The sequence below is a fragment of the Oryza brachyantha genome, chromosome 3 (genome assembly GCF_000231095.2).
Source record: "Oryza brachyantha chromosome 3, ObraRS2, whole genome shotgun sequence".
Lineage (NCBI taxonomy): Eukaryota > Viridiplantae > Streptophyta > Magnoliopsida > Poales > Poaceae > Oryza > Oryza brachyantha.
The window spans coordinates 10,755,165-10,873,568 of record NC_023165.2 but is presented as its reverse complement, the minus strand read 5'-3'; the positions used below and the strand labels follow the sequence as shown (position 1 = coordinate 10,873,568).

The 118,404-nt window shown below is 41.5% G+C and overlaps 12 protein-coding genes, 1 long non-coding RNA gene and 1 other non-coding gene across 20 annotated transcripts; 4 read left to right on the top strand and 10 right to left on the bottom strand.

Moving 5' to 3' along the window:
• The first annotated feature begins 15,112 nt into the window (after nucleotides 1-15,112).
• Nucleotides 15,113-17,950, top strand: LOC102716203 (WEB family protein At2g38370). Of its 2 annotated transcripts, none has more exons than XM_040522849.1 (2): nucleotides 15,113-15,292; nucleotides 16,247-17,950. In XM_040522849.1, exons 1-2 carry the CDS (start codon nucleotides 15,113-15,115, stop codon nucleotides 17,711-17,713), a joined length of 1,647 nt encoding a protein of 548 aa, XP_040378783.1. In that variant the 3' UTR covers nucleotides 17,714-17,950. The 2 variants fall into 2 exon arrangements, with proteins under 2 accessions (XP_040378783.1, XP_006651353.2); XM_006651290.3 differs by having other exon boundaries at nucleotides 16,244-17,950.
• Nucleotides 17,951-18,282: 332 nt separating this feature from the next.
• TRNAS-UGA lies at nucleotides 18,283-18,364 on the top strand. The gene has a single exon. It is a non-coding gene; the product is annotated as a tRNA-Ser (tRNA).
• A 1,871-nt stretch (nucleotides 18,365-20,235) lies between these two features.
• On the bottom strand, nucleotides 20,236-23,081 carry LOC102703945 (CBL-interacting protein kinase 10). Its single transcript, XM_006649992.3, has 2 exons — nucleotides 22,927-23,081; nucleotides 20,236-22,117 (listed from the first exon to the last, which is right to left on the bottom strand). Exon 2 carries the CDS (start codon nucleotides 21,785-21,787, stop codon nucleotides 20,432-20,434), a length of 1,356 nt encoding a protein of 451 aa, XP_006650055.1. The 5' UTR covers nucleotides 21,788-22,117; nucleotides 22,927-23,081; the 3' UTR covers nucleotides 20,236-20,431.
• A 4,873-nt stretch (nucleotides 23,082-27,954) lies between these two features.
• On the bottom strand, nucleotides 27,955-32,546 carry LOC102722262. 6 transcript variants are annotated; one of them, XR_005811379.1, is made up of 6 exons: nucleotides 31,938-32,546; nucleotides 31,801-31,870; nucleotides 30,961-31,055; nucleotides 29,737-29,910; nucleotides 29,117-29,263; nucleotides 27,955-28,313 (listed from the first exon to the last, which is right to left on the bottom strand). It is a non-coding gene; the product is annotated as an uncharacterized LOC102722262 (long non-coding RNA). The 6 variants fall into 6 exon arrangements; XR_005811380.1 differs by lacking the exon at nucleotides 29,737-29,910 and having other exon boundaries at nucleotides 27,957-28,313; nucleotides 31,938-32,535; XR_005811377.1 differs by lacking the exons at nucleotides 27,955-28,313; nucleotides 29,117-29,263; nucleotides 29,737-29,910 and having other exon boundaries at nucleotides 30,744-31,055; nucleotides 31,938-32,185; nucleotides 32,271-32,536.
• Nucleotides 32,547-34,548: 2,002 nt separating this feature from the next.
• On the bottom strand, nucleotides 34,549-38,074 carry LOC102703195 (uroporphyrinogen decarboxylase 2, chloroplastic). The gene is made up of 6 exons (XM_040522205.1): nucleotides 37,858-38,074; nucleotides 37,640-37,764; nucleotides 37,055-37,165; nucleotides 36,716-36,904; nucleotides 35,766-35,891; nucleotides 34,549-35,395 (listed from the first exon to the last, which is right to left on the bottom strand). Exons 1-6 carry the CDS (start codon nucleotides 37,970-37,972, stop codon nucleotides 34,880-34,882), a joined length of 1,182 nt encoding a protein of 393 aa, XP_040378139.1. The 5' UTR covers nucleotides 37,973-38,074; the 3' UTR covers nucleotides 34,549-34,879.
• A 212-nt stretch (nucleotides 38,075-38,286) lies between these two features.
• On the bottom strand, nucleotides 38,287-44,241 carry LOC102702920 (putative potassium transporter 8). Its single transcript, XM_006649990.3, has 9 exons — nucleotides 43,727-44,241; nucleotides 43,387-43,621; nucleotides 43,056-43,301; nucleotides 42,908-42,961; nucleotides 41,334-41,594; nucleotides 41,132-41,184; nucleotides 40,925-41,048; nucleotides 40,234-40,488; nucleotides 38,287-39,609 (listed from the first exon to the last, which is right to left on the bottom strand). Exons 1-9 carry the CDS (start codon nucleotides 43,763-43,765, stop codon nucleotides 38,480-38,482), a joined length of 2,397 nt encoding a protein of 798 aa, XP_006650053.1. The 5' UTR covers nucleotides 43,766-44,241; the 3' UTR covers nucleotides 38,287-38,479.
• Nucleotides 44,242-47,672: 3,431 nt separating this feature from the next.
• LOC121053982 lies at nucleotides 47,673-48,197 on the bottom strand. The gene has a single exon (XM_040522736.1). It carries the CDS (start codon nucleotides 48,130-48,132, stop codon nucleotides 47,875-47,877), a length of 258 nt encoding a protein of 85 aa, XP_040378670.1. The 5' UTR covers nucleotides 48,133-48,197; the 3' UTR covers nucleotides 47,673-47,874.
• Nucleotides 48,198-54,001: 5,804 nt separating this feature from the next.
• Nucleotides 54,002-55,724, top strand: LOC121053950 (transcription repressor OFP1-like). Its single transcript, XM_040522628.1, has 2 exons — nucleotides 54,002-55,190; nucleotides 55,278-55,724. The coding sequence occupies exon 1, from the start codon at nucleotides 54,100-54,102 to the stop codon at nucleotides 55,009-55,011; it is 912 nt and encodes a 303-aa protein (XP_040378562.1). The 5' UTR covers nucleotides 54,002-54,099; the 3' UTR covers nucleotides 55,012-55,190; nucleotides 55,278-55,724.
• Nucleotides 55,725-59,013: 3,289 nt separating this feature from the next.
• LOC102715929 lies at nucleotides 59,014-66,229 on the bottom strand. Its single transcript, XM_006651289.2, has 9 exons — nucleotides 65,996-66,229; nucleotides 63,453-63,638; nucleotides 63,111-63,203; nucleotides 62,737-62,919; nucleotides 62,531-62,633; nucleotides 62,272-62,451; nucleotides 60,905-62,067; nucleotides 59,609-60,567; nucleotides 59,014-59,369 (listed from the first exon to the last, which is right to left on the bottom strand). Exons 1-9 carry the CDS (start codon nucleotides 66,227-66,229, stop codon nucleotides 59,303-59,305), a joined length of 3,168 nt encoding a protein of 1,055 aa, XP_006651352.2. The 3' UTR covers nucleotides 59,014-59,302.
• Nucleotides 66,230-74,073: 7,844 nt separating this feature from the next.
• Nucleotides 74,074-76,249, top strand: LOC102702640 (reticulon-like protein B16). Its single transcript, XM_006649989.3, has 5 exons — nucleotides 74,074-74,321; nucleotides 75,138-75,318; nucleotides 75,424-75,565; nucleotides 75,647-75,716; nucleotides 75,831-76,249. Exons 1-5 carry the CDS (start codon nucleotides 74,198-74,200, stop codon nucleotides 75,995-75,997), a joined length of 684 nt encoding a protein of 227 aa, XP_006650052.1. The 5' UTR covers nucleotides 74,074-74,197; the 3' UTR covers nucleotides 75,998-76,249.
• Nucleotides 76,250-76,531: 282 nt separating this feature from the next.
• On the bottom strand, nucleotides 76,532-79,552 carry LOC102702359 (macro domain-containing protein VPA0103). Its single transcript, XM_006649988.3, has 7 exons — nucleotides 79,298-79,552; nucleotides 78,017-78,065; nucleotides 77,826-77,928; nucleotides 77,632-77,727; nucleotides 77,297-77,371; nucleotides 77,124-77,193; nucleotides 76,532-76,911 (listed from the first exon to the last, which is right to left on the bottom strand). Exons 1-7 carry the CDS (start codon nucleotides 79,550-79,552, stop codon nucleotides 76,828-76,830), a joined length of 732 nt encoding a protein of 243 aa, XP_006650051.3. The 3' UTR covers nucleotides 76,532-76,827.
• A 628-nt stretch (nucleotides 79,553-80,180) lies between these two features.
• Nucleotides 80,181-81,421, bottom strand: LOC102702079 (expansin-A6). Its single transcript, XM_015835278.2, has 2 exons — nucleotides 81,286-81,421; nucleotides 80,181-81,190 (listed from the first exon to the last, which is right to left on the bottom strand). Exons 1-2 carry the CDS (start codon nucleotides 81,419-81,421, stop codon nucleotides 80,544-80,546), a joined length of 783 nt encoding a protein of 260 aa, XP_015690764.2. The 3' UTR covers nucleotides 80,181-80,543.
• Nucleotides 81,422-88,152: 6,731 nt separating this feature from the next.
• Nucleotides 88,153-103,220, bottom strand: LOC102715651 (nardilysin-like). The gene is made up of 19 exons (XM_006651288.3): nucleotides 102,809-103,220; nucleotides 102,294-102,369; nucleotides 102,065-102,111; nucleotides 97,633-97,745; nucleotides 97,463-97,536; nucleotides 97,275-97,370; nucleotides 97,071-97,190; nucleotides 96,737-96,970; nucleotides 95,116-95,264; nucleotides 94,156-94,312; nucleotides 93,917-94,072; nucleotides 92,815-93,191; nucleotides 92,531-92,680; nucleotides 91,699-91,881; nucleotides 91,300-91,503; nucleotides 90,960-91,066; nucleotides 90,540-90,693; nucleotides 90,107-90,228; nucleotides 88,153-88,907 (listed from the first exon to the last, which is right to left on the bottom strand). Exons 1-19 carry the CDS (start codon nucleotides 103,190-103,192, stop codon nucleotides 88,661-88,663), a joined length of 3,150 nt encoding a protein of 1,049 aa, XP_006651351.2. The 5' UTR covers nucleotides 103,193-103,220; the 3' UTR covers nucleotides 88,153-88,660.
• Nucleotides 103,221-111,908: 8,688 nt separating this feature from the next.
• On the bottom strand, nucleotides 111,909-116,144 carry LOC102715379 (transcription factor RF2b). The gene is made up of 4 exons (XM_006651287.3): nucleotides 115,424-116,144; nucleotides 113,625-113,757; nucleotides 113,089-113,173; nucleotides 111,909-112,760 (listed from the first exon to the last, which is right to left on the bottom strand). Exons 1-4 carry the CDS (start codon nucleotides 115,846-115,848, stop codon nucleotides 112,402-112,404), a joined length of 1,002 nt encoding a protein of 333 aa, XP_006651350.3. The 5' UTR covers nucleotides 115,849-116,144; the 3' UTR covers nucleotides 111,909-112,401.
• Between the last annotated feature and the right edge of the window lie 2,260 nt (nucleotides 116,145-118,404).

Sequence of the window (118,404 nt, the reverse complement as noted above, 5' to 3'; positions counted from 1 at the left end):
ATTAAAATTATTTTTATATTTACCAATAATTTTTTTAAAGTTAAAAATACTTTAGAAATAAAAAGCAAAACGCCTTACCATAAACAGAGGGAGTACTCAATGTTGCCATCCAGTTGGTGTACTGTACTGTTATAAAAAAAAAAAGTGTACCACGTACTACCATATCATCGTCTAGCTACAGTTAATAGAAATTAGTACTATTGTTTCTGCTCACTGTTGTGTTCCAGAATTATCTTGAATCGTTCGTTTTTAAATAAATAAATAAAGAAATGAACATGTGTCCATACATATGCAGAGCAGCTCAACTGATTAATTATCCGAATCTTTGTTTTGGCGGTGTGGTTGAACCAATTCTCAAGCTTACATGGAGAAGCTGACTGTGGTTTGCCCATAGTTTTCACACTGTGATACACCCTACTATTATTGAAATTCAGAAATGTATGGCGTTTTCAAAACCGAATTTTGTTATCTTCAATCATATATCGAATGGTGCGTTCCTGTGAAAATGAATCAAAATATGTTACTCCTATAACAACAGAACAAATTTGATAGTTTTTCACTAGCAGCATGTATGTGCAATCAGTTTACTCGGTTTGAGGCCAACCAAAAAAAAATGGGCTCAAAATTCTCTTCCATATCCAACAACTTCTCTATAATTAGATCTCAACAGTTTCTTACATACGTTTTTCGCTTCTGTTTATCCTTACAAACCAAAATTTATATTTTTAATCTTAAATTTAAAATTTATTTTAAGTTTTTCACTAAATTTTATTTTAGTTTTAACTTTTAAACCACTAAAAGTACATATATAAAATTTTATATACATAAATTATTTTGTTTATAAATATGCGGTTACTAATCACTCTAGTTGGCTAGTCCTATTGATCGATTTCTCGTCGCGGAGGGTCTGTCGCCGCTACTGCACAACGGCGCCCCGGTACTGCCATCGCCTCCGCTACTATTGTCTGCACTCTCGCGTGGAAAAGTAGAATTCTGAGACCACTTAAGAACAAACTTGTGTATAGAACTTTTCAGACATTTGTTCTTCCTTGAAGACTGCAGTGAGTACCTCTCAAAATTCACATCATTATTAAGAGTCTTCAGAACGTCATATATTGGATAAAGAAACAAGGTAGGGAAGAGATTTATAACACTGTTTGTCAAAAGACCATAGATAAAACTGAATTTTGTAGCCTCTAGATAGACCTGTATAATGCTAATGACAAGCATGTACTCACACATTCAAGTATATCGACTGAAAACTAGCTTGTGCTCACAACTCCTCCCAATAACTAAATATAACTATAAATAGATCGGATATTACCATCAAACATAGGTAGTTTGTATTAATCAGATATTGCTGTCTCATGGCCTCTCCTCTCCTTATCCTTTCAAATGGGCGGAGCTACAGTGCAGATATCAGGGTCTGGGTCTGACACCAACGACCTCCAACGAAATCTATGATTAAATTGTTTAACCAATAAAGATGACACTAAAAATAAAATAAGATTAATGTATTATGACACTGGATAACACCAATGATTTCTAGCTTTGCTAGTCAAGGCCACATAATTGCAAAATAAAAAGGAACATGATCAGTGAGCAAGAAGGCCAAATATCATGCCACTGGTATACTGTGATATAGTTTCCAAACTGTAGAAAGCCAAGTTCTGGTCAATTTTCAGAGTGTAGATCAAAGAGCTTTACACTAGTATCAGCATGTCACTACAAAACCAATCACCCAGGTATCAATTTATCATAATAGCCGACAATGATTAACTGATTATAAATAACCAGAAACAAAAGCCTGCACTTAAAACAAAAATCGGCCCTCCACAGCATCCTGTGCATAATCAAAGAAACAATTCCACTATTCCAGGAGATTCGCAACGATGGGTTTTAACACAAGTCTGAAACATCAACTCCCATTTTTTTTTCATGGGATACATCAGCATTAGCGGTGAAAAGAAAACATATCACATAAACCTTGAAGGATTTGCTTGAAAAAAAATCTCCTGATGGATTTTTATTAGACTGACCAAACAAACCTTAACTTTCATACGAATCCCCTGAGCGCAATGCAATTTGCTCATTAACAATTTGCCCGTATATCCAAATCAATGTGTCATTGTTTGCAGGGGCGGAACTACGAAATTTATTAAGCCTAGGGCTTAACAATGAAATATAAATCTTTTGAATAAATTTTAATTAAAAAATAGTGATTTTTCAATGCGATTTTTAGGCTAGGCGTGAGGCTTCAACCCAAGCTACCCCACGCCTGGTACCACCCCTGATTGTTTGTATAGAAATCGACAATGTTATGAATTTTGAAAACTTTAGAACAATCATATAACTGAATCGGGGAATCAAATCAGTTGTTTCTGAACCCAGGGCAATAGTTCTAAGCAAAAAGTTTTTCTTGAATGATTCTTCTTACTCCTGAACTTCACATTCGCCGATCACATCAAATTAATTATCAAGCGCAACAGGCCTAAGACCTGGTGTTCGGAATACAGTTCGTCAGTATACCAACATCAACCGGCATTCATATTGCAACTGAAACACATTTGTATTTTTTTTTTAATAGATCACCGATGAAGCGGTCTCAAATTAAGCAGGACTTGTTCATCCGATGAGGCAGACATGCAAGGAGGGGAGCGAAGACGACGAGGCATACCGATGGCCTCTCGCGGCGGTCTCTGCAAGCGAGCGAAGAGTGTCAACGAGAGATGAGGATGCAATGGCGTGGGGGGTAAAAATTTCCCCGGGGGAATACAGTGGCAAAACAATTAAATGCACAGGAGAGAAAACTGGAAGGGGGATTCGGTATCTGTTAGAGGACTGATTTTGGACTTAATTCCTGAGATAAATTAAGTTGACTCGTTTTGGGTACTACCTCTAGCCAAAAATAAATTTATTTTTCACTCCTACACATGCCCCAATAAAAATAAAAAACTAGAATATCCATCACTTTATTATATCTCATTGCAATTATTATCTACTTACGATCATTATTTTCCTACATTTATAAATTCAGATGCAAAGATGGCTAAAAATAAACTTATTTTAGAAAAAAATAGAGAAAAGGGTCCGCCTAGTGATTAAATGTTTGAAAATTTTAATTGCTTCAATCAAATCCAGTCACTGCCGTTGAATGATAATCCGAAGGCGTGCACGCAAGTAAAAAAACCCATACATACTCCCACCCCATAACCCCCGGTGTATTGTGCGTGTGTTTGACAGAAAAAAAGTCAAATATTTAATCAATAGTAAAAGTATAAAAATTTTGATTTAGGATATAGTATGACTATGTCCGTCCGAATCCGCTCTGTTAACATCCCTAATACAAACTACCTATGTTTGATAGCAACATTCAATTTATTTAATGCAAACTAGTTATATTTTGTTTCATTTATATTGCACTATTCAAAACTGCAAAATGAAATCTTACGCTAAGAATGGTCTAAGAGCAAGTTTAATCCCTCTATCTCTGCTTAAAAATGCTAAATTATTCTGCCTAAGTATTTTAAGGGATGAAACTATTATGGTTTTCACTGCACATTTGATCGTTTGTATTACTCAAACAAACTTGTGAAATTGTCATTTATTTTATTATGATTGGATTTATTACGAAATATATAATACTTATAGATTATACTTTTACATATTTATATATTTTTTAATAATACGAGTGATCAAATGTTTGACAAAAAATCAACATCGTTATTTATTAAAATAAGTAGGGTGTGTTAAGTTAGGCCTCAAAATCCTAAAGCATTAAATGCAAAGGGATAAATAAAATTATTTCACTAGAGTTGTAATAAAAAATCATACTTTTAATATTACAACATATAATAGTATTTAGGTGCAAATTATAGACGATAAAAATTCAATATGGTACGCAAGATATTTGACTAGACAGAGTACTTAATATGCAAGTGGTTTCGTACCGTACTTTCATCTACATGTTTATGCAGATTGAAATGCAAATACAAACGTAACATGGAGAAATTATACAGTACCCGATCTTCTCCCCGATCTGGCCCCGTGTTTTCCCTTTTCCATCTTTTCTTTTTTAGAGAGAATCAATTTTTTCTTCTTATTTAGCGAGATCTTGCACTTTTTGTATAACAGACCGGCCCGTTGCCCATTCGCATGGCGCGAGCGCGGATAGGCCTCGGCCTGTGAAGAACCGGCCCAACATCTGATCGCGTTTTAAACCTGAACCGAGTCAGAGTCCGCGGCCGTTCACGTCACCGCATCGGAGAATGGGGTCCGACTCCGACTCAGCTTCGTGCCTTCGCGGGCGATATAATGCGGGCGCCACCCGCCCATCCACCATTCCACCCCCGCGTTTCACCAGCTCTCGTCCAGTCGTCTCTCTCGATCTTCCGCACCCGGAGCTCCCATCCTTCCCCCGGTGAACGCATCCACGGCGGCATCCTCCGTTCGTGAGTCCGGCGATCCAGGCCAACTCGACCGAGGCTATGGCGGTGTACTACAGGTACAGGAGCGGGGCGGACACCTTCTCCGTGCCCGTGCCGGGGTCTTCCGTGTCCGTCGCCGAGCTCAAGCGCCTCATCATTGTTGGTTGATTTATCGGTTAGCCGATATTTAGGAAAGGATATAACCACCGTAATCCTATCCGTAATCCATCTCTAACTCTGAAATTCGTAACCCTTATGGGCCGTAACTGCGATCGGTGGTTACGGGTCAGAATCGGATTAGGAAAAGCTCCCGAGGCCCACCAGTGCTATATAAAAAAAGAGGAGCCCACGGGGACGCTCGTGTCGCTTATTCTCAAAACCAGAAATTCGAAATCAAGCTCTCCCGATCAGAGAAGCGCTGGAAGGGTTTCGTGCGGCGATTCCAGGACAGTGCCGTTGGAGACCCGAAGGTCGGAGATTCAAATCAGATCACCGGCGACCTAATCTTGCCGGAGACGAAGGAAAGAAGACAGAATTGAGGAAGAGAAAAGAAGGGAATCAGATGGCTTCACCTGCAGGTTATTTTGTTTTTCCGCATTTGAATTAATCGGTGATCATGTGCTGATTAGGGTTTAAATTCGTAATCTATTGTTTATGATTGAATTGAATTATCTAACATTGTGGTATCAGAGCTTTCCTACTCGTACTTGGTCCCATATAATCAATTTTCGGCCTAATTGATGTTGCAATCGGATTAGATTTTGAGTTTATAACACTGGTTGTTTAACATATAGAGTAATTGATTCGAATTCCAATCCGAGAAATCAAATAAACCCTAGATCAAAAAACCCCAAAATTCATTCACTAAAATCAATTCGATTCGATTGAATGTATTGAATCGAAGAATTTACCGGAGTGGAAGTAGTAATCGTCGTCGCCGTCGTGTGGACTTTGGTCACTGCACGGTGCCGTCGCCGTTGTTGCTGCTGCCTCCGCTTCGGGGAAATAGACCGCCGCTGCCGTGCGGGCTTCGCCCCGCGCGTGCGTGCACGCGGTCGTCGCCGCCGCCATGCGGGCTTCGCCGCGCGTGCGCGCGCGCCACCGCCTCCGCTCTCCTCCTCCGGCCACGCCAGCTCCGCCGTGCGTGCGCCGTCACCGTCGCCGGGTCTCCACGTCGACGGGAACGGCCGGCTTGGGCGCCGCCGCTTTCGGGCGCGCTCGCCCCCCCAGCCGGTGGGTGATGGTCCGCGCTTTTGGCGCACGCCCTCCCCGCCGGACCGCCGCGCCATCACCATCTTGCGCCATGGATGCTCGCCGTTCGCCGCCAGAGAAAGGGGAGAGAGAGGAGTTCGATTTTTTGGGCTAGGGTTAGGGTTTGGAGCCGCCGGCTCCTTTTGCCCATGTCCTGCTGAATCTCAGCCGTCCGATCCGATCGGACGGCTGAGATCAATCCTGGGCCGTCGCCGCTATTTGGGCCGAGGGCGCCGCGTGGGCCGTTGTCCCCCCGCGCGCGCTGCCTAACGGGCCGACCTCTTGTAGGCCGGCCCGGTAACTGGATGGGCCGAAAATTTAATTTAATTTTGTTTAAATTATTTTTTAATTTCAGAAATCAATTTATACCTTGTTTGGGCTGTTTAAAATTGCTAAAAAAATGATAAAATATATTTTATTGCTCAGAAAATTATTTCTAGTCAAATGGATCCAACGGGAAGTTTGCTAGAAAGAATTTATGATGTGAAGTTATTTATTGACCAACGTTATTTATGATTTCACGTCAATTTAAATTTGATTATTTCTTCCTTGATTATTTCTGCCCAACGGTGATATAATTAAGGATTTATTTTATTTTTCTAAGTCTTTTCTGCCCAACGGTGATTAGATTTGGAGAAGTATTATACACATATTATTTTATTTTTGATCAAATGTTTTACAGTATAAATTGTCATCTGCAGCTTTGTCAGAGCTCAAAAGGATTGAGCCACTTGATGGGGCTAATTATGCTGAATGGAAAAACAACATGCTCCTGAATTTGGGGCTGTTGGAAAATGATCTCGCACTTAGAGAGGATCCACTTGTGGAACCAAAATTAGCTGACTTCATGGATGAGAATGATGAGGAATACATCAATCTCAAGTGGGCTTACGATGAAAAGTGGTCCGCTTGGGAGAAATCAAACAGAGTGTCCCTAATGTACATCAAGAGCAACATCTCTCCTTCTATTATAGGGGGGATTGCTGTCTCTGACAATGTTAAGACGTATCTGGCAAACATTGAATCAAACTACAAGGCGTGTACCAAAACCTATGTCAGTACTCTTATCATGAAAATGGGCTCTTCTGTCTATGATGGAAAGAAAGGCATCCGACAACACATCATGGAAATGTCACACATGGCTCATCAACTAAAAACGATGGACATGGAAATTTCGGAAGCCTATCTTGTCCATTTCATTCTGAACTCACTAAACTCTGATTATGATCCATTCAAAATTCACTACAATACTCAAAGAGAAAAGTGGACCATTTCAGAGCTTATCTCCCACGCAGTGGAAGAGGAAGAGCGTCAAAAGGCCAAAAGGCAGAAACACATTGACCAGCTCAACCTCGTCAACTCTAAGGGCAAGAGGAAGTTCCATCAAGGAGAAGCCTCTGGATCAAAGAAAAAGGGCAAGCCACCTCATCCTCCGAAACAAGGAGGGAGTAAGGCTGCTCAATCAACTGCTCAACCTTTAGCTGGGCCAAAATTCAAGAATCCTCACTGCACTTTCTGTGACAGTGATGGACATTGGCACAAAGACTGCCCCCGCTTCAAGAAGTGGTTGGCCCGTAAAGGTATAAATGAAATTAATGAAATTTCCAACGTTAATGAATCCCTATATATTGAGTTTTCCCGGAATTCTTGGTGGGTTGACTCAGGTGCCACCGTGCACGTTACTAATTCATTACAGGGATTGAATGGCGTCCAGACGCTAAGAAAGGGGGAGCACATCCTAAGAGTAGCTGATGGAGTAGAGATTGAAGTGGAGGCTGTTGGAGACCTCGTACTCAAGCTTCCCAGTGGCTACAATTTAATACTTAATAATGTCTTAGTTGCTCCTTCCGTTAAAAGAAATCTTATTTCAGTCAGAGTCCTAGCAGAGTCAGGATATGACTGTTATTTTTCCAAGAGAACTTGTTACATTAAGCATCTAAATAAAGTAATTGGTCTTGCCTTCGTGCGAGACAAACTCTACTTGCTCTCTTTGGATCATACTGTGATGAATGTCATAAATGCCTCCAATGATAAAAATGAGACTTCATCGAAATTGTGGCACTGTCGCTTAGGCCACATTTCTAGGGGGAGAATCGAACGTCTCATTAAAGAAGAATTATTACTCCCCTTAGATTTTTCTGACGCTGATCATTGCATAGATTGCATTAAAGGAAAATTTGCTAAATCAATTAAGAAAGGAGCCACTAGGAGCACGAGTCCACTAGAAATAATTCACACTGATATTTGTGGACCGTTCCCAGTGACATCTGTAGATGGTTTTGATTCATTCATTACATTTACGGATGATTACTCTCGTTATGGATATATTTACACCATAAGCGATCGTTCTGAATCTCTCGAAAAATTCAAAATATTCAAAGCAGAAGTTGAAAACCAGCACAACGCGAAAATTAAAATAGTGAGATCAGACCGTGGTGGTGAGTACTATGGGAAACATGCTCTATTTGGATAAAGTCCTGGTCCATTTGCTCAATATCTTCAGATTCATGGGATTATTGCACAATATTCCATGCCTGGGGAGCCTCAACAAAATAGAGTGGCAGAAAGACGCAACCGCACACTCATGGAGATGGTGCGGAGCATGCTTAGTCACTCCAACTTATCAAATAAATTATGGATTGAGGCATTAAAAACGGCTGCACACATACTAAACAGAGTTCCAAGCAAGTCCGTGCCAAAAACTTCGTATGAACTGTGGACCGGAAGAAAACCGACATTAAATTATTTGAAAGTGTGGGGCTGCCGTACAGAAGCGAAATTATTCAACCCCAATTAAAAAAACTAGACCCCAAGACTGTGAGCTGTCATTTTATCGGTTACCCGTCACATTCTAAGGGATATCGATTTTACTGTCCAGACTGTGTCACTAAATTTGTAGAAACCAGACACGCTGTCTTCTTGGAAAATTATGAAATGGGGAGCTCACAGGAAAGGGAAATTAATCTTGAGGAAATTCGGGTGAGTGTTTTTTCTCCTCCGGAAATCCAAGAGAATAATGTCCCTATTTTTCATAATGTACCACAAACTGTAGTTCCCACAGTTGGCGCTACGGCTACTGCTGAGGAAAATATTGAAACCCATGAAAATAATGAGCCTCAACAGAGTCCTATGATACATAATGAAAAAGAGATTCCGCAACCTGATCCTGAACCGTCTGTGGTCAATAATGAAAATCAAGAATTAAGACGATCACAACGGAACAGGAGATCTGCCATCCCTAATTATTATGAAATTTACATGGGTGAAGATATTGGGAAGGTAGACGACCCCACCTCATTTAAAGAAGCCATAAGCAGTAAAAATTCATCCAAGTGGGTTCAAGCCATGGAAGATGAACTCAAATCAATGAGCCAAAATAAAGTGTGGAATCTAGTAGAAATTCCTAAAGGAGTAAAAACAGTAGGCTGCAAATGGGTCTACAAAACTAAATTGGACTCCAAAGGAAATATCGAACGATTCAAAGCAAGGCTTGTGGCAAAGGGTTTTTCGCAGAGAGAAGGAATTGATTACAATGAAACATTCTCTCCTGTCTCTAAGAAAGACTCATTCAGAATTGTCATGGCGCTAGTGGCACATTATGATTTAGAACTCCATCAAATGGATGTGAAAATAACATTTCTAAATGGCGACTTAAATGAAAATGTTTACATGGCTCAACCGGAAGGTTTTGTTGTGGAAGGAAAGAGCCATATGGGATGCAAGCTTAAGAAATCCATCTATGGACTTAAACAGGCGTCAAGGCAATGGAACCTTAAGTTCGATGAAATTATAAAGAAATTCGGATTTAAGGAAAATAAGGTGGACAACTGCATTTATACCAAAATTAAAGGTGGGAAATTTATTATACTAGTACTCTATGTAGATGACATTTTATTAGCAAGCAGTGACAAGAATCTGCTGCGAGAAACCAAGGAATTTTTGTCATCGAAATTTGATATGAAAGATCTCGGTGATGCATCATACGTTTTGGGTATTGAGATTCACCGAGACAGGTCCAAAGGGGTGCTAGGTTTATCACAGAAATCATATATTTCCAGAGTATTGGAAAGATATAATATGAGCAAATGCTCGACATCACCTGCTCCAATTATGAAAGGGGACAAGTTTGGTTCATTCCAAAGTCCGAGAAATGAATTGGAAGAAAAAGAAATGACTAAGGTACCATATGCTTCAGCTGTCGGAAGCTTAATGTATGCTCAAGTTTGTACGCGACCAGACTTGGCGTTTGTAACCGGGATGCTTGGCAGATATCTGTCTAAACCAGGTATGGACCACTGGAAGGCAGTAAAGAAAGTATTGCGTTATTTGCAAGGAACTAAACATTACATGCTCACATACAAAAAATCTGATAAGCTTGAAGTTATAGGCTATTCGGATGCTGACTTCGCAGGGTGTTTAGATACCAAGAAATCTACTTCTGGGTATATATTCACTCTTGCGGGGGGAGCCATTTCATGGAAAAGTACTAAACAAACACTGACTGCATCGTCGACAATGCAGGCAGAATTTGTGGCATGTTATCACGCAACGGGGCAGGCTGTATGGCTTAAAAATTTTATCCCGGGATTACAAGTGGTTGACAGCATTGAAAAACCACTGACGATATACTGCGACAATGAGGCCGCAGTGTTCCATACGAGTAACAACAAGTCAAGTGAAGCTGCCAAACACATTGACATTAAATACCATGTTGTGAAAGATAGAGTACAGGATCAAACAATCAAAATTAAATACATAAACACTAAATCAATGCTTGCGGATCCGTTAACTAAAGGCTTACCTCCCAACTTGTTCAAAGAACATGTGGCCAACATGGGATTGTGTAATGACCTTGAATAAAGATCCTGGAAACCGGGGCAATTAAGTTCAGTCAACACCCGCTTAATTAATCAAGGGTTTATTCGTATTATATTGTGAACTATAAGTCTTGTCGTCTCAATGATGCGAAATGTTGTTGTGACACATTGCTTTAGGGAGCTGTATTGTATGAATGACTCGTAATTAACCTCTAAATCAAGGGGAGAATGTTGGTTGATTTATCGGTTAGCCGATATTTAGGAAAGGATATAACCACCGTAATCCTATCCGTAATCCATCTCTAACTCTGAAATTCGTAACCCTTATGGGCCGTAACTGCGATCGGTGGTTACGGGTCAGAATCGGATTAGGAAAAGCCCCCGAGGCCCACCAGTGCTATATAAAAGAAGAGGAGCCCATGGGGACACTCGTGTCGCTTATTCTCAAAACCAGAAATTCGAAATCAAGCTCTCCTGATCAGAGAAGCGCTGGAAGGGTTTCGTGCGGCGATTTCAGGGCAGTGCCGTTGGAGACCCGAAGGTCGGAGATTCAAATCAGATCACCGGCGACCTAATCTTGCCGGAGACGAAGGAAAGAAGACAGAATTGAGGAAGAGAAAAGAAGGGAATCAGATGGCTTCACCTGCAGGTTATTTTGTTTTTCCGCATTTGAATTAATCGGTGATCATGTGCTGATTAGGGTTTAAATTCATAATCTATTGTTTATGATTGAATTAAATTATCTAACAATCATGGCCACCGCGGGACAGGGCCACGGCCGGTCGCGCGGCCGCGGCCCAAGGGAGACCATCGCGCTGTACCGCGACAAGACCGGCGAGGAGTACACGGAGGAGGCCAAGCCGATCCCGACCGGCTCCATGGTCGTGGTGCGACGCCGAGTCGCCGGGCCTCCTGCAGAGACGATTGTCGACTCGTCCCTAAAGAAGCCGCTGTCGCAGGGTGGTGGTGGTGGTTCTTCGTCGGACTCTGGTGCGTCGTCGACGGAGGCTGAAGCAGTCGACGAGGAGAGAGCCATCAGCGCCGTGATCGAGGCTGCAGAGCTCAAGTGGGAGGCCCCCTCCCAGGGAGGCCACTGCTATGGTCACAGCAGCACGCACGCATGGAGGGCGCCACCGGCCGGATACGTCTGCCACAGGTGCCGCGTCCCGGGGCATTTCATCCAGGACTGCCCCACCAACGGCGACCCAAGATTTGGAATCCGGAGGGTGGCCCCTGCTCCGGCGTCCTCAACAGTGCTGCCTGCGTCCGGGGATCCTGAGGGCGTCGTCGTCCCCGCGGAGCTCTACTGCAGGATTTGCAAGAAGGTGATGACCGACGCGATGTTGGCGAGCAAGTGCTGCTTCGACAGCTTCTGCGACATGTGCATCAGGGAGCACATCGCCGGCAAGTCCAAGTGCGCGTGCGGGGCACAGGCGCGCATCGACGGCCTGATCCCCAACCTGACGCTCCGAACCACCATCGCCAACCTGCTCGCCACCACCGGCGCCGCAAGCGTTTCAAGGGGAACAGAGAAGCCGAGGAGCTCCGCCGGCAGCAACGCGGCAGAGCCGGCGCCTCCTCACAGCCCAGCCGCTTCCCAGGCGAGCCGCGGCAACGTGAGTTCCTTGACGTCCACGCACAGCGACGGCGGCGCGTCGGCCACGTCCAAGAAGAGCGCCACGATCTCAGGTGTTCTCCGGCAAAGGAAGGCACGTGAAACAGACGGCGACCACTCCGCAGAATCCAGATCGCCAGCCATCGACGGCAACCGCCACGGCGCCTACGGCGCCCCGTTCTGCCCGGCGCCAGGCTACGTCGACCCCTTCTTCGGCGGCATGCCTTTCGGAGCAGCCTACTACGGCGGCGTGCCTTACGGTTGTGGTGGTGGTGCTGCTGCTTACAGCTACTACGGCGAGGAGCGCTGTAACATGAAGAGGACACGCCTACGATGATCGCACGTCACCGGTCCATTGTTGCCTGCTGCTTGCTGCCGAACCCTAGCTTGGAGATTTTTTTCTTCTCTCTCCCTTGTGTGTTTTCTGACGACTCAGATCTCTGAAGACACGTAGAGAATGTGCAACACTGTAGTAGTGTAGTACATGAGCATTTCAGTCTTCTTGTGTTTGTACTAAGTAATGTTATGAATGCATGTGATTCTTTTTTGCCAAATCAAAAACATGTTTGTCTCTGTACAACTGTATGATTCTTCTTTAGAAGGAACCCCTGCCGCTCAAAGGCAAGAGTTCACTAGGCACAGCCGCATAAAGCACCAGACGAACGTGGCGTTTGATAGCGTTAGAGCGGGGTGGGTCTAATGGGCGCGCGATTGGTTTTGTATACGGTATTCCTTTCTCTCTTTTATATACACACGCATATCAGATATAACTATAAACTTAATATATAAAAATCTTTATACATATAAATTTATATATGTAAACTTTATACACATAAAGATAAAAAATCTATTTGTAAAATAAAAAACCTCACCCCTTGCATAACTACACTAGGCCTTATTCTCTACTACGCGGGCCAGCCCACCAAATCTCCAAGCTGATGGCCCAATAAGTCTTCTGTGGGACGTGTTCGCGCGGTCCCTCCGCGCGCACGCGTTCGCTAAATAGTCTTTTCGGTTAGAGCGCGTGTCCCTAAACAGATCACCTCGGCCTCTTGGGCTGTCCCCCGTCTCAACTGCCCATGCCGTGCTGTCCTTTTGGGCTTCTGCCTCCGCCCCAAGTAATCCAATCCAACGCGGGCCTAATCACGGAGACGCCGTAAAGTGGGCCGAATTCACGCGTACAACGACCCCCCCCCCCCAACTAAAAAATACATTAAAATACTAGAGTACTTATAAAAAATACAATTTTGCTATTGGTCAAACGGTTAAGAATCTCTAATCCATTCATCGATTTTTATGGCCTTTAGATTTTGGTTCAAGATTTGTGCACATTACCGGGCCTAATTGGATGCACATTTCTGCAATGGGCTACACAATAGAATAGGCGAACCGTCTCTTGTAGCCAACCTAAATTCCAATGCCCACAAGTGCTCCCTCAATCTCACCGTAAAACTGCATTTTAACACTGTCACAAGACCATAGATCAAACTGAATTTTGTCGCCTCCCGAAAAGGGTCCGCCGAGTGATAAATGTTTGAAAATTTTAATTCCATCAATCAAATCCGGTCACTATCGTTGGGTGGTAATCCGAAGACGTACACGCAAGTCAAATAACTCATACATGCCCTCACCCCTTAACCCTCGTGCATTTCTCGTGTGTTTGACAGAAGAAAAAAATCATCGGTAGCAAAAGTGTAGAGAAAAAATCTTAATTTAGAACAGAGCAGTATCGTATTTTAATAGATAATTTCATTGATTTTTTATCACAAGTTAATCATTCATATTGTTAAAATAACTTATATATTTATTATTTATTTTTATAAAAATTTTAAATAAGAGAAATGGTTAAATTTCCGACAAAAATTAATTATATCATCTATCCAAATACTACATTTATTAGAGACGTTCCCGCAATAATTTCGGCCTCTTCCCTTTTCACGCTCGAAGCCCGGACCACGTGAGTCCGTGACGCACACATATCACAGCTTTGCGCTCTCCTGTCCTTCTCCCTCTCCCTCTCAAGATCCTACACGTAAAAATCATAGCTGCTTCTGTCCGTTGCGAAGAATACACCACCCAGAAAAGCACTAGCATCTGGAAACATCCATCCCGATCCACAGCTTCATCAGCGTGAAACCCTAATCAATCAGACAAAACCACGGCATAATATCCCCTCAAAAAAGAAAACAAACCTCGGGATTGACGCGCTCGCCGTCCTCTTCCTCTCGGCAACGTTCGCCTCCATCCGCCGCCGGCGGGACAGGACCAGGCGCGGCGCATCCAGGCCGTCCGTCGGCCTGACCCGGCCGGCTGGCTGGCTCCTCCTCGTGATGCGCGTATAATAATAACGGGAACAGGTCGCTGCTTGCTCCACCCGCAGCGCAGTGCAGCGGGCCGCAAATGCAGATGCAACCAACGGCCGTTTTCTCTTCTCGGATTCCCAGCGCGCTTTCGCCGAGCGGCAGGCAACCAGTGCAGTCACAGTCACCTCCCCCACCAACCTCCTCGACCGTTGATGCATCTTTTTTTTTTCTTTCTCACTCTGGCCGTTACCCTTGTTCAGATGAAAAATATGCTGTTTAGTTAAAAAAAAATTGGGTGAAAATTTTTGGAAACACGGGAAGATTGAAGCGGAGTAAAAAAAAAAGAATAAGATTCTTGAAAGAAGCATGCCCACATGTGTGCACTGCATGCTCCCACTAGCACGACACAGTTTTTTGTTAAAAAAAAATACGGAGTATATACTACTACTACTACGAGGATTCAACGGCGAACTGCAAAACTGCAACGGCTCCTTGAGCCGACCCCCGGTCAATGCCTCGCGCGCATCGCTATTAAAAGCCGCCCCATTTTTTTCCCTCCTCCCCATGACTCCACGTCTCCACCGCACCACACTCTCTCCACTCCTCCAGAGCTCCACTCCACTCCGCACGCGCGCGACCCGGCAGAATCTCTTGATCGGTTCCCCTTCCGCCCCCCCCCCCCCCCCCACTTCCCCATCCATGGCGAGCGCCGAGGCGGAACGCGCGGCGCCGGCTGCGGTGGCGTGCGGCGGCGGGAGGGCGGAGATCGACACGTCGGCGCCGTTCGAGTCGGTGCGGGAGGCCGTCGACCGCTTCGGCGGCAGCGCCGCCTGGAGCTCCCACCTCGTCAGGCGCATGTTCGCGCCGCCCAACCCCAAGGTACTCCATCTCCTCCCCCTCCGTCCGGCCATCCCCCCGCTGAGCTGCAGCTACTGGAGCTCCCCTGCACACCGCGCGGTGGTCCGCCCTGGTTCATTGCCAACCAGGGGAGTGGTTGCCCCCTCGCTGTGCTGGTGGTGGATGTTGGTAGATGATGCTCCCCCTCACTGTTGAGCTCAGCACTCGTGTTCGGTGGTAGTGGCGGCGTGGATGGCTCTGGATTAATGCTGCTCGATTAATTATCGCTTACCTGTACTCCCCTCGCCTCGTGCTCCACCAAATGGTCACGGCAGCGCGTGGATCTGCTTGATTATATACATGTTGCTACATTGTTGATCTCGCATTGGTAGATAGTCTAGTCTGTTGTAATGCTGCTTTTGTTCTTGATAAAGAGGAATGGATTATGGAGTAGCACATATAAACTGGTTGGTCTAGTGGCATGGTCTTGCTTGAGTCTGTCTAGTTCAAAGCTCTCAACTGCTTTGCCAAAGCACGACGGGCAAGCATGTTGCGCCATGCAGAAGCTCATCTGTGATTCTCCTACTGCTTTGAACTTTGAAGCATACCATAGGACAAAGTAAAAGTTTAGAGCTGCCCAGCTGCTTTGGGAAAGCAATCGTTGAAAGCACCAAACTTTTTTTCAGAAAGAAGAAAGAAAAACTTGCAAAGCAAAACGTCAACTATGAGCTGTAAATTTTGTTAGAAATAGTAACCAAGAGCAAACTAAGAATTAAGTGAATTTTTAAATCTCTTGTCCCGGAAGCCCCAAACTGCACGAGGCAAACCTCAGACACAACTACAGCTATCCCCGGTTCTATTTATGTTCAGATTTTGGCATGGCATATCCTGTCTGAAGTATTAGATTTTTTTTTTCTATTCATTTAATAGCTAGCATTTTTATCTTGGTATCTTCAATGTTTTCCTTTCCACTGATTATGTTATTCTCACCAGCAGAAGGAGCAATCTGAAGAATGTGGACAGGCTGTTGATGTCAAAGAGCAGGCTGCGCAACTAGAACATGATCTTATCATCAAAGAAAAGGAAACACTTGAAGTGTTGAAGGAATTAGAATCTACCAAGAAAATCATAGCAGACTTAAAACTGAGAATACAGAAGGAATCAGATGAAGCATCTCCTGCAGCTGTGAAGTCTGATGACCAAATCGAAGTTCCTGTGGCAGAATCTGAAGAGCAGCAACCTGAAAATGTTGCCACAGATATGGATATGGAAGGCCTAGATGAGCATCCACTACAGCTTTCATGTTCAGTCTTGTTGGAGCTTCAGCAGGCAAAAGCAAACCTAAACAGAACTACAAGTGACCTGGCTGCAGTACGAGCTGCAATTGAGTTACTGCATAATAGTATAACAAAAGAGAAAATTTTGCTTGAGAGAGGCCGAGAAAAGCTTTCTTCCAATACAGAATTGATTTCCTCTTTGGAGGATGAGCTAGATCAGACGACACAAAAGTTGCAAACCCTGAAAGATTTGCAGGCAAGACGTGAAGACCCCTCAGACATTTTCATTGAGATCAAGAAAATGGCATCAGAGGTACAGCAGCTCAGGGGCATGGCCAATGCTTCAAAGTCTGAGGCTATGATGCTGGCTGCCGAAATTGAGCAGACGAAGGCTAGCATTGGCACAGCAGAGGTCAGATGCATTGCAGCCAAGAAGATGGAAGAAGCTGCTAGAGCTGCTGAAGCACTTGCACTTGCTGAGATCAAAGCTCTATTGAGTAGTGAAAGTTCTTCTGAATGTGGCAGCTCTGTTTGCGATGGAGTGACTCTTTCAATGGAAGAGTATTTCGAGCTGTGCTCGAAAGCTCAAGAGGCTGATGAAAACTCAAGGAAGAAGGTAGAAGACGCCATGCTGCAGGTAGATGTAGCTAACAGCTCAGAGACCGACTCGGTTAAAAAGCTAGAAGATGCCAGATTAGAGGTTGAGGAATGCAAGAGGGCACTGCAAGAGGCCCTGAAGAGGGTGGAAACCGCAAACCGTGGGAAGCTTGCAGTTGAAGAGATTCTTCGCAGATGGAAATCTGAGAATGGCCACAAAAGGCGCTCTATCGGTGGCTCTCCAAAGTTCAAAAATGCAGCTCAACGACGCAAAGATTCACAACACAGCATGGATATCATCTCTGATGCTTCCACTAACTCCCTCAAGCCAACGCTGTCAATTGGGCAGATACTAAGCATGAAGTTGATGGGTCCTGAAGGGTATGACAAAACCATCTGGGACGACAAAACAAGCGAGATGCCGAACGTCTCCCTTGGTCAGATTCTGAACAGGGGTAGAGTTCTGTCCAGAGAAGACACGGTTGTTCGCAAGAGGGTTTCAGGAAAGAGGAAGAAATTCGCATTGACAGGGCTCTCGGTTATCTTGGCAAAGCAATCCAAGAACAAGAAGAAGAGGGAGTCCTTCTGAGCCGCTACAAAGTAGATCAATCTTAGTTGTAGTTTAGCTGTATTTATGTAGCTGCTAGCTGCTGTTCAATCTGCCGTTCTGACAAGTAGCTAATTGTCGGACCCCTTTCATCCTGTGTACTAGCACAATATCCGTACCATTATGCTGCAGTTCGCTCTGCTGATTAGTAATTAGAGCCGTGCTTTAGCTGTACTTGTATCGTTTCACAATCTAAATCGATGGATTTAATTATCCCTCGTTTGCACTGGTGCCTCTTGAAGCTTTGCGCATAAATTTCCTCATTTGCGCACACATGTGCTGATGTCTTCGGCTTTCCATCTTGAAAGTTGAAAACGATTGATTTTTGCTATACATCTCGACAGATTTTAGGAGAAAATCACATAAATTTCTAACTTTGGGATTTTACTTCAAGATATGTGTGTCGTCTTTTGTCACTGGTGAGGTCCGGCAAATTCCGACGAGCCGGACATCCATCATCTTGAAAGATTGGGATCAGACATAGTTCCTTCAAAAAACAAAATCTGTAGGCTAATTATTAGTAAATTTAATTCTTCAATTACGGACAACCCGTCGATATGTCCGAGTGGTTAAGGAGACAGACTTGAAATCTGTTGGGCTACGCCCGCGCAGGTTCGAACCCTGCTGTCGACGGATTTTTTTAATTTAGCAACTGGTCAATGCCGACACTATCAATTGATCGAGAAATGAACTTTTTTATTTTTAAATTTTGAAAGTAGACTCATTTTAAAACTCATTTCCATATCTGATTTTTTTATCTTATTGATAGGGGACAATTTTTATTTTTCTTTTAAATTTAAAACTAGACTCGTTCCAAAAATTATTTCTAGATCTAATTTTTTTTATCTTCCCCTCAAGAAGTGAACTTTTTAAAAAATTTAAAACTTTTTGCCCATGTACTCCGATATAGACAAATAACGTTGCCACGTTAGCCTCACCTCTCGTTTCCTCGTATGGTCTTGGCAAAACTATTGGTGGATCGAGAAGGGAATTTTTTTATATATTTTTTTGGAAAATTTTAAAATTAAAATATAGAAAGTTTCACAAAATAGTAAAAATTCTCGAGAAGGTCCATATACACGCAGCAATTTTGTATAATACACGATACATCCAAAAGAGCAATTCGGTTAAGATGGTCCATAAACACACCAGCCTTTTAAATACACAGTACATCTATCTAAAACCAAGACACGCGCGCACACATACACGATATGTTGAATTAAATGATTTATAGGTGTATTTTCAGACGTGGATGAGCAGTTACTCTGATTTAATTTTGGCGGTAATTCAAAGGCAGGATCAGACAACAAGAACGTCGGGCCGCAACTCGCGAGTTGCTCCAGGCCAGCCGGAATTGCAACAATATTTTTAGCCGAGTACAACTCGGCGAGCACAACAACAGCAACAAAAAGAAAATCCATCCAGCCGGCCGGCCGGCCAAATAATGATGAACACCGAGGCTTTTCCGAGCAGAGAATGCCTCAGATTGCTGTAGCTCACCCGACATGGGGCCAGTGCAGCACCCATCACAATGCATGCCTCTGGCTTTGGCTGCAACTTTTTCGAGCACCAGCAAAGGGAGTGCCAATTAGCTGAACAGCAACCACCGCTATCAAAAGCCTGATATTTCAGCTGCCTTTGCATATCATTAATCCCTCTTAATCATTTCTGCTCCCGGCACTAGATTCAAGATGGGGAATGGCTGTCACGCACAACTAGATTCGGGATTCAGAAGAAATTTGTACCTTCTAATTTCAGGAAGCTGTAGAAACTCTAGTGTGTTCTGCACCGCTAGCAGAATGAAGTACTGAAACAAATGGCGTGCCATAATAAAATCAGACTGCTAGAATCGCCCACTTGTTTGGCAATCAGTCCTTGTCTGTACTATTTCATGCCTGATGGAACCTTCAACCTTGCACAGGAGTAATTTCTTGCCCATGGGTCTAGCCTTGCATCAGTTCAACTCGGCGAAATCAATAATTAAAGCTTGTAAGACTACAGATCATTGGTTATGTTGGTGATTGTCCAGTCTGACAGCTTGTACATGCAAGGTTTTGTGTGTACTCTATTGTAGTATTATCATCAATCTTGGGATGAACTTCAGCATGACTTATGCTTAATAGCTTGAATTCAAATTCATGCGTAACAAACTGTGGATCGTCAATAGTTCAGTACCATTCTAATTCTTTTAGCACCGAGGTTAATAAACTGTCTAATACATATATTGTCTGCAGCATAAACATACTGCCTAGGTTTATTCTAATGTAAGTAATGAAAACCAAATATTCAAAGAAAAACACCATAGGACAGCTTTACTTATCCAGAGGTAGTTTACAAAAATTCAGAAAACATGGTTACAAAACAAACAGTGATATTTGTCAAAGCGTCATTACAGTTGTAGCTAATATTGTAGCAAGGAAATTAGACTAAAACGACAGGAACATAATTGTATACAGAACCTCACCTATGATGAGTTGATGACTATATGTCCAAAACTCCAAGTACCAAAGGAAATTTGAATAAAACATGCTTTCAATTAAATGGTCAATAGAAATATCTTTTTATACTAAAAACATGATAATGAAAAATTAAACTACTAAATAATTAGAAAAAGGTACATTATTGACTCTAGCAAGGAGATACAACCCATTGCCACAATCTCTAGTCCCATTTCACCCGTCAGAATACTTCAGATTAAGATTATAATTGTTCATTCAATGGTTGTGGCAGCTCACCTTGCCAAGCCCAAACAATATCTTTCAGTGCTGGCCTCATTTCTTGTTTGACCTTTTGATACTCAAGGGTATCACCGTTTGTCTTCGTAAATTCCACTAAATGAAAATTAGGTGTAATCTGAAATATCTCAGCATTGATGGACATTACACCTTTTCTTCCTGGTTTTGAACCTTCCATCTTCAACAACCCACCACTTTTCTTCAAAAATTTTAGTTGTAAGCTCTTTGCAACATCCTCAAGCTTTTTCGTGATTGTCACAACTGTGTTGGTAGATGTAAATTTTGGTTCCTCCTTACTGTTGTCATCCTCAAACATACCAGAAAGATCAAATCCAGATGAAAGAGAAATAATATCAAAAGCATTTAAGCTAGTGAGGTTTTCTGCTGCTTGTTTTTCTTCATTTGTATTCTTGGTAAAGTGATCGGAGGTTGAATCCATATGAACAGGAATAACATCCTCTGTTGGTATGGTCTTGTTAAGTAGATCTGAATCAAGACCTACTCTAAACCAAGGATTTTCCATAATCTCAGAAACAGAGATACGTGTAGTAGGGTTTGGATCAAGAATACGCCGCAAAAGCTTTCGGACATCAGAAGGAAACCAGCTTGGCCATTTGAGTTCTGCTCTGCATATCTTCTTATACATGTTCATCACATTTTTGTCTTGAAAAGGAAGATAACCAGCCAACAATACATAAAGGATCACTCCACAAGCCCAAACGTCAGCTTTTGCACCATCATATCCTTTTCTATTAATCACTTCTGGAGCAACATATGCAGGAGTACCACAAGTTGTGTGGAGCAACCCATCTTGCCTCTTACATTCTGCAAATGCACTCAAACCAAAGTCTGAGATCTTTAAATTGCGATTCTCATCAAGAAGAAGGTTTTCAGGCTTTAGATCGCGATGATAGACCCCCCTACTATGACAAAAGTCAATAGCACTAATTAACTGCTGGAAGTACTTTCGTGCAACTTCTTCCTTTAGTCTTCCACGCCGAATCTTGTTGAATAATTCTCCCCCCTTCACATACTCTAGGACAAAATATATCTTGCTTTTGGTAGCCATCACCTCATACAATTGAACGATGCATGGATGCCTCACTAGGTTCATCACTGAAATCTCTCTCCTTATTTGGTCCATAAGCTCACTTTTCAAGATCTTTTCTTTGTCGATCACCTTGATGGCAACACTTTGTGAGTTCTTAACATTACGGCCATGGTAAACTTTAGCAAAGCTTCCTTGACCAAGTAATTTTCCTATCTCATATCTCTTCATCAAAATATTCCCTTTCTGTTCTACCATCTTATTAGATACCATATGCACTCAGAAAGCACTAATCTTGTAACTTGGGCAATAATGATTGATGAGGGGCACTCAGATGATGAGGAGGCAATAGATGACAAATGATTTCAACCGTCCCCAACAAGATGGTAATCTAACATGATGGTTGAACTGCCACATCTAGCCCCATAGTGCAAATGCACAAGGAGTACTCGTGCATACAACTGTACTCCAGTGTCATCAAGAGCACACAAAGCATAAATATTTTGAGCTACCCTGCCAATTCCCACACAAGGTAGCTCTCTAGCACAGAAGCACATCTTCCAGCATTCCTTCTGATTTATCCTTCTTGACGAAAGTCAAATACTGCCAAGAAATGGAATAAATGGTAAGGTAAACAATACTATTACTGCATCGTAACCAAGAAAGAAAAGCCTTATTTCACTGTTGCCATGTTAATGTAAAGAGCAAATTCATTGTCTCAAAGCAAAAGGAAAAATCAAGATAATACTCCCACATTCACAAACAGTATGAATATCTCAGTCTGAATAAACAATGTTGTGCTTAGTCTGTAGCCGGTTAAAGAATACGGATGCCACCATGACATGAAATCGGCAATGACCACCAGACACTACAAAAGTCAACATGTCTTCTTTCCAGAAACATGAACTAACAAATTTCTCTCCAGGAAAATTCTGAAAAGGGACAGTATAACAATCCTAAAAATGAAACAAAAGGATCCTGGTACCAGGTCTGTTCAGAATCATGACGGGACCGGAACAACTAAACAGGAGAACAATCAAACAGCCATCAAGTAACCGATGCAGAACACTATATAAGTCAACAAAGTTCAGATATCTTCTGCACGAGAACAAGCAAAAATACAGGTTTGATAACCATCTAAAATAGATTAGTGACAAACCCATGCCACTCATCACAAAAATCAAACCTAAAACCTAAAAAAAAAATTGCTACAGACTACAGAGCACAGAGCCGCGCATCCGTGTTCTACATCATCTGCTAAAGCTGCAGGACCAAGAATTAGATTCCTAATCGACTAGCTCACCCAGCCACACTCCTACAGCCCCTAAAGGGTAGTAAATCTTCCATCTTTGAGTACACATACGACTCAAAACCGATTAAAACCAAGAACCGAGAGGAGCCAGAGCCGATACCTGATCCCGGCGATCCGGGAAGGGAAAAAGAGATCGGAGCCGTGCCCGATGGAGCAGTCTCCCAAATCAAACCCACAGGAGGAGGATGACAAGAAAAAAATATCTGGGAAGAATGGGCAGCGAGGAAACGAACGAGGAGCAACCAGAAGCGAATCGATGCGGTCCCGGCGAGGAGGCGCCATTTATAGGCGCAGGCGAGGCCGATGGGATCTCGCCCACCAGCGGGATTGCTCTCCGCTGCCCACCCACACTGCGTCACTGGCTTGTGGGCCCCACTACCGGTGGGCCCTCCTTATTCCAGCGACGAGCTAGTTTTATAGTCGCCAGTACAGTGTAGTGTAGGCGAAATAAACGAGTCAACCTGCGTTTGGTCGTCCGTTTTCGAGTACTCCTATTTTTTTGCTGCATTGATCTGGTCCTGCGGCGAAGAGAGCCAAGGATTTGCAGAACAGCTCATGGCCTGTCCATCCAGTCCACTAGCTGCTGCCGTCTGTGCGGATTGTTTCGAGGTGCCTCGAGCCCCGCTGTTGGTGAAGGCCAACTTGCTTTCCTTGCATGGATGGAGTAGCAGATATTCAGGTCCGCGATGATGATTTTTGTAGAGCGAAATATTTTTGCGAGAAAAAAAAAACTCAAGGTTAGATTAGACCAATGTTTTCGTTTACTTGGTAACTATAAAGGGTAAATTACATTTTATGATATCACTTTTAAACATAAATCTACTAAATCACGATGGTCTTTATTCTTAAATCAAAATATGCCCTATAAATATCAATGGAAGAGTAGTTGTCGCTCTCCAAACTGGCCCTACTAAATGCTATAGATTTATATGTAACTAATATTAATCCAAGCAGATATATAGCCAGCTATCCTTACCATCTTCTCTTTAATATTATACATAAACTTACATTCATGTTGCAAAATAGACATATTCTAGGTTCACAATGATATATAAAAAGGCGAAAATATGACTTAGCCCAAAGCCATAAGCCATAGGCGTGACTCGAGAACTACAACGAAACTGTAGAACTCCTCAAATCCTACTTGCTCCATAAAGAACTTGTCAATGGGATCATCTCCTCCTGTTCGAGAGCTCGATAGGGGTGTTATTATAAAGAGCAAGACTAAATACCGGTGTACTTAGAAACTCAGCGGAACTTAAGTATTTCATGTAAGCTTCAAAGATAGGCTAGAGTTGTGTTTCATGTTCACTTAGCTTTCAGAGACTTTAGATGTTCTAGTATGTATAAGTGAACTCCACTACTGGCAATTAAGACATGGTACCGATACAGATGGAGTAGGATAGTGTTTCAGTCTTTTCTCATAAGTTCGCACAACTTCTTGAGTTGGAATCTTTACAAAAACGAATCCCCATCAATGACAACATTCACAAAGCAGTAGTCAAGCATAACTATGCTAAGAATCATCTCATATCCATCCATAATTGTAGTAGAGTTGGCAATTTCCTCGCCAGGGCTAGAAGCAAAAAAGATTTTCACATGTGGAGTCTCAAAGTGTATCAACCTACTAAAATATGTATTAAAGCCTAATAGGTCTAATAGACCAGTTGTTAGAACATTCATATATAAACTCTCAACCCTAGGTCCTCATCTCCCCCTCCTTCCACGAGCAAGTGCCCATCGTCACCGTGGCCACTGCCTTCGTGCCGACCGCCGCCATCGCCCTTAGCTCCTCGCCATGCCCCTGTCGTTCTCGTTCACCCACGGGCCCTAATTAGGGTTGGAGAGCCGCTAGGGTCAAAGCCGATCTTCACTAATTCAGTTTTAACCTGTCCCGCGCGTTGCCAACCAACCCTAGAGAGCTTCTTCTATTAAAGCAGGACACGTCGTAAATATCTCCCGCCAGTGACGTGGCACTGATCGGTTAGATACCGGATACATAGCTCTCGACACGTACACACCTCAGTTTTCTTCCTGCATCTGTGTACCACCACTGCATGACAACAATAAACGCTAAAGCGCTCACTGTAGGCTGGGCGCTGTCCGTGCTCGCCACATCGGACACCGAGCAGTCCGCGTCAGCGTCACTATTACCTGTTCCCATCGTGGAACTGCTGCTGCTGGTTAGCTAGCAGCCTCGAGCACCAGACTGGTAATAAAGCTATTAATCAACCCATCGGCTGATCGATCCGTTCTTTTCAGAATGGTACATCTGCCGGAATGCCGGATCAATCAATGTACTTATACGAGGAAAAGAATCATTAACGAGCTGGTAATTCACAAAGGAGAAGTTTATATACTGCCCCCGTCTCCGTTTCTAAATGTTTTAAGACCATTGACTCTTTTATATATATGTTTAACTATTCATATTATTTAAAACATTACATGATTATTAATTATTTTTATATTATTTTATTTATTATTAAATATGTTTTTATGCATACATATATTTACATATTTTATAAATAAAATAAATAATCAAATATATATAAAAAAGTCAATGAAATCGAATATTTTAGGGACGGATAGAGTATAATCCTGGACCCGGTTACGTATATGCGAGGTAAAGTAGAATATTGTAGAGTGGTAGATAGAGCACAGGCTAACAGGCGTGTGCACCGAACCGAACGGATAGAGATGAATGGATGACCTGACGAGCTCGTAAGTAAGCAACATGCCCATGAGCCCATCCCCATTGGCGCAGAAGATAGATACGCGAAACCGTGGAGGTGATCACGATAAGCAGAGTGACGTCGGACGCGCGGTGCCACTGTTGCACGGTAACGGGTTCTAACTGCTCATTGTCATGTTCAGTTGTTTTTGTTTTTTTTTTTGAGATTAGTTGTTCTTGTTTTGAATGTTATCTAAGAATTTACTCTCTTCGGTCTTTTATTTAATTGGTTAACTTTGTTTTGAATGTTATTTAAACATTTACTCTCTTCGGTCTTTTATTTAATTGGTTAACTTTTACTCTCTTTCCAAAAAAAAATTCTTCGATTTCCGTGTCCGACGTTTGACCATCCGTCTTATTTAAAAGAATTTCAAGAAATTAGAAAAAAATTAGTCACACATAAACTATTATTCATAATTTATCATCTAATAAAAACAAAAATATCAATCGCAAAAAAAATTTGAATAAGATGAAGAGTAAAAAATTGTAGGTAAAAAAATGAAAAATTGGTTTATTTTGGGACGGAGGGAGTAGATTTATATTAGACCATTTATTTTATCAAAAAAATTTGTGCAAATATAGAAAATATATCGGTCCATATTTTTTAGTAAGACAATCGGTTAACATATAAAAAAGTTAACAATATCAAATAAAAAAAGTAGAGCGAATATAAAAAATCAAAATGATTGATAAAAGATATATTATCATGTGATATATTACATAACATATATGTTTAAATTCGACCACTTCACCTTAAAAAAAGATAAACTAAACTCCCATTACTTTATGTATATACAGTGATATTTTATTTTTCTTATAATTTGTACAAGTTTATTTGATTTTATATGATTGTATAAGTGATATATAGCATATTACTATATCTTAATAATTAAAAATAACCATTTAGAGAACAAGGGAATATCCGCTCGTTCCTTTTTTTTGAAAGAGTTCCATACGATTGCACGAAAAATAAGGAAAATGAAGGCGACAACGCCGAGTAGTGAAGGACTCGTTGGATCGGAAAAAAAAAAAAAGGTCACGCGATCGATCGAGCGTCCAGCCGTACCGAACTATCAGCCTTCGGCTGGCCGCAGCCGGCGACGCGCGCGCGAGAGAGAAGAGATTTTTCCGCTCGACAGCGACGACGGACGGACGCTGTCTCAACACGGGCGGTCGCGTCGTGCACCGCAGCAAGTTCTGCATCCTGGCGTCTCGTCTCGTCTCGTTTCGCGTGAGCGCGCGGCGGGGCGCTCGATCGGACGTTGGCGCTGGCGTTTCTTTCTCCCGAATTCGGATGGGTTCTTTTGGCCAGATCACTCCTCCGCTTTTATACACATGATTTTAAACGGTGTATTTTGATAAAAAGTTTTTATTATCATATATCTTTATAGATAGATTTTTAACACTTGCCATAATAGTTAAGTATATCGCTTAGCCTATAATATATCTATTATAAAAATCAAATAATTTTCATCTTTTATATTTAGAGATTGTTTAGTTCGCGAAAATTTTTAGGTTGGGTGTCACATCGGATGTTTGACCAGATACCGAAAGAATATTTCGGTGACTAATTAAAAAACTAATTATAAAGGATGTCAGAAAACCCCTAGACGAATTTTTAAGCCTAATAATCTGTCATTAGCATATGTGAGTTACTGTAGCAGTTATGGTTACTCATAGACTAATTATGCTCAAAAGGTTCGTCTCACAAATTCCTTCCTAGTTATTTTTAAACTATATTTAATGTTATATGCTTGTATCAAAATTTTTTGAGAAATAAACGAGGCCTGAGAACAAGTTCAATAGTATAGCCAACTACTAGCTCCAATTCATCTATAGTCAATCTAATAGCCAATTCATACCATAGTTACCTACAAAACATCAATACATGATCTCACATGCTACAACTGACTACAAATTAGTAGCTTACTTATCGTCCTCTTCATTTTATTTTTTTAAAATATATTTATAATTATCTTATAGTCTGCTATTACCTGCTCTTATCTAACAAAAAAAATCACAGCTGAAAAGTTGGAGCATCCGTGCGGGTCCGGAAGGGAGAAAAAAAATCTGCAGTGCTTTGGGACTAGATTTCGAGGTGCGTTCGGTTGGATCGAGCGGGGCGGTCGCTGTCGTCGTCGTGTTCGTGCCGTCGCGGTGGGACACTGGAGGCTATATGAGGCTCTTCGGAGGCCCGAGGAGACGGGATATAAAAGGCCATGTTTAGTTATTAAAAATTTTCAACCAAAAACATCACATCACCTATAGAGCATTAAATATAGATTAAACGAAAAAAACTAATTACACAGTTATATAAGAAATTATGAGATAAATCTTTTAAGCTTAATTAATCTATGATTAACTATAAGTACTACAGCAACCCATATACATTGATGATGGATCAGTTAGACTCAAAAGATTCGTCTCGCGGTTTCTAGACGAGCCATGAAATTTATTTTTATATTCGTGTTCAAAAACTCTTTCCGACATCATGTCAGTTTGATGTGAAATCCAAAGATTTTCATTTCTTCGATACTAAACACCCCCAAAGATTGGGGACTGATCATATTTTTCTTTCCTCTCTTCTTCTTTTTCCCTCTCTCTTATTTTCTATGAAAAATTCAGCGTGCAGGGGACTGGAGCCGCACGCTCGATTCGTACTGGAACAGGCCACACTGGTTGTTCTCCGGCTCTTCGGGACGAGGTGTTCGCTGTCCCCGGCCCTGCACAGGGTGCTTTCGCAGCGCAGGTTCCACCTACAAAAATAACGACACAAAATGGGTTTCCTTCGACGTGTATACGTACTGCACGTTAATAAGTGTAGTAGTACACGAAAACAGCCTAGGTTTGTTTGGAAATTGGAACGGCAGAATTTCACAGGAAATGGGTAAAAATGTTCACAGATTCTAAAGCATGTTTGAAGAGAAATTGTACGGTTCGTAACAAAGTATATGGAGGTAACACTAAAAATTCGGGAATGTTTACCACGTATTACACTAGAAAATGTTATCGCCTATAAGAACTTTTATCATACATGCAGTATATATTGTTTGAATAAGTAAGAGGATGTTTGAAATTTGCCACAAAATTACAAACAATATTCTAGCAATTTCGTGATTTGGCATTTAATCCGATCGTGAAATCAATTTGACTACAGGATAACTAACGTGGAATTGATCCACAATGAGATGCAATGGCACGAGTGGTGGCAACACGCCCATTGCTCCCTTCCATGACGTGAATTTAAGAAAAATCTTCAAGGAAATAACATATCCTTTTAAATTTTATTCATCAATCTAATTAATTAATTAAAAAAACAAATCATCCACACCCTTTGATCTGTCAGCAAACTATACTGTAAAAATCTTTATCCCGATATTTTCTCATGTTTGCCAGTGAAGCAGATCGAGTTGTAGATTATAAAACGACCATGTCATTTTCCCCAGCAAGGACTCACTAATCCACATAGGAACATAGCTAAGCACGCACTAGACACCGAGAATCAAAATGGGACCTAACAAAGCTCGACACAAGCTGGAGTTTCTTTTTCGAATGTCACCTGTCTGAATCACCTTGCAATTTGCAGAGCACCTGCTGATAAAATATCTTCTCTGCTTTACGTTGTAGGCTTCACATTTCTAAATGCAAGCAGGCATCAAGCTCTCAGCCTTGGCATAAACAATTAGCTTGTTCCTAGGCTCCAAAGCTAACAACAACAAGAACAAACCAATATTGATCAGTTGTTATCAGCAGGAACAGTATGGAGTACTCAAGGATAAGCATGGCAAAGAGCCCAGCGTGACCTTTCTCTTTGCATTTTTTATTAACTTTATTGCTGGAATAAGAATAGTTTTAGTATTACATCTTGGTAGACTTAATACTTGACCAGTATGATGCTTATCAAGAAATACACCGTGCCAAGCTGGTCTAAGCTAAATAGTTAAATATATATCAAGGAAAGTAATAATTATGTCACAAACAAACACAAAAAACAAATATTCATCTGGTTATTTAATACTGTCAGTGCTTTCTTCTGAAGCAATGAGACTTAAGAACAAGCAAATAATCATTCTTTTTTTAAAAAAGGTCAAGACTCTAAAACCGAGTGCCACCAAAGTTGCTGAGGTGATAACCTGACTAAAATTAGAATATGAAATCCAAGAGAAGAGCTTATCCTACCAGCTGAACGACCATATCGATCTCGTGCACTTTACTATAGATGATGGTACTATCAACTCCATAATTAGGATTGTTTAGTCCTCATCTTTTTCTCTAAAGAATGCTGGCACCTTGACCCTTTGTGCTCTCAGGCTGATCTGCTCTTATCCTAACAGGACCAGGCTCCGTGCAATCCTGCATATTTAGAGTTGATTACCAATTCACCACTAAGCCGCCCCTCAGGGCAAAGGCAAGAGGTGAGCTGTCGATTTGTATTATGATGCAAATGTATGTGTCTGGTGGTAATTCTACGGATGATATATATATACTAGAGTGGACGGCGCGCGTTGCGCGCCCTACCAACCTATCTGCAATTAGGCCAACAAAATAGGACATTTTTCGGTTATAAAGATTTTATGCATCAACCCACCTTTATGAATCTCAATATCTAAAGATGAATCAAAAACTAAATCTCAAAAACAAATCAGTAATAGATAGGTAGAAACAAAAAGGATGCAAACCTATTGTCCTATTCACCCTAACTGATGCATGCAAGTTGGTCCTTTATCTTGTACAAATTCATTGCATTTTCTTCCAATTTCTCATATTATTCACAAAGCAATAGTGATATCCATTTTAAGATGATACCTTATTGATGTATGGTAGATTAGGGAACCTAAAATAGAATAAGAGTTTGGGACCTGACCTATTACAACTGATTAAACCATAAAATTTAAATTTGTTACAAAACAAATAAAACCTTATTTTCTAAATTTATTTCAGAAAAATAGTTGCATATTCATCAATAATGATCAAAAGCCAACTCTTTAGTCTTACAATCCAAGGTAGTAAACTATAGTCACATAACATACTCAAAGAGGTAGTCTGGAATATACTTATATGGTATGCTGCTCAACACAAAGAGGAAAATTGGTGTTTATTCCTAAATATTCTATAAGAGATTTGGTTGTTAAAAACAAACCAAAAAAAATATATAGCCTTTTGCAACCATGCAATCGCCTAACACATTAGATCATTACCCCACATCTACTATCCATTTCAACTCAAATAATGCGAGATCATACATAGCACTACAAGTCAGCAGCATATCCAAATATATCATTGGATGATTGTATCCACCAACACTGAAACACCAAAAGATATATCTTTTAATAGAACACAAACATATTTGCAGAGCAAAAGAGCAAGGAAAGACTGGGGGGCAGAGGAAAAAAATCAAGAGACCTAACAGAGCTCCTCAGGCATCAAACATATTAGGGTAATCTAGTGACCTCATATTTTCCAATCCATTCGGAAGCCTGAGACCAGAGGCAACAAACCTGTAATGTAAAAGAAAATAAAGCTCTCATCAAACAACGAAAAGAAAAATAATTATGCACTTATGGTGTTCTCTATTCTTGTGCGGCAATTTAGTCCAAACAACTAATCAAGATGAACTAAGTATGTCTGTGACTGGGTTTCCTCTTCAAGGTATGACCGGGTTCCTGTTAATTAGTACTTCCAAGTTTTATTTTAGAACAAAGCCAAAATAAACTTCTCGGTGCACAAAAAGATATACATTTAGGTGGCCTCATATTTTCCAATCCATTCAGAAGCCTGAGAACAAAGGCAACAAATCTATAATATAAAAGAAAAATAAATCTCTAATCAAACAACGAAAAGAAAAATAGTTCTGCACTTTTGGTGTTTTCTATTCTTGTGCGGCAATTTAGTCTAAATAACTAATCAAGATGAACTAAGTCTGTCCGTGATTGGTTTTCCTCTTCAAGGTATGACCAGGTTCCTGTTAATTAGTACTTTCAAAGTTTTATTTTAGAACAAAACCAAAATAAACTTCTCGGTGCACAAAAAAATATACATTTAGGAACTATGAACTATAACCCTGCAGAGATAATTGTTTCAGATATAATTTGAAGTCCAGATTAATTGGCAGCTCACTTTTCCTAGGACACCAGACATCAAATTGATGACCTCTCACACCTAAGATGGTTGCCAATCTGGCCATGGAACAAAATAGAATATATGACTTCCGTTGATTTGCTAAGGGACAAAAAAAAAAACTACCTATTGATGGCCAAGCACCTCAACATCTCCCCCCACTGTCAACACCTCATTTGTCGTCCTTCTAGCTTCTCTGAAAAAACAAAATTTCTAGATCAGGAGAAGATGAAATCCATAGCAAAATTGTTACGAATATTTACCTAGATTAGTAGTTTGCTTCATTGGTCGCTAGTTGAGCTTCAAGCTGAAGTAGCATTGATAGCAAGAAAATCCATGCCAATGCCTTGCTCGTCAGGTCGAGGCAGCCACCACCGAGGTGCCTCCTGCCACCAGCACCGCCCACGAGCCTCATGCGTTAGTTGTCGCCCTCGCCTCCAGGCGTCCGGATCCGCCAACAGGGAGGTTGTGGCCACCAGATCTGCCCAGCACGGCCTCCCCTCTACCAGATCTGGCCCCATGGTGGCAAAGCGAAGTTGCGTCGATGCAACGCATGCATTTGAGTGCGAGAAGAGAGAGAGAGAGAGCGGTGGTACCGACAACAACGAGGAGAGCGGGGGCAGCGGCGGCACTGCGAGGAGGACGCGACCTACCAGAGCAAGCGACGAGGCGGCGGCGGCGGCGACGTGGGATAGTGGAGGGAGAACGTCGCGTTGGGTGGCCGGCGCGGCGGGGGCGGCGAGTCGGGGGCCAGCCCAAACGGCAGCCGGCTGACCCGCCGGGGGCGGGGGCGGGGGTGGCGCCGGCGCCAGCGGAGGAGGAGGCGGCGCGAGCAAGAGACGGCGTCGGGGAGGAGGGCAGGGGGAGGCCGTGAGATGGCTAGGTTCCTTGAGTATATCCTTTTCAAAAAGACCCCTCTCATTTATGTTTTTAAGACCCGCGGTCCTATTATCGGATTTTTCTCTCCTTCGCATAGGATTTTTTATATTGTGGAGGATCTTTAAGTAAATATCCAGAACATAAGAATGTATTCACGTTAGGGCTGAAAATGGAGCGGATAGTTTCCGTCCGCTTCGAAAAAAACGGATACGGAGGTAGCTCGGAGCGGATATTTCCCGGATAATTCGAATACGGATATAAATACGGATAATTTTTTTCGGATACAAATACGAATACGGTATGACAATTTCCGACGGATATTCCGACGGATATCCGCAGATTGTAATGAGCGGATATCCGCAAACACCTAAAATCAGTTCAGCCCGCTTGATTTCAGGTCTGGCCCATCAAGGCATCAATCAATTTACTATAAATTGCTTTTGTGCTATTGGACTATCAGTATTTGTTGAACTTATTATATGCTATGGGGTGGACTTATGTCATTTATCTGTTACCCATGAAAATAAATGTAACGTGTTTAATCTATGATGAGGCCTAAAATGACCACTATCTCGATTAAGTTAGCTATATATATATGTGGTGGTGCTATTTGTCTTTACGAACGATTTGACTGGTTTGTATGTTTCGAGAAATATTTGTTTTCATATTCGTGTTCGACTACATCCAATCCTTATTTGTATTCGAGATAATTCGTATTTGTTTCCGTATCCGAGATATTCGTATATGTTTCCATATCCGCCTAAAAATATGGAAACAAATACAGTACATGTATTATCCGTCTAAAAATATGGAAACAAATACAGTACATGTATTATCCGTCTGTATTCGCTCTGTTTTCAGCCCTAATTCACAGGGACTAATAACAAATAACCAGTGACTTATAAGAAATTACCAACTACTATAAGGGTTTTTTTTTGCAAAATGGCCAAAAAAGGACGGGGGTGGCGTGTCGGCCTCTGCTGGTGGCCACGCCAGCGCAAAACTCTCCGGAGGCCTCAAAATCCCGCTGCTTTTATCTTTACGAACGGTTTGACTGGTTTGTATGTTTCGAGAAATATTTGTTTTCATATTCGTGTTCGACTACATCCAATCCTTATTCGTATTCGAGATAATTCGTATTTGTTTCCGTATCCGAGATATTCGTATCCGTTTCCGTATCCGCCTAAAAATATGGAAACAAATACGGTATGTGTATTATCCATCCGTATTCGCTCCGTTTTCAGCCCTAATTCATAGGGACTAATAACAAATAACCAGTGACTTATAAAAATTTACCAACTACTATAAGGGCTTTTTGCAAAATGGCCAAAAAAGGACGGGGGTGGCGTGTCGGCCTCCGTTGGTGGCCACGCCAGCACAAAACTCTCCGAAGGCCTCAAAATCCCACTGCTTTTAAGTATTGTAATACACATGTGCATGCTGTTCCTGTAAGAATGTAATTCACGGTTCCAGTTTGAATTTCAGCCAAACTACAAAGGCTTACTAGCCTAACTATTGAGTTCTTTTTATTGTGCATTATGGATAACAATGCATCGGATTCCTTTTCTTTTAGGTTGAACAAGTTCGCATTGATTCACATATGGAAGATCCGTTTATATATGCTCTAATCAAGGACTGGGACTGGATCTTCAATATATGACGGAATGGTATGATTCAGCAAGAACTCGTCTTGGAAGGCAGAACAAGTATCAGCAAGTCCAGAAGCTTGAGAATTGCCAGGCAGAGAAACACGGCCCAAGCTGTTCATGTTATTCATTTACAGAGTCATTTACCAGTTAGATTAGGAGCAAGAGATGCCATTATCTTAGCCGCGCAAACATAAGAATGATTATGATTTCACCAAATCTACCGGGTGGAGTTGGCCTCGACTCTAGGGACCCTAACCAGTATTTGTCCTTATGCTTCACAACCTAAAAATATTTTTTTTTCAAGGGAAGTTCGATATTGAAAAAATAGCTGGAAGAATGAAAACGAAAAAGAGAGTAACCCTGCTTTTCTTTTATGAAAAACATATTTTCAACTAGAATATTTATTTATTGCCAATAAAAATGATGATATCAGGGTTACATATATGATTAGAATATACTTGCTACAAAAGCATTTTCTTACACCTCAAGTGAAATAACCTTACAAGATTAATAGTAAGATAAGAAACTGATCGCAAAACACAGAAATCACAAAAGATGTGCTCTTCAGGTATTCTACGCTAGACATGGCTTCCTGTATCTATCCTCAAGCAGCAGAATCTACAACTTTCGCCGATGGGGACTAGGTTGAAAGGAATGCACTGAACAGCCTAGTTTTTTCAATATCTGATCCCTTTTGCAACCTCAAAGAAATGGGCAACATTTTCCTCAGGAGTGCCCACCTTAATGCCATGACCAAGGTTCAATACATGTCCACTATTACCAGCTTTCTGCACGGTGTCATAAATCCTCTTGCTTATGAACTCTTTCGACCCAAAGAGAACACCAGGGTCAACATTCCCTTGAACTGCTATGTTCGATCCCAATCTTTTTCTCCCCTCAGCCATATCAACTGTCCAGTCCAAGCTAACAACATCAACACCTGTCAATGGAAGCCTCTCCAGCAGTCCACCAGATCCACTTGCATATAGTATCAGAGGCAATTCAGGATGCGTTTCTTTCACACTATCCACAATCTGCTTCAGATAAGGCAAGCTAAACTCCTCAAAATCAACTGGGCTGAGTTCTGTAGCCCATGAGTCAAAAATCTGGACAGCTTGTGCTCCATTGTCAGCTTGGTATTTAATGTAGTTAGCCATGGACGTTGTAAACTTCTGTAGCAAATTATGCAGAATCTACAAGAATATAGATACTGAGGTCAAATTTGGCCACAAATATGAATATCCAAATTTCATCCAACCAAACAATAATCAGGCCAAAAATGGTAATGAACTCCACATATGCTTACGTTAATAAACATAATAATGCCATTTGATCATTTGCAGTAATTTATCATATAAAGACAAGTACAATATTTTCCATGCTAATAACCTAGAACTATCAGCAGGATGCATAACCGTTTTTCTTTTTCTGGGGAAGATTGCATAGTATTCAGTATTCTATGTACTCGTAACCAGCACCATTATAAAAGAAGCAACAAGTGTTTATAATGGAAGAGAATCCATGTCAAAGATAATTTATCAGCAATGGGATTGTTTTCAATACCTCTGGTTCTGAGAAGGCCATTTTCTTAATCTTTGAAAAATTCTTTGATGAACCTCCTTCAACACAATAGGATGCCAACGTAAATGGAGCTCCAACAAAACCCAACACAGCAGCTTCGTTGTTAACCTAGGAAGGAAACAGTGGGTGTCACTCCCCTAATAATTAGCACAAAAAACAAAGCACAAAGAATGTTCATAGATTCTAGTTAACTATATTTGTGGAATTCTGCAAGCTTAACAAAATAACTTAGTATGCAACTGTGCACAAGCAACTGTTCATATTGTGTAAACAGGACCAAATCCAACAGCAGTGAAATGGAAGTGCTTTGAAGAAGCATTGCAATGCCAATTTCCAATCCCATCCCTCTCCATCACCTCCTTGAATTGCACACTGTTCATATCTCATAAATTAAATGGAGGAATACAACTGCCAAACAGGCATGGAAATTTCAGTTGTGCAATTGCCTCTTTTCAATTGTGCTATTCCACTTTTCAGTTGTGCTATTGCCTCTTTTCAATTGTGCTATTCCTCTTTTCAGTTGTACTATTCCCTCTAACTCTATGTAAGATGGTTTGCACTCTCTACTCTCCAGAAAATATTGGACCTGATCTAGAAGTCAGAAATTGGCTAATAGTTTGATGTTAACTACACATAAATATAATGGAATGAACGAATATATCAAAAATCAGACAAATGTATAGTTTACAATAAAACATCAAACAAAATAACTGTGAAGCCATGAAGTCAATGCAAAAATATGAAAATACGCTTCCAAACTTCAGTGATTACATTGCCATGTTTTAACAAATCTACAAAATTGACCCAACAAACTTCAAGAAATGTCATTAGGAAAAAACAGTACAAAAAATTCAGCATTATAAGATAATTGAGCAATCTTCTAAAGCAGGCCTTTCCAATCTCCAAATTTCGATGCTGAAAAGCATACTAACCTCATCTCGCAACACATTTAAAGCCTGCCCTACATAAGGGACCCACTCCTCTGGAACAAATTCTCTGACCTCATTCACAGCAGCTGCTGTTCTCAAGGGATCAAATATTACTGGACCTTTTCCTTTCACAATGTCAAAAGGTATGTTCATCCCAGGAAGTGGTGTAAGGATATCTGAGAACAGGATAACCTGGCAAAATCAAATGAAAAACAACAGCATCATTAACAGAACATTAGATATTATAGGTGAACAACATCTGAAATCCATGTAAGCTTCTGATATAACCACAAAAGAGGAATAACAAACAACATACGGAAAGGGCCAAAATCTGCAGCTTACTCCATCAGGCTTGAAAACCTTCCATGGTTGTAGAGAGATTTCAACAACAAGGTCAACATTTTCTGATCTTTCACGGAATGAAGGATGCCGCTCGCAGAGCAATTGATAGCTCTGTTGGAAAAAAAAAGAATCACAACAGTAAAAATTTTGCAAGAAAAAGGGTCCTGATAGATAGGACTGTTGCGACATGAAAATAAAGCATCCCTTCAAAGAAGAGGCATCTGTCACGATTCAAACAGCTAGAGCTTGATATTAAGTATTTTATACCATGGAAGAAACTGTTTCATGTTTACTAATGCCTCCACTGATTTTTCATTGATTCATTTGTTTCCTGTGAACTTACCCATTTGTATGAACACAATTGTACAAGAAAAGACAAAAGTGTTCATAAGTAAGGTTCCAATAACAGGATAGTCTACAAGTGGTCAATAAGTTTGCACTTTTTTCACAGAGTTTCTGTCTGTGAGTTTGTAGCAGTTACCATATCTTTGGTCCACATCTTATTTGAAACGCCATAATGGCACATTTGGATACTAGTTACTACTATACAATGCGGGCAAAAAATGAATATAAGAGTAAACCTGCCTTCATATACCGCCCGGCCTGCCTCATGAGCCAGACCGGCGGCCTCTCGACCTTCTTCCCCTTGATCGCGCTCACCAGCAGCGGCTCCTCCGCCGTCCCGACCGCCGCCGTCTCCGCCATAACCTCTGGAAACACAGCCCCCCCAGCCCATCACCCAGCCATGTCAGTCTCAAACAGATACGACCAGGTAAATTTAGGTAGGCTAGGCGGGCGCTGACCTCCGACGGCGCTGCAGCGGGCGGCGTGGAGCGGGCGGCGCGCGGGGCCGGCGCGCGAGGACGTCCGCGGGAGGCGGGCCGGCGGCAGCGAGAGCGGCGGGCACGCGGTCGCCATTGCCCAGGATCCGAGCTGCTGCTGCTGCTGCTGCCGCGGCGGCGCAACGCGAGCGGATTGGGGGAGGGAGGCTACGCCCTCGGCGACGACCTGGCAAAAGCTAGAAAGGCTCGGCTCGGGAGAGAGAGAGAAAGAAATCGCAAATGGATGGGAGGTGGGCCCCACGTGGATTTCATCAGGATGAGATGAGCCGGCGCGCAGATGTGCGGTCGAGATGCGTCGCTGATCCCCGCGGCTCGGCCCACGTACGAAATGGGCTTACGAATTCTGGCATGCAGCCCGGCAAAATTCTTGGAAATTTGGGGGCGGCGAACAGGGAAAAATGGGCAAAATTTGAGCACTTTTCGTCGGATGGAAACGAATTTACAGCAAAAGATGTGACCTACACACGGGCAGCTCTGAGCACCTACTTTACTTTGTGTATCATGGAATTCAAGAAGAAAAGAAGAAAGTAAAAAGGAGTAATTAAACACGTCGTTGATTTGTGTTGTGATGGATCGGGCATGGTCATAGGACGTAGACCATGCCGACCTCGAGGAGCGACGCCGGCGGGACGCGGAGGGCGACGTCGGGGCCGCGGCAGTTGCGGCGGAGGAAGTTGTAGCCGACGTCGACGGCGAGCCTCTTGAGCAGCGACGACCCGGGCTTGCACTGCACGTGGGAGTGGCCGAGGATGAAGGCCGTGCCGGCGTCCCTCGCCGCCGCCAGCGCCTCCAGCTCCTCGGCCACCTGCTTGCTGTCCGCCGCCTCGGGGCTCGCCACGTGGCTGTCGATGAAGAACCGGACCTGCTGCTTCGCCCGGCCGCCGCCGCCGCCGCAGGGGCTCTCGTCGTCGGCGATGACGCCGCCGATACTCCGGCGGCGCGTCATCTCCACGGACGCCGCCGACGAGTGCTGGACGCTGTCCTGGAAGTCGTAACTGGCGTGGCTGCTCCCGATCACGGCCAGCCGCCCACGCTCCTCCTCCGCCGGCATCAGCTGCTGCCGCTGCTGCTCATCGCCGCTCGCCTCGCTGCACCGGTACGAGGCGTCGAGCTTGATGAAGGTGGCGAGGCTCTCGACCAGCTCCGTCTCGAAGGAGTCCACGTCCTGGTGCACGTCGCGGTAGCCGTAGCGCACGATGCACCGGTACGACCGGTGCCCCGGCGGGCCCACGCGGCCGATGAGGTAGCGCTCGGCCGGGAACACGTACGGCACCGGCACCGACTTGACGCAGACGAACACCAGCACCTGGTGGAACGCCGGCAGGTTGGTGACGAAGCGGGAGAAGTTGGCCGGGACGCCGGAGGTGAGGTCGGTGTAGACGAGGCCGATGCCGGGGACGCGGACCATGCCGAGCTTGTCGCCCAGGGCGAGCAGCCACTCCAGGGTCACCTTGTTGTGCAGGTCGAACTCGTACTTCTTGATGGTCGTGTAGTGCCACACCAGCATGACGGCCATCAGGAAGAGGGCCAGCAGGATCGGCAGCCACGCGCCCTCCAGGAACTTGATCAGCGACGCCGAGAAGTAGAGCGCCTCGACGGAGCCGAAGAAGAGGAGGAAGCACAGCGCCAGCACCGGCGGCCTGCGCCAGCACAGCATGATCACCAGGGACGTCAGGCAGGTGGTCACCAGCATCACTGTGATCACAGCAAGTCCTGCAGGAAAAAAACACAAACTTGTAAATTGTAATCTTAAACTTTTTCCAAAGGGCAACTCTCCCATGCATTTTACTTGTAGAATTATACTACTAATAGAAAAAGAATATTACTGTACTTTGTTAATTACTTGATTAGCAATATTTTGTAATTTTATTTTTATTTTTGCAATAAAGATCACAATAAAAAGAACGATATTACCCCTTTAAATTTCTACTACACCTAATATTATATTGTTGGTAGTCGTCCGATAAAAATAGCTCAACAGTATATATTAAATTCTACTATCAGTAAAATACACCAGAGTCAGCCCCTTTTCATAATATCACCGACACTTTTTTTTCGTAATATCAGTATATATAATCTCCTTTTCTGAATATCAATGGCTGCAGCATTGCAATTGCCCTACAGATAAAAGAATGGTACTACAAAAAAAGGCAACAACTAATATGGTATATTTTTGTGCATAACACCATCGCTGTCAAGTAATCAAGTCAGAAATATTTCTAAATAACTCAAGGTATTTCAATCAAATAGTTATTATTCTAGCCTTTAGATTATATTGATTTTTAAGCATGGTGCTTCAGCCTGGTATTGACGACAAGTACAAAACAAATTTCTTACCAGAGGCGTTCCCCATGTGCTTTGTGTCTCTAAACCCAACAGTCACAGCAATGCAGAGGATCATGAGCAACCAATTGATCTCAGGGATATATATCTGGCCATGAATTTTATCAGACGTGTGTACAACTTTCACTCGAGGGAAGCAACTTAAGGACTGACTCTGGTTGATGATCGAGAATGTTCCGCTGATGATTGCTTGGCTTCCAACCACTGAAGCCAAAATCGCAAGTACAAGCACAGGCCATCTGACCTTATCTGTAATTTGCGTTGAAAAGGTATTCAATATGAATTCAACCACTGAATGGATTTCATGATAAATACTAGAAGAGTTATATCTTAACAGACACACTTGAGTTTGATATGTGCTGAATACAATCGATGCAACTACACAAATCAGGATAGAATTGAACTTTTGAGCTTATGCCAGTATATTGTAGTTGCCATCGACGGGCTATTTTCTAGTAGTATGATGATGCCTGTTGTTATAAAGGGTACTCTTAAATAAAATACTCAAATTGAGAACCATCAGTCATCAGATGAAATGGTCAGAGTGAATTCAGGTTGTACAAAGCGCTTTTTTTAAAAAAAGGATGATAAACAAACCATGCCGTACATATATGCTAACTGTTTATTAACGTTGTTAGTTCCATCATAGCTCACAAGTATAATGATCTGCGAAGCCAAAATTTACCTGGAACTGCGATGTAAAATCCAACTTGGGAGTTTGAGTAAAAGTCATGATGCTTTGATAAGTAAGCCGCTTGACCCATGTATGCCAGAATGAGCGCGGGGTACACCAAAGAAGTGAAAGCAAGCTGTGATAAATTAAATGATTAGCACATAAATCTACAACATAGTGTGTGGTGGAGGAATTTTTCTTGCAGGATCACAAAATTACCTGGATTGCACTGTATGAGAAGTGCCCAAGATCAGCAAACATTGCTTCAGATCCTGCATCGTCAGTCAAGATAGATGAATCTCCGTTATTCAACATTTTTATGGAAAGACGAAACTTATTTTCTATTCAAAAGAAGAAATAAACTTATAAATTATGTTCACACTTTATTGACTCAGATTTTTAGAACCATACTGTAGCTCACCTGTCATGCATAGCAAAATCCCACCAAGTGACATCCAACCATATTTTCTTGTCTTTTTTAAGAACTTGAACATGTAACAGGGATTAAGAGCTTGGTAGACATGAGGATTCCAATGTATGATATTATAAAGGCCAAGAGCGCTCATACAGATTAGCCAGGCTAGAACTATCGGGGCAAAGAGAAATCCAACCCGATGAGTACCATAATGCTGCAGGGCAAACAGGAATGCTAATATGACGCAGGTTATCGGAATAACAGCATCTGCATGACAAGGGGGTCAATTATCAGGGTTAAACAGGAGGTTTGAACTGGGGGAAAAGGCAAAAATGTCACTGCAGAACAAGTAAGGGCCTGTTCATTTTAAAGGAAAACCATAGGAAATATCTATTCCTTTGGAATAAATACTGTTCATGCATTCGTTTCGCAGGATTCAAAGGAAAAATTCCCATAGGAATCCTGTACAAATCCTTTAAAATGTACTAATTCCATAGGAATAAGAACATCCACTCCATCCTCTTTATTTAGCTCATTGAAGGAAAAATTTCTATGTTTCATTCCTTTGTTTTGTATGTGCATTCCTACGATATTTCTATGTTTTTCCTATTCCTATGTTTTGAAAATCCTGTGAACCGAATAAGCCCTAAAAGGGTTTTTGGCCCAACAGCGGGATAGTGGCTTCCATTTTTCATTAATCATAGGAATGCTGCTATGCACTAGGAAGAAAAACTTGTGAATCAGCAGTTGGCTTTATTATGGTCTAGATGCTGGCCATTTTATCAATAGTCTTGGCTCGACATTAATTTGCTAACAACTGAGCTTACCTACATGGGCAAAGAAAAGATCAAGCTTCTAAAATTTGGTAGCCACTAGCCAGTGGTCACTCGGTCACCTCAGTACCTCAACTATAGAGACTTTCCATCTACTCAAAGTGTGGATGTACACAGTACACCACTCATATAAATTAGAGCCATTTTGAACTCAAATTTGTTTCTCAGCTAATGGTTAGAAACTAGTTGCCCTTGGTTTGTTTAAACCTTTTCACCTCCCATAAAATGCTATATATGAATGTACATGTAGCATCAATACGCAACACATCTAGGGGGTGATTGTTTGGGTTTTTTCATGGAAAAAGCCAAACAACATATTTGCAAAAAAAATAATTTATAAATAAAACTTTTACATATGTATTCTTAGCAATCTAAAAGCCAATGCTAGAATATAAACTTCTATGAAAAAAACCACAAAATCAACTCCAAATTTAAGGTTAAAATTTCAAATTTTAGCTTATAAACATAAGCAGAAGAGAAAAGATGGGGTGCCAACTTTTATGTGTGTTCAAGAATTAAACAATTGTCCTAGCTTGTAGTAGCTACATTCTCCGTATGAACTAATTAAATGGGTTGAGCCTAGTGTTTACATGGTTTGCTCTGCCACCAACAAACTTAAACAAGTACATGCCAACTAGGTTAATCCTTTTCGCTTACAACAGTGTCTTTTGTTGGTCATCAACTAAATCCAAACCTTTAGCAACAATAGGAAAATGGATTTTACAAGAAAATAGCTTGGAAACTTACATTCACGGTGATCTTTGGACAAGGAGAATTCAAGACCTGAAACTGCTGAGAACACTGAGATAGATGGAAGATTGAGGGCAAAGTGAGCAACCTGTCATTAATCTGTAAAAAACAGACAAGCAGCCCAAAGAAAAGGAGCTGAGGATACCCGATATAGCCGGCGTGAGAACACCGTCCCCAATCACCATGCATGTACCAATCAAAACCATGATCAGCAGGGCAGTGTGCAGCTTCTTGTGCTTCTCAAGCCAGACCTTGATCCGGGACTTATCAGTTCTCTCAGGAGGGCATTCCAATTTGTATGTGGAGAGCTCCTCATCAGCAATCTGCCTATTAGGAAGAAGGCTCACATTGGCATGCCGGCAAATTAGAGAGTATAGAGCAAAAGTTCCTCCTGCGACAACGCAAAATTTACGAATTTAGATTCTTGGCAAACAGGAGCAAGCAAAACATGTCACATCTACTAGAGTTATCCATACCCTCGCCATTGTCGTCAGCTCGTAGGACAATGGAGACATACTTGATGAGAGGGATCAAGGTAAGTGTCCAGAACACGAAAGAGAGCACGCCGAAGATCTCCTCATTCGTCTCAGAGTGCTGGATGTCCTCAGCAAAAGTGCTCTTGAACACATAGAGAGGAGATATGCTCAAGTCCCCATAAACCACCCCCAAGCTCTGGTAAGCCAGGAGCAAGGTGGTCTTCCATGAGTCCCTCTGCAAGAATCCACAGGCTAATAAATTCAGCAAGCATTGTTCCTCCCATCTCATAAAACAATTTCAAAGCTGCTAGACATGCGACAGTTAAATTTAAATACAAACCTGTGGGGATCTCATGCCTCTGCCGAACTCAAGATCCATTGCTCGGCCAAGAACTTATCCTTTGCAGTACATAAGACTCAGCCTTCCTACTTCAAGAAGCACATAGTCTTACAAAAGCAGACGCTCGAAGAACCCAAACAAACTATTCTGACCATAAAACAGAGAAAACTAGGCACCTAAAAACCCGGGAAAACCTTGCAGCAAGAACTGAGCTAGAAGGAGCTCAGCTCAACAGGCCGAATGGAAGACGAGGATAGAGCTTAAGACCAGCCGACCAGACAAAAGCAAAACTGCAAAAAGACGTACGCATGCAATGGTGAATAGATGGTGGAGGCCCCCATGGCCGGGAGTAACCGATGGGGAGATGCAAGGGAAGGAAAGCCACGTGTTCTTGACGGAGTTGCAGACCCATCACTAGCTACCACTCTTAGCTCATTCACTCACTGAGACCGACCACCAAGAAGAGGCAAGAAATAATAAAAACAGATAAACACACATACAGTGGCGCTACAGCCTTTCAAAAGTACACAAAACCAAAACAAAAGGCGAGAAAAAAAAAGGAGGATGGCCCAAGAACTAAAAACTACTCCCTTACCGGGTCACATCTACCGATCTACGAATCCATGGATGGAGATGTGAAGCAGTGGAGTGTGTGGTCTGAGGCAACCACAATGCGTGGGAGAGTAGAGAAGGGAGTGATGAGAAGAGTATGAGCAACTAGCAAGCCATGTGAAACCATGGACAGATGCATGTGGTCTCCCCTCTCCCCACTTTAAGGCACTCGCCAGCTACTGGAGCAGAGCAGAGCCATGAAAAAAAAAAGCCTCACTGTCACTGCTACATCAGTAGTAATTCTGTACCGTGCCCTGACCCAGGGGAAACAAAAGTTGGAATTTTTTTGCTTTTTTTCTCGCCTCATGGGTTGTATTTTGGGTGTGTTCGTGAGTGCGACCTCCTCCTAATAATCCAGCAATGTTATCACAGATTAATGCAAGGGGCAAATGGTCATCAGTGCAGCTAGTTTATGCTTTTGAGAGGTGCTTCTCCCGGATTTATGTCTGTTTCTTGGGGAGGCCTACAAGAACGCAATATTTGTGGGTATCTTCTTGACAAGGCAAGGATTGGATGGGCCAACAAGGTCTACGTCGACAATGAACCGATGATAACAGATCAAATCACAGCTTATAACATATTAGGAAGCAAAAGAGTTGCTCGGGCATCTTCCTTCCTGCTTAATCCAAAACTAGCATAGAAAGCAACTAAAAACGCAATCTTTTTCCTCACCTAGATATAAACAAGACAAAAATGTCATCCTTTGGTTCTTTTCTGCGGACAGGACGGAAGATAACAGAAGTAACAACACAAGGGCTCCTCCAATCCAAACAGTGGAAGACACAGACTGAAATGACTCTCTCCTTCTAGACGTACTGCAGTCCTATGTGGTATTATTGCCACCAATAACGCAGAAGTGTTTTATTTGAAGAAATAAAGCTAGAAAATTTATGTGGTGTTTAGTTGCCAAAATTTTTTGGCAAAAACTTCACATCAAACGTTTGACCAGATGTCGGTAGAGGTTTTTGGATACGAATGAAAAAACGAATTTCACGGTTAGGCTAGAAACCGCGAGACGAATCTTTTGAGCCTAATTATTCCATCATTAGCACATGTTGATTGCTGCAGCATTTATAGCTAATCATGAACTAATTAGGGTCAAAAGATTCGTCTCAAGATTCCTTCCATAACTATGTAATTAGTTTTTTGATTCATCTATATTTAATGTTTTATTTAGGTGTCCAAAAATTAATGTGATGTTTTGGAAAAAAAAAATTTTAAGGCCTTAAAGCAGAGCGGTTCAGGACAGGCAAAGACTTATCGGCCACCCACCCACCCACCCTCAGTTATGAACTCTATACGGAGTCGGCATTAATCTCGATCAATAAATTCCAAGAAAAAAATAACCAATCTAATTCTGTACCGGAAACTCCAGGGAAGACGAGATTTTGCTGCATTTAACACGCCTAAGAATGCAGTTCTCGGATTCTCTCGGAACAAACGGAATAGAAACCCAAGAGATCGAAACGTATAGGATTCTACATTTCCAGCGACTCATCTGCGTCAAGAAATCCAGAAAAGTTGGAGAGACATCTTTTACCGGCACAAAAACATGGACGAGTAGGAGCAGATCGAAGCAGGCAGAGCGGCTGCCGCCTATCTCCTCGAGGACGCCGTCGCAATGCAGTGAACGACGGCGGCGGCGGCGGCGGCGACGGCGGTGGCATCCATGGGGGCGCTCCAGCTGAACAGGAGAAGAAGAGTACACGATTACTAGCTCTGATTCTTGTTCTTGCTTTTGCTCTACCAGTGACGCCGTGACATCATCTTCGTCGAGTAGTAGACGACACTTGCCACCGAGTCTACGACTAGTCGACGACGAGTAGTGCTGTGCTGCAGTACAGCTGCGACAGTGGGAGGGAGGCGTTGCGAATGGTCAGTGTGACGCTCGCTGCAGCTACTCCAAGCTGGTGAGAAAAAAAAGCTGAAGCAGATACTCCTACCGAGGACGGTGTCGTGTCCGGGAGCGCGGTGAGCGTTTTGTTTAATCCGTTCCGAGGGGGCCGGGCAGGGGAGTCGCTTTTCTCGTGATAGTTTGGCACCGGGGAAAACCCAGGGCCGCCGCTGCCGGTCGGTGACGCCACGCCAACCCGCCGGCGCGCGTAGGCCGGAAAACCAGGCAGGCAAATGGTTTGGAAACTTGAGTTTGGACAGTTATGCAGTGCGTATCATTTAGAGCCATTATAACGACTGAAGTATGTGATTTTAAAAAATTATTTGCTCTATTCCGAGACCAGACGAGACGCAACCACAACCAAGAGCAGGCTAATAATATATAACCAGCAACAGCAAGTTGGCTATAAGAATCGTTATAATCTTTTTTTCAATTCATTTATATAGTAGTTAGTTGTTTATAATTAATACAAGGTCTACTTATCTCTCTCATAAAGTTTTTTAGTTTTTATGCCAGAGCTGACTATAAGTTTATAGCTCGTTCTCCTCTCTCTCCTTCTATCTCTCATCTGCCTCAGTATTTATTCGGCTTACTACTTGCTCTAAGGACATGTTTAGTCTGTGAAAAGAAAAAATTTTAGATGTTATGTTGGACGTTTGACCAGATGTTGAAAGGGGTTTTCGGACACGAATAAAAAACGAATTTCATAGCCCATCTAGAAACTGCGAGACAATCATAAAAAATAGAAAAATTTAACAATTCTATAAATGTGCACACAAAAAAAATTTGGGTTACTAACCCACAATGAAAGAAATGTAGCCTATGAAAGCATATGTACCATGTATATATAAAATGAAAAATTTCAGGACCGTCATTATAATTTTATTAAATTAGAGATATAGTATCCTAACCACGTGTTATTGACTCATGTATATCCCATCTATAAGTGAAATATAATAGTATATCTCTAACTTTGTATAATTATAATAATATTATGCAAATTTACCCTATATAAAAAGGGATATATAACACGTTATCATGTATCCACACTACAAGAACGGGTATCTTGATGTTAAACCTGAAATTTGTGTACAAGTATTAGATCTGACTAACGTGTACCTAATTACCTAACTAGGTCGTATAGTAGTGGTCGTGGTGGTTGTCAATCTGTCGCCTATCTCATCACCAACTTTCTTATATTTTTAAAAGAAAAAAATAACTGAGACATATATATTAAATTATTTTTATTAACTCTACTTTAAAAAGTATGTTAATAATATTTTTTAAATAAAATTTCGATGCATCGCTGAAACGAGATGCTGAGATACCGTTACGTAGCATGTATGTTATATTTTTCTACATATTGTTCATCTAAATTTATAAAACATTCCCCACTCGTAATTAACATTCATAAGAACCATCGAACAAACATCATATCAGTAGAAACCTCAAAAAAAACATCCCTGTGATTAATGATACACATATGCTGTAACGCTGTTTTCGAAGCTCCTTCCCTACGTGCACGGCACAAGCCCTCTCGAGAAAAAGGGAAAACTGTTAAATAGAACAAGGAACAGAAGAACTGATCCAGTAGATGGGCCGGCCCGTCATGTCTGTGGGCCGGAGAGCGGGCCTCGTAAGATCAGAAGCCGCAGAAGTCGTTGTCCTTGGGCTGGCCCGGCTGCCCGATCTGCGTGCAGCCCTCGGTGCAGGCCGCGGCGCAGTCGAACTTGTTGGGCCCCGCGCCCAGCGTCATGCACTGGTTCTTCATGCAGTCGCAGAAGCAGCCCAGCTGCTGCTGCTGCCCCTCCTCCGCGCCGGCCCCCGCCGCCGCCGACGCTACGGCCACCGCCACCAGCAGCAGCGCCGCCGCCGCGGCTCTCCTCGACGCGACGCCCATGGCGGTTCCGGTTGATAGATCCTCGCGTCGTCGTGATGGTGTTTGGTGGTGGTGGTGGTCTCTGCGCGGGCCGTGGCGGAGGGCTATCATGTGCTCGATCGGGCCGGGGCCCTATTCTTGGGCATCGAAACCTTCGGTCAGGAGTGAAGCTTGGAGCAATGGCGCGTGTATGCATGCAAATCGTGCGCGTAACCTACTCCTATATATATCAGCCACCGCCATCATCACATGTTTGGTTTTCTACAGCCAAATGAATTTGTGAACAAAACTTTTATATATGATCTAAAAGTTAAAGACTGAAAAAAAATTCCAAAATTAATTTAAATTTTACAGTTAAATTTAAATATTGGCCTATAATTATAAACAATAATAAAAAAATAGAGGTGTTAGTTAGCTATAGCTCTCACACCACGCGTAGCCTGTAGAATCAGGACAAACTACCATGCCCCTCTCCCATGAGGCATAGGACTGTACTGATCGTAGGAGTAGCTAGCTAGCTAGGAGCATGCGACGCAGATCAGCCATGGCCAGGAAAATGCATGGCGAGATCGAAAGGGGACCGGCCAGTGCTGTCATGTCCGGGGAAAGGTTAAATGGCCTCGATCCATGGCTCCATCCCAGGCAGGCGTCCATGCATCCATCTATCTGCAGATCGATCGATCCGGTCCCGGCGCAGGCTGCAGGCCGCCGTGACGGTCGGTGACAGTGCAGTGCGGGCGTGAACAATGCGCCCCTCCAGCCTCCCTTTACGCGCAGCTAGGGCTGGACAACAAGTCGAAAAAGTCCGTGGCTCGGCAGCTCGTGGTTAGGCGCAATTCGTTTCAGTTTCTTAACGAGCCAAGTAATCATTTTAGCTCGTTTAAAATAATGAGTCAGCTTGAGCTGGCTCGCGAGCTAAACAAGTCACGTCAAAATAATTTTCTAGATTATTTTATATTTTGGTACTTATAATTTAAGCAATCTTGACCATAAATTTATGGACGTATGTAAATAAATTTAGATTGTCTTTTATATTTGAATTAAATTCAGATTATGTTTTTATATTGATATTTTTATGGTCATTGAAAATTTACCGTGCAAAGAATCTACGTAAAGATGTGGCTCGCGAGCCTAACGAGATATCTTGAGTTGGCTAACAAGTCAAGCCGAACCGGTCTAGTCTGCTAGCTAGTTTAGTTAATGAACCGAGTCGAACCGAGCCGAGTTAGCTCGTTAACGAGCTATTAACGAGCCGAGCCGGCTCGGCATCCAGCATAGCACAGCATGCACCGGCCGCCGGGGAATCCACGGCGTTGTCTATCCGATCGACATGAGCGCGGATAATATGCATGGGCCTTGGTTTTGTACTGATATATGTACGTGGAATGCTACGCCGCGAAGAAAAGCAAAGCGATTTGGAGGATTTTGGGTGACTGGACCGGCCCTGTGACTGAGCGAGGCTGTGACCCCGACTGCAAAATCTGCAAGTGTGCGTGCACGGGCGACGGCACAGATACGGGGCACAGTGGCGAATATTGCACCTTCCATGAAAGCGAAGCATGCATGCACGGGGTAATTCCTCTTTTTCACGATTTGGAATTATATATCGTGTCCCTGGGTAGCCCATGGTAGGTAGGTACTAGGTAGCACCCATAAAGAGATGGAGTACGTACACTGTACTGTACACACGTACTTGCAGATGTACGAGCTCGGATGACATCCTGATTGGTCTCTCCATTAGCTGGGAGACAGGCGTACACACACTATACCGAATGCCGATCGATCGACAGCGCGCACGGCTTCTCTCTCGATCTCTCTCTTAGAGCATCTCCAGATGATCATTCAAATCTCATCCTCCGTATCCTCTTTTGGATGGTCATCCAAAAAATTTATCCCCTCTATATCTCTTTGCACTCCAATAGATCATCCATATTATTTTTTACTAATATATCTTAACTTTTCAAACATTTGTTATTTTTTTTAACAAGTATAGCTGGTTATTTAGAATGTCTAGAAAATTAGTTTGAACCAGTGTATATTTTAGATTTGTACGGATTTTTGCAATGACTATATTTTAAATTTGTTGGACAATTTTTATGCAATGCTCTATAAAAAATATGCTTCTACTGACTTCTCTCATCCTCTTTCTACTTCTCTTCATTTCTCACTCACATGCGTCGGCGGGGGAGAATTGCACAACCAGCGAGCTAGAGGGCAAGGGGCAGCGGGGCTGGCCTCCAGGGCTTTCCAGCAGCGGCGACGCAGAGGGCGTGGCGGCGGGGACAACATGCGGGGCGGGGCGGCAGGGACGGCATGCGGGCCGCGGCGGCGGGGATGGCATCTCGGGCGAGGTGGCGAGATGGCATCCGGGGCGTGACGACAGTGACGGCATGCGGGTCGCGGTGACGGGGACGGCATCCGGGGCGGCGTGGCGGCGGGGACGGCATCCAGGGCGGCGCAGCGGCGGGGACAGCATCCACGGGTGCGGGGCGGCGTCTAGGGCGCGACGACGGCGGGGACAACATCCACCGGCGCGGGGCGGCGTCTAACTCGCGTCGGCGGCGGCCTCGTCTCCCTGAAGGCATGCGGAGCTCGACGGGGATGTATCCGGATGCAGGCGCAAGTTCGATCTCGGAGACGACGGTTGGGGGATAGCGTGAGGAGAGAGGAAGTACAAATTTGGCGTTTCTCTCTCTCGTTTGGCGGATGCGCTATTGGATGGAGGAAGGGATGCCATATCTGCTGGAGGTGTTTTTTTCACTCCCGTACGCTATTTCGGTTTGGCGTACGTGATGCCGGCTCTCCTGGAGATGCTCTTACCACGAGCAGACGGACGGACGCGACGCAGGGTGCGGCGCGCCGCGATCGATCGATCCACCTGCAACGATCCCGTCATCCTCTCGCCGGTCTCGCGGACCAAGCGCGCGCGCGGCAAAGGGCAGAACCGATTGGTACAGGCGTGGACGCAGCTTAGGCGGGAGCCTCACGCCTGACAAAAAAATCATTAGAAAATTGATATTTTTAATTAAAAATTAATCAGAAGATTTATATTTTATTTTTAAGTCTTAGGCTTAGTAAATTTCTGCTTCTGCCGATGACGTGCATGCTTAAACATGTTAGACTTCGCCGCTAGCCTTGGTGCAATTGTGTGGCAGCTACCTGGTGACGATGGTCGGTTATTATATACTAGTACCAGGCGTGTTACGTTGTAGTAGATTGGAATAAGTTTTTTCAGTTTTCAGTGCTATCCGCACTCTCCAAACACCGATAATAGGCTAGATACATCAACTGCCGAAGCAGTTAGGGAGTAGTTGTCAGCGTGCGTATCTGCGTAGAGGAAGTGCTAGCTAGTTTCACGGTCGTACAGAACAATCGATTGTTGTTTGGAGAATCACTGGTAACGTGGTGGTCAATGACTATGCTCATCAGCTCAAACAAACGGTAAGATAGCTCCGTTTACATTGCAAGACATTTTCTATATTTCTAATACTAATAAATTTAACATATATATAAACAATGTATATCGATGATAGGTGAGTCTAAGCATAACCAAGACATTTTAGAAAGTTATGATATAAAACAGATGGAGTATTAAATATTACGTATGTATATACATGGCACACTAAATATAAAATTATAGGGGATGATTGTTCAGTTTTTTTAGGAAAACATAAACGACATATTTGTAAATCAAAAATAATTTACAAATAAAACATTCATATATTTGTTCTTCATGATTAAAAAAATCCTAAAGTCTACTACAAACTTATGGTTGAAAATTTAAATTTTAACTTGTAAGTATAAATAGAAGCGAAAAGATGGGGTTGATAGAGATGGTGGACTTGTTAGACATACAAATGCAAATATGCAATAGACTAATATTTTGCCATTTTGTCTCAAAAACACCAATATGAAAAATCAATTACAAATTTACCAGAGTGCTATATTGATAAAGTTACTCGTACTAGAGAGAGCGCGTGCACATATATATTCCTTATAAATTCCTGAGCGTCATTTTTTTGGAAATTCTCGAGTCATTTTTCCTGTCCATTGGATATGTTTACATCTACCTAAATCAACAACCCTATTCCTTATAAATTCAATCCGACCCTTTGAACCCTAATCCCCTCCTCTTTCCTTCCTTCCTTCCTAGCGGCGGCCGCCGCTACCACCACCCACTCAACTATTACAAGGTCCTTCGCTTTTCGTTCAGTCCAACCACCTTGATCTCTGGCAAGCTACCTTGTGCTCCACATCTTCCCATTTGGTAAGGCCTCTCATCTTGTCCTCTTTCCACTTCGGTGCTATTATTAGATCTATCATTGCCGATTTCGATTATCCTGGTTAATTCTATCACCTATAGTTCGGTTTTTTCGCAGATCCAACAATGGTTGCCTACTCAATTCATCCACTATCACCCAAAGTTTGGTAAGATCACTCATGCCATTCTCTTCCTCGTCACCGGCAGCCTTGTTCTATCAAATACCATTGGCTCTTGTTGTCTTCGTTAGTTATATCACAATTCACAAATCACTTGATTCCTTTTACAGATCCAGCAGTAGTGCAAACCTTGCCACTCCGCAGCCATTGTTGCCTAAAGAAAGGTAACAATTTCCTTCCTCCTCTTTGGGAAACGCTGTTCTTGTTGTCCTCGTTAATTTTGCCACATATTGCTTGCCTTTCTTTAGATCGAGCAGTGCCCACCTCAATGCTTCACCATCCATCATTCATAACTAGGTTGTTACCACCTTAGAGCTAGGGGTGGACTTAGCACAAAAATTGAGTAGACACCTTATTAGAATTGTTAGCGTGCTGAAAATCTTTTTACTTAATTACACAGTACTAATACACTAAGTATCAAATTTAAGTGGTCATTACACTGTAGATCCGCCCATGTTTAGTCCATCCATCTCATCCTCCATCCTAAAAATAGATGATGAAGGATAAAAGTTAAGCTCTAGTAAAACATTTATCCCATCCTCTATTTTTAAATGTCATCCATCCATATTAGTAAAGTAAAACTCTATATTTATATGTTCTCTCTCCATCCTCCAAATAGAAATGAAGGATGTTATGTATGAATGAGCTGCTAGGGATGTTCTTAGTCTTCATTTAAGGTGTTGTTCCTTTTTTATTCTAGATTTTATATTTTCATTTGCATGTTTTTCATACTCTTAAATATTGCATTTGGTGTGAAAATATATAAAATTTTCTCAGAATGCTTTTTTAACAACTTTTCAACTTTGCAAGAGTTAATGCATTCGTTTGAAGTTATCAAGAAATCATATAGCCTATCAATTTCTAGCTATCTCAAATGAGGTCTAAAACAAGGGTTCACTTATCAAATCCGATACAACCGGCCCCCAACCCTAATCCCTGATTGAACAGCTTGCCACTCCGAGTTGTCACAGAAGATGGAGTCCACATTGTCCAAGGGTGAAACTGAAACAGTCTCAAGATTTACCGGATCCCAAGGTTAGAATTTTGAACCAACTTCCTGAATGACCAATATATTAGACACGCGCCACGTATATTTTCGTTTCTGCTCATATATACTTATAAACCAAATTTAAATTTATAACTTTAAATCTAATTTTGATTCTAGAGTTTTTTTTATCGTAGTTATTTTTCAGCCCTGGTTTTTTATTGCCAATAACGTATATAAAAATTTTATTCATAAATTATTTTTTGTTTGTCGTTTATTTCTGTAATAAGCCAACATGGGCACCATGTTTCCTGTCTTTTTTCCTTTAAAAAACCTTTTATAATTAAGAAAGTAATTCACCTCTTGTTCTTACTCAGGATTAGAGAGGTTTGCAACGCTTGCAATTTAGCACTATAAAGCTCCCCAACTGCAAACCCTTTCCAAGGTGATCAACAGCTGCACCTCTAGCTAGCGCACGCCCACACAGCCACCGTGATCTGTCTGCCTCTCCCGCGCTCCAGAGCGTGGCGTGGGCGTCTCTTGTGTCTCCCGCCGGCCACGCGATGCCAGCCTCCGCCTCCAGCTGGTCGTGGTTCCACAGGCTGCGGAGGAAGAGGAAGACGAAGAGCAAGCGGCCGAGCGCCGCCTCCCCGGCAAGAACCTCCGCGGCCACCGACGCTGCCGCCGTCCCTGCGTCGTCGTCGTCACGACAGGCGCCTCCGGCGGTGCCCGGCGCCGGCGGCCCGTGCTGCGGCTACTGCCCGAACAGGGAGTCGTACTATCTTCCGAGCGCGGACCGCGCGCGCCGGGGGGACAGGCAGGACAGGTTGCTTCCGTGCGTCGTCCGGAGCGATGACGAGGTGGTGGTGGAGGAGGAGGAGGACGGTGAGGCTCTCGACGTCCGCGTCGACGTGGTCCACCGCCGCGCCGACCGGCGGGACGGCCGCGACGCGCCGCCGGCGACGCCGGAGCTCAAGCTGAGGCCCATCGTGACGACCCGGCATGCCGCCAGCAAGAACGAGGCGTCGGACAGCTCCAGCACCTCGGCTGCCACGACGCCATCGACCAGGGCGCGCGGGTTCCACGTGGGACCGGCCGCCGGCAGAAGGCCTCCGTGGCGCGGCGTCGCACACGACGGCAATGCCGTCCGGAAGGACAATAGCCCGGCGCCGCAAGAGCCGGGGTCGTCGCGCGTGGGCAGGCCGGCGGCGAGGCAGAGGCGGCGGCGGATGTGGCTGCGCGAGAGCGAGGTGCTGGTGATGGAGTCGCTGGAGCCGGAGCGGGAGCTGGTCGACAGCATGATCGAGATGCTGTGCACCAACGGCGTCCGGCGGCTGGAGGACCTTCAGGACCTCCTCGCCTGCTACCTGTCGCTCAACGCCGCCGAGCACCACCGCACCATCGTCGCGCTGTTCCGCCGCGTGGTCCTCGTCTGGATCCACCTCGGCAGCCAAAGGCTTCTGCCCGGCCAGTGATCCGAAATCCATTGCTCTCAACGCGATGCATGCATCATGCATGGATCGATCGATCTTCATGGCCACCTCCATAGTTAATTCCATCGAGTGATCGATCACTGATCAGCTCGTCGTCGACTCTAACAGTATTGGTTACTGTTTGTGTTCTTGTACATTCTTGAGATTGCGTTGGTTGTCAGGTTAAACCAAAAACATAGTTTTTCTTCCGTTAATCTGTCTCTGTGTTTTACGTGTGTTTTTTTTCTTACGGTTGGTACTGTGATCAGTGAGGAGTGAGAGGTTGTTGGAGGGAGAGAATGCAAAGCGGGTGCGCATCGCATCCCACTTTGGCGTCAAAAGCGAGATAGATCTTAAGATGATGCCGCCTTTACAGCTCGATTAATTGGAGCGACAGGGAAAGCACAGCACAGCAATGCGATGCGGGGAATCCCTCTGTTCATCTCTCGTCGACGGTGGGAATTATTGCCATGTGTTGATTCGATTCAATGGTGAAATCGGAAGGGCAGGCTACGGCCGCAGGTTACAGCAGCTGACAGCAAACTGATCTGGAGGAGAAACTCACAATTCTTTGTCATTAAAATCTTAATTTGTGCCTGTAAGTTACCCGGTCCATTATTTGCATCTCAAGACTCGCATTCTCTGAATAACACACGTCAGTTACGCATAGTCAGGAAATAAGTAATCACAAGTACTCCCTCCGTTTCATATTGAAATACTTTTTAGCTATACCCCATTCATCAATATATAATAGTTGTATATATGTCTAGATTAATTAGTATTTATATAAATATAGATAATGCTAGAATGTTTTACGCTATGAAATGGATGTAGTACTATTTATAAAGGAAAAAAATCATCTGTTATTATGGTTAGCGACACCCACCACTTCAAAGAATTCCAAGTCTAAACTTGATTGAGATAGTGAGAAATAACTATTCTTAACTAGCTTTGACATGTTTTTCTTCACTACCATACCATATCGCTCATGCGTTGCGACACAACTTTATTAAAAATTAGCATTAGTGTTATTAAAGTAGAGTTAATAAAAATAGTTTGATATATAGGTATTAGTTATTTTCTCTTTTAAAAAATAGAAGAGAGAGGGTATGGGGGTAGATGATAGATTCACCATCACCCACTACCACTACTTATCTTTATAGGAGTATAGATATAGATGAACATATTGAATGAGTTATATCAATTGACTTGTATTTTTTGGGGTTTTAGATGATGTATATTGTATTTGTTATAAAATTGGCCCTAAAATCCATCAGAACCGAATGCAGAAGTACCGATAGAAGATCCAAAATCTGACGAGGATATCAAGACATGATATTTGTTGATGAGGTTCAGCCGTAGCCTAATTCATGAAGCACCGATTACGAGCGCTCCTCCATGATCTAATATATTTATAGCATCTCAGGGTATCGGCGACCATCGACCGACATTGCCGCTAGCCAGTCGCACCCTTAGATGCTATAATGCTTTAGTTATCATGCAGTTACAACAGGAGTGCCTCTCTATTAAGAGATAGAGTTCAACTCTACTATTACCCTAACTGCTAGTACAAATCTAACCGACTACGTAAACTTATTCAACACAAACTCTATCAATGTTTTAATTTCCTCGAGAGTTCTTCGTAATCATTGACATTGCATTTGTGAAGTGGAAATGTACTTGTACGGGAGCATGAGCAGCATCCCCTACAAAGTTTATAATCCATTTATGAGGTTTGCACAATATTAATGAAAATATAGAAGATCAATTATCATCAACAAATCAAGAGTTGTGGGATTTTGTACAAAATTAGGTGTTTTAAGAGAAAGAACAAAATGTCCATAATTGGTAGTAAAATTTACCATAAATTCGAAAGCAAAATGGGACATAATACTACTTCTAAAGAAAACAAAATTACTGTTGAGAATTCACTTGAAAATTGTACATCTTTAGTATACATCCCTTAATAATAGGGTGAATGGTACGCATATAACTATGAAATTTGTTTGGTTGAATATGATTATGGATAGATAAAATTGTGGAAATTCCAAAACATAAATTTTCTTTTAGTTGTTTGATTTTTATTATCAAATGTGAACCATACATTAGCACATGTACGTTTGATATATGACTTGAATCGAATTAAAGTGCAATTAAAACTAAAAATAACAAACATGAAATTGAATGATGCATATATAAAACTTTTTCACGATAAAATACAAGTATATATAAACTCAAACAGGAAAATTTCTACAGGACAGCCTTACTTGCATCCGCGGCGCCACACGAGAAAACACCTGAAAATAAAAAATGCCACAATCCTCTCCTTCGTTGGGTCGTGCCAACGAAGAGGAGCAATTGAGAGAGAAAAAGATTTTTCTGAAGAGAGATGATTGAAAGGCAGCAAAGGACTCGAGGAAAGAAAGGTCTGGCAAGAAAAGCTGCACCATAGCACCTAGAACAAGCGAAAGTGACTTTTTGATGGTGGCGGCCGGGGACCTTCTTGACGGATCGTGTGCGTGTCCTTTGTTGTTGGCGACGGTGACAACGTCAAGAGGAGAAAAAAAGTTGTCAAAAAAAAAAAGAGGAGAAAGAAAAGGAGCTCTCATATCATTTGCATCGTTGTGTGTACGCTGCTTGCTTTGATATTGTCTTGATACCGATATGTGCTGGAGAAGTACAATACCTGAGATGAGTTCTGATGCGACAAGAAGTCAATAAGGGGAGCCTTTTCTGCTTGCTCCGGGATGTGTAGGGAGAAAAGCTGATTGGATTGGAGGGAGATATTTGTCACTGTTTGGGTCAGTCATAGGGATGGAGCATGGGATTATGAAATTGGGATTGAATCATGTAAAATGGAGGTTTGACAAGCCAAATTTTGTTTGTTGTTTCCTTCATGAAGGTGCTAGTCTCAAAGACGTCTTGGATGAAAATCTTGCACTAAATGTTAAATTCCTTGTTAAGGCATTTGTGATGTAGAGTATGTCGTAGTCATTGTGTTGTCTGAATTGTACCGTTCTTTCTGACCTTAATCTGTACAAACGTAAAACCATTCCTGATATAAGCTGGGAAGTGATATCGGCATGTAATGATTTCTCCAAAAAGATCTAAGGTTTAATTGATTGAGCTTGTAACCAAGACACCACTATATTTATTATAGTTTAAGCTTCAAGTGCTGAAGTGCACCCTTCTTTGGGAAGGTTGGACTAGGTTCAAGTGGCTTTAAGCCCTATTACCCCAAGCAAAAGCTTCCAAAGCATTGCCACAATGGGACAAATAACCAGAATTGTTTAGACCGCAATTGGATGTCTGTTTCTACAAGAATCGATCAGATTTCTGAAAATCTTGTGAAGTTTCTGTCCTCGCCTGGAGTGTAAACTGTAAACTGCCATAATAAAGAGATGAACAGAACAACCACGACGTTTCACCATCCATTTGCCCACAAAATAGACTGGCGAATGGTACAGGCACTGCCTTTCGGCTGCTGCCAGTAGGACCAAAGAGGAAGTCGAAAAGGAAAGGCGCTCCAATGAGCAGAGGATGAGCACCCTTTTGTTCAGAAAAAAAGCATAATGTGTCAGTTCTTGTCGGAAGCAGAAATCAGAAAGTGACGTTCTGATCTTCTGTGTGCAGGCATTCAATCTCCAGAATTCAGGGCTGAGATAAAAAGGAACTGATCCTGGTAATTTGCACGGCCCCATATCCATTTTGTCATGGTACTGCGCCCATTGTTCCAAACTTTGGAGCGGGGAAGAGAGAAAACATTAATATTCACGGCCAAAGCAAACTGGCCTCAAGAGCATTATTCACACATGGTTGTTGACTCCAGAATATATTCATCTGGCATGGCAATAGAGAGATTCTCGCATCCAAGAGAATGCTAATGGTATCAAAAAAACAAAAACGACGTTTCCAAAAACCTTCCTAAGATAGAGACAAATGGGGAAGATCATTTCAACCATCAAGCAAAGAGCATCAGGAGCAACAAGAGAATGCTTCTTAATATTAACCTAATATATTCCCCCGATATTTTCTTCATTCAAGTTAACCTTAAGGTAAAAGAACTACAATGGTATAATTAGTTGCTACTCATTAGCATTCTTTGGCCTAACTATAGACAATTGAGGACAAGGGATCGACAGAATTTAGATGGACGAATATATATGCTACTAAAATCCTCGCCTTTGTGCTCTTAACAATATGAAAAATAGCTCAACTTGTTACTTGTTAGATCTTCTCTTTTATCTCTCTAAACCTATGATCAACTGTATCACCTGTGTATGTACTGCAAGTCTCAGCGGGTTCCAGCACGGAGAGGTGGGAAGTGTTCTTCATCTCCCACTTTGTAAAACCCTGGTGATCTAACATAGTAGTAAAGACAACATCATCATAAAACATATTATGTGTAGTAGCATAAAGCACAAAAACTCTAATGGACCGACAATGAATAGAAGATGCAATAGTGCTAATGTTTTTCGATGATCCTTTACTTTTTTTCAGTGAATTCTTAGTTTTGCGTGGCCTATGATATATTTGCAGGTTGCAGATTTGTTATATCTAATATTTTGCCTATGAGATACTACTGTGAGGGTGATATTACCTGCTTTGGGTTGGATGGCTTTGCAATGCCAATGCAGCAGCATCTGCACATGTCTTACTGGTAGAAAGTGTGTCACGAGGCTTGTTCGACTTCGGTGAAAGTGTCAATGAAATAGGCCCCAAAGTTCCAAACTCAATAGTATCTAGCGGTGGTATCTCCAGGCTACCGGATTGAGAATATCCTTTTGTGACAGGGAACGAGGGATGAACGGTAGATGATGTAAGCATAGTTTGGCCTTTGCCATTATTATTGTGATGAGAGAACTGTACCGGTGGCAATGATAGCCTGCATTTGCCAACAATCTCAGCCTCTTTGTTTGAGTTGGCCTGGTTTTCTGGCATTTGCTCTGTATCCGTTACAAAAGATAGGTGTTCCTTGTGATTATTGTTGATTTGTTTCGCAGCTAATTTCTTGTTTGAGCCAGCCCTGCCACGTAGACTGTTTTGGGGCTCACCACTTGGCATTTGTTTTCTTGGCCAATTGAATACTTCACACTCTTTTCGGATGTCATTGCTTTGGTTTCTAGTCAAGCTGCGGGTAGGACAGATGCACTCATTTGGCATATCCTGATTCTTCAGCGGTTGATATTTTGGCATTTGATTCATCGTGCTAACAGATTGGGCAAAGCCCATGTCAGTATCATAAATTCTATTCTCGGATGAGTTTTTGCTTGAGCGAACATGCTTGTAATGCCTTGGTATTTGGCTTGCTTCATTTTCCGGTTTAATATATTCTATGCAAGTCTCACAATTATTGCCCACAATCTTCTTATTGCTGACAATATATTCATGCTCATTGTCCTGAACTTGGCTTAACTTTATGTCTTTGTTCGCAGTTTCTTTTGCTAGTTGCTCCTTATAAGTGAAAAAGATTCCTTTTGGAACCGATGCTTGGATGCTTTTAACTCTCACTGGTCGTGAGATCAGTGTTTTGGTGTTCTCTCCCGATGATGCCATGTTCTGTAACACAAACAATAAGGAAACTGTAAGTATCGTTACTCTGGCATGCAAAGCAAGAAATGCTCTAAGAACTAAAAATTAGCAGAGCAACTAAGGTTTAAGTAAAGCTGTCAAAGTCAGACCATCCAAGAGACAGGCTGGAGCATCTATAATGAACTAATCTGTCAGGTGTTCAAAATCGGACATAAGATTTGATCAAAAGATATTTCTCAGTCCTAGGAGGACAATTTAAATGTTTGCCACAAAAAAAGGTAAAATTATGTACGGTGCCAGTGCATTTTGAATAAGGACAAAAACATCATATACAAACTCATGACAGATTGAGCAGAGCACCTACCTTTTGGAAAATATGTGGAACTGTTCCTTGCATACTGGGGATATCATCTGACCTGTGATACCATTGAACATAATTTTCTGAATCAGCATAAGAAGAACTTGGTGTTGGCAGACCATTGGAGAGAGCAATTATTCCAGAGGGTGATAAAACATTCTGCTGGCATGCCACACCCCAGTTGTCCTCTTCCTGTGATTGCTGTGAAAAATCTTCCGTGCTATGAGAAGAAGAAACTGGAGATAATCTCCTCTCATCAGTTTCAGTAGATGGAGACAACCGCCCTGGTAGCAGAACATCAGTGTTAGACACGATGTTAAGAGTTGGAGTGTCAAACAACTCCTTGACAACGGTAAAATCAGAAGACGTTTCTTGAACAGACTGCAAAACCCCATCAAACATATATTCTAGGTGATACTGAACTTGACGGAGGCATCTCAATTGCAAATCTAAGTCACCAGATAGATCCACCAAGCTCGATAGGGGAGGAAAATTCTGTCTTTCCTCATGGTGTGCAGTTATCATCTTGTCTGACGGACCAGATTTGGAATATCCCAAATTATTGTTCAGAGTTAAGTAAAATATATTGTTTGGATGAACTTGTGGATGCATTGATGGTTCTTCATTCACATGGCAGGTTTCAGCTGTACAGCAAGATACCTGCTCCACCATTCCATGGTACATGTACTGTTCACTGCCACCATTGCCATTTCCAAGGGAAAACAATGGATATTGATTTGGTGTGTGATGGACAAAACAGGACGAATTTATACTTAAATCAGTACTTGATGATATCATGTGATCAGAATGAAAACGCTGAGCTAAATGTGTAGGCGCATTCAATGTGGCATATGAGCCTTTGTTAACTAAGATCTTTGAAAAATGGTGAGGACTACTATTCTCATCTTGATTCTTGCAGGAAATTCTCATGCTTGACATCTCCTCCCACAGTGTCTTGCCAGTGCCAGTGCGAAAGGAAGGCTCACAATGAAATGCATCATCATAGATTTCACTGTCAATGTCTGGCCTTACTCCACTTCCAATCCTATCCAAAGTGTTCTTGAAAAATCCATAAATTTCGTCAGGAATAAGTTCTGGTTGTAACAAGAGAACTTTACCAAGCTTCTGAGCACCATATGAGAAAGCAGTCCGAATACGATTAAAACTGGCTGCACAAAAGTAAAATGTTTACATAAATTGGTAGAAGTGAGATAATGCACAAAAATACCCTACTATGTGCAAGTTGTCCAAGTTCAACTAGCGAGCATGCTAATTATGGCTTACAGCAAATATTATGGTGTGCATGCCTTGTAGAGACTTATTTGAAGGATAATTTGGAGAAAGAAAACAGATAGGTGCCTTTTGTTTCAGACCTCTGTTCACACTCCTGCCAAGATTGTTGTGCTCCTTTAGTGGATCAATTATGTTTAGATATTTCGCACGAAATTCGTTATAGCATGCATTGGTATCTTTTGGAGAAGTTTTTTGCACTGAGTTCTTGAGGAACTCTTTGTCAAACAGCAAGTCACCACCAGGTGTATTTATAGCTTCAACTGCAAGACATATAAGTTTTAGGGTAAAACAGAAAATAAGCATCGGTTGTTTACAGAGACAAGGATAAGTGTATCACACCAATTTGATTTGGCAAAGACGACAATGCAACAGGGCCATTTAAACTTATGCAATAGTTGTCCCAGTCAAACTTGCTGAAATACTCCAGAAACCTATATAAAACCTATTAATATGACAACACATGAAGATAACAATGTTACGAGTTTTCATATTGGTTAAAGATGATTTTAAATGACTAAAAAAAAACAGTTCCTTCATAGGCTTACCTCTAGAGGGCCATGGAGAGATTTGTGGAATAGATTGAATATATAAAGAATAAGAGTTTCCAGTGCGTAAGTTGATATTAGACCATGATGAGCTCCTAATAGACGACTTTCATAATAACACCATGCCTTGATTAGTATAATGCTCCTTTTGAGTAGATGTTTTTTTCCAACTTTACGGTCAACCTGAAGAATGACAAATTTTTTACTTTTCCATGATCTGGCATAGTATAGTAACCAAATAATAGGAGGACCTAGACAAGCACAAGAAGCGATCATCGAGTGCTATACACATTGAATAATTGTTTATTTAACCAGGACTTTGAGGAATAAAATTGCAGAATTACATGAATTCTCAAAAAAGGGTATGATGATACCAGTTCAAGGAAGCAAAGCGCGCAGATTCCACCAGTTTGATTGAATGAGATGTCAACAACAATATTTTCAATAGTGCATTTAATAAGTCTGACCTGAATGTACAAAAAATTGCAAAATTAAGAGGCAATTGATATATGGGAAACATAACACAAAGGGACAACAAAAGGCATGTAGTTTATAAGCTTAACTTATAATTTATCTTGATCAATTATAAAGAAGTTAAACGCATATACCTGTTAACAGCAGGAACACAAGCTAAGAGCAAACAAGATTTGGCCAAACTACAGTTCATATGAATGGCTAATATGGAGCAATTAGCAAGCGTAAACAGGAAAATGCACCTCAGCATTGATCAGTTGCAAGTCCTTTACTTCAAACTCAGCATCACTGTTCTGCTCTTCTGACTGAAGGATGTAGTAGATATCATCAATTAGAGTACTACCATAAGACGTATTCCCAAGTACTGTTAAATCAATGTCCCCATCGGGAAGGTAAGTCTTCAATGGAACTGATCCATAAGCGAAGACCTACATATCAAATGATAAGAAATAATTTTGAATGAGATTAAGAAATGCTATTGCATAAAAAGTTAGCATGTTCAAAGGTCCAACAGATATTGCCATATAAAATAATATACCTCCGTTTCACAATATAAGATTTTCTAGCATTGCCTAGATTCATATGGATGCTAATGAATCTAGACATATATACAAACAATATACATTGATCAATAGATAAATCTAGAAAAAGTTAAAAAGTCTTACACTATGAAAGGGAGAGAGTAAGTCATTGCAACCATCATATACAGGTGGTAAGATAAAAGAACCACAGCCATGACACACATCACATATCGACAAGCATTCATGGTGTGTCAGTGCATTACCATTGGTTTTCCAAGAGAACAATTGAAAGATGAAATTTTTGTTGGGTCTTCGTCATGTTGTCCCACAAAGAACATATGTACTAAGCGAAATCACTTTTCATGTGCCAATTAAATACATAAATCTAGAAAAAGTTAAAAAGTCTTACAATATGAAAGGGAGAGAGTAAGTCATTGCAACCATCGTATACAGGTGGTAAGATAAAAGAACCACAGCCATGACACATCACATATCAACAAGCATTCATGGTGTGTCAGTGCATTACCATTGGTTTTCCAAGAGAACAATTGAAAGATGAAATTTTTGTTGGGTCTTCGTCATGTTATCCCACAAAGAACATATGTACTAAGCGAAATCACTTTTCATGTGCCAATTAAATACATCTATGGAAAGAAGTCATAATAACAAGTCTAGAATCTGAACAATGAAATAACTACATCTGTTATTAGTTATTACCAGAAAATAGAGACCAATATGCCACCAAGTGAGCTGCTATTGTGAATCAAAAGATAACTTTTAATCATATTTGACGAGCAGGTAAGCAACCAATCAGCAAATAGGGAACCAAGTCAAAATGCAATTTCTTACCATTCCATAGACTCCATTAACAAAAGCCAACAAGAGGGGAAAAACGAACTAGATGAGTGCACAAATCTCCAACAACATAAAAGGCGGAGAAAGTTCAATTGGCATCTTGCAGGGATCTGTGTTACGCACTTTTGGTACACATACACGCATGTGACAATAATTAAGCAAATACATCACCGCTTTCATTGTCCAGTGAATAACATTTGCTAGGGAACACCACAGCATAACTCCTGCTGCAAAACTAATACTCCTATCAACCATGGCCAGCCACACGTTTCCAAGCAATTCCAGCTATACAACGACTGTATAGCGTACGCATTAAAAGTGTTAAGCAGAATAGCAACAAATAAGGACCACTTTTCCAGATCTACCATCCGTGGGTACGGAGTGAACAGATTCCACATAAGTAAAGGAGTGCACGGACAAACTTCAAAGTACGACTCAAACAGTGGACCGATGAATTCCCATCAGTAAACAAAATTTGAGCTCGTAATAATTCAAAGTATGCAGTAGAACTGAATGCAGGATGTTTGCAGGCAGCTGCCGGCGTACATGGGCTAAAATCTCACTCCCTGCTCTGTCAAATACTTTGCAGACACAACATGCTCAGAAGATTCAGCTACAGCATTGATCAGTTGCCATACTATTGGGTAAATCCACGTGGATGCGTGAGTCACCATGGACAGCGTAAAGTGTACTGCTTCTCCTGGCAGTCAAGCATGAGATCACGAGCGGAAACAGAACCAAAACAAAAGGAGTTTTATTATTCTTCTTCTTCTTTTTTCTTTTTGTCTCTCTTCTGGACCAGCAGAAAAAGAGTTGTTTCCCCTCTGAAAGGAACTTTTAGGATGCAGTAAAGGTTGGATTTTATAAAGCAAAATCGTTCCTTTTCGTTGGAACTAATACTACTTGCAAGGGAACAGCGAACATTATTGTGACAACAGAAAAGAAACATTTGAATGCGTCAAGAAACGTTCCATCAGAAATAAAGAACTTATATCAAACAAAAAGAGCAAAAGCCATAGATCCGAGCGCACGGTGGCCTCAGCTAATTTCGGAGCCTAGCATGATAATGCAAGTTGGATTCACGAAGACTAGTTAGTATAATTAATAAAAAAAAGGTAAAATAAAAATTGATCCCGATTTTGTTCCTCCGTGAAGGTCAGCGCGAAATAAAACAAAGCAGAATTGCAACGACGCGCCGCGAGCAAATAGTTTGGGAAGTAGTCTGGATCCGTACGAACCTAACCGATTAATTAAAGGATAATCCTCCCGTGGAGACAGCGACTGAAGCATAGTAGTATAGTAGAAGAACAAAACGCCCAATCAAATGAGGATGAGAATCCCGAGAAGCCTCAAGCTCGGGTTTAGAGCACTAATTATTTATTATACGAGCCGAAAACTGGAGAGCGCACCTCGCAGCCGAGCGCGGCGCCGAGGAGCCTCCGCGCGTAGTCGACGACCCCGGCGCGGCGGCGCTCGGAGGCCTCCGTGGGCCGCACGCGCCGCACCACCTCGTCCGCCGCGGCCTCCGCGGCCGCCACCGCCCCCGCCGGGATCGCCGCCGCCCCCGGCGCCGCCCGCGCCATCGCCGCCGCCAGCGTCGCGCCTCCCCCTCCCCCTCCCCCTCCCCCGCCCCCGCCCGCCATCACCACCGCCCTATGGCCCCGCCTCCATCCGGGATCCGGGACAGCAGGTGACCCCCAACCCCAAATGGAAGTGGAGAGAGGCAGACACAGAGACAGAGACTGCCGAGAGGGGGTTTGAGGAATTCCCCTCCTCCCACCCGTGTCGAGGTGGGGTTTTCGCCGAGCCGTTACGGCAGCGACGAGACCGCGCGGCTCTGGGTTCACGAGCCGACCCCGCCCGCCCGAGGGGATAGGTAGGTAGGCCGGTAGGCAGGCGCGCCGCGAGGGCGAGCGAGGCGGACGGAGGCGGGGTGCGGGTGCGAACAAAACCCACGAGGAGGAGGCGGCCGTCCCTATCTCGCGGGGGGGGGGGGGGGGGGATCCGGGATTTATACCGGCGCCGTGTGCGTGCGCGGGGGGGCGTGCGCGCCGTGCGCGTGATAGTGGACGCGGCCAGATGGGCTGCGGGTGCGGGTGCGGGTGCGGCACCGTCGTCGTGGCAGCTGACCGGCGCGCGCACCGCCATTGCCTTTTTTGCCTCGTGGGACCGTGTGGGGGAAAGAAATCGTGGGGCGCCGCGGACATAACCCAAAATAATACCAGCTGCGGGTGGGGTCGGGTCGTCAGCGTCCTGCCTGGTTTTTATAGGAGTAATAAGGTTTTTTTTTTTATAACTCCCAACTGCTTGTCTCGGTTACACGGATCTGGTGGTGGTGGTGGTTCTACGCTACGCTGCATTTGGGTGTGTTGAGTTTCAACGGCAACGCTGGTGAACCGTCATCCTTCAATGCTGCACTGCCTTCTTGTCGTATGGTTGTGTTGTCTTCTAGCACTATCATGGAAGCTATGGTTTTTTTTCATGATGTTGATAAGTGTATTTTTCATTTCGTATCGGCCATCCTTCTCAGTCTATTGTTCATGATTTTATATCTTTGCATTAGGTCCTCATTTCTCTGATGGTGGATCTTTGAGGATACCGTCCTTGCAAGTTGCAACATAATTTCCATAATAATATTCGTCATTTAACTGATTTACATCTTATAATTAGAAGTAACATAGTTAAAAGGTGATGTTTTTGTTTTTTTTGGAAAAATACATATTTTTAGCTTCAAACTTCATATATGCGGAGTTTGATTTTTAAGTGTAAACAGATTATTTATCAAATTTTCAACCTCCCACATCCAGAGACACGTATACCCAAGTTTTAAGATAGGTAGAACATCCAATATAGTTATTACATATGTAAAGGGCGTGTTTAGTTAATAAAAAGAAATTGGGTGTCACGTCGGACGTTTCATCGGATATCAAAGGGAGTTTTCAGACACGAATGAAAAAAAATGAATTTCATAGCTCGCCTGAAAACCATGAGACGAGTCTTTTGAGTTCGGTTAATTTGCCATTAGCATATATGGGTTACTGCAGTATTTATGGCTAATTATGTACTAATTAGACTCAAAAGATTCGTCTTAAGATTTTCTCCCTAATTGTATAATTTGTTTTTTCCATTTATATTTAATGCTATGTTTAGATGTTCAAAAGTTCAATTTGATATTTTTAGGAAAAACTTCTTAGGAACTAAACTAGCACTTAGTTAGATAACCTTCACTGGCATGGATCTCACTAAATGGAGACACGTGGGCACATGGTATCATATAGCAACAAATAAATCTCCAGGTAATTCTTCGCTTATATCCAGAAAGAAAAAAACTAAACAAAACTATATGGATGTTAGTCTTTACCCATAGTTACGGGAAACAACTGGATCACTCAAGACTATCTTATTATTCATAATCGCAATGTAGATGTTGTGCCAGAGTACTTCCTCTTATGTGGTTGATCATCCAGTTTTGACCATTTTTTTCATGACTTGCCACAACTGTTGAAAAATATCCTGGCATATCACTCATTAGGAAAATAAATCAATGTATATTTGCGATTAAGTGTATTGCTTGGAGTAAAATCGTTGAAGGCGGCGCTAATTAATTTTGACCGGTTGCGTGGTCAGCGCTCCAACACCGTGATGCGATCAGCGCTCCAACACCGTGATGCGATCACGCGGCGCCACTCAACGCGAGGAGGAGCAACCGAGCTTGAACCCTAGAACTGAAGGAACCACCAGTGTAACAACGACATGGCCGCACAGGCCGCCCAGGATGGTCGGGTCGTTCCCCCACAACGACGACGAACTGATACAGTGCGATACTGACTGTAGGCTCCCACCGAAACGACTGAGCTTTCCATGGCTTTAGGGCTCCTTTGGAAAACATGATTGTCAAAACACAAGAATTGTAAAATCTAGGACTGTATTACCTTTTCAATCCAAATCCTGTGGATTAGAGAAAACATAAAAACTGCATGAATGACCATTTGAATCGAGCATAAGATAAACACAGGAATTATAAGAAAGATGCATTGGATTTTTGGTAAGAGGTTGTACCTCACGTTGAAAATCTGCCAAAATTTCTAAGTTTTGAGGCATTCTTAAATAATTTCAAAGAAATTTGGAAGATGCATTTCTTTGTTCCAAAGGGTCATATAGAAATTCTTCTGTAAAAATCTAATTTTTAAAATTCCTCCAAAATTCATTTATTCAAAAAAGCCATTAATTCTAGGATTGAGATTACGTGCAGTGTCTACACAGACTGCACTTTATAAGCTACTGAACGCAGTATCCTTCGTCCAATTTCTTGATGAGCAGTTCAGATCGTGAATTACACTAACCAAGCTACAGCAGAGCACCGCACATGCTACACTACAGTACCAGAATAAATTTTAGCCCATAGATTTGAATCCAACGGTACGTTGACAGTGAATTACCTAAGATTGCATTCACACTCTCCACTGCAGCTGATCGTAATCCGTAATTCTGCTGGACGGCCGGACGGGCGTGGACTTCCTTCCAAGAGCCCGCCGTCCGGGAAGTTAGGCGATATCGCGCCCGTAATTACTCCCGCTGCTACTCGTAGGCATCGGAGGAGCAGTACAGTACAGTGGCGCAGAGGCACTGATCATTATGTTCTTCGATCTGCCGGCCGCAGCCATGGCTGAAACATGAAGCCGTACGCGTGCACATGTTGTGCACGTACGTATACTATGTCACCTGTCAACGCATACCGGATGTACTGTGTACTGGACGGCTGGCGGATGCGAATTCCTGCGGCGTGCGTTCTCTTTGGTACGGACGGACGAACAGCCGCCGGCGGCAGGCAAGAGAAAACCTCTGGCTACTCCTGCTACTATAGTTCGGTGCGCGCGCTTGTCGCGGGAGGAGAACGGCTGGACGAACGCACAGTAGGTAGGACGTGTCGACGGGTCCTGGCCGGTACGATCGAGAAGCAACCGCGGCGGAAGAAAGCGAGGGCAGCGTCAGCGTCAGGGCCGTCCTCGATCGATCCGCTCGCAGCGCCGCGGCGTGGGGAGGTTCACGCGAGCGGCGCGGTTTCGATCTTCTGGCGCGATCGATATGTGTAACCGTCGTGCGTGCGATCCACGCGGCGGGGCCGCGCGACGCTGCCGCCAGCAGAGGCGCGGTGGCAGGAGGTGGTTGGGCCGCAGCCGACCGAGTGCACGCGAGAGAAGAGAGGCCGGTGCATGGGCCGGCGGCGGCGGAGCATGCTGATGAGAGCGGATATGGGCGTATGGTGGCCGGTGCCGGCGTGGAACGCGTCGATTGCAGGGTACATGGCTACATGCTCTGCTCCCGTATTATGAGTAGATTTCTGCACCGCAGTCCTAAATAATTGTAGTAGAAGAACCCTATCCAGAAAATATATGTAGAACCTGAGTACGTACAATGGCAGCCATCCTCCATGTAGATCTGTGTTTGATTGTTCCTACACCAAATCGTTCGTGCCTTCAACGTCGGAATCACTCGTCTATTCCTACACCAAATCAAAATATGTCATATAAATTTCATCCTATAACATGCTTCGTAAAGGATAAAAACATATTTTGTTATTCCTAAAATAAATAAAAAAATATTTTTCATAAAATATGTGACCATCTTTTTTATATAGTAAATATCTATATCAATTTAATTTTATGTGGATATCCTTTCAGATTTGATTGATTTTTAATATTACGAAGTTAAGGAGGTAAATTATAAAAATGCAATGGGATCACTGCCACCGCTATAGGTTTTTACGGTAGTAAAAGATATACGGGTAATTAGCCATCATGGCCAGGTCTGCAGTAACGAAATATTTAGGCGGGGAAGCTCTACCCACCGGTCTAAAAAAAAGGCCAGATTTTGTATGTCGTTATCCCCTTGAAATTCGTTAATGAATCATGCCGGTATGGACAAGTAATACGAGAGTATGTTATAATGACATAGTACTAGACGGGCTAGATACTACGGATTGTCAACAAACATACGGACTGCTCCTTCCAATAAAAAAGGGAAGCTGTTTCGGCATGCATCCCCAAGCACAACAAAGGATTGGGCATTTTTTTTCCATGTCAATTTGGCCAATAAAGTGTAACATTTTTGCATGTGGTTATATGGAATGGCTGCAGTTAATTCAAATATTACAATACCAATAAAAACAATCCATATTTACTACATGAAGCTACAAAATTCTTCCTTATTTGCCAGATAGTACTGATTAATCCTAAATGCTATTAAAAATTTTGTCTCGTTCTGTCTATAACACCAAGCTCTAGTCATGGCTCATCTCCGTGGTTTATAACTGTGTCCATGTAAACTATTAAATGAAAAATAATAGATGTTACTCAATTAGTAAATATATTATTAGACATTTGTAAGTAGCGTTGGGCGGTGGAGATGAGTGGATGATTGTGTTGTAGGAGCCACATGGACAGAGGAGGAAATTAAGCTTGGTTGGTTGGGGTGGGGCATTGGAAGACATGTCATTAGGATGGCGTTAGAGAAGTCCTAGAGATAGAGGAGCTAAGGAAGGACAGGAGAATCATATCTGGATTGATGATGAGGCATGACAGCGGTGTGATGGTGGCAACAACAAAAAAGAGTAGGGAGTGACTTGGTGGATCTTGTTGGTATAGGCATGACAATTATGAGGCGATGTGAGGTAACGTGTAGGGGATGTAGCTCCTCTGACTTAAGTCAGAGGGACATGGGTGGCTGACTGTGGGCCCCACCACCCATGGACCCATATGTCAGCCACTCTGACTTAAGTCAGAGGAGCTCGCTCCAACGTATAGGTGGAAAAAGAGTTATCGGACAACACATGTAGGGAAGCGTTACAACGAGGATTAGATGAGAGGCATAGTACACTATAGCTATTGCGAGAACAATATAGTTGTAGAAAAAGTTGTTGATATTTAGGAAGAGATCAATTGATTGTTGCTATAACACCTTAGCAACTAGATAGTAGATAAAAATTCTCTATTATAATTTTATGCAACATATGTGTAGTTAGTTTCTTGTATTGTAATAGTAATAGTAATGTGTGCCTAATAATTAACAATGATACTTAGAATTAGAACAAAGGTTCCCTATTAATTGATTTAAATCTCAACGAATTGGTTGTACATAATTTTTTGTCCATCTACATTGCTATAATTTTTCCTCTCGTCCTGACAATGGAACCACACGTGAATATCTAAACATGGTTGGTGTAGGTAAAAACAAACTTACCACGTATAAGTGTAATCATGCTTAAGGAATGAAGCAATATACATACGGTTTTGGTTTATGCATCTTTTTTTATCTAATCCATAAAAGAAAAAACTCTAGTGGCCCTAGGCACAAAGAGGCATCCCAAGCGACAAAACCCTCTTTTCCTAGTCACTAACTTGATTCCATACTGTTTGCACTTGCAACTCTATAGCATGCTCACTTAATCATACAATAGGCTTATGTCTGGAGCTTGGAGGCTGGTAGCAGACGAATCATGGGACTACTAATTATAAATGTGAGAGTAAGTTACATGTTGGGTTATCTATTATTTCTATTATTATTAAAGTTTGACTTTAAACCACCTCTTAAAATTGTTTTTTACTGTTGTTCTGGATGATATGAGTTTTATTGTACTTTGGGCTACCGCTTCTCTCCATCTCTCAAAGTGTTGCCCTCCAATTTGACAACAGTCAAGCCTATCCCTAGGGTGGCGATGGTGTGCTAGTGCCATGTCAAAGGTGGAGGTTAAGCTCAAACAAGGGGTTGGTGTTGGCTATAGTGGAACATGAGCAAGATCATAAGCGTATTTCGAGCAAAATAGCAGTAGGTCAATGGCAACATCAGCTAATGCAAAGCACGTGCATATGTCACACTTGAACATAGAACAAGTGATGGTTGAGCTTGAGCAAAGGACCAACACCAATAAAGACCATTGATAGAATTGGGTCCAAAGACGGACGGTGAGCTCTTGGGCGTCCGAGGTGAATGAGTTGATCGATTTTGTGGGCAACCAGGCAAATAAGATTGGGCTTGCAGTTGTAGTTGAAGGTGACCGGACATAGACGAATCAAATTTGATGGCCATTTTGGATGCTTCCATGCTTCTGCTTTCCTCCACATCACCCGACCAACGCCACCATTATCTCTCATCCTACTCGTTCACAAGCGAGCCGGTTTGTTGGAGCAACCTTACTCCTACTCTTTCAAATCGGGGTGATCAACATTGGGCTTGACCGCATAAGGTCATCAATGAGCCCCTAAGCTCGAGCCCCTCTTGCATCATCTCATACTTAAGCTCCTAAGCTCAAATTCTTGTCATGCATTGAGAACATGGAAGTTAGGGACTATGGTGAGCAAACAATGGTCCATTGACAATCTGGCGACCTAATACATGTCGAGGCATCCACCTATGGTGTCCTTGAGTTGAACCTATACTTCTACTCTGACACTCTTAGTAGGCAGCAGTTTGGCAACACCCATAACAGGAACAAAAGATGAAGATTGCCAACCGTTTCTTCTATCACATCACCTTTATTTCTTTCTCGCTTACCTGGGGCCGCTAGTCCAAATCAAATCAATTGGTACTAAAATGATTTAAAATGAAAACATTGGATCACACCTTGTCCAAATTATCACTTTAATCTGACAATAATATATATAGCACAAACAACAAGTATCTTTTTTTCAATGATTCTGAAACGAATTCATTGTTTAAAAAGAGGACATAAGTAATTTAAAATTCAAATTTTGATAACTAAAGTAACTACAAGAAAAATATTTTCATCAAGCTTAGTACTTGGTAAATAACTTGAAAATGTTTATATTATGAAACCGAGCTAGTATACAATTTTGAACTAAAACAAACAATTCATTTCACATTATGAGACTTTATGTTCTTCTCTAGATCCATGTGTGCTAATAAATCTAGATACATATATAAAACTTATATATTAAGACATGAATAAATACAGATAAATCTAAAAGGTCTTGTAGCATGAAATGTAACGGAGGGAGTACATTTCTCGAAGGTAAAATCTGGAATTTTACGCCACATGCCACCGACCGAACCTGAGGGGGTGTTTAGTTGGGGAAATGAAAATTTTTTGGGTGTCACATCAGAATTTGACTGGATGTCGGAATGAGTTTTTGGACATGAATTGAAAAACGAATTTCACGGCTCGCCTAGAAACCGCGAGATAAATCTTTTGAGTCTAATTAATCCGTCATTAGCGCATGTTGGTTACTGTAGCAATTATGGCTAATTATAGACTAATTAGGCTCAAAAGATTCGTCTCGTAATTTCTCACGTAATTATGTAATTAGTTTTTCGTTTCATCTACCAAAAATTTGATGTGATATTTTTGAAAAAAAATTTTTAGGAACGAAACAGGCCCGAGTTTCCGTGAAATTTGCTCGAGTCCCTCTTTAGTTCCGTGAAATTAAAGTTGAAAAATGGCAGCGCCCTTCAGCTGACCTTTCCCTTTCGGTCCTCCCTACCGCCGTACCCCGTTCACGAAGAAACCGCCTCCTTCATTCCTCCTCCTCCTTTCGCCGGCCGGCTCTCCTCGTGGGAATCTCCTGGCCTCCCCGCCGCGACCCCGCCGCGAAACCATGGAGGCCGGCGCCGGCTTGACGGTGCCCGCGAACGGCGGGATCGAGAGCTCCACCGCCGACCCCTCCACCTCCGGCACCGGGTCAAGACTCTCCGTCCACCGCATCGCTGGCGGCGGGAAAGGTCTATTCCTCTACCCGAACTCCCGGCTCCGTTCGCGCTAAAATTCTGCAGCCTGTTGCGTAGAGCCGTATGATTGGAGGCGGGGATTGGATTACAGGCTTGTTGGGGAGTGGGATACGTCAGGTCGTTCAGCTCCCTCAAGAAGTCGGCTACCATTTCTGTATTTGCTGCAGTAGTAGCAGCTGGATTTAGCAGGGTGCTTACTTTAGTTTTCCTGGGTCGCAGAAACTAGAAGAAACTTGTCCAAGCAAAGATGTTTTCGGGGTTGTGGGGGGGTTCGGTTGTGTGTTATGATATCGGAGCTGATTTTTTCATGTTTAGGTGTGAATGATGTGTTTCTGAACATCTTGGTTGCAAGTCTAGTTTGCTTTGAGAAACTCAATCGGATTTACAAGTAGGAATTTATGCGATACTAACCCTATTAGATTGCACATTTGATACTTCGTTGCTCCAATGTGTTAGTTCTAGATAACTGGTTGAAGCATTGGGTTTGGCATCCTATGGGGACTGCAAATTAAGTTACTATGATACTTATTGCTGAATGCTGACAAACAATTTAACCATGTCTTCTGTATATCTTGTGCATGTAACTAATCTAATTAACTTGAATGGAACTATGCACAATGTAATATGATTTCTTTGTTATGTGAACCTGTGTTATGGTTTTCGTACCTTTTATATCTTTTAGATGAAATATCATTTGCATGGGCCATCTTTATAAGAAATCCCGCAAAATGATACCCTTTATACCTTTTATATCTTGCCGGCCATCAACTTGCCTTATTCATGCTTCATGATGTTATTCCTATCTTACAGCTGCTGATATCATCTTATGGAAGCGTGGACGTGTTACGATTGGTGTTATATTTGGTGCTACTATGGCATGGTGGTTGTTTGAGAAGTCTGGACTTCCCTTCTTGACAGTTTGCTCTGATGTACTGCTCATTTTGATAGTTGTGCAGTTCATACGGATTAAAATAGCTGGATTGCTAAATAGGTAGGTGGTCTACATCCGTCCTTAGATGGCATCCTTCCTTTCATGTTATCAAAATGGATGAGTGGTGCGTATCTGTGGTTTTTATCTCCCGTTAATTATTTGTAGGCAACCTAGGCCACTACCCGAGTTAGTTTTATCAGAGGAAATGGTTAGCAACGCTGCATCTTCATTCCGTGTTAAAGTAAACAACATGCTGATGATTGCACATGACATTACTCTTGGCAAGGACTTCCGACTCTTTTTCCAGGTTAGCTAATTAATTTTCAGTATTTCTCTCTGATAATTATATGAAATTCATGTGGATTCTGATAAGGGAAATTCTTGACAGGTTGTGTTGCTACTATGGCTGTTATCTGTTATTGGCAATTTCTGCTCTTCTGCTACTCTTGGTTACATCGGTATGTTCTGTGTGCATGACGTATTCCAAATTCACTTAGAGCCTCAAGGCATTAGAACCGTACAATATCAATGTTTCATTTATCTATCTGAAGTTCATGCTACTTTCGCAACAGGAACCATTGCTTTGGTCACAATTCCTGCATTATACAATAAGAACCAGGAGAAAGTTGACAGATATGCTGGGATGGTCCACAGGAATCTATCGAGGCATTACAAGATTGTCGACGAAAATGTGATGAGCAGGATACCAAGAAGCTTTATCAGAGATAAAGAGGATTGATTTGCTTTACACTTCTATTTCTACGTCGTAGACCATGCGAAGTAGGAATTTAGGGCAAAAGCCGGAGTACGATTTAGACGTCACTGCAATGTGCTAGAACTATTTTGACTCCTTAGCAATAAGGTTCAAAATGCAAAATGATTTGCTTGTACTAATGCTTTGGATTCATTTTTTCAACAAACTGGATACAAAGCTGTACAAAAGTACCCAGTGTTATGAAGTGAAACGAAGTTTGGTGTCAATTGCCATACGCCGCTGACTTATTCATACTTGGTTCTATAATTCTTATCGTTTTAGGCAAGAGTGTAGTCAAACTTTTAAAACTTTAATTATTAATAAATTTTAAATATTTAATTATTAATAATTATTAACAACATATATAATTGAGTCACAGAGTATTTTAATAAAAAGTAAATATTTATTTTATATATTAATAGAAAATCACAATTAAAGATAGATTTAGAAGATCATGTCATTATCCAAAACAGAATACTTCCTACGTTCCAGGAGTTTGTGCAGCGACGACATGTGATGTTACAATGTCTTTCTTTCTTTTTCTGAATATCTCAACAGTTTAAAACACTACCCAGGTTAAATGCAACACTGTAACAGACATAAGACACGGTTATTGGTTTTGGAGTAGAAGCATATTAATTAGCTTAATTCCGGGATGAAATCTTTATTCTGTAAAATACGCCGTTCAAGGCATATCCATTCACTGCTTGAGCAACTCATATTGTCATACATCGTCAGGCTTTATCATGGTCCACCGACTGTAGTACTCAACTACAGCGCTTAGAGTTACATTAGGCAGCAAACTCCATGACCATTCATTTCTCAAATTGTAACAGCAGTTCCTTGGCAGTCTCACGCCAGATATCATAGAGCTCATCTGAAAACAGAACAAAGTGCACCTGCAGGGAAAACATACACCAACCAGTGATTCAAACGTTTAACTCAGGTAATAACATGAAAAACTAGCAAGATGAAAATTGAAAACTTCTTTCATATTTCACAAATAATCCTCCTAGGTAAAACCAAAAGATGTTGCACTTGATTACAAATTCAAAACCGCAGCAACTTCAAACTGAAAAGTGATGACTTAGAAAGCAGGACCACTGCTAACCTCTTTAATATCATTTGAAAATTGTTGTGCAGTTGAAACAGCAATTTGTGATGCTTCCTTTGGAGGATAACTGCATTGAATTAAGTAACAAAGATATTGACAGATCAGATGGTTCATATGACTTAGATACACAATGACTAGGTAAGTCAAAGAAAGATGCCAATGACACATACCGAAAAACACCACAAGAAATTGCAGGGAATGCAATGTATTGAATGCCACTCTCTTTAGCAAGCTTCAAGCTATTCCTGCAGTAGCCATCGGATCAGAGCAGTTATCTCACTGATTTTGCAGGTAGCACAAATTTTCTTGAAACGGTATATAGTACTACCTCCGTTTCATATCGTAAGACTCTGTAGTATTGCATAGATTCATATGGATGCTAATGAATCTAAGCATATATACAATAAATACACATTGATCGATAGATAAATCTAGCCATAGCTAATGTCTTACAATATGAAACAGAAAGAGTATATAGTATTTACAACTAAACAGGATGACTTACGCGTAGGCATTCTTTAAGGAGACCTCAGGCTGTCTGTCCATGTCATATATGGGCCCAACAGTGTGTATGACACGGGAAACAGGAAGCTTGAAAGCTCTGTTCACATTCAACATACAGGTAAAGATATAGAGATATGTGGTGTTCAGAAGAGGGCATTCTGATGCTATCGCACTGATTCAGGGAGAGACACTAACGGAGTAATTCTAGCTTCTCCAGTGGGGCAGCGAACTCCAGGTTTGACCTCTGGAACTTTACGGCATGCCTCCACAAGTTCTGGTCCAGCAGCTCGATGTATAGCTGCAAGGAGTTTAATCTTGTATGAGAAAGTCCACAGATGATGAGATAAATTATACGCACTTAAAATATCTCTACTACATTCAATCACCTCCATCAACACCTCCACCTCCTAACATTCGTTCATTAGCAGCATTAACCTGAGAAATATAAACAACTGTCATCTCCTTCATCGTCACACGTGGAGTTAAGGGATTACTGCTTTAACAATTTTGCAAGTATTTTCTACAAAAACGGAAGATCAGATGAAGTCAAACTTGTCAAACACAAGACAACAACAACATCTTGAATACTGAATATTGTAGCCTGTGGCGCAACTGGCACACCATGGATTCAGGTAGCAGAATAATCAGTGGTGACGCAACTTCATATGGGTATAGAGCATCACCAATGTTTATTTACTACTTGGTCCATATAGTTGGGACCCATATAGGTGGTCTTTTGCTATTTCAATTTACATAATGTATAAAGATAACCATGAACATAAGGTGGGACTCACAAATCAAATCTAATATTCATAGCTCTCTCAAAAAAGAGAAGAGAGGGGAGAAAGATAATATATTTTAATCCATATGGGTAGTCTATATAACTAAGTGGTTGTTTGGATTCAAGGACTTTTTTGTAGTTACTTGTTACATCGGATGTATAAATGTTAATTAGGAGTATTAAATATAAACTGATAATAAAACTAATCGCATAAATAAATGCTATTTCATAAGACAATTTTTTTAAGCTTAATTAATCCACGATTAGCAAATATTTACTGTAGCATCACATTCGCTAATCATGGATTAATTAGGTTCAATAGATTCGTCTCGCGAAATAGTCCAGAGTATGAGATGGGTTTTATTAATAGTCTATATTTAATACTTCTAATTAGTATCTAAACATTCGATGTGACAGTGACTAAAAAAGTCCCCGGGGATCCAAACACCCCCTAAGTAGCTCATCTTATTTCATATCTCCTTCCACAATGGTAAAGTAGTCTATAAGAACCACTTTTGATACACATTGTGGATGTCCTAAAACTAGAATTTTGTCAACAACTAAAGTAGCCATTACTCGCAACGCACATAATTCATTTCCGGAATTGGCACACTGACTTCAAGAATCATGCCTGCTCGCGATTCTTGTAAATCGCGCGCAGATTTGATATCCCGGACAAGTTTCAGCTCACCACAACGGGGCTCTTAGCACAGTAACCTCGAACCTAACCACAAAGGCTGCTCCCGCCGCGCGCGCGCACACACACTAGCCCCACCAATCCACAGGAGCAGCATCAGATCTGAACCGAGCCCCTGCCCGCGTACGCAAACATCAGCAAGCATCGAGGATGTGAACGAATCAGCAAAGGAAGGAAGGGCGACCGTACGATGGCGTCGGTGGCGCCGTCGACGGACCAGAGGGTGATGTCGCCCTTGTGCAGCTTGAGCGCCCCCGCTCCCGCACCCGCCGACAGCCGGAACGCCTCGCCGCCACCTAGCCCCGCCGCCGCCGCCATGGCGGACGATGCCCTCGTCGCGCCGCTGCTCGGTGGCCGCCGCCGCCGCCGCCCCTTCGGGAGGAGAGGGAGAGGGAGTGAGAGCCGCGACGGCGTGAGGAGAATTCTAGCGGCCGCACGCGACATTTCGGGTCGCGCGTCTCATCGTCGTCTCCTGAACTAGCTAAGGCCCAGTAGTGGGCTGGATGGGTTGGGCCATCCGTTAGGCCCATCTAGAAACTGATCTTCCTCATAGTTTATTTCTTACTACCTCCGTTCCTTTTTATTTATCACCACACACTATTCATATTTAACTTTTGACCATTTGTTTTTTATAAAAAATTTTATAAATAATTAAATATTCTCTCTATTTATATGATATTTTTTTAATCATCTCTAGATTTATCTGATTGATATATGTCTATATTTAATAACGTTCATATAAATTTGGGTAAGTCTAAAAATACTTATATTGTGTAACGGCGGAAGTAGATGTCATCTCATCAAAGATTATTATATGCTAAACATAAATATGAAACTTTCATTTATCATCATCTAATTATTGTAAAAGTATTAGTGATGACAGCTGTAACAATACCGGTGCCATCTATAGATAAACAGATGTTCCAAATGTCATTGAACATAAAAGTACTTTATGTAATAAAATAAGGGTTTATATCAGAATTTTTTTAAAAAATAAAAGTTTATGAAAACTGATTTCCAAAAATACAATTAAGGAGATTTCTTTTTTTTTTTGAGGTAAGGATTAAGGAGATTTCAGGAGGTGGAAATTAAGAGCAGCAAACAAACAACTGCATTTGTACAGACAGCTCACTCTTCAGAGAGGCAGGCTCACGCTATGGCCAGCCACTCTCTGGAGCCTGGACCTAAGTAATCAGCTCATTGCTCATGCCAATGCCAGTGACATGCCCTGTACTACAAATCTCTGAACTAGGAAAGCAGATTGCCTCTGACATGCGGGTGCAATGCCTTGCCATCTTCTTGCAGCAGCCAGCAACCTCAGCATCTAGACCTCACTAAGCACCGATTTGGTGTGTAATTAAGCTCAAAGATAAGCATTAATGGAGAATGGAAGAAGGATGAGATGGTCCTGTTGGCTAAAGTGATCTTCTTTTGTTCAGAACTGCCTGCCCTCGAAGGTCTGGCCGAACCGCCAGCCGGCGGGCGCGACGTCGGCGCAGGTGAGGGAGCGGCCGTCGCCGGAGGTGACGCGGAAGGAGAGCGCCTGGCCGTTGAGGTAGCCGTTGCTCTGCCAGTTCTGTCCCCAGTTGCGGGACATGGGCTGCCACCGTCCCCCGCGGCCGCGGCCGCGCGACCCGGACGCCTTCACGGCGAGGGAGCGCACGTCGCCGGCGCCGCCGACGTTGGTGACCAGCACCAGGTTGAAGTAGGCGTGGCCGTTGACGGTGAACCGGACGCCGCCCTTCCTGGCGCACGCCACGCGGCGGAAGGAGACGGGGACGACCCCCGCGCGGTACCGCGCGATGCGGAGGAACGCCGGCTCGGCGAGGTCGAAGTGGCGGAGCGGCGGGTTGCACCAGCCGCCGCCGCTCCCCGGGAGCGCGTAGTTGGGAGGGCAGAAGTTGGTGGCCGTCACCGTGACGGTGGCGCCGCCGGGGAGGCACAGCCGGCGGTCGCCGCCCGCGCACCGGAGCTCGTAGCACGACCCGCAGCTCAGGCCCTTGTTGAACAGCGCGGTGCTCAGCGCCGCCGTGCTCGTGCCGTACCCCTGGCTGTACAGGTTCCCGTACCCGCACGCGCCACCTGCATCGAGATCGCCAGCCGCGGCGGCGCCGCCATGAGTGGCAAGATCCTAGCTAAACCAGCGCGGCCCATTGCACGTGTGCGTGCGTGCGTACCCATCGTGCCAGAGGCGTCGTCGCCGCCGTAGAACGTCGCGTGGCCGGGCTGCCACTGGCCGAGCCCGAGCCCGAGCGCTCGCGGCGCGGCGACGACGAGGAGAGAAGCGAGGAGCAGCAGTAGGGGTGGCGCCATTGGCAAGTGTAGCGTCGTTTGGCAGCTCGGGGACTTGGCTTAGCTATTTGTAGCGTGCTTGGCTGGCGATCAACGCATTGGTTTTCGGATCCTATCCTAAAGCAAACACTGATTTCTATATCTTTCATATCACATAAACTAGTTTTAGATATTACTCTTAAAATACAAATATCATTAATTTATATTTAAATTTAATATTACTTATTACTCATCATGTCTTGGGTGTTACGTAGAAACAATATCTCATATCAGACGTGATTTTCTTCTATTTCTTTATCAACTCGTTTGTTAAATTACTTTTTATCGTAGGTGACAGCTTATTTAATTAATTCTGTAAATATCATTTTAGTCATTTCATTGTGAATACATTAATACAGTCAATGTTCACGTCATAATAATATTATTAGCAGCACTTTAGATCTACCTGAGAGTAAAACCAATGACTGATAATGAATCTATCATAATGGTACTAGATCCACAGCCAGCAAAAAGAGTGTGTCTCGAGAAAGCAATTATCACAATGAAGCTAAGATACCGTGAGTACTATGGTTTTCTTCTAGTCAAATTATCAGATCAAGCTAACAGTTAAGGCTAATTTGTCTGCAGGACCGACCACCCCTGCAATTCTTCAAACAGAGGGTGATCTTTTAGTTTGGTAGAAAAGACGATCTTTCCAGCACAGAAAAGAGCAAGCTTTTGGGGGTATATTTCATCGTTATACTTGTTTCAACTTTCAATTCACCTCGTTTTTTTTGTCGACTACTATACCATCCAAAACGACTCCACGCGACGAGCTTACATGAAACCCAACTTTCGTACGTCTACGTACGTGCAAATTCGATGACACGCAAGAACTAATACTACGGACTAGTACGGGATTGGTATTGTACTCTTGGCTGTTTGTTCGGACACAATTTTCTAGCACACGGGTGGATGTCCCCCATTGTTTACATGTTATTTAAATAGTTATAAAAAAATATGAAAAAAATTTAATAAGATAGATTAATATGAGTTATATCACTCCGCAAACATGCAACTTTAAATTCGAGTTCTACGTGTGGTAACAATAATTACAAAAATAATTTGAATATGTGTATACTAGTAGTTTATTTTTGCTTTTTTTTGCTACAACTTAAATAAGTCGAATTTAAAATTGCATGTTTGTGGAGTGATATAAATCATATTAATCTATCTTGTTAAATTTTTTTTATATTTTTAATAACTATTACGATGACATATAAGCACTCGGGTGTCCACCGGTGTGCTTAAAACAGTTTTCCCTGTTCCACTGCTTATGGGGCCAAAGGTAGCAGAGGTGGGCCCCGTGAAAGCGAAGGCGGCCGCCGATCAGGGAGTCGTCGGCACATGCGGCTGCTCCGGCGGCCCAGGGCGAATCGAGGGGAAGACCCCACCGCGCGCGCCCACACGTACGCTCGTCCTACAGCCATGGCTTTAGATAGCTGCACGATCCATGCATCTCCCTTTGCATCCTGCTTCGTCTTCCTCCTCTCCTTAAACGGTCCGAAATTTTCAATCGAAGCAAGTCAAAAGTATTGTCAGGGTCATCTTTGTTACGTTGCATAGAAAACTATGAATCAAAATAGTGTTCTATAAATATTATGGAAATTTGGTCAGATCCGTATGACCCTGACAAATAGAACTAACTCCGCCACTTTCCATCTAGATCAATGCATGCATCCGTTTGCCTCCCGATTGGTGTGTGGTTGGGACCTAGACGCCACAGCACGCCATGCAGCCGGTGATGTGTGTGTGAGTCCATGCGTGTGTGTGATGTGTGCGTGTGACCACACCGGGATAGATGATTAATGGTGGAACATGTTGTGTCGTGAACTCTCGATGCGTACGTACTGCATGCAGCCAATATGTTTGAGTATCCGCAGATGTAGAAATATAGTTTGGTTGAGCTAGAATGGAGCATGCAAATAGGTCTATATATGATACACTGATCCATAGTTGTTTATGTATGCAGCTCCCGTGTATATCTATTTTGGATTTGGATATAGAGGCCTAGTTATAATCTATTTTAGAGAGAAAAAATGTAGGCCGCTTCCAACCCGACGGTTTTGGTGGAGGCCATGCATTCGGTTCTAAAATTTGGTAAATGTATGATTCGTACCATTAAGTAGCATTTAGTGGAATTAGGACTGGTCCTAACTTTTATGATCTTGGTGCAAAACTAAACATATAAGTCATCATCATACTATATAATAATAATTAATAAATATATATACTATATATATATATTATCATAAATTGTATATAGAAGTAATATTATATAGAAAACAGTGTACATGTTGACCTAAAAAAATATGGGGTGAGAGGCCCTACGATTTAGGGGCTAGAACGACCGCACCACTTACCCTTCTCTAGGGCTGGACCTGGGTGGAATTTAGGTAGCCTTTTCACATAAGGGGTAAAAAGGTCAAGATCTTTGCAAATCAAACATAAATATACATGGTTGATAGATTAAAATCAATTGTCCATTGATTCTCCGCAATCTTGACCCTCGCAATAAGTGGTGCAATGGAACAAGGTTAATAGGCAGAGTTTTCCAAGACAATGCAGCTTATGCTAAAATTGTTGGTGGACAACATGAATGCAAGAGAGTGTTTATATCCAGGATCCCATTATCTCACTCGGATGATATTTCCCTTTCTTTCAATGTAAGAGAAAAAATTTCCAAATACACCTAAGTTTCGCAATGACCATAAATAATCACGGAGACAAACCATCTGAAATGTCGGGATTGATATTCATGAGCATGTAAACATGGACAACTTTCTGTTGCACTGTAAAGGGTGTGTCAAGGCAAACAAGTTGGATATTGGCCAAATCAAAGAAAGAAATAGACCTAACCAGAAAGAGCCACAAGAATATTCTGTATAAAGAAGTATTGGACTGGGGAAGAATGGTACTCCCTTCGTTTGCTAATGAATCTAGACATATATATAAATTATATACATTAATCAATTGAAGAATTTATGCAAGGCTAGAAAGTCTTACAATATGAAACGGAGGTAGTATATAATATGACCAATTTTAATTTTTCTTTTCTTATACGATGAAAAATATATTGTCTATTTGAATCTGTAAGAGTTTAAGCTTATAAGACAAAAAAATTGTTGATCAAATTATTACTGACCCTTATCATATATATATATATATATATATATATATATATATATATATATATATATATATATATATATTGAAAATCTCTTTATCATTTATATTGGTAGAACATATCCAAGCCAATGAAAGGCTCTTTATGGTAACCGTTGGAATGTCAAATGACGCATGGGTATTAGTGGTGGGATACCAACACTTTGCATCTCCGGACATACAACATCGTGTAGTGAATTGACTATCGTTAACATATTTTTCGTAACATTCTAGCACTTTTTATGGTATTATTGATATTTATGACGATATCTTTGAATATTTTTTTCATATTTACAAGTTATAATTGTTTTCATACTATATGTTATAATTTAATAAATATCAGACTCAAACATTTTATAGTGTATTATCGAAGACACTACGATACCGTAACGTTAGTACGAATACACCATGTCGCTGCTGCTTATTCTCACCGACACCAGCTGTGTTTGTAGCTAGACAGTAGACATCCTTTACGAGAGAAGATGGCTCTCTTTTCCAGAAACAGGGATAAATGAAAAGGTTTGCATCACCCTGTTTGCAAAGTTTCAGGCCAAAGCCAAACCGTGGCGCTTGGAACCGGATCTTAATGCAGAGGGTGGCATTAGCTTCAATCCTATCCATCCATCTTCATCCAATGGTTAGTATTTTTTTTTAGCTTAATTGCTTGTTTCCTCTTCCTTGTGCTGTCAATCAGAGTACATCACCATTCCATGATATCGATATTTTAACTTCTTATGTAAAATTACTAACGGTAAACTCCAACTTATGCTTAATTTGATCTAGCAAATATATAATCTACTCATGCATGGTATATATTAATATACTCTGATCATTTTGTGGTTAATATCGTTGATTTTTAGATACGTGTTTGACCATCCAATCTTATTCATATTTTTGCAAATATGAAAAAAAAAATTCTTAATGATAAAATAAACAATAACAAAATAAATGATAATTCTATAATAGTTTTATTTTTAATATGATGAGTGGTCAAATGGATGTTTAAAAACCAACATCGTTAAACATAACAAACCAAAGTACATCATAATGTTTAGTGAAGGCAAAACATTATGTTACAACCGCTTATAAACCAAACTTTAAATTCTATATCTTAATTTTAGAATTAAATTTGTTATATTTTTTTCATCGTGGTTTATTTTCTTTGAGTCGCTATGAACACATGTATAAAGTTTTTCACGTAAATTATTTTTTATTTATAAAAATAGGGTTGTCTTTTTATAAAAAGTGAAATGATGGGAGCCCACATTTGGTCTAAGGTCTTAAGGATTATGCTGTTATCTTCCTTCTTAAGATGCATTTTGTGCTTAATATCTCAATATTAGAGTTATATAGTACTATTTTTCTATATAAATTACCATATGTACTTGGGGCACATTCAGCGGTTTATTTTGGCTTATTAGTCGTACACAGAAAAACAATATGATTCACATGGTTAATTGAGTAATAATTATTAGAAATTAAGAAATAATTTTTTAAATCAACTTATTCATACAAGTTTTCACACGAAACACATCATTTGATGACTTTTAAGCTAAAAAAGAACCAACTCTTATAAATATTTTGGTTAACCAAACAAAATACTTAATACAACTATAGCACCATGATTTTTGGTGGACCAAACGAAATACAAATATTAGGATTAATAAGAAAAGGAGGACTAGTAAACTAGTTTATTCTAATAACGGTAACAGTAGAACAACAAAGGTAATAGAGAAATACCAGATCTAGCTGCAACGGTTGGATGAAGATGAATGGTCAGGATTTAAGCTAATGCCACCCTGGCATCCTCTGCATTAGCTTCTCTAATGCAGAGGATCCGGTTCCGTGGCGCTTGTCTCATCTTTATCGGGACATTTAACTTTTTGTCACTCTTAAAATTAGCTCATACCAAATATGTCACTCGTTGTCTATGATATATAGGCTTCATGTATATATGATATGTAGGTCTAGTAACAAATATATTATGACCAAATATAAGGATAGCAAAAAGTTAATTATTCCCATCTTTACCTGGACGACTGGATCTTATTTAAGTTCGTGTAATAATAAGGTACACCTCTTTGATGACCAGCTCCATAGCACGTGGATTGGGGGACCTTCACAGAAAATTCCAAAAGAGATGGACTGTAGTTTCTGTCTCTTCATGTTTGCACAGTAGAACAAATAAGAATCAACCGATCCATTGATTTCTGATAAGAAGAGAACAATACCCAGTAAAAATTTCAGCTTCTTTCTTGTTTGCACAAGAGAACAACAAGAATCATCCGGTCCATTGATTTCTAGTAGGAAGAAGACAATAGCCAGTAACAATTGTAACATCTTTCACAAGAGAACCATACATACTCCCAGTTACAGTTGTCACCTCTTCTCGGTGTAGATATAGGAGTAAATTGCAGTGGCTGCAGTGATGAACCGTGCATGTTGGGTGCACATGGGTGACACAAGTAGCCGGCAGTCACTGCTCGTTTCAGTCCGATGATTGGGGAGCTAGCTAGCCAGGCAACGCGACGCAATAGAGCCACGAAAAAAATGGTATATCTAGCTACTTAGGACAGGGGTAAGATGAGAGTAACACACTACAATTATTTCCAAAATATGATAACTCTTCTGACTATGGCATTGCCGATTGCCATCTTGCAATCATATGGGCATGTATGATTGCAAGTTCGCCAACAGTTTCCAACGATCTTCTCTCTTTGTACTACAATTACAACTCTGAAGGAAGATTACATCAGGTTTACTAATTGCAACACGGATAAAAACACAATATGTGCAGCATCCAAGAAACCGGCTGCAACATCAAGACATTGTAATCAATATTGCAAGGTAAAAAAAGAACACATTAATAAAACATTATCCGCAACCTCGAGAAAACATTGTATGCAACATCCTTGACACCCTAGTGCCAACAATGGCCCCATGGTAGAATATCTTTGGGCAATTGCTCTTTACCCCTCGTCTTTGCCATTGTATTTATGTTTATAAACTGAATTTAAATTTTATAACAAAGCTGATGTTAGGGGTTTTGCCATTATAGTTTATTTTGTCAGTCTGAACACATATATGATAGTTTTACCCATAAATTATTTTTAATCCATAATAGGTGGTTTTGTTTATACTTATTAAAAGCAAAACAATAAGGCTGGAAGTTCAACTATCACTCCGATGTGTTTTCTCAACTTTGCTCAAGTTTAACACCGTTAGTTTCATAGAATATAGTTAGATGGTAATTTTATTTTTTAAAAGCAGAGTCAAATAAGCATATTTGAGAAAACGGGATCAAATTAGTATATAGACTTCAAAATATGGTCAAAAGCACAATATTTCCAATATCTTTCTATCTGGAGTTAGGCGCCTGGGGGGTACCTTAGGAAAATATTATCGAAAGAAATATTGTCCAGATAGCAATGCTCCAAATAATACAGGAAATTTGTATGCCGTTGCCAACCTCGTAATGTACTTGGTGAACAGCTCAACTCATTGTTAGTAGTAGTACCACATTTTTGGGAGTATTGGATTGTAATGTAATTGTCCTTGAACGAGAACAAAGCAACCTTACAGAACAGTTGAACGTAAGCTATGAGGCTATTGAAACTCGAAGGGATGGTACTAAAACATGATATATTGCATTCCAAAATTGAAACTGAGTAACAATCTGTATACATAAAAAGAATAGAACAATTGATGATATGAGATCCATAGTTCATGAATATAACTAGGTGAAGAAATCAGACTTCCTGGCGAAGTGCAAAAGAGAGCGACATGAGTTTATACAGCACCTACAAGACACCATATTGCACCTTACCAGCAAAAAAAATGTTCTCTTAACCTTTGTCCTTGTAACGGAAGATCGTCAATTTACAAGTTGCAGACAAACTGAATGAAACCCTTCGTATGGCGCTGGATCTTCGGCAGAGGCAAAGGCACCTTTCAAGCATTGGACATCCGCAACCATACTGATGGATTGCTAGCCATCGAGCCTTGGAGATGATGACTCCTTTTTATAAGATCATACTGAATCAATAATGTCCTCACTCAGCAGAGGCTTGAATAAAATTGAGATGATCTTTTTAAAGATTTGATATCATCAATTGCAATCCATGACTGCTCTTGTAGTTTGGTAGCCTCAGCAATGTCCGACTTGCAGCCATACAGATGGATTGCTAATCGTCTGCGCTTGGGAGATGATGGTTTAATATAGGTATTGAACCAACTGATTACATCCTCCTTCCGCACTGTCCTTAGCTCTTCAGCTTCCAGTTTTGACATATCAAACATATACCTAAATTTTGATTTACACACAATGTGAGATTGCATATGTTAGATAAATAGATGGATGATGAAACAGTGATAAAACCCATGTCAATGAGAATACATAGCCGGTATTTGGAGGGTGGAATTTCTGCTTGGATACATGCCAATTTCTAATAAATGCATTTTGCTAGCATGGAGTTGAATGTGCCCAAGTTCTAGGCATGACTGTCATAAAAGAACCAGTCAGCTTAGAAACGGAGGTTTAGAATCAGCAATTTACCATGCAATTCTGGAAACTCAAAAAATGGGATGTTTCTAACATATTCCTGAACAAGTTGGACCTCAATATTAGGTAATTTGTTATCAGCAACAGTGGTTACAAAATCTATGACTCCTAGATAGAGTGGTGGCAAGACACAGGCTGCCAGGCTGGACAGGAGGCAATGGGCAACCAGGCACGTTGTAATCAGCAGTGATCTAATTAAAGCAACAGTAAGTCCACATAGCAATAACCAGTTGGTTATCAGCTTCCAAAGCTCGATACTCATGTAAATAGTAAAACTCAGAACATTATTACGCACAAGGGGTGGGCAAAAATAAACCGTAAACGACCATTGAACTGAATCGAATTTTTGCAGTCTTCGACTGTCAGCTTGGTTTTTATTTTTTATTCTGTTCAGCTGTCAGTTGCTTGGTCAGTTTTTATCTTGTGTACTGAACTCCGAGAAGAACTGGAGTTCCGGAGCGAAGGAGATGACTCCTTCCCCATGCATTCTGCGCATCGCCCCGTCTCCTAGCATGTTGGCCCCACATCAGATTTGTGTGAACCACATGCATGCATGACTCGAGAGTATGTGGGCCCATGCATGCTGTGGTCTGTGAATGAGCATGGCTCATAATGAGTGCTTGAGAGGATGACGCCCTGGCCTAACGCAGGTCTACACTCTCCGGTAAAAATTGAAGCCCAATAGAAACCGTACCAATTTTGATCAGTTTTTTATTTTCAGTTTTACTATTTTTTCCAGCTAGTTCGGCCTCTGTTTTAGGAAAACCATTTTTTTAGGCAGCCGAGTAAACTAAACCAACAAAAATGAAAACACTGAAAGCATACCCCTAATTACCCATGATATATACTTTGAAAATCAATAGCAAATGCCATTCAAAAGAACTATCATATAAAAGGAAGTTCTGAAATAATCACTAGCTACAGTTTCAAGTAAATAATACCTTTTGTCAACAATCTGCGACCAATAATCACCAGTTTGATAGCTAAGAGAAGGATCCTTTTCCAATTTATCAGCTATCAACCCACTCCTGTGATGCTCAAAAGTTTCTTCATCAAGTCCATCCTACAAGCACACAGATTCATGGATAATTGAACATGACAAAAGATGTTTCAAAGCCACCTTAAAGTATTTCTATAATTAATGGGATATATAAATAAATTGAGAATAATCCTCTTCAACCATACACCCCATTTATTGTCTTGAAATCCAGATAAAAAGAGATCAAGGAAAACTTTAAATGATTTCAAAAGGTTTAAGAATTATAAGGACACATCAACAATACTTATACTGAGGTTCATGCAAAATATAGAATAGTATAATCTGATTAAGATCTGAAACATACAAGTGAAATTTAAAATAGGATAGAGGCATACCAGCAAAGCAGATAGACCATCAATAAAGTTATCAATCCGACTTTGTAGGTAAATAGGGCTATACTTGGAGGACATAACTTGAAAACAGTATGCAAGCACACGGTAAGTCATCCGTGGACTAGAGTGCACAGTATATCCAAGTTGCTCCTTCGTTCTATAATTGGAACACCAAGAAAATCAATTAGGGAGGCTGAAAAATATATCATTAACTAAACTGTATACCCCTTTTGGTTAAAAAGTGATATCCTAGATTTTGTCCAATTAAAATTATTTTAATTTTGATTAACAGCTTCACAAATATTTAGACTGAACATATAAAAAATGGGTAGATATGTCCCAAAAATCGCATCCATAATAGTGTTGGAGTAAGATGGCATTTTTCATACTTGTCCAAACAAAAAGCAAGCACAATATTTATACCTCAGCTGATCAAAGCAAGGTTCTTCAATGATGTTGCTGAAAAGATCTGTAATAGCTCTGAGTCTTGTTGCATCATTTCCAATGTCTTGCTCAACTGGAAAATAAACCTGACCAGTAATGTGATATCAGATCATTGTGGTCCAAGTTCATTTGTAATTGCAGTATTTCATCATCCAATGATAGCATTATGCATAGCATGCAGTTTCATATAAAAAGGCATACAAAAAAAAAACAAACTTGGGATAATGCCGGCATATAATTGAAGAATTCAAATGCATCTCTAGAAGATTTGTACAAATATGTATGATTAAGTAGACAGAGCACCAGAATATAAGCCTACCTCAACCACAGAATTCTCTTCAAGTTCATTTTTCACATGGACGCTTCTAACAAAATTTGTACCATTAGGAATGCAAAAAACTCTTTCTCCATGTCTTGCCTCATCAGGTAGTGTCTGACCTAACAGTGTGTTTCGGAATATTTTTGATATATTTATTGCTTCATCTTCTGATAGGTTACCATGACAAAGGCCCTCGATGTGCAACTGCATGTGTGCAAACAGATAGTGATTTATATGATCTACAAAGAAAATCACATGGTATGACAGATCCATTTTCCATTCTTCAGAAACATAATGTCAACAAGCATTTCCATATTTGAAATTTATTTGGTATTATGTAGGAAAAGATGGTTAAGTGGAGAAAGAAATCGCACAGAAGACCATCGTGGTAAAGGATACCTGAGAAAGAAGCTTTGGTACATATGCCACTAGATCAGAAAAGGTTAGTTTCATAAGAACTTCCAATTTTTCATCAACGTCCCAGAATATTTCACGTAGGACTTGTAACCTCAAGTAGGTTGAATGGCTCATGGGCTTCATATTCGTGTTTTTGTAAGCTCTTTCCAAGTCCTCCTTGATGACCTGGCAGTAGGAGATATAAAAGAAGGTAAACAAACTGTGGAAGCTTGCTAAAACAGGAAATAACTCCAACCCTCTCACACAGGTCATGGAGGTCAGACAGTGCACTCCTACAGCATACTGGAGCAACAAACCCAAGGAACTAACTATACAACTTGGATTGAAGGAAACACACAAATACAATTAGATGACGTGGAAGGATCTCCCACTGTAAGAGAGGGAGAAAGCAATTGTATGGTCCGTATGATACCTATGCTAATGTATATGACAATTAGGTCCACATGCCCAAGATTAAGACACTTCCAATTTGTGGCAGATTCGAGAATATGAATCAACAGGGCTTAAGGACAAAAACATGCCTGAACTCAGCTTGTTTCAACCATTGCTATCATCTATCATTTTGGTGCTATATTTGCGACCAAGATTATTCTCTGATTAACATGAATATCAACCTGCTACACCGTCTAAATACTAAAGCCTAGGCTATTAGGCTACAAAGTCTTTTGTGAAAAATCAAAGATGATCCAGAAAACAAGATTTCCAAGAAAAAGGTTTAGAACTTCTCTACATCAGATCAGTCATATTTCAAAATAACAAATCACAAGTTTCACAAAATAGTGATATTTCAGTCATATTTTCAAAAGAATATTACCTCAAACCTATCTGACTTTGGAGAAAAAGATTGAGAAGCAGCCAAAATGCTGGACAGCAGGATGGGCAGCTTGTCATTGTAACCGTAAAGCTTTAACTCAAGGTTGCTACCAACAACAGACAAGGAAGTCTCCAGTTTAGCCACATATGCCTGGGGGAGTCATAAATCAATTGTAAACATCTCAAGCAGTTCATCGAATGTAAGAACAAACAACTAAGTTGATACTTATCATGGGATTTCCTAGGTAAGCATAAAAAGAGAGCAACAAATTCAAGAACACCCACCTGATAGAGGACCTCGTTCAACTCATCTTTAAGAAGGTTTGCAAACAGATCTGTCAGGACAGAGTTTTCAAGAGTGCTATAGCCATCCTTGACAGAAATCAAAAAGTAAGTGTTAGCACGAGGTACATTAAATGTCATGTCCATCTTGTACCAGAGCTTTATGAATGGTTCATCAACAATGCAACGAGGATTATCATCGCTCAGGGGTTTAGGTATATTAGCATTACGCAGATTAAAGTCCCCAGGAATAAATTCATTCTTTCGCGGTAGATGAAAAGCATCATCTATTTGTGCTGGGTTTCGCCAACTTTCCATGAAAGATGCTGGAATATCCTCTTCAATGTACTGGGCACCGAACCACGGCTCACATTGAATAGCTGCATGCGATAGACTGGATTAGAACGGGATATCATGAAGACACAAAATGTAACATGGTCTCATTCCGTCTATGGAAAAAGGTGTACTTAGGACAAACTTGATAATAAACAAAGGCTGTGCTATAAAAATGACGGTTATTGCTTAATTTGTCATGCCTGAACAACAAGCACCGATTGTCAGAACAAAAGGTTGCTGGAGGCTTCTAATGCATACACTACATTGAAGGGCACAGTTAAGAGTGCCCTGTTCCATGATTCCAGGCCTTCCTGCAATGCTGTCATTCTAGTCCTTTCCATGAACTTTAAAAAAAAAGTACTACAGAAATCTGCTGTTGTATTTTTTTTATCATAAAACTTGAAAAGATCTCCATTGGCAATTCAAAGTTCAGGAAGACATTATTAGCATCCATGTAGCAACTCAAAAATAGGATATGTATGTATATCAGAGTTTATCATAAATAATAGGTTTTCCTCATAAAGTGAGCAAGGCAGATGAGACATCTCAAGATACAAATTGGCGAGTACAATACCAAAAGAACAAAAAATGGTGAACAACGGTAATGGTTTAACCAAATAACATCAAATGTTTCCAACATATAACATGGTGAGTAAGAAACCCAAAGAACTTGCACAGTTGCATCTGTCCACTCTTCATGATTTTGGAATAGGTGCACTATTCATAATAACACAAACATACAATGGAAAAGTAGTGACTGCCTGATTACCTTGCGACTGCTTATCGAATGATTTACTAAGTACATCAACTCTCATGTTGTCTGGATGGAAGAAGCTCAAAACATGCTTTACCAGCTCTGGATCCCATCCCTCATAAATATATTCCCCAGAAACAATGTGTTTTTCAGAATAATGTAGCATATTTTCTGCAAAGAAACAAATCGGTAAACCCTGTACCAGTCCCATAAACTAAAAGAGATGAGAGAACAAAAAAGAAGGTGAAGATAACCTGCAAGATCAACAGCATAATCATCTGGAGGTTGCTCTTCTGCAAATCTGAACTCCATGTACCCAATGTCCTGAAGTTCCTTGAATATCCATTCTTGTGGCTCAGACTGCTTAAGCAACTTTATATATTGGTATACAGCACTAATGACCTCATAAAGCTGCAAAAGCATTACACAGAAGACAATATATCATAAGCTGATTTCATCAAAACATTTCCTCGATACAGATCTAGCCCTTGACACTTTTACACCACATAAGGTGGGGAAAAAAAACCCGAAGTATTCTTGCATTTCAAATATAATTGTTTCTAGACCCTTGTCCACTGGATAACAGTGTTTCTGGAAAGGAAATAGTTCTACCAGTTCAACAGGTAAATATAAACCTGATGGCTAAACAAAAATTCAGTTCAACAGGTAAATATAGACCTGATGGCTAAACAATAATTCATCAATATGGACTTCCCAAAAGAATTAGTAGTCTTAGATATGTTTTGAAGCCAAACGCGTGGCAGAGTTACATCAAAATAAAAATAAATTAACTTTCCTTATCATAGCCATTCCTGACAAGCCTTTTTATTGAAGTTTTCTATTTAAACTAGGCATAATACTCCCTCCGGTCAAAATATGTCATTTAGCACAAGAATTTGATCAAACTTCTAAAATTCTGATCATCAATAAATTCTTAAATGCTTAGTTTAAATACAAAACAAATGATATACATAATTTTTCCTTGAAAAGTACTATCATAATAGCATAAACTTATTATATATTATAAATTCATTCTAACATAAAATTGTTTGTCGGTGTTTCAGAAGTTTGACAAAATCTTGTCATCGACGACAAATATTTTTGACCGGAGGGAGTATAAAGAGAACGTGCAATAAACTTTGACATGAAGAGAGAAGGAATTTCACCCATTCAGAATATGCAAGGAAAAGTATAGATTATACAAACTTGCATACATTTTTCAGTCCTGAATCGGTAAGGCGGATAGACATTTCAAAGATATAAGCATATGAGGAGCGTTGTGCTCCACCAGTGCCAACACCAGCACTCAAAGAGCTTGCCCAACCTTTAGCTTTCAGAAAACAGAGTAAGCTTCCCTTCCCCTCTGCAATAAAACAGAATGGTCAGTTGCTAAACGACCCAACAGAAATGTTATCATTTATTCAAAATAAATTAGTTTCATTACAACTTGATTTTTCAATACAAAAAGGTTTGGTCCTAAAGAACTACTATGCTGAAAAAAGAATCTGCTAGACTACTAGAGATTAACATACATTAGCAAATCACTGCAGTTGATTGCATAGCAGAGCTATCAAGGCAAGAAATGAAACAATCTGCCATAATATATAAACCAGGTAAGCCTGTTGTTGCTATCATACCAAACAGAGGAAGAAGTTACAGTTGCTAATCAGGAATAATGCCTATAAAGGATCGTTATGGTATTAAGTATAAGGAAAATAAGCAGTCTCAACACACAGAACATCATCAGTTAGAGCCAGTTTCACGGCTTGATTTGCAGAACAAAGAAAGGGCAAATGTATGTGCATTTTGCAAACATCAAAAGAAACAGCATATTTGGAAGAAGCAGCGTACTGTGGCGCAAGCCTTGGTTAGCAGAAGATGGGTGGCTGACATACATGGGGGGCTGTCTGTCCAGGTTATCTATGAGTATTTGGTAATTTGGGATTTGGTAGAAGGGGTGGTTCTACAACAAGAAGTTCAAGACCAGCAAGATTGGAAGTTCACCACAGATGGTGTGTACAATTGTAAATCCACCTACGAAGCATATTTCCTGGGATCAATCAAGTTCGCTCCATGGAAACGCATTTGGAAGAGTTTGGCCCCTCTCAGGTGTAAATTTTTCATCTGGTTGGCTGTCAATAATAGATGTTGGACAGCCAACCGACTTGCTAAGCACGGAGCCACGGACTACAGCACCCAGTGGTCTGCCCCCTTTGTGATCAAAGTGAGGAATCCATCCAAAACATTTTCATCTCCTGTGTTTTTTTCACGCCAAGTGTGGACAACACTCTTTCGTAGGCTGGGGCTGGCTGATGCAGCGCCTCAACCCTCAGTTGACCGCTTTGTGAGATGGTGGTGTAAAGCTACTAGAGGCAGGCCAAAGGAAGTGAGCAAGGGACTTAACTCCTTGGTTATCCTAGTAGCTTGGGAGATTTCGAAGCATCACAATGTCTGTGTTCTCAATGGAGTCAGTCCTAGTGTGCCAACGGTCCTGCAGGTGGTCAAGAACAAAGGAAACCTTTGGTGTTTAGCGGGAGCATCTGCCTCCGGAAGCTTCTCGGATAGGCAAACCAGGGCAGTGTCGTTGAGTTGGGTGTTTGGGAGGACTTTGCTTCTCCTAATTTGTATTTTTAAGTTGTATTTTGCTTTGTTTACTCCTCCTTAATATAATGAAACGCAATTCCCTTGCGTCTTCGAGAAAAAAAAAAAGAAACAGCAAAAGAAGAAGAAATACTAGAGGGATCCAACAACATGTAGTATGCAACCTTCTAATATATGCAGTATCCACGTGGATGAGCAATCATGACAAGACAAAGGAATGCAGCAGCTATTTACCATGACCAAGGAGATGTGCCAAGTAATCTTCTGGTTTCTTCATGTATTCCTTGTGCAGACAAGGTAGTGTCCATGATAAGCAAAGACTGTGAATATCTCTAACAGCCTCTAGCTTGTGAAGTTTACCAGATCTCCAGAAAGGCATATCAGTCTTTGGACTCATATCCAACAGTGGACCAGCTTTAACCTTACTGAATAGTTCCATGGTCCAACCTTCTAGAATGTCAAGGGGCTCTGAACCAGGTAAAGCATAAATAATTAAGTAGTTAATAGGAGAAATATTCATGGATATGGTTTATAGTCACCTTACTAAATAAAAGTGAAGAAGCCTCACCTCCTCCAATTATAACTAGCTTCATCATTCCTCCATGGTAGTTAGTCGTGTACATCTGTAAAATCTCTTCCCTTAGATTAATGCCACTGCCCATTGCATCAACCAAGCTTTTCTTGTTTCCTAAAGACAATCTCAAAAGTTCAGCCCTAAAAGAATTCAACAGATAGCACTACATGAAAATGAACTTTTCCATGACAGACATACCCCAGGTAAATCTGTTCAAAGGGTGCCCTTGTGAACAAGTATGGGACTGAAGTTGGTAAAGACGGCAGCTATCACTTTGCAAAACTTGGTTGAACTCTAGTGCAACGTAATTGTTAACAGCAGTTATAAGATGTATGATTCAGAGAAAAGAAACTGATAGTGGTAAGCAGGAACAAGATTGACCATACCAGAGTCCACTGCTAGTATCTCACGGTCCATAGCTTCCGCCTTAACAAGAGGTGATACAAAGAACTGAGAAAATCTAAGAACAAAATGGAGCCATGGAAAATATAAATTTTAATTCAAAGTCACTGTATAAAGGAAACTATTAGAATGGGAAAAATAGCAGGATTGCTACCTGTCCAATGCTCCCTTCAGATACTCCCGCTTGACCTCAAAATGGTAGCATGTGTATTCAGTTTCAGTAAAAGCATTGGATGAACCACCATGTTTGGACAAGTAACTGTCATACTACATAAGAAAATTCCTCAAGTTGTTATTAGAGATATATTATCAATTTGACCAAAATCTGAAACTCCAGGGCCATAGAAAATGATATGCTCATTGCAATATGCATAAATAAAAAATGTAAGGCATATAACTATGTAATTAACAAAGAAACATTGCATGCGAGCCCCCAAAAATTATACAAAGATTGTTAGAATGGCATACCAGTGCCAGCATTGTAACCCAACTATGCAGTGAATGCAGTAGTTTCATCCGGTTACAGATCTGTAGTATACAATAAAGTCGCTACAGTGTGCATAGTGCCATGTACTTCAGGATAAAATTGTTTTACATTTCTATATAAACCATAACACAATGTAGATTTCATATTCTGCTGTCATGGTTCATCATTATGTTGCTCCCTCGTTATTTACTACCTCCGCTCCAAAATATAGCTACCTTTAGAATATTGTTGACTCAACATTATAAACTTTTAGTATTACTAAAAAAAGATCGATCATGCAAGAATGGTTTTACTAGATTTATCCTAAACAAACAATCATAATATACAACTCTATCTATTTAAAATAATGTATCTCTACTATTTAAAAAATAAAAGGTGCTTCTGCCATTCGTCATCGCACCGCAACTATATATTTAGTTCCATCGCGCAACCACATCGTTTCATCGGCCTATCCATACCCTCTGAATTGGATCGTTAATTCATTGTTGACTCTGTTTGCATGAGAAAGATACCACATCATGTTTGCATGGCTATACGAATTCTAATTCCTTTTTGTTTTCCTTTCGCTATTCTAAGAAGTTCCAATGCAAGGTGATACACCATATTGTGACTCTATGATAAGAAACAAGTGTGCCGCCTCCAAGTGTGGCATTGCCAAACGCCTAAACCTCAGGACTCCTTGGGCTAGGTTGTTGCCGGTGTTATGGGAACCAGGGTCCCCACACCAGTGGCTCCCAGTGCAGAAGGGCTCTTCACCCAAGGAGGGGTCAGACCACCCGAAGAATCCTCTAAGGAGGCGTTAGGCTAGTCGAAGGAGAGTTCGGGCAACCAGAACGATCCATCGCCGAAGGAGAGGTTGGGTCACCTGAAGGATCCTTCACTGAAGAGGTCGGGCCACCCAAAGGATCGTTTGCTGAAGGAGGCAGCACTCGGGTCCTAATAAAGGGGGGTCTTTTTGGAGGTCCTATAGGAAACATGACATGCTCCACCTACCAAAATTAGTGTTGACCTACCGCATTTATGCCACACATTCTTCTTGTCAGACACACATGATGTCCAACACTTTTCTCCACACCATGCATTGAAGACGACGAGACATCTCCATGGAGAAAGGGACATCCCTGTCCAGTCCTATCAATCCCATCAAGAAGATTTTCTTACATGAATAGGCTATTATAGTTATCCCATCCATGGCACTATGATATCCCCTTAATATTATAAGAAGATAGTCATCCCTACAAAGAAAAAAGGGGCCGCCGAGAACTTCAAAGAGCTAAATAGAATACATATCTGAACCAAAAGAGAGAGAGAGAAGGGGAGCTCCAGTTGGTGAGCTCCCTCCTACATGTATTCCACCAAAAATCACACAAACACCACAAAAGTAGAGTATTACGTCTCCACACGGCTCGAACCTGTATATATCACTTTGTTCGTGGGATTTCTTCCACCATCTTGATTCTCCCCCTATCTCACCTACACTACGTCCGCAACCTACAGCTTCCCTCGCGCTTCTTGGGCCAAACACAAAAAGGGAGATCCATTGACCTCCTTACTCAAGGAGAAACCGTCCAACGGTTGTTGTTGTTGTTGCAATCTCAGATCACCGCTGCCCACCACATACTTTGTCGGGTGGCGTGGAAAAATAGTTGAGAGTGCATCCGAATTGATCTTGTGAAGCGGAGACTACGACAGGGATGGCACTCGATCGGACTTAGGTTGAGAGAGAAGTGTGGAAGTGAGAACAAGCCAAAGGAGCTAAGTGTGGGTGGGGAGGTGGAGGCGGTAGGCAGGGACCAGCAGGACGAGCAACAGCAAGTCTAAGCCGGTGCGAGCAATAGATCTAACGGGGACATGTCATTTGATCATGGCAAGGTGGCCCTAGGTGATAGTCAACCTTTGGCCTAGCTCCTTCACAATGTCATTGTTGACGACTGGGTTCACAACATTGGGCGTATTCAGCACTGTTGCAGTCCGCTTGCTACTCCACCGATCTAGAATTACCTAATCACTGCTGGTGAAAAGCATGCCCCTGCTGGCTCTTATAAGCTAAAACATACCTTTGCATAGCTCGACACCAAGGCGGACAACCTCAATAGCTCAATGAATTAGTTACAAATTATTTCAATCAACTTGCTAAGTTGATGACATCACACACATATGCCTTGTGTACTAACCAATGGGAGTGCTCAGATGACTGGATTTGAGTAGCAGGGAGACCTGGTTGGCTTAATGATGCCAAAAAGCTTTTTTCTAGGCTATGTTTTCTTTTTTTTTCTTTTCTGTTTTTGTATTATTTATTCTAAGGTAAGATATCATGAATGTGCCAAGTTTCTTTATCACCGACATTTTTTGAGTGGACACAGACAATTTGTGGATAGCATCCGGTGGCACCCACCCACATGGAACTATGGAAGTAATTTTCTTGTTGTACTATACTCCCTCCGTTTCATAATGTAAGATGTTTGACCATTTGTCTTATTCAAAAAATTATGGAAATATCATTTATTTTGCTTGTGGCTTACTTTATTATCAAAAGAACTTTAAGAACGACTTGTTATTTTTTATATTTGTACTAAATTTTTTAATAAGACGAATGGTCAAACGTTGCAACTAAAAAGGTCAAACATCTTACATTATGAAACGGAGGGAGTATTTGTCACCATCAGTTTGTAGTAAGGAGATCAAGAGGATCCATCGGATTTGTGAGAAATGTGTCGTAGTGATTGAATCATTCCTTGCTTTGGAGTCATTTACTCATGCTAATTTTGTCCCTCCGTACCATATTATAAGATTTTCTGGTTTTGCTTAGATTCATCCATGTATCAATATATATGTTTTGTATATCTATCTAGATTCATTAGCACAAAATGAATCTAGGCAAGACCAGAAAGCCTTATAATGTGGAACGGGGGAATACATGTTTGAGAGAGTGATTAACCTTCTGCAATCATGATTAATTTTATGCACTCTGGCTTAACTAAATAGGGATGAAAACGATAGAAGAAAATGGTCAAACCTACGTTGCAACATTGTTTTCCTCAAAAATGGAATCAGAAAAATATTTGGATAATTGAAATAAAGGAGGTATACTGCCAAAAGAAACCTCAAAAAAATGGTTAGCACACGATAAAAATTATAGCCCTTATGGTTAGGAGTAATTAATAGTAGCATATACTCATCAATAATATTTCATTGGTATTCATCTTTTAGCTAGCTTCTAGAGGTTGGTTGTTTAGGCTCTATTTGATAGGAGTATTTTTTATGCCTTGTCAACTTGTAGGTGTTAGTAATAGTAGTTAATGAAATTTCCGTCTATGCACCATCATCATAGCATCTCTCATTTATAACCCGTTGCAATGCACAGGCCTTTTGCTAGCTTTTACAAATATTACTGGTCAAAGTAGCACATCGAAGACCATGTACAGATCTAAGGTAGCTATATTTTGGAATGGAGGTAGCATAAATATATAATGTAATTATACTAGGGACAAAAGACAATAGGGCGTAAGGTTTAATCATATGCATCAAAGGATGATGATTTTTCAGAAGATACATCCTACTTATTGTTATTTTCAGTGATTCGTTAGCTTCTGGTGCAATCATATTAGTGAACGCATCCATTTAAGATTGATCATCCAAGTAATTTCAAAGTTCAGATCTTCCATACATTTGGGATAATTCTACACATGATTTTTCATACATCTAATCTAAGAATTTAAGGTGGTGATTGTTTGGCTTTCTTAGGGAAAAAACCAAACAGCATATTTGCAAATGAAAAAAATTGTGAATAAAACTTTTATATACGTGTTCTTATCGATTTAAAAGCCAACGCTAAAAAATAAACTATGATGAAAAAACCCCAAAATATACTCCAAATTTAAGGTTGAAAATTCAAATTTTGGCTTATAAGCAGAAGCAGAAACAAAAAGATGGTGTTGTAAGATATTCATGTTTAAAGTTTTAAATGTTTGACTCAAGTCTTAAGATATGTCCAAAACGACATTTTTTGTGATTAGTGGGAGTAAAAGGGAACTCAGACAACCTCACAGCTTGACTTGCAGAACAAAAGGAAGGGCAAAGGTAAGCAAACTGTACAAACCTCGTTTTCATCTGGAAATTCAGAGCTCCCCATAAAAAGCATATGCTCTGCAAAATTGTAGTTCTCTTCAGGCTCACAAGCATGGGGAGTATATAAAAACTTTGAACTACACAAGCTTCATCCTACTATTGAATAGCATGAAATAGAAGGTATTGTAGTTTCAGCTTTTAACAGGTGCATATAAGCAACTTTGGTAAGACAAAGGATGCAATTTACATGGATTGCATACCTAGGAAATGAGCTAACCCCTGTGCCTTTGGAGGGTCAGCAAAACTACCCATTCCAACACACATTGCAGCAGCAGCCTGAAACGCGACACATAATTTTGTAAGAACACACTTAAAACAAATATCAAATACACAGCCAAATTCACATTATCCAGTCTGTCTATTAAATCACAAAAAATACCCAACCACAATGCCACACCGAAGTCTTCAAGCTAGAACCTGGTACTCTTAAATAGTCCAGCCGCACCTACTACTTACCTCTAAGATTCCAACTTCATCAGATTAACAAAAGATGAACAAAATTCAAATGCTCGTTACACTGGTTATGAACCACCTAGCTGGATAGCAGATCGTTCCAACAGTATTAAATTTCGAAATCACGCCAGATCCAGGGAGTGTTAACACAGCATCAGAGGCACCATACAGACGAGATTGAACAAAATATACTAGCACAGTTCAATCTGCAAAGTAGGCAATGGCAGCGTAATAGATTAAGTAGCAAAAACAAGGCCATTACCTTCTTAACGAGGGGCTCGGAGCCGCCCTTCTCCTTCCTCCTCTTCGGTTCGCTCCCATCCTCCTCTTCCTCCCCTTCGTCCTCCTCGTCACCCTCCCCCTCATCATCGCTGTACTCTTCATCATCGTCATCCTCCTCGCCGTCCTCTTCCTCATCGTCCTCCTCCTCCTCCTCCTCCCCCATTTCCTCGTCCTCGTGGGGCTTGGTGGGCTGCGGGTCCGGGTAGCCGTCGGGGTAGATCTCGGGGTCGTGGACGAGCAGGGCGCAGAGGCCGTTGGGGAGGCGCAGGAGGCGGTAGGAGCGGTGGTCGCTGGGGGACTTGATCACCAGCTCGTCATCGCGCCACGCCGCCGCCGCCATCTCCGCCTCGCCGCCGCGCGGCATGCTACGGGGAGAGATGGGATGGGATGGGAATGGGAGGAGGGGAGAGGAGTGGGAGGGTTATGCGGCGGCAGTAGCAGCGCGCCGCCTCCCTTCGCTTATAAACTTTTGTTTTTTAAAAGTCTTTTAAATTCATTTTTTTAAGAAAAAACAATTAGGGTTGCATAAGCAGATACGGATTCTGTGGGGACTGGATGGGCAGGCATCTCAATCAACTTGTGTTTGCTTTGCATAAATTCCATCAGGTGCTAATTGGACTACCGGAGTGACGGCTGGTTCAGAACTTCAATTTGGTCGTGTTTTCTTGAGAAAAACAATTTGTTAGTGGTAATTTCAAATCTAAATCGATTATACACATGAGAGCCAGAGGTAAATCAACTGTGATTTGGTTGTGTATTTTTAACAAACAATTATAATTTACTCCCTCCGTGTTTTTATATAACTTCGTTGACTTTTTAAATTCTTCTTATTCAAAAATTTTATTCAAATATACAAAATTAAAAGGCATACCTAAAATTTCTATAATAATAAATCAAATTATAACAAAATAATTATATATATTTCTGAATAAAGCGAATGGTTGAACGTAAATATACGGAGGGTGTATAATTTATCTACGCGTGAGAGGTAAAGCTTTTATGAAACACCATTCAAACACTAATACTAATATGCACGGACATCTACCCCCTTTAAGCACTAAAAGAATACATATGCACACCTTGCTCCTAATACTGAAAGAATTTACTATAATATAACCAATCATGTTAAGTCTTGTGTTCGATTCATATTTAGTACACAAGTTTATTTGACACGGCATCAAAAAATCAAAAAGGGGAAAGGAGATACATGAAGTTGTCGCCACTAAAAATTAATAGTCCCACAGGGTTTTGACGCTTTAACCTATGTATTGAGAATTGAGAAACTACGACAGAGGAAGAAGAATAGGATCGATCTTCTCATTCATCGTCAAGTCATTATATACAGGGAGAAACGGTGTGAACCGGGGGAGTACGACGTTTGAGAAACGTCGTACTCTTTCTAGAGAAAGAAAATATTGGAGAAATATGTGAATCAAGCTTCTCCTCCTTTATATTTGGATAGATTAGATCTATCCCTTGGATGGATGAGATCACACCAAATATTTCATAACGCTCTCCCTTGATCGAATCTAGACTTGGAAGATCTGTAAAATCTTGGAAAGATATTGTATAATTCGTTATTTAGATATATCAGGTAAAAACTCCTCAAAAACCTAATGGGAAAAAATAAGGAGAATAACGTGATATACTAAGAGCTTATGTTGATATTACCTCATTAAAAACTTTGAATGAGAAAAACCCAAAGGGTGAAAAACTCATACAAAGAAAAGAGTATAATATAACAGAAATAGGTTAGTTTCTAGAGAGAGATACTCCCCCTGAATCCTGCAGACTTTTAAGTCTCCTCATACCAACTCCTTCAATACATTTAGAGAATGTGGAATATGGTAGAGATTTTGTGAATAAATCAGCAAGATTATCCCATGACTTGGTTTGCAGACTTTTATCTCTCCATGTTGCCGAAGCTCATGAGAATAAAATAATTTAGGAGCAATATGCTTAGTGATGTTGCTCTTAATATAACCAGTTTCCATCTGAACAACACAAGCGACATTATCTTCATAGATAATGGTGGGTAATTCTAATGACCCAATACCACAAGATGTTAATATGTGATTAACCATTCTGCGAAGCCATACACATTCACGTGATGCTTCATATAATGCAATTATTTCAGAATGGTTTGTGGAAGTGGCTACCAGGGTTTGCTTCGAAGATTTCCATGAAATAGCAGTTCCACCTTGTAAAAATACGAATCATGTTTGTGATCTGGCGTTGTGGGGATCAGATAGATAACCAGCATCAGTATACCCAATTAAAGTCGGATCATGGTTCCTTTTAAAGAATAATCCCAAATCTCTTGTGCCATTAAGATATCGACAGATATTCTTAATCCAGTCCAATGGTGATGGGTAGGAGTAGCGTTGTATCTTGCTGATAGATTTACCGTGAAAGCAATGTCTGGCCGCGTACTATTCGCAAGATACATCAGTGCGCCTATAGCACTAAGATATGGAAATTCAGGTCCTAAAATATCCTATCCGTCTTCTTTTGGTCTAAATGGGTCTTTCTCTACGTCTAGAAATCGAACCACCATGAGAGTTTTGGAGGGATATGACTTATCCATATTGAATTTCTCTAATATTTTCTGGGTATAAGCACTTTAGTGCACAAGGATTCCTGAAGGTAAATGCTCAAGTTGTAGACCTAAGCAAAATTTGGTTTTACCCAAATCCTTCATTTCAAATTCCGTCTTTAAATGATGACGTGCTTCATTTATATCTTGTGTATTGCCAATGATGTTTAAATCATCAACATATACTGATATAATGCAAAATCCTGTGGGGGATTTTTTGATAAAGACGCACGGGCAATCATCATTTTTAGTGTATCTCTTTAGTGATAGGAATTCACTTAATCGGTTGTACCACATTCTGCCCGATTGTTTTAAGCCATAAAGTGACTTCTGCAACTTAACACAATATATGTTACGATTTACCTTTTGATTCGGAATATCGATTCCGTCTGGAACCTTCATGTAAATTTCTGAATCAAGTGACCCATAAAAGTATGCTATCACTACGTCCATCAACTGCATAGATAGATGATTTTGTACTGCCAATGATATTAAGTATCTGAAAGTTATACCGTTCATAACTAGAGAATAAGTTTCGTTGAAATCAATGCCAAGTTTTTGCGTAAAACCTTGTGCTACAAGCCTTGCTTTAGATCTCACCATCTCATTGTTTTCATTTCGTTTCCGAACGAAAACCCATTTGTATCCCACAGGGAAGATACCACGAGGTGTAGGCATAACAGCCGAGAATACATCTCTTTTATAAAGCGAGGCTAATTCCGCGTCAATTGCGTCCTTCCATCTGTTCCAGTCAGAGTGCTTTTGGCACTCTTTTATAGACCTAGGTTATGGATCAATTTGGAGGCAATCAACAATTTGTTCGGAAAATTTATTGTCGACAATTGTAGCTCTTCTATCAAAAGAATTTCCAGTGTCGGTATAATTGATGGTAATTTCATTAACCCTCATAGACTCATTGTGATTTCCCAACATAATGTGTCTATGGTTTTCAGAATTTCTAGTCTCAGCATTGTGCACAACTGAGCTAGGTTGCAGATTATCATGATCTGCTTGATATCTAGTATCAATTCGGTGTGTACCAACTAAAGGCTGGTTTACATTTACCATCTTTCTGTGCTTGCTAGCAATTATATCCCGCTTAGTGACCATACTTCTTTCTCTCTTTTTAGAGAGTGAAAGTTGAGTGGTTTTGTTTGGTACCTCCACTCTTTCTGGTGCATTCTGAGCGGGAATGAAAGATTTAGTCACACTTTTGTAATTGGTAAATGCATCTGGTAGGTTATTTGCAAGTCTTTGCAAATGTATAATTTTCTGAACTTATAGTTCAGTTTCTGTAGTACGTGGATCTGAGGCTGGAATACCCTGAGCATTCCAATCAATTTCCTGGCATTCTTTCTGGTACTTGAAGTCTCCCCCTAATGCCAGGAAATGTTTCTCATCAAAAATAGAGTCAGCAAACCGGGCAGTAAATAGATCACCAGTTAATGGTTCTAAATACTTTATCATCGACGGAGATTTAAATCCCACATAGATCCCCACTTTCCTGTGTGGGCCCATAGCAGTACGCTGTGGTGGTGAGATCGGTATATAGACAGCACAACCGAACTTACGCAAATGGGAAATACTTGGAGGATTTCCACGTACTAACTGCATTGGGGAAGTTTCATGATATGCAGTTGGTCGTAGTTGGATAAGATCAGCAGCGTGCAGTACTACATGACCCCAACATGACGAAGGTACTTTGCAATTCATCAATAATGGTCGAGCAATAAGCTTAATTCTTTTGATCAATGATTCAGCTAAACCATTTTGTGTGTGGACATATGGGACTGAATGCTGAACCTGAATTCCTAAAGCCATGCAATAATCATCGAAAGCCTGAGATTTGAATTCGGCAGCGTTGTCCATACGGATTGATTGAATCCTATGTTCAGGATAACTTGCTTTTAACCTTATGATTTGGGACATAAGTTTAGCAAAAGCATGGTTTCGTGTCGATAGTAGACACACATGAGACCATCTTGTAGATGCATCGATCAAAACCATAAAGTACCTGAACGGTCCAGATCGTGGCACAATAGGGCCACAAATATCGCCTTGAATACGTTCAAGGAATCGAAGTGGTTCAGCTCTAATTTTGAGATAAGAAAGTCTTAAAATTAATTTCCCTGTAGCACATGCAGTGCATACAAAATCAGAGGATTTGGGAAATTTTCCAGTGATCAAATTATGACCAATAGAGTTGCCAATAATTTTTCTCATCATCCCGATACCCGGGTTCCCAAGTTGATCATGCCAAGTGTGGAATGCATCAACATTTTGAAAAATTACTTTATATGCAACATGGGAAATGGGCTTAATGTATGTATAGTACAAACCCGATGTAAGAGATGGAATTTTTTTGCAAGTATGCTTGCTATATCCATTTTGTCTGGTTAAGAGAAGAAATTCTTCTCGATTATCCATTTGGGTTTCAATGTGTAACCCATTTTGACGGATATCTCTATAACTTAGTAAGGTACGGGTTGAATCAGGATACAATAAAGCATCCTCGATTATGATTTGTGTACCCATTGGGAGTGTAATAATTGCTCGTCCAGAGCCAACTATTACAGTATCGCGTCCAGCGATTGTCAAAACTTTCCCTTCTTTATTTTTAAGAGTTTGGAAGTATTTGATCTCCCTAAGTATAGAATTTGTGGTACCGCTGTCCACAAGGCATAATTCCTCTCCAATCGGAGTGATATCGTGAGATATCTATATTGAAAGAAAGAAAATTGTTTAGTAAACAATTCTTTATTCAATCCATACATACAATAAGTAACGAAACATCAAATACACAAATGATGTTTACATAAGCTGTAATAGTACATACTCTAATGACTTAAAAGTCTTACAACCTTATTACATAAGGGAGTTTGTACTTATCTAATTATTACAACAACTATTGTTTTGACATAATACATGGATATCATTGTATGTAACACACATACTAATACTTAAAGTTTTTCATCTTCAAGTAAGATGCACTGAGATTACTAAAAATCTCCAAGTGGAGCCATTGAGCAAAACTCAATGAGCATGTCATCTGTCGAAGAAAGTAGACCAACGTCTTCTGGTAGAAGATCGAGATTGTTCTCTGGTTCAACAGGAGCCTTTTGAGAACTTCCAACCTCTGGTCTAGCTTCATTTGTAAGATTGAAGTGAGCTTCATATCTTGGTTCCTCAGATGACTTTTTCTCCTTGAGAGATTTCTGATACAAGAGGACAAGATGCTTTGGGATACGGCAATCTTTAGCGACATGATAGTCAGATCCACACCTGTCGCAATGTTTGTTGTTATTGTGACGGGCGTGTGGTGCCTTTCCCTTGCCGTTTCCCTTCTTTCGGCCCTTGAATTTGCGTCTATTGTTGTGTTTGCGTTTTCTAGTTGAATTCTTGGGATTATTCGAAGAATTTCCCTTGAATCCTTTTGTATTATCAACATTATACTTAGCATTGAAGTGAACCTTAGGGAGAGGTGCAGAACCAGGAGGGCGCTGTTAAGCATTCTTGAGAGAAAGCTCATGATGTTTTTCTGCCTGAGTCAATGTATGTATAAGCTGAGAATACCTTTGAAATTGTTAGCTCGATACTGTTGATTCGGTATCATGTCCTCCGGAATCATAGTAGACAGAGTTTTTTCTATCTTTTCTGCCTCTGTAGGCTCTTTTTCGCAAAACTTCAACTTGGAGCAAATCTGATGAACAACATGGTTGAACTCCGCCATAGTTTTAAAATCTGCAGGCGTAGTTGAGACCACTTAAAATTAGCCTCAGGCCAAATGAGTTCCTTTTGCTGATCATAGCGCTCTTTGAGAGCTTTCCATAAAGTGAGAGGGTTCATCTCTAACATGTACTCATGTTTGAGGTCTTTATGGATATAGAGCCGAAGGAAGAAGAGGGCAGTCATTATCTTCTTATCCTCAACTGGCGGGTCCCCATCAACGGGGTCCTCAATTGCTTTAATAATCCCACGAGAAGCAAAGTTTATTTTGATATCCGAAGCCCAAATTGAATAGTTACTCCCATCAAGGGCGAGTTCATCGAACTCTCTGATTGCCATTGTCCCTACAATCATGATTAATATTTATTAATTTACAGAGGTAAATTAATAAAAAACATGATATATATAGAAGTTGTAATCTCAATGCGGAAGGTAAGACCTCATAATTTGTCATGTGTTGAAAATTGATTGTAGGTAATAGACCATACAATTGTTTTTCAATCATATTCTTAGAATAACACATGCGGGTAATTATTATAAGATGTAGACCTTTTTAGTGATGGGCGAAATGTTCGCTGCCTAAATTTAAGACCGCTAGTGGCCAAAAATATTAGGTCTTCATCTTGGTAATCATCTTATAATGTAGACCGCTTAATGATGGGCGAAAATTTCGCTGCCTAGTAAATGATCATTTGTAACCAAAATATAGGGCTCCATCTACATGTGGTTTTATCGCCAAGTCAAATTATTAAAGTCAAACATGCATTAAGTTATCCATTAATTATGTTAGACATAATTAAGAGAATTTACTAAATTAAAATACAAAATTTAAAGAATTTTGTAATTTTAATAAAGCGAGAAAGTAGAGCATGTCTTGAAATAATATGCGAAGGCATTTTATTTAAGACAATAAATGAATTTAGTAAAAGCAGGATATTTAATAATGTAAATATCATAAACATCAGGGACTAAAAGGTCAATTACATGAAGGTAATTACACTGATGAACTGCTTTTAGTAAATTGCAGAAATTAAAGGGACTAAAATCTCATTGTAACTAATATTTAAAATGCTAACAGTAAATAAAAACAGATAAAAGTGGTGGTGGGCCGAAATTTTGAATTTCGACCCACCACCAAGTGGAGACGCGCTGGCCTGGTAAGGGGGAGGGCGCCAGGGCCACCGGCCTTGGGCCGCAGCCAGGCTAGGCCGGCCTGCTTGCGCCAATGGGGGGTGGGGGCAACCATGGGCTGGTTGGCCCATGGGACATAGGACGGAGGGGGTGGGAGGATTAGCCCCCACGACACCCACATAACAGCGTCGCCATGCAACACCAACGTAACGTGAACGTTGTCGCCCACTTCGCGTAACAGCGACGCACATGCATGCCATGCACGCAACTGCCGCCGCCCATTCCGCGCCGCAACCGCCGTGCGCCTGCGTCGCTGCGCGCCCGCACCATTCGCGTCGCGCGTCGGAGTGTCGACGCGCGCACCGCCCACGACGCCAACCGTCTTCCATGCGCGCGCTGTGCCGGAGTGCCGCGCACCCGCGCTGCTCGTGTCGGCATGATGCCAACCGCTGCTGTCCATGCGCGCGCCGCGTCGGAGTGCCGCCCCCACGCACACCGTGCTGGAGTGCCAACCATGAGCGCACCGCGCCGGGCAACAGCCGTCGCACGGGCTACCATGGCTGCCGTCAGTCATCGTTGTTGGCAAGGAGGAGGTTGGCGTAGCAGTTACCGGCGGTGCCGTCAATTGTGAGGAGGCAGCACCATGGTGACGCCGGTGATGGAGATCATCGTACCTTCTATTTTTCTTCTGTTCCTCTTTGTGTTTGGTGGGGAAGAGCGAAGTGCTGATAACGTGTTGAGAATTGAGAAACTACGATAGTAAGAAGAATGGGATCGATCTTCTCATTCATCGTCAAGTCATTATATATATATGGTGGAACGGTGTGAACCGTAGGAGTACGACGTTTGAGAAACGTCTTACTCTTTCCAGAGAAAGAAAATATTGGAAAAATATGTGAATCATGCTTCTCCTCCTTTGTATTTGAATAGATTAGATCTATCCCTTGGATGGATGAGATCGCACCAAATATTTCATAACAAGTCCAGCACGTACTCATGTTGTTTTGTGTGCTGGATTCTTTTTTTTTTAACTCAGTCCATTCAGTTTTAAATCTATCGGCCGATATTTATATGCCCAATAGATGAACCGAGTTTCTTAAGAAAAACTGCTAACAGGTGAATTCAGCATGGTGTGTAACGTTGATTATCATAAGGATCAACAAACACTATAGCTCTAGGGGAGGATGAAGAGGAGGCTCGATCATTTTGCACACGTCAGGTTATTGTTTGGTTTTTTATAGGAAATACCAAACATATTTACAAATAAAAAATAAATTATAAAAAAACTTTTATACGTGTTTTAGCGACTAAAACAAAGGATTATAATAAACAACAATAAAAAATTCGCAATATCAATTCTAAATATAAGGTAAAAATTTAAATTTAGTTTACAAACAAAAGCGAAAAAATAAGACCAGAGCAAAACGCTTGGTACACAAGCAGCACCATTTGAATTTTGATTCGTCTGGTTGAAACCTCAAGAAGTAAACGTGTGCATTTTCAAATACTGGAACTACATTTTGGCCTGTAAGTGCTGTCATTGTTAGCAGTTTAGCAAGCACAAAATATCCATACCACTGACGAGAAATGGAAAAAAAAACGCACACAAGCGTATACGGTGAACAAGAGAACGATTTCACACCAACAGTCACAGACGAGACGATACGAATGGTTCCACAGCAGTCCCAATCTGAACTTTTTATCCTCAAATTCCAGAGTACACACCAGTCAAACTAGCATCACAGCGTGATGTAGATGACTCAGAAAAAAATGTCAGAGAATACATGCATCTTTTTCAAAAGGTAGAATTGAATCCATGGTGAACAAAGTCCACACAACTACAAAGAACAACAGTATTATCGCAGAAAGCCATTCCTGATGCCCTGGTAATCCCAAACAACAAAGCACACAGGAAATGAACCCAAAACAAATGGTTTGTGAGGAGTGCGGGAATCATGTCCACAGAAGGGGATAGATCAGCCACTGCAATTACAAACAATTTCAACTAAATCGAACGAATTGAATGAATAATAAGCTTACAGAACAGGGAGCAGCGGGAGGATGTCAGGCTATGAACAAACGAATCTAGTGAAACTATGGCTCTCGGTGCGTAGGCCTGGTTAGAAGGTGCTGCTGCTTTCACTTGCAGAGATCGAGCTGCTCTCTGACTTCACAACTAGAGGCCCTTTGCTGATGTCCAAACCCTGGAGCCGGCCAAGAGGGTCTTGCTGCATGATGTCCTGCAAACCGTTTGGGTGGGATAGTATGTGATTGGCCATATTAGAGCGGGGTGCTTGGAATTGTGGTGGCAACTGGGCACCACCATTCTGGCGGGGTGCACTTTGCTGGGAGAGCGGGAAGAAGGGAGTGTTGTATGGGACATGTTGCAATCCCATGCTATATGTCTCATTGGAATTTGTCATCTCACCAGTGGCAAGCTTGAGCCTCTCCAACTCCTGCTTCAGTGCATCGTTTAGAGCTGAAAATTATATCACATTCTTTGTTAGAATAGGGAAAGTACACTCGCACTGACAGTTCATACTCCAGTTATTGCTTCTAATTTGTCCAAAATAATTACTCGGTGTAAATTGCTCCATATTATGAATCATTCTACCTTTCGGCGAAAAAATTAAGATGTCACAAATATAACAGTATCTAAGATGGCTCTAGACTGTGTTATAATTTAATGTTACCATTTCCAATATAATGGATCAGTGATTCAGTGTTATACTTTTACTACTAGTTCTTGTTGACAAAAAACAAATGTTAAGTAAACTATAATTTATCTAATCAAGGAAAATGCTCACCATCTCGCAGTTGAGCCTGTTGTTCCATGGCCTGCAACCGTATCTTGAGCTCTGCATTTTCTGCAGAAAGCCCAGTTGTGTCTCTCTGCAAGTAAAAGAAATGTTTAAGAGCCAGTTGTTTCTACAAAAAGCACACTCCTTCATAAGTCGACAGCATAACCTAATAAACTATAAGAAGATAGTCAAAAGTCCACAAACACCTTTATATTTTATTCTCACATGCAGCCCATCAGCATAGCCTTATAAAATAATCCAATGGATGTTTATAATGATCACAGCATGTGCAGAAGTAAACACATGCATACAGACATACAAGTTGTCCAATGGTACATGGAAAATTATCAAGCTAGAGTTACTTGCTGTCTGAGTGTCTGGTAACAATGTGGGGTGGGGGCAGCCCATAGCCAGTTTGCTTACCAAGGTTGCAAAGGAGAAACACTGTTTTGCTAGTACAGGATTACCGTTAACAGTAACTGCATGAATTTAAACTGGACTTGAAGTCTTGAAAATGAGGGAAAAGATAGATGGAAAGGCACCTGAAATAGTGTGAGTTGTGCTGAGAGAGTAGTAGCTTCAGTCTGAAGAGTCTGAACCTTTCGCTCAAGTTCTGTTATGTAACGAGCCTTTCTTTCTTTTGACCGAGCTGCAGATTGTCTGTTCGCTAGAATTCTGCATGAGAACAAATTCAAGTTGTTAACAAAATCTTACAAATTGTTTGGTTCAAAATTATTTCATGAACATAACATAACTCATGCAGATATTTGCCAGTGCTTGAGCATGTTCATCTTCAATCCAATTTCCACACTGGAAACAGTATGTATACAAACTAAAAAAGAATCATGCATTAAGGGGACAAATCCACCATAGATTTCAAGAAAGAAACCTAAGTGTTGTATATCAACATCACACAGAAGTGTAAGAAAATTTTGTTATACAATGGTGTGTCCACTATTTTCTATAGATCTGAATGGCAATGAAAGAAATATCCATTGCAAAGATAACCTTGTTAACCTAAAGATGAACTACAGCTGGGAAGCGTTTGCATATTGTTTGGAGGCATATGCAGGCAAGAAGTCAACCATGTAAAGCGATCTCTTCAGGGTTGATATTTCACATAAATGGCTCCTGCCTGGAATTAGGGAGAAACGAACAGAGGCAGTGCAATTTCAACATGTCAGGCCTTTAACTGTTAAAAAAATGTCAACTAGGTATAGAGCACCCCTGTCTGGTTATACTGAATAGCAATAAGCTTATTGAGGTGCAAATCATGCTACAGTAGTACAGTTATTACTGGTGAGATCTCAACCATGCTGATAATTTAAACATCTAACTTGACATGCCTACACCACAGAAGGCTTCAATATATCTTCAGTGTATTTAACAAACAATCTACTGCCATCACGGCTTGCAATGGGCTGATTGTTTTCAGAAATAGAAAAAATCTAACTGTTTACAGCCACTAAATATCTCCTCCAAAATGTGATGTCTTTTCTCTAATTTGATTATTTGCACAACCTCCAAGAATAATTCCAAAGCTGAGACTCATAAGCGAGAAAGCAAGAACATGTTGCTTTCTATTATTCGATTGGATGTGGATGCCTATCCCTTGGTTGTTGCTCCCACCGCCTTTCACAATCAATCCAGACAATCCGTTCTAATAACATGTCATGACTCGCTTATCCATTTCGTTAGTTTAACTAAAGATGCAACATTTTCCCATCACATTTCTTAGATATAACTAAGCCAAAAAAAAAAACAGTCCACCAGCTATATAAACAGTACTATCTGACAGTAACTAATCAAATTAAAATCAAGGCTATGTACAAAGCAATTAACAGCCCATCAGACCATCACAGTATCTATGGACCCACCTCCTTTCACAATCCCAGCAAAAAAATGCCTACCAAAGCATGCGCCACCTCACAGCAGCAAACACTTATCCATAATAATCCCACCAACCGAGCGCTCGATAACTAGCATAACCTTAACTTCGGACCTGCCCACCAACCACCCAACGCCATCTATCCAGTAATCCACAGTACGCAGAGAAACAAACAAGGCGCCAATGCCCATCTTTTCTCTAACCTCCGGGCTCAAGGCATTTTCATAAAGATGCATGCATCATGCATGCATAATTGTCCTAGGTACCTCATCTGATTATCCGCTGCCTTTGAGAAATGAAAGAGATATCTGCTAATCTGTGGTGCGTGACGACCACCACCTTTCCAACAAAGCATCAACGACTAATAAGTCGAGACCTCGCGAGAGCAATGACACGAACCAAGCGGATGGATAGAAAGCGGTAAGAGGGAGAGAGATCGGGGAGGCTCTGCACCTTTTGGCGCGCTTGGGGTCGATGGCGGCGAGCTCGGCGAGCTGCTCGGGGGTCATGGCCTTCTTAGCCTCCATGACCTCCGCCAGCGACGCGGCGGCGTCCTTCCGCGCGGCGGCGAAAAACCCGGAGCCGTCGACGGAGCTGCTGTGGCGGTGCTTGGGGCGCGGCGGCGAGGACGTCTCCGCGGCGCGGTCCCGGTCGGAGCCCCCCGCGGCCGCGGCGGCGGGGCCGGAGGAGATCTTCTCGATGTCCATGAAGGTGGAGAAGAGGTCGTCCTCGGAGCCGATCTGGTCGAACGCCCCCGCGCCGCCCCCGCCGAGGTCGAGGTCGTCGGGCAGGCGGAAGGCGACCTCAGATCTGGCCCGGCGGTGGTGCCCCCCGCGCATGGCCGCCGCGGCCGGATCGGCGGGCTTAGGCTCCTGCATTGCGCCCCCTCCAACCCCCACCCACCCTGTCTCCCGTTCCCCCGCTGCGCGCGAGCGAGTGGGATTGGAGGAGGCGGCTGCTCGTGCTGCCGCGTCCGCCGCCGCCGCTGCCGTGCGTGCCTGCGCCGCGCCGCGCCGCGCTGCGCTGGTGTTGGTTGCTTTTGGGTTTGGTTCTGGTCTTTATGAGGTGGTGGGGGGTGGGGGATCTGGGATTGTGATGGAGGAGGAGGATGGGCAGAGCATGTGATCGCCCACGGGGACGCGAGCGAAGTTGAGACGAGGACGAGCCGAGCCGGAATCCTTCCCGGCCAGCCGCGGCGCGGGTGGTGACCGGTAAGCAACGGTGCCGGTACACGAGCGTCTGACTGTCTATTCGCGTGTGTCAGCGGCTGTCTGGCTTGTCCATATTTTTCGGTCGCTACCGTTAGTTATATTTTACAGGCACGGTTATGCATTAGGAGTGCTAACTGATAATAATGGATCAAGGCTCGATGGAGAAGGCTACTGCACATACACTTGTTCAGAGCAATTCCAAACAGAAATGACCAAATGGTTGGTCAAGCCAGATTTTAGCAATTACAGAAAAAAAAATAACCCTCCAACAATCTATCCATTCGATTGGTCAAGCCATTCAGATGACCAGATCACATCTCTAGCTGGTAAAACTTGGAATCTCCCTGTCTGGCTATCCGGGGGTCCCACCACTCCTCCCACGCCATCTCTCTCCCTCGGCCAAGTAAGTCGTTGTCGTCCTACCCAGGTCCCCGCCTAACGTCCACCAGCGTGTGCACCACCGTGGCACCGGCCCCGACGACAAGACCACCTCGTCGTGACTGCCCACTATCCGGCAAAGCCACTCCACCATCGCCAGTGCGCACTCTAGCTCCACGGTGACGCCTCTCCACTCAAAAGATTTGTCTCACCGTTTCTAGGCAAGCTATGAAATTTATTTTTTCATCCGTGTCCGAAAATAATTTTCGACATCCGATCAAACGTCTGACGTAACACATAAAAAATTTCTTTTCACGAACTAAATAGGGCCTAAGAAAAGAAAAAACAAATTTCTCTCTCCTAGCAACCCTTTATGCTACGTTTGTTTCCGCCCAAGATTATTATAATCTGGATTATTATAAATAATCTAAAACAAACAGATAGATTATTGTGATAACTTTTATTATAATCTATAGACTAGATTACTATAATCAATTAGCACCTCCATTGGTGTTTTTTTCGGATTATTGGTTGGCTAAAGACCCACTGCTTTTTAACATTTCAAAGTAAATACACACCTTGCCACCACTTACCCTAAAGTAGTTGAGGGCATTCCAGACTTCATCAACCGACTTCATGCAACCCAGTAATCTAGCATATCCAATAATCTGATAAACAAACAGATTGTAACTTATTCTCCTCCAGCTTATAACAATCTATCTTAATAATCCAGCTTATAATAATCCTAATTAAAAACAAACAGGGCCTTAACCTATAAATATGATGTTAGCCTAGCCCCAAAAAAAATTATCTACGTGGACTTTTCTGTGTGCGGAATATGCATATACTTTGTACATAGAAATATTTATATATAGATATTTTATACATATATAAAAAATATAAGAAAGTCCCTATAAAAAATATGTATGTATAAATTTAAAATGAAACTAACACAGTGTTAGAATAGCAAAATAATCATCCATATAACTTTATATATAAAAATTATACATACAAATTTTATTATAAAAGTTTGTGTATAAACTTCACAGGTATAGGTTTGGAACAGATTTAACACGCACATGTGAACATGCTAGCCCATGTGTCTGCATGCTCTCGCCGTATTGGGCTTAAAAGGAGAAAGATGGATGGGCGAAGCCCAATAAGAAAACACACGTAGGCCCAAAACAAAGGAGTTCCGAGTCCAAGAAGATCGCACTGTCGCACGGATGAGCGGCACGTGAGCCATCGCCCTTTAGCCTTTCTGTGTTATGGTCCTTTCACAAAGCTACTTAATTCCTAAAATCTTTTGGATTAGAAATTTGTAAAATTTTTAGTCTTTTTTTATTTTAGACTCAACCCGAAAACAAAAGGTTCACTTATTACAACTCATAAACGGAGGTAGAATTTGGAAGCAGGACGAGAGACTAGGACACACGAGGATGGGCAGCATATGAGCGTCTACAGGGATGCAATTGAAGGATCAAATAGAATAGGGTAGTGTTCTTATCCATAGCTTATTGTTAGATTACTTCTCGGTTTTTACGTGTAAGTATTTTAAACTGTTCTACGATGTGTTTTTTATAAAAACTTTATATATATAAGTTCATCATATCACTGTACAAACATACAAGTTAAAATATCATTTCTACCGTCCATAGCAAAAATAACAAATATATAATTGTTGGTATATGTATACTATTTACAGTTTAATTTATTATTTTTGCTATGGATCGTAGAAGTGATATTTTAACTTACATGTTTGTATAGTAACACATCATATATTAATCTACATTCATAAATTTTTTATATTCTTAATAATTATTTAAATAGCATACAATAGACGAA

Bases quoted from the DNA above. Each gene is read 5' to 3' on its own strand.
- LOC121053950 (XM_040522628.1), top strand. From the start codon at position 54,100: ATGCCAGCCTCCGCCTCCAGCTGGTCGTGGTTCCACAGGCTGCGGAGG.
- LOC102715651 (XM_006651288.3), bottom strand. From the start codon at position 103,192: ATGCCGCGCGGCGGCGAGGCGGAGATGGCGGCGGCGGCGTGGCGCGAT. The intron at 94,313-95,115 runs GTATGCAAGTTT...ATGCTTTTGCAG, and splicing joins CCGATTCAGGACTGAAAAAT to CTTTATGAGGTCATTAGTGC. The intron at 90,694-90,959 runs GTATAAATATTG...TTCCAATTATAG, and splicing joins CCTTGCTTTGATCAGCTGAG to AACGAAGGAGCAACTTGGAT.
- LOC102715379 (XM_006651287.3), bottom strand. From the start codon at position 115,848: ATGCAGGAGCCTAAGCCCGCCGATCCGGCCGCGGCGGCCATGCGCGGG. The intron at 113,758-115,423 runs GTGCAGAGCCTC...GTTCTCATGCAG, and splicing joins GACCCCAAGCGCGCCAAAAG to AATTCTAGCGAACAGACAAT. The intron at 113,174-113,624 runs GTGCCTTTCCAT...TTTTACTTGCAG, and splicing joins CACAACTCACACTATTTCAG to AGAGACACAACTGGGCTTTC.
- LOC102715929 (XM_006651289.2), bottom strand. From the start codon at position 66,229: ATGGCGGGCGGGGGCGGGGGAGGGGGAGGGGGAGGGGGAGGCGCGACG. The intron at 60,568-60,904 runs GTAGGTGCTCTG...TTTGTGTTACAG, and splicing joins TTCCACATATTTTCCAAAAG to AACATGGCATCATCGGGAGA. The intron at 59,370-59,608 runs GTAATATCACCC...CTACTATGTTAG, and splicing joins AGCCATCCAACCCAAAGCAG to ATCACCAGGGTTTTACAAAG.
- LOC102702640 (XM_006649989.3), top strand. From the start codon at position 74,198: ATGGAGGCCGGCGCCGGCTTGACGGTGCCCGCGAACGGCGGGATCGAG. The intron at 75,566-75,646 runs GTTAGCTAATTA...AATTCTTGACAG, and splicing joins ACTTCCGACTCTTTTTCCAG to GTTGTGTTGCTACTATGGCT. The intron at 75,717-75,830 runs GTATGTTCTGTG...CTTTCGCAACAG, and splicing joins TGCTACTCTTGGTTACATCG to GAACCATTGCTTTGGTCACA.
- LOC102702359 (XM_006649988.3), bottom strand. From the start codon at position 79,552: ATGTCGCGTGCGGCCGCTAGAATTCTCCTCACGCCGTCGCGGCTCTCA. The intron at 77,929-78,016 runs GTGATTGAATGT...AACTCCTTGCAG, and splicing joins AGGTGGAGGTGTTGATGGAG to CTATACATCGAGCTGCTGGA. The intron at 77,194-77,296 runs GTATGTGTCATT...AATTCAATGCAG, and splicing joins ATTTCTTGTGGTGTTTTTCG to TTATCCTCCAAAGGAAGCAT.
- LOC102702079 (XM_015835278.2), bottom strand. From the start codon at position 81,421: ATGGCGCCACCCCTACTGCTGCTCCTCGCTTCTCTCCTCGTCGTCGCC. The intron at 81,191-81,285 runs GTACGCACGCAC...ATCTCGATGCAG, and splicing joins CGACGCCTCTGGCACGATGG to GTGGCGCGTGCGGGTACGGG.
- LOC121053982 (XM_040522736.1), bottom strand. From the start codon at position 48,132: ATGGGCGTCGCGTCGAGGAGAGCCGCGGCGGCGGCGCTGCTGCTGGTG.
- LOC102703945 (XM_006649992.3), bottom strand. From the start codon at position 21,787: ATGGTATCTAATAAGATGGTAGAACAGAAAGGGAATATTTTGATGAAG.
- LOC102716203 (XM_006651290.3), top strand. From the start codon at position 15,113: ATGGCGAGCGCCGAGGCGGAACGCGCGGCGCCGGCTGCGGTGGCGTGC. The intron at 15,293-16,243 runs GTACTCCATCTC...TATTCTCACCAG, and splicing joins TCGCGCCGCCCAACCCCAAG to CAGAAGGAGCAATCTGAAGA.
- LOC102703195 (XM_040522205.1), bottom strand. From the start codon at position 37,972: ATGGCGACCGCGTGCCCGCCGCTCTCGCTGCCGCCGGCCCGCCTCCCG. The intron at 37,166-37,639 runs GCAGGTTTACTC...TTTTTCCAACAG, and splicing joins AGGCCGGGCGGTATATGAAG to AGCTATCAATTGCTCTGCGA. The intron at 35,396-35,765 runs GTATTGAAAACA...ATATTCTTGTAG, and splicing joins TGGCCTTCTCAGAACCAGAG to ATTCTGCATAATTTGCTACA.
- LOC102702920 (XM_006649990.3), bottom strand. From the start codon at position 43,765: ATGGATCTTGAGTTCGGCAGAGGCATGAGATCCCCACAG. The intron at 41,595-42,907 runs GTAAGTTTCCAA...CTTGTCATGCAG, and splicing joins GTCCAAAGATCACCGTGAAT to ATGCTGTTATTCCGATAACC. The intron at 41,049-41,131 runs GTAATTTTGTGA...AATTTATCACAG, and splicing joins TCTCATACAGTGCAATCCAG to CTTGCTTTCACTTCTTTGGT.